General features: G+C 42.2%; 2 protein-coding genes across 2 annotated transcripts; one reads left to right on the forward strand and one right to left on the reverse strand.

Annotated features, from left to right (window-relative positions):
* Positions 1 to 435: 435 nt before the first annotated feature.
* Positions 436 to 64,623, reverse strand: gba2 (glucosidase, beta (bile acid) 2). Its single transcript, XM_080210393.1, has 17 exons — positions 64,319 to 64,623; positions 57,543 to 57,634; positions 56,228 to 56,343; positions 48,823 to 49,041; positions 47,874 to 48,113; positions 42,329 to 42,431; positions 26,394 to 26,547; positions 23,042 to 23,167; positions 21,169 to 21,353; positions 20,610 to 20,714; positions 18,621 to 18,728; positions 16,421 to 16,572; positions 12,135 to 12,241; positions 11,090 to 11,232; positions 9,611 to 9,726; positions 5,347 to 5,538; positions 436 to 3,705 (listed from the first exon to the last, which is right to left on the reverse strand). The coding sequence occupies exons 1-17, from the start codon at positions 64,594 to 64,596 to the stop codon at positions 3,493 to 3,495; spliced, it is 2,649 nt and encodes an 882-aa protein (XP_080066519.1). The 5' UTR covers positions 64,597 to 64,623; the 3' UTR covers positions 436 to 3,492.
* A 42,770-nt stretch (positions 64,624 to 107,393) lies between these two features.
* Positions 107,394 to 120,647, forward strand: LOC145348750 (cryptic protein-like). The gene is made up of 6 exons (XM_080196862.1): positions 107,394 to 107,416; positions 107,535 to 107,587; positions 107,704 to 107,925; positions 113,951 to 114,065; positions 115,249 to 115,355; positions 120,226 to 120,647. Exons 1-6 carry the CDS (start codon positions 107,394 to 107,396, stop codon positions 120,390 to 120,392), a joined length of 687 nt encoding a protein of 228 aa, XP_080052988.1. The 3' UTR covers positions 120,393 to 120,647.
* The last annotated feature ends 9,468 nt before the right edge of the window (positions 120,648 to 130,115 follow it).

Here is a 130,115-nt window from a genome sequence, read left to right on the forward strand (position 1 = left end):
AGGCAGCCAATTAGGTCACTTTGCTGGCATATTCTCATACAACTCCATTCTTGTTCTTTTATATTTCTTCTTTTCAAATACTTATCCTATCTCCTTTTAATTAAGTTCCATTCTCGGTCTCAATAGCCATAATTATGCTCATCAGGATTAGACTTGTAGAAGCAGGGGTGAATACCTGCACCAAATGTCACTTTCTTAATGATAAATCAATCACAGTAAATGTTTAAGTGGCAGAATTCTAATAGTGATACAAATGGGGTGAATGCTGCACAAAAATATGAAATAGTATCAAATACGTGTGCTGTAGACATTTTGGATCAGTGTTGAAATGCATTGGAGCCTCTTGTTTAAGATCTTACAAACTGAAGGTGAACCAAGAAAATAGATCAAATAATGATGCTGCATTTCTACTACAAATGCAAAAACAAAAAACAATGTTTCTCAGTTGTATTTTATTTCATTCCTTCACATATTGAAAATGTACAAAGTGCAACACTGACAAATGTAACCCAACATTTACAAATACCAATTACTGTTCTAGTGGAGCATGAATTATTTTACCGGCTTAAAAAAATAGCAAAGGCAACAAGAACCAAAACAGTCTTTATAGTTCCCTTAATAAACACTTGGCTATAGATCATGCAAACAGATGATTGTAATTTATCTTTATTCTTCAATGTCATTCAAAACATTTCAAATCTAATAGTAACAGACTATAGATGTCCTTAAATGCTGATTGTTCAGTTATTACACAATGGTGATAATTAACCAAATAAATATGTCTGCATCAAAACTAAATTTATTTTTAACCTTGCAGGTGTTCAGGTTTAACACAGGCAGTATTTCAATCTAAACTTCTGAAACTTTAGATGAATATAGCTGCATAAGGGGGGGGGGGGGGCGGGGGATGTGGAGAGGAGAGAATGTGAAAGGTGGCAGGGAAGTGTTAAGGGAAATGGAATTAAAGCAAGTAAAGAGTTACATATCAGCCATTATCAAACTGGTCCAACAGGCTTGAGAACTGAATGATTGACTCCTGTTCCCATGTTTTTTTGCATTGTTCTGTATGGCTGTATTTTTGTTCCCCAAAAATCACAGGGTTAAAATTTGACAATTTGAGTCAGGCATACAAGTTCCTGCCCTACTCAGTGCATTTTGAAAACTGAATTTTTAAATTCTAAGTATCAGCAGCACAGATTGTCTTATTTTCACTTATGCACTTGTTCTCAGTCTTCAAGTTAAACATTTTAGTAAAAATCAATAATTGATACAGACAGGGGATCAGAATGAATTTCAATTCCAGCAAAAGCTCAAAATGGGTATTCGTTTGTCTTTGCACCCTGAAATGAAATTTTGCCCCAGGTCTCCATTGCAATCTTGAGATTTACCTTCAAGTTAATCTCATAAATGTACTAAGTGGTCTGCTCACTTGCTCCAGTGAGGAATGCCTCTAGAGTTGAATGCAATATTCATTATTTCTTGTTAGTGAACCAGACATATTTGTTTTTGTGAGTGGTTGTAAGAAAAGGTGGTAACAGCAAACACACACCACTGCCAACCTATCTAGCACTGGCTGCAATGATTCAAGATGTCCCATCTGCATCTACTTAATGCACAATATCAATGTTGTCAGTGACATTTGTATCCCAAGAACAAATAAAAGAAAAACTTGTGTTCAACCTGTCTTTCAAAAAATTTCACCATGACCCATTTTGTATATTGTTTCTTTGGACATGATTAGAAAAAAACTAAGAGCATGTGCAGTACTTTTCCTTATTTACCATTTTGCTTTTTCCACTTTGACCACTTTGGACAATATGCTGAACAAAAAGTCCTATTGTAATAAAAAATTGCAATAAGACAGAAAGAACGATGACAGGAAATTACTTTGGAATAAAAATGAAAATCAATTAGATAGGTTTAAGGCAATACATGTGCACTGAGATTTAGGAAGCAAATCTGAGGCATGATCAAAACAAAAAATTATGAAACATGATCCAGGCTCAGTGAATTTTTTTTTAGCCTCTATGGCATTAAATGTCAACATATAGACTGCGTTTTCAAAAATAATGTTAAAATTAAACATTTGAAAAGTCACATCAAAGTCAAGAAATCCTATTTTCAGCGTCTGGCTGAATAACTCCAGCATTTTTTTTTAAATCTCATGTCCTCAGAATTTCTGCTGTTCTGCATACAATATTGGTCTCTGAAGGTAAAATCTTATCTACAGGGCTCAAGTTAGAAAAGTGTAGACTGTTGCATTTTACTTCACTTTCTACATATCCTCTCTCTCCCAAACGAGAGTGAATGAGTGCTTTGCACAAAATAATGGCAATTATTTGATGCACTGGTAGTTTAGATACTTTAAATTGAAAGTCAAGTTGCATAACAAGTTTTATTCATCACAGCAAATAAACCCAACATTTGTGCTCTCATCTTGAATGATACATTTGTGGCTGCACTCAAATACACAAGAAAAGTCCTACTAAAAGCAATTTGTTTATACACAAAATGTACAATTGATTCCTTCACACCTCGATTTAAAATAACCTGAGGATCAGTTTGTGTCAAAAATCTGTCCCATACACAAAGTAGGCATCCCTAAACCAAAAATTGAATGCAACAGTAGTGTTTTATTTAAATCTCATTTCAAAAGAAAGTTAAACCAGAAAAAATTGATATGTCCAAGAAACATTTTAAAATCAACATTTTCATAACCATTTATAAAATTGCACTGATTTTGTAACTGATTGTATATCTCAAAAGTGCAAAAATGCAATTTAGTGATAATCTATATTCACTATTTTAAATATTTCAATTTAGACAATACCTGTGACTACTTAAAGCATATCCTTCAAGAAATAGAATATAAATTCTGGTTTTAATATATCAGAAAATATACTTAATGATTGAATGTCTGAGCAGGTCATCATTGGTACTTTATAGTTTGAAAGTAATCCAAAATACATATTAACCTGACATTCTACAGTACCAGTTACCATATGCCTGAAAAGGTCTCAACTTCTTGGTTTCAATGTTCAAAAATATAGAAATAAGTAGTCTGACAAATTGCAGGGCTGCCCAAGAGGCTGTTTCAGTCTTTCATTGCATTGTCAAAACAAATTTGAGATGTTCATGTGAGATCTGAAACTTTAATGCCCATTTCTCTTTGCTGCAGTTATCATTTGCAGTTCAGTTGTTTCAATTTGCGATATATACCAGAGCTTTACTGTAAAGAAAGTACTAATGAAGTGTTTGTAATTGATTCAAAGGACATCATTACCAATCTTGTACCACTCTCTTCTTCCTCCTCCCTGAACTGTTACTGTGGAATATTCTATAATAACTCAAAAGGAATGCACTTTTTCAATACATCATAAAACAATGAAGTATTGATATATTTGAAAAACAAGCTCTTACTTGAAGCTGAGATTGGAGGGTGCATTATTGAATGAAGAAAGTAACACAAATCTGAAACTAGTTCATCCTCATTCATATAGAACCAGAGTCAGTCAAGTTGAGTTGGTCATACATTTTGTCCAGTGCTAGCTGCATACTCCAAATGCTCAGAGGTCTCATGTATGCCAGGGAACGATAAATATTCTTTTTGCAATAGGCTTCAGGCGTCTGAAAAGCCATGCCGAGTCGCTCCCACACTGTCCTGTATGTACCCTCCGCAGTCTTGAAACCCTCATCGACAAGTCCCTATGAATCCCCAGAGAAAAGATCCATTTTAAAAGATTAATTTTAAAAATACAATTAATACATTGCATTATTACCTAGATTTAAAGAACAAAACAGGAGAGCTCAAAAGCCATCTTCAAACTGCCAAATAGAAACTCCAGGCAATTAATTGCATATTTAAGTAAAGCAACATGAGAATCAATTACTGGTACATTGAAAGTAAAGTTGTGCAATAAATATTTGTTGTTCTCCCAGTTCCATATTGAAACACAATCTAGTGTTAAAGTTTACTTTCCCTCTGCATCTTGGGATATGATTCACAAACACAACTATCTAATCAAGTGTTAATTCAGCACATATATATAATTTACATACAGAGAGGGGGTTAAAATGGGGAAAACACTTTCCAGAACTGCTATAATTTGAAAAGTATTGCAAAGTAAGATCCCTCAAGGTGGCAGGGCAGTTGGATTAACTGGTTAGGAAGGTAAATGAGATACATGCCTTTAATTGCCAAGCCACAGAATACAAAAACAGGGAGGTCATGCTGGAACTGCATAATACTGCTTGTTAGGCCACAACTGGAGTAGTGTGTGCAGTTCGAGTCACCACATTATAGGAAGGATCTGATTGCACTGGAGACGGTGCAGAAGAGATTTACCAGGGTGCTACTCAGACTCTGAACGATGAGGAAAGATTGAATAGGCTAGGGCTGTTTTCCTTGGCACACAAAAGGTTGTGAGAGGACCTGACAGAGGTGTATAAAATTACGAGGGGGTCAGATAGGGTGAAAAGGAAGGGGCTTTTGCCATTAGTAGAGGGATCAATTATCAAGGGCTTAGAATTAAAGGCAGTGCTGACAAAGGGCCATCCTGACTTGAAATGTTGGCTCTATTCTCTCTCCGCATATACTGTCAGACCTGTTGACTTTTTCCAGCATTTTGCCTTTACCACAGCTACCAAAGCCTGGAAACCTCTGGTATATTTTTTAAAACAAAAACATTTTAACAAAATTCCTTGATTAGATCTCTCAAGTAGACACAAAAAGCTGAAAATGCTCAGCAATTTAGGCAGCATCTAATGACAGAGAAAGAATTAATGACCAGAATTCTCCCCCATGTCAGCTGCGGTGAGCCAAACGTCCATCATTTTTGGTGGTCCCACCAAGGGGATGGGCAGAAAATTCCAGCCAATGTTTGGGTCAACCACCCTGAAATGTTAAATCTCTCTCTCTCTCTCTACAGATGCTGCCAGGTCTGCTGAATATTTCCAACATATTCCCTTTCTACTTTAAAATTTCAGTCATTTGCTTTTCTGCCAAGTAGGCAACTTCAGCAAATGTCACCATATTAGCATTTCTATAATGCTCCTATTTCCAGCAACAATCAAGATTAGGATGAAATGGAGATTGGTACAGAAAGGCGGGTCTGTCCTGTAAACAAATGCAGTGATTAATTAAACCTCATTTGTGAATTACCAGACTATTTGCAACAACATTATGTTTGTCAGTTCCTAGATTTACAATGTTAAACCATCCATCTCAATTATAAACAGCCAGAATATGTTATAGTGTCATGGGAAGCTCATGTAATAGACGCAACTTATTTTTGCAGTATTTTGCAAGGATTACCTAGGCTTTCAAACTACATCTTAATAACTCACCTCTTGTATCATAGTGGCTGCCAGACCATAGACTACCCCAGTCCAAACCTCATCTGATTGGACACTGGATGTGTCTATTGTACCATCAGGTCTCATTCCATTTACTGCTCCCATAGTCCCATTGGCAAAACTCATCACATTCAAGTCAAAGATGGTCTTTAGTGCACATAACACATGAGTTTTTGGAAATACCTGTAAATAGTAAATGACATGCCTACTTGAGTGCCATGGTGTCTGAAATACACATATGCAAGCAACATTGGCTTCAGTTTTCAGTTATTCCTTTACACAACAATCTGACTATCAGGGCAGGCATGGAACTCAGCTTTAAACCTCATCTTTCATGGCTTGTTAAAATTGGCTCATGTGAACAAGCTTCCTTTCCCCTTATTACAGAGAAAGTGCTTAGTCTTAACTTGCTAAATAGTATGACCACAGAAAAATGGAACCATCTAGAAAATTACAGGGGTAAATTTAATGATCCATATCATTAGTACACCAAATATAGTAACACTTAAAGGAGTATTTACGCAGCACTTGGGCTATGATTACGACTGAAGGCATGAAATAATCTTGTAATGCATCAAACCAGCAATAGCACTAAACTATACAGAACAAAAAATCTTCATGTTTTTGAAAGCTTTATCTGAATTTGCTGAAACATAGAAAATAGGGGCAGGAGTAGGCCATTCAGCCAATCGAGCCTGCTCTGCCATTCAACGTGATCATGGCTGATCCTCTATTTTAACAGCATACTCCCCCCCACAACCCCCTTGACTTCTTTAGTGTCTAGAAATCTATTTCTTTCTTAAATATATGACTTGGTCTCCAAAACCCTCTGTGGCAACGAATTCCACTAATTCACAACTCTGAGCGAAGAGATGTTTCTTCATCTCAGTCCTAAATGGCCTTGCCTGTACCCTGAAACCTGGAATGAGATAGAGAATCTGGTGAATTGGTGCAGCAACAATAATCTCTCCCTCAATGTCAACAAAATGAAGGAGACTGTCATTGACTTCAGGAAGCGTAAAGGAGAACATGCCCCTGTCTACATCAATGCAGACAAAGTATAAAAGGCCAAGAGCTTCAAGTTTTAAGTGTCCAGATTACCAACAACCTGTCCTGGTCCCAACCCATGCTGGCATTATAGTTAAGAAAGCCCACCTACGTCTCTACTTTCTCAGAAAACTGAAAATTTGGCACATCAGCTACGACTCTCACCAACGTTTACAGATGCACCATAAAAAGCATTCTTTTTGGTTGCATCATAGCTTGGTATGGCTCCTGCTCTGCCCAAGATCGCAGGGAACTATAAAATGTCATGAGTGTAGCCCAATCCATCATGCAAATCAGCCTCCCATCCATTGACTGTCTACACTTGCCACTGCCTTGGCGAAGCAACCAGCACAATTAAGGACCCCACGCATCCCAGACATTCTCTTCCACTTTCTTCCTTCTGGAAAAGGATACAAAAGTCTGAGGTCACATACCAATCAACTTAATAGTTTCTTCCTTGCTGCTGTCAGACTTCTGAATGGACTTACCTTGCATTAAGTTGATCTTTCTCGACACCCTAGCTATAACTGTAACACTTAATTCTGCACTCTCGCTTCCTTCTCTATGAAAGGGATGTTTTATCTGTACAGCATGCAAGAAGCAATACTTTTCACTGTATGTTAATACATGTGACAATAATAAATCAAATCAAGACCCCTTGTACTAGACCATGCAGCCAAGGGAATACCATCCCTACATCCACTCTGTCCAGCTCTCATTCTTCTAAACTCTAGTGAATACAGATCTAATCAACCCATCCTCCTTATGTGACAATCCTGCCATCTCACAAATCTGTCTGTAAATATTTGCTGTACTTCCTGGATGGCAAGTATATCCTTTCTTAGATAAGGAGACAAAAACTGCACACTGCACTACAGATGCCCTGTGTAGCTGTTAAAGACATCCTTGCTCCTATACGCAAATCAAATCCTGTTGCAATGAAGGTCCACATGCCATTTGCCTTCCTACCTACTTGCTTCCAATGATTGTTCAAGGACACCCAAGTCCCTTTATCTATGACCATTTAAATAATATTCTGCTATTCTGTTTTTCCTAATGAAGTAGATAATTTCAAACTTATCTGCATTATATTGCATCTGCCACGTATTTGCCACTCACTCAACTTGCCTAATCACCTTAGAGCCTCTTTACTTCCTTCTCAGCACTCAATTCCACCTAGTCTTGTGTGATCAGCAAACATGGAAATATTACATTTAATTCCCTCATCCAAATCATTGGTATATACACACTCTCCTTATGTCTACATGGGTTTCTTCCAGGTGCTCACATTCTGAAAGGCATGCTGGTTAGGTGCGCCGACACGAACAGGCGCTGGACAGTAGCGACTAGGGGAATTTAACACTGCAACGAAATTACTGAGAATGTAAGCCTTATTTGTGACTAATCTATAAAAACTTTAAAAGCATGACATTAGTCAAGGAGACAATTAAACATGGCACCCTTAAACTAAGGGGCTTTGGAGCGGTGGAAGAATAAAGATAAGGCTTCTCATACTAACTAGTGACTCAAATTAGAAAATAGGAACAGAATCAGGCTCAACTGTGAGTCTTCCCACAGTCAAATAACCTGTCACTGTTCACGTCTCAAAAAAGATTTGAATTAGATAGCTGTTGGCACCAATGAAAGTATCACAGCCTTAAATTGCAGGGTTGGGGGTAGAGACTTTTTTTTTTAAATTCTCAAATTTAATGAACTTAGACAACATGATTTCTATGAGTATACATACATTTGAATAGTACATCATTTACAATACTATTAGGAAAATGAAGTAGAGGGCTAGTCTTAGGTTTTATTTCCATACATTATGGTGTGATTGGCCCACAGTCATTCCTTATCAGAAAACGCAACATGAAGTTGTTATTGTGCACCCAATTTCTCAGCAGATACTTTGCAGACATTGTGTAATGTCGATGTAGCCTGCACGAAGCTGACCACGGTGTGTGCAAACCTTTGTTTAATTAGAAGAGTAAAAATTTTCCCATTTGTAGTTAAGATATACTTCTGGTCTGGTCATGGGAGCTTAGTCCATGGAAGAAGCCTCAGGTTCTGGTTCTTCGTCATTTTCCAGTGTATCATTTAATTCAAATGGAAGATGCTCTACATGTACATAGACCATATTTGCTGTAGGGTGCTGGTTTGCACCACAGTAAGGGTATTTTGTATAGTTTTGGTCAAAGGGGATTGGTTAGGCCAATCATTGGCAATTTCATATTTCCATCTTTTATTTGAAATATAATCAACAAATTGGTCAGGTGGGCAGAAAAATGACAAATGGAAATCAATTCTGATAAGAGTGACAAAATTTATGCAGAGGCGACAAAAAAGTAAAGAGAAAACACAATAACTGGAATGATACAGACAGCCCTTGGAGCGATGCCCACATATAAGATAGCACGACAGACAGTCAAAAATGGATGCGGGATTACTTTTCTTTATTGGCCAAGTTATAGTCAGCCTACAACTAGAGTACTGCGTACAATTCTGGTCACTGCATTGCAGGAAGGTTGGAATTGCACTTAAGAGGGCAAAGATGAAATTTACTAGGATACTGTCAGAATTGGAGATGTTTTAACTGTAAAGGCTGGACAGGTAGAAGTCATTTTTCTTTGGAGCAAGGTCTGCTATAGGAAGACTTAATTGACATATTCAACATTTTGAGCGGTTCAAATAGAATCACTACCTGCAGGAGGCGGCCATTTGGCCCATCAAGTCTGCACAGACCACAGTCCCATCCAGGCCGTATCTCCATACTCAAATTATATAGATGGGCTGGTGGAATAGGTAGAAACGTGGCAAGTGGAGTTGAGTTATCTTCTACACGGCCAATTTTTGTGTCGTCTGAAAATTTCCCAATCTCGCCCCCCAAACTCAAGTCCAAATCAATTCCTATATAAAACTAACAGCCGGAGTCCAAACACTGAGCCCTGCAGAACTAACCTAAACGTTCATTTGAAATAATTCAATTTGCTAATTGTATATTTTTGTGATAGGAAGCAGTCCAATTTGTGCAGACAAATGCTAAGTAATGGTTGATGACTGCCAAAAAACGTTTATGGCCAAGACAATTGTTAATTAAATTATGCGAGAGTATTTTTCTTCCCTTAAAGATACATAAGTTTAAAAGTTTTGGTAATACCATTCCATCCTTCAAATAAGCAAAATTATGTAAAGCATTCAGTATAGTTACCTCATATTCACCTTCTCCAAGGCCACATGCTCTCACAAACCATTGTCCAGCACATTGGTCTGACATCACACTATTTGAGTAGCACTTCTTACTACTGTCATAATTATAGTATTTTCCTGCAAAATGAGCAGAATGTCACATTCAGTAGGAGTTACTTGCACAGAAGTCTTGCTAAAATCTATAAACTTGGTTGACATCAGACGCTTCAGAACATGTCTCGCCATCGAGTTATAAAAACACCCTTTACATCAGGACAATAAATCACACAGGGTTAAATGCATTTCTTCTCTCAATTTAAAATTCTGGACCCATCAACTGGTCGTAGCCACAGCAAGTAAACATGACATGTCAGATAGCTCTGTTTGATGACTTCACAAATTGTACCACTGCACTGCAAACTTAGCAAATTAGTCATTATGGTATGTATAATGTCCAAATCAATTAATATATAAAAATTTATTTGAATGAAGTGCAGTTGTTAATCTTTAAACCATGCACATGGTAAGAAATTGCAAAAAAGCCAAAAAAAGACTTTCCCCAGCTTGCTTTGGAAATGCATAGCATTTATTTACATGTTGCCCAGCCACTTATTGATTTTCTTAAAGTTTATTTACTAGTGTCACAAGTAGACTTACATTAATACTGCAATGGAGTTACTGTGAAAATCCCCTAGTCACCACACTCCAGCACCTGTTTGGGTCAATGCATCAAACCAACACATCTTTCAGACAGTGGGAGGAAACTGGAGCCCCTGGGAGGAAAGCCACACAGACACAGAGCATGCAGAATCCGCACAGAGCGACCCAAGCTGGGAATTGAACCTGGGTGCTTGGTGTTGTGAGGCAGCAGTGCTAACCACTGTGCCACCATGCTGCCCATGGATTAATTTTTTAAAAAATATACCTGGTAAAAAAAGCTGATCAATTGGTTTTAAACTGCTGTTTCGGATTGAATAATTTTTGCACACTACAGAAAATGTGCGTACAGAAACCACACAACATATGATCAAAGAAAGAAAGAAAGAAAGAAAGAAAATGCTTAAAGGGAAGCAAGTTATTTATCAATTCATTTAAAAGACTATTAAAAATTTGCAAAAAAGTTAATATACATGTTCTGTGTTGACCAGATCTGTCCTTTCTTATGTAGTATTTGTAGCTGCGAAAGGAGAACCTCACTAATTTGTACTTTCTGTAATGGACATTCCAAAACTAGTGCTGCAGAGGATGAGGGTCCCAATTCAGCATAATACCACTAAAGCCTTTGTGTTTGACACCTATTTTCTTGTCATTTATTGACAGAGTTCCCCTCTCCATAGCATGTTCAGTTTTCACCTATTCTATCCAGTATGGTCAAGAATCAGTTATGGTCAGCTTAAGTGTTAGCATTTCATTATAAACTATAAATATAATCTTCATAAATTATAAATAGTATTTCACTGTAATCAAAGTGCCAATAGCTCAATTCCACTGTAATGCTCACCGTTCCATAGTATCCTCTCAAATGCTTCTTTTCCTCTTTCTAGTATGTCTTTATATTTTCTGTATTCTTCGTCATGTTTCAGAATCTCGGCCATCTTGCACATAACACACACAGATGCTAACCAGAGTCCTCCACAGTAGGCACTGCAATAATCAAGACAGCTGAATTATTTTTAACAGTAGATGCACGCAAAACTGTTCAAGATTAGAATTACATTCCATGTTAATTGTGAAACTGCCAATAATCTGGCTTTAAAACAAATATCATGGCACTAGCATACAATACATTGCAAGAAAGTTGCTCAAGAGAGATTGGGCAAACTGGGGTTGTTCTCCCTGGAAAGACGGAGGATGAGGGGTGACCTAATAGAGGTGTATAAAATTGTGAAGGGCATAGATAGGGTGAACAGTGGGAAGCTTTTCCCCAGGTCGGAGGTGACGAACACAAGGGGTCACAAGTTCAAGGTTAAGGGGGCAAGGTTCAACACAGATGTCAGAGGGACATATTTTACACAGAGGGTGGTGGGGACCTGGAGTGCGCTGCCAAGCAAGGTGATTGAGGCGGATCTGCTGGGATAATTTAAGACTTATCTAGACAGCCACATGAACAGACTGGGAATAGAGGGATACAAATGAATGGTCTAGTTGGACGCATGTGTGGCGCAGGCTTGGAGGGCCGAAGGGCCTGTTCCTATGTTGTACTGTTCTTTGTTCAAGTCCACTGTCCAATACACTGGGCCATACTCCAAGAAGGCTGGAACAGAGGTCAGTTTTTGGCCAAAAGAATCAGAAAAATCTAAGCAGACTTAAATTCCGTTTGATCATGCACCCATGAGACATCTTTGAATATTTTTCTATATTAAAGACAAGTTTATTAGCAGACATGAGACCTGGTTTCCTGCCTCTGAGAAATAATACATTGTCCAATTGCAGGGAAGAGGAAAGATGCAAGTAAAATTGGAAGGAAAAGAGCATAGATTCCAATTATTCTCTAATAAAGTAACTTTTTGTCTTAAATGATAATAAATGACAGATTGATTTCCTACCTAGGTCCAGTTACAGCCCATCCATCATAGGTCTGGTCCGCATAACCAGAATTTTCAATAAGTCCATCTCCATCAGTATCAAACTTCAGTTCAGATTCCATGACAGCCTAAAAGCAACAATTAATGGAATTGCAACCTCAATTTACTATAATTAGTCATCTTACTGTAAATTCTTCACACTACACAATTTAAAACGCAATTTCAGATTAAGTTCACTGCCTTTCGTAGCAGCCTTTCTCACCTTGCATGGCTTGAAACAGAAAACCCGACCAGCTTCATAATTATCCAAATATAATGCTCTTTAAAAGATTTCAGAGCAAGAAAATTTCAGTCTACTAATCCTGCTAGAGGTCACATATGGTTATTTATCAGTTTTCTGTCTGAAATCACCTTTCGATGTTTGTGCATATTCTAAGAAACACTTTCCCATGCTGAAAAATTGTTCAAGCAATTCTGTTAAACATAGAATGCTAGTGCAGGAGGAGGCCATTTGGTCAATCGTGTCTATACCGACCAAAATACCACCCAGGCCCTATCCCCACAATCTTACGTATTTACCTTAGCTAGTCCCCCTGACAATAAGGGGCAATTTAGCATGAGCAATCCACCTAACCCTCACATTTCTGGACTGTGGGAGGAAACCCATGCAGACAGAGAGAACGTGCAAACTCCACAGTGACCCAAGTCAGGAATCGAACCCGGGTCAAAGAACAAACAAAGAACAAAGAACAACCCAGCATGGGAAACAGGCCCTTCGGTCCTTGGTAATGTGAGGCAGCAGTGCTAACTACTGTGCCACCATGCCGTCCCATCAATAAAAAGGCTGGATCAAATTTCTCTACCTGCACCTTTGTTCGAAGGAGCCAAAATCAGCCTGACGAGCAAGAAACTATGTAAACTGCAGTTAGTAAAAATTAGAAAAACTAAAACCACACCAGTTACAATCTGAAAATTTTGTGTTATTAGTTTAAGATTAAATATAACTAAAGTCATTGACAGAAATAATGAAAAATACACCGACGACAATCATGGCAACTGATGCTTACTCAATCAAATTTAAGATGTGGAGTTGCCAGCATTGGACTGGGTATCTCACAACACCAAGTTAAGTACAACAGGTTTACTTGGAATCACAAGCTTTCGGAGCACTGCTCCACTCACCTGATGAAGGAGCAGCGCTTCAAAAGCTCATGATTCCAAATAAACTTGTTGGACTTTAATCTGGTGTTGTGATGCTTCTTAGCAATAAAAATTTAAAATAGTTTGTCCAGTAAAACATGACCATTTTGCAATGCAAGTCCCCTTGGCCTCAAAACATCTAAATGAAACTTTAACATCTAATAATTACACTAGTCAATTAAGCCAAACAGCAGACTTTTTATAGGTCATCTTTTTTTAAAACAGATTAGAAATGTCAGACCGAAAGTTGACATTTGATAATTTAGCATTTCCCCAGTACTGGCCTGGAAAAGTCAGCCTGCATCACCAAATGAGACTTGAATTCACAACTGCTCAGAGTTATAATAATTGCTACAGAAAATGCTGGAAAATCTCAGCAGGTCTGACAGCATCTGTGGGGAGAGAATAGAGCCAATGTTTTTAGTCTAGATGACTCTGTCAGAGCTGTAATTCCCCAAGTCAGAGCTAACAAATTTCAAATGTGACAAAGCACCCATTGTATCACACTGTAACATAGATCTATAATATTACAGATCTAACTTTCAATACTTTTTGAGCTCTGACGAAAGGTCATCTAGACTTGAAACTTTGGCTCTATTCAATCCCCACAGATGCTGTCAGACCTGCTGAGATTTTCCAGCATTTTCAGTTTTTGTTTCAGATTCCAGCATCCACAGTACTTTATTTTTTATGTCATAATTGCTATTGTTTCACCTCCTGCACTTAGTGGTGCAGAAAGCAAACTTTAGTCTGCTCCCGTAGCAAATTATTTCCTGGAAGAGGTTGCTAGTGGCTTACAGCTTGAGGGATGCAGCAAGCTTGGCTGACCAGGAGTGTCCTCTGTTCTTATGGCCTGCCACTGTCAGAAGGAATTTTCAGATAAATATTCATCCTGGTTGGCCATGTTATGAACACATATTTCTTGACTGTCCAGTTATGGGGTTGTACTGGAAGCCTGAGCTTCTGGCTCAGATGCAGCATGTTACCCAGCTCCTTCGGGGTTATAATGCCACCAGCAAATAAAAGGAAATGCCACAAATTTCAGCTGTTGTTTCTGAAGAGGACATAAGGAAGCTACAAAAGGGATACGGATAGGCTAAGTGAGTGGGCAAAAATCCAGCAATTGGAATATCATATGGGAAAATGTAAAATTCCCCATTTTGACAGGAAGAATAAAAAACTTAAATAAAAGGTGAGAGATTGCAGAGCTCAGAGGGATCTGGATGTCCTAGTGCATGAAGAAAGGCTTGCAAACAGGTACAGCAAATTAGAAAAGCTAATGTAATGTTAATGCTTTTTGCAAGGGGAATTGTATACAAAAGGAAGGTAGGTTATGCTTCAGTTATACAGGGAATCAGTGAGATAACTTCTGGAGTACTGCATACACTATTAATCTTATTAAAAAGAGGATATAAATGAGGGCTGCACAGCGCCATAGGACCTGCAAAAGATTCTGGCCTTGGGTGATTGTGTGGAGTTTGCATGTTCTCCTCATGCCTGCATGCGTTTCCTCTGGGTGCTCCAGTTTCCTCCCATAGTCCAAAATGTGTAGATTAAGTGGATTGGCCATCATAAATCTGCAGAGTTATGGGGCTAGGATGGTGGGGTGGGCCTGAATAAGAAGAAACTTTCACAAGGTTTACTAGACTAATATCTGGAATGGGCAGGTTGTCTTATGAGGAAAGGATGGACAGGCTAGGCTTGTATCTGCTGGAGTTCAAAAAGAGCAAGAGGCAACTTTATTGAAACGCAAGATCTTCAAGGGTCTTGACAGGGTGGATGTGGAGAGGATGTTTCTTTTAGTTTGGGAGAACCTAGAACAAGGGATTACTGTTTAAATTGAGGCGCTCACTTAAGACACAGATGGTAACTTTTTCCTCAGACGGTTGTGAGTCTTTGGCCTCTCTTCCTCACAAAGTGGTGGTAGTGGTCTTTGAATACTTAAGGCAGAGGTGGATAGATTCTTAGTGAGCAAGGTTATGAATGGTTATTGGGGAAAGACAGGAATGTGGAATTAATCGTGCATGATCTTAAATGAATGGCAGTGCAGGCTTGAAAAGCTCCTAATCTATATGTATATTCATATAATAGTGTCATAGTATTGTTACTGTAATCTCATATACGCCCCAGTATCGGCTTCTCAAAGTTTCCAAACTAAATGTTTGGCACGGACAATAAATGCTGGTCTTGCCAACAATGCCACATCCCATGAACCAATTCTTTAAAAAAAAAATCATGCTTAGGACTAGATCACTCATTAGCCAAAAGACGTGTACACAATCAAGGTAGTGTATACTGTGGAGTTTCATCCAATCCATAAATTTACTTGTAAAATAGAAAACAAAGTATACACCATTATCTTGATCAGTGGGCTAAATACATTACCTTTCTACATCTGGTCAGGTGACTTTGCTGGACTTACATGAATGAAGCTACAGAATTCAACACATGATGCTTGAATATTTATTGGGAGTGTCTTTAACAACCTCCACTGTATCCAGCTAGTGTGGTATGTAGCAAAGAACTTTTCTGGACATTCTCTGAATGATTTCCAAGCCACATTCTCAAAAGCTTTATGTTACAAATGTAATCCCTTTTGAGCCAAATGCAACTGATTAGCAATGCTGTAATATTAATTGCCAGAAATTTCCAAATCAGAGCTAAAAAACCTCAAACATGACAAAGCAACCATTGTATCACTGTGTAACATAGATCCATATTACAGATCTTACTTTCAGTACTTTCTTTGAACAGGAAGTCACTTATTTCATCTTGGAACTCAAGTGAATCTGCATTCCTTTTTAAAGTATAATTCTACCTACCTCATTCATCCTGTATAATAGATAAACATGACTGCTACAGAAAACATGCTAAATGGACCGATGTGAGGTCGACAGAGAATAAACACCACCCTGCATTGTATCACATAAAATTATGTATTTGGTTGAACTCCATTTTCCCAGGTTGTGGGTTACTAGACTTAACGCATGGTTTAGATTATTAGAAGCTTGTGACTGCCTCAATAGGATATTTAAAGTTATTTTATACAGAACAAATTATAGCTTTACATAAAACTTTAAAACAAAGAACAATTAAACATTCTCTACCTGGCAGACGGACCACATGTCTTTGAGGTATGTGCTGTCATTAGTTAGACAGTAGTCTCTATAAACTTGTAGAACAAATTTCAAGTTGAGATCTTTCCAGTCAGCAGTATCGTGAATTAAATAAGCATTGACTCTTTCCCATGGTTCATCATCTATTCAAAACAATTTTGTTTTAAAAGGAGGGCATTTTAAATCAGATTAAACTAAATTTAACCAAACTTTTAATTATATACATTTCTACAAAGAAAAATGGACAAGTCCATCAGGTTGCAGGTAATGATGACAACACCCATTCATAGAATCATTGTAACCCTACAGTGCAGAAAGAGGCCATTTGGCCCATCGAGTCTGCACCTACCACAATCCCACCCAGGCCCTACCCCCATATCCCTACATAATTTACCCAGTAATCCCTCTAACCTATGCATCTCAGGACACTAAGGGGCAATTTAGCATGGCCAATCAACCTAACCTGCACAGCACTGGACAGAGCTCCAGCATGAGGTAGCCCTCCTCACTAAATAAATTACATGATTCAACAGCTTAACATCACTGTTGAATCAAATCTTTTACTTACATGGTATCCCACCTTTGTTTATTTTCCAGTGTCATGGATAGTTGTGTTGATGAAAATTAAATCTTAATGTGTACATTCACTCTACAGGTATTAAAGCCTGCAGTGCTGCCAGCATTTACACTGTTTTGCTTTATCTATATATTGAAAAAAATTATTTAATCTTTAAGCTGAGTTTCTGCCTTCAATTTTAAAAATCTAACTCTGTCTGAAAATCTAGATATTGCAGTCAATCATCTGTTAAAAAAGGCACAATGATTTGTTTTAATTTGCAATAAATATATTCTGCACATTTTGCTATTAAAGGAAGAACTGAAGAAATTGTAAAACACATTTTCAAAGTTTTATGAAGAATTCAGTGAGATTGCTTAAAGCACAGACCATAATTTAGCTCCAGTGCTTTAGTTTCCATGACTGCATATTTGCTGATAGGAACAATACTATTTAATGGTAATCAAATCAAGCAGTGTTAGAGATAAGGCATGAAATGAATCATTCAAAATATAATAATGAAAATATGTTGCAAGGAAGGCTGTCATTGAACTGACTTTTCAAGCAACTAACCACTCCATTAAAACCATTCCATTGAGATGGCAGAGGTTAAATCAGATCAACTAACTTGGCTTCATGTTGTATCTGCATTCTCGACACCTACTTGAAAGCCCTTATTTGAATTTGCCCTGGATCAAACCAATCTTGTAATTGGCCAAGCCAATCAGAGACTGTCTCCACTAAATTTTATTTTGAGAGAGGGAGGAACATGCATTTTACATTTGGGCTCTCTTCAGTGATTTGGCTTCCATAGCCCTTAAGGATAGAGAATTCTGGCCCATTGTTCTAAGAACGCCCCACTCGCCCTGCCACCACTTTACAATCGGATTAAAATTTCAAAATATGCCATCTTGCTTAGTCTGTGTCTCAGTGACATTTAATCCGATTGTTTGGAGACTCACACATGTAGCATAAGTCGATAATAGAATGTGCTGTGCTGGATCAGTTGCTCAACGACAACTATTCAATAGCTTATGGATATTTTGTGGGCAGCTGTAAGCATCATGAACAAGAGCACTGTTCTTTCCATGCTGACTGCAAAATCAGGATCAATGAGCAAGAGGCCATAAATATAATTGCTTAAAAGGAAGGTTTTTTTTCCCCTATCCAAATTATTAGATTTGAGACTAGAAGCAGCCACAGCATTTCAGAAGAAACATTAACTAACCATTTTGGCATTGGATAAGAGTAGGGAACTAGAATTAGGAAAACTGTTTCCAGTTCAGATGCTAGCACCAAATCAGAGACAGATATATACACTAATATTTGAGATTCTGTCATTAAAGCACTCTGGTACAGAATGCCTCAAGTACTATTTTCTCCAGTTGGTATCAATATGTTAAAATAAACATAACCGCGATTGTAGAAAAAGCAAGGTAGAGGCCTATATGCAAATCTCCAATAGAGAAGGCTATGACACATTCAAAAGAAATAGGGGAGATTACCATCTTTTAAAAGACAAATATTTTTGAAAGTAGACTTTGATTTTTTTAAAAAAATCTGTTTTGCTAACACAGAACAGAGGCAAAATTAAACTTCAATTTTGACATAGGAAAAAAACAAACTAAATCTCACCTGGGTCTCCTATATCATGTGGGACTACATTTGCTGTATTCACTTTTGCCAATCTACCATTCATCAGGTGTATGCGCTGTGTACTGTCCTCCTTCAATACAGCAGCAGCTAAAAAGAAGATATCCTTACCATGAATTTTTAATACATCACATAATGCCCTGTCTAATAATAGCCCCATAAAATCTGAAATGCTACAAATTTTGGATTTACACAACATCCTGTCAGATTCAGTGTCAGCAATATCTTTCATTTGTGGAAACCACATTCCTTACAAATGAGTTTATTTCCAATTCTCAATCTGATCATGCAATCATTTGACACAGGGCTCACGAAAATGAAGTCCCACATTGTGTCAGTAGTGCAGTTACATGTGCCCTCAAGCATTTTTCCCATCCTCCTGGGAGACAAGTAACACGAATGAGACAAAGTCAACTGTAAACCATCAAGTTGGTTTATTTTTAAGTTATAAGTTAATGTACAGAATACAGTGAGTTTAAATTTATTTCATATGCTCCTTATGACTACAAAATTGCATATTACCTTTCTTACTATGCTAATCTAGAAAATCATAAAACAGATGAAAACAAGGGAATGCTCGGACTGAAAACCAAACATTTTTCAGTATTGCACTAGCATGTAGGTAACGCTAACGCTAGGAACAGGGGATTCCTCTTTGTGTCTGCAGTCAACATGGTTGGAAAGATTGCCAAACAAACCTAGTATTTCCACACATTATAGGTAAAGGACAACCCAGTTAGAATGGCATTATGTCAAACAGGATACTCAGGGAGCTTCATCTGGATCTAATCTACATTTTTAGAAGTTGGATTGTATAAACTTAACACTTCTCCACCCATCTCCTAAATAAATGTGACTTATTTGCATCATTTTAATACATGTTGAGAAATGTGTCCCATGTCAAATATTTAAAAATCTAGAGAAGAACTGTACGTAATTTCATTTCGAAATGCAGTAACTGGCTGCTGCATTTGCCTACCTAACAATCTGAGCACAGAAAGATCATGGAAACAGCAGAGAGATGAATAAAGCTTTGGTATTTTTGGCTGAGGGAAGAGAGTTGGCCTGGAACTTCCTGCTCTTCTTTGAGCTGTGCTATGAGATTTTTAGCATGCTTCTGATCAAAAAGTGTCTCCCAATTTATTGTCACCTGAAAGACGTCACTTGTGAATGCATCACTCCATAGAAGGAACTGAATTCACATTCAGGTAACAGTACTAAGTGTTTTTTTTAAATCACTGTTTCACATGTCATTGCTAGGAACATTAATAACCAGCCAGATAAAAATATATATTGCTGGTTGATTCTGAAAATTATTTTTTCCCAGTTATGTAAATGCTTAGAAAAATGTACAAGATTAGGCCATTCGGCCATCAGGTCTGCTCTGCCATTCAATCATGGCTGATATTTTTCTCATCCCCATTCTCCTGCCTTTTCCACATAATCCCTGACCCCTCTATTAAATCAAGAACCTATCTATCTCTATCTTAAAGACACTCAATGACCTTGCCTTCACAGCCTTCTGCGGCAAAAGTTCCACAGATTCACCACTGTCTGGCTGAAGAAATTCCTACTCATCTCGTTTTAAAGGATCGTCCCCTTAACCTGAGGGTGTCCCCCAAGGTTCTAGTTTTTCCTAGAAGTGGAAACATTCTCTCCATGTCCACTCAATCCAGGCCTCGCAGTACCCTGTAAGGTTCAATAAGATCCCCCCTCATCCTTCTAAACTCCATTTATGTGCCAAAAATACAATAAAATAGTTTATGGAAATAATGGAATTCAACAGTGTAATTAAAGCATTATAATTAGCAGAATACAGCTCACTGGAATATTGATCTCCTAAACAAATACCATTTGCATTTCAAGGGTCATATGAATTTTTTTACAACTCTCAAGATTAGGCAATTATTCTAACCCCATAAAGTTAAAAATTGTTTCTGAAAGCTGCTTCAAAGAGTTGATATTACTTACCAATATCATACTGCAGACTAAGTTCCAGTTTGGGCCATAGCATGACTAATGCAAATGATGCATAAAAATGAACATCATATGTATTGTACATTCGATACTCCTGTCCTACAATGCAACAGAAAACCAAATGACATTCTCTACAACACCTGAACAATCATTTCGGCAGCAAAGAACACAAGATTATTTAGCGGATTCTTCCCACGGACTCATGTTTGTGTCAATTCACTATGTTATACAAGACTACGACCAAAATTGAGAGAACAGCAGAATCATTTACTCGTGAACAAATTCCATTTCATATATTTCAAAACATTTGATCAATTGTCCAATTTATGTAAAATTAGACTGTTTATTTCTGAGCTGTTTGGAAAATAAAACATTACAAAACATCTATAGTCAACTTTAATATCGAGAATATGTGGAGCTCAACGATTGGATTAGTCTCCAAGGGCTGATAACTTTAAAGCAATGCACATTAGTGATGATGGCCACAACATGCGCGCGCGCACACACACACACACACACACACACACAGTGTACACTGTTACTGTGTATGTACCTTCTAAATATGCAAATCGTCCATACTCCTTCAGTACTTCAGGTAGGGGTGGAAGCCCATCCTTCTGAACAATCAAGCCATTTGTTATATTTAAATCATCAGTCACTTGGAGCCAAATTGTCCCTCCATCAGATATGAAGTATAGTTCATTAAATAAGGCTGACTTGTACCAGTCAGGTAAATGGCTATAAAATTAAATAGAACAAGAAAATGTAAACAGCAAGATCTCAAATTTACAACGTTTGTTAAAAAATGATTTGATTTTGTGATTAGTGTCTAAAACCAGTATAAAAATGTTTAGTTATTTCCACAAAGAAAGTGCTTAAAATTAGTTAACAAAAAAATTTGTAAGTATCCTTTAAATAAATGGGCAATCAATCCGGCTCTGCAACACAGTGGTTAGCAGTGCTGTTTCACAACCGCAGTGATCAGGGTTTGGATCACTTCTGTGTTGAGTGTGCATGCTCTCCCAGTGTGTGTGGGTTTCCTCCCACAGTCCAAAAGATATGCTGGTTAGGTGCATGCTAAATTGTCCCTCAATGTACCCAAACAAGCGCCGGAGTGTGGCGAATCAGGGATTTTCATGGTAATTTCACTGCAGCGTTGAAGCAAGCCTACTTGTGACAATAATAAAGACTTTGCAAAATAGGGTAGAAAGAATTAATTTCTGGAATACTTTAAGTTTTATCTCCTTAATAAAGTGACTGCAATTTAATAACTTGCAAATATAATTTTAGTTCAAGTTATAAAACTTCAGAAAAGTATGAACAAAATTATATTTAGCTAATTGTAGGATACCAAAAATACAATTTTTTGCCATGCAAGATCTCAGTTATGGCAAAGAGACTGCACAGGCTCCTTAGAACAGAATTAACATAGAATACTTTTTTTTAATATTCTCTCTCATAGTACAAGAGATGTTTAAGGAAAAAATATAAACCTATTTACAAAGAGCAGTTGAAAAAACAAAGCACTATAATCACAAGTTTAATTAGTATATTCCAGTAAGATCTGAAAGTTTGTGATATTTCAGTTTTTTTTGGTTGCCTTCACTTATTTTTTATTTCAACCTTATTTTACAAGCACAGGTGCCTCAGTCTTTCTGGTACATATTTTCAGTGAACCTTCACATAATTATCCTTGCAGTACATACTGAGCCACTTGTACCCTTCATTTAGCCATCAGCACAGGACTTTAGGCAAATAAGGAGCAATATATGCAACAATACATGCAGAATCAAAACATGAGCATGCCATCTCAACTGTATGTTCATCAATTTAGCTCCACCATAGAATGATGGTCAGTAACATTTAAATACAAGTTCTGATGAGATCAGCATTGAACCTGTGAGAAGTCTCACAACACCTGGTTAAAATCCAACAGGTTTATTTGTTAGCACGAGCTTTCAGAGCACTGCTCCTTCATCAGGTGTCCATTACAGACTCGTCTGATGAAGGAGCAGTGCTCCGAAAGCTTGTGCTAACAAACAAACCCGTTGGTCTTTACTTTGGCATTGAGAGACTTCTTACCATGCCCACCTGAGCCCAACGCCGGCATCTCCACATCAACCCTTCTATGAGCAAGATATAGAAATAGTGTCCAAAACAATATTCAAGTTGATCACTATTGGAGTAAAGATGGAGTTATTAGTTTTGTCAACAGAAATCCCACCAATTGCTTGCATAACTTGCACATGAGGGGAGAAAATTAGACAATGCATACTGTTTCACTTGGTTGCAAGCAAGATTATAGACAGTTTGATAGACATCAAGAAATTGATTAATTACTCCTATATCGCCAAAAACAAGGCATTAGAGGACAATTTTATATATAAAATGCAAGTTTTCCTTTTGCATAAGATCGTAATATTTACCTATTTTCTAAAATTGGACGTTGCCAATCATTAATGTTTTGCTCCCAATGTATGTAGTGTGTTAGGGAGTAATGACTCAGAGCAGGAGCAGCTTCCTCACTTGTCCCAAAAAAGCGTGTGTACCACCTAGAAACAAAATTTAACTAGCGTTAAGATCATTGCAGTCAAAGTACTTTATTGTTCTCTTAACAATGTAAAGATCAATTCTAAAATGGGTTTAAATGAAACTAAAAATTAACTTGCTTATTTATTTTGAAATAACAATTTCAGTAGCACTCAATCCTAAATGAAAATTGAACGGTTTGATATGATGATTACTAACTCAAGCTCCTCTTCAAATCATTCCTATCAAGCAACAGGCTTTGTTGTAATAATGGGATATCTTAATGACAGGATAAACAAACATTACAATACACTTAGAAAATGTTTAAGGTTGCAGAACTTTCAAGTCAGATTTGAAGTAGTAAGTAACAATATCTTAGTGAAGTTAAAGCACTTTTATTCTGCTACTGGGTTGCCTCATTAAGTATCTTGTACTGCTGGTTTACAAGCTAAATGTAAAATTCCACAATTTTCTTTGGATGATAAGCTCAACAATTTTGGATGAATCAAGGCTAATGTAAAATGTATACTGATCAGTCAATGGTTGTAGCTGGTCACGTGGCAAATGTATATATAGTAACATACCCATTCTGTGATAAGATTCTGGTAGGACTACTGATCACTTAGTGAAAACATTTAGCTAATGGAAAACAAAGGAGTTACTTCAATGGATTTTAAATACCAAGTTCAAGCAAGTTATTCTTAAATAAGAACAGAGAACGCTCAATAAACTCAACAGGTCTGGCAACATCCGTGAAGAGTTAATGTTTATGGTCTAAAACCATGCCATGGAAATACCTGGAGTAGTGAATATAAATCTGGACACCCGAATTTCAAAAAGATACTTTTTTTTGGGCAGCGGGGGGGTGGTGTTTGGTCACATGATGTAAACATTAGAGTTGCTGTGATTTCACAAACTCTGGTGCTACTCATCTTTTAGTCCTTTTTTTATCCTGATACACAACCCATGATTATCTGACCTTGACGTGTGTAATATATGCCATGATCCTGGAAGATCCTGGCTAAATTTTGATAAACAGAAGCCAAGTTAAGTCAAGAAAATCCTTGTTTGATTGAGGCAGTTGGAGACAAACAGTGTGGGGTTCAGTTTGCAACAGCGGTTCTGCTGGTTACTCGACCTATACTTCAGTGATACTGTTGGCATTAAGATGATGACTGCCATTGAAAGTGTGGATGATGGTCTCAGCTTCCTGGCACAGACTTTGTGCTCATTTTGATAAACTGCAAAATATCCTACAGAAAATGGTTAAAGCGGAGAAGAGGTGTCAAGAGGGCGATTTCCTCAGTTAATTTCAACTCTTGGAAATCCTGCAGCATGATACGTTGTACATCCTGACTGACTTGGGGAGATGGGTTGTTTTTTGAGGCAAATGTAAAATGGCAAACTTCTATTAAAAATATTAAATGTTATTGGTTCTGGGTGCCACACTTGAGGAAAGATGAAAAGGCACTGATACAGTGCAGATAAGGTTCATGAGAATGGTCCCAGGGATAAGAACTTCAGTTACATAGAGAAATAGGGACCGCTTTCCCACAGAGAAGGTAAGGTGGTGGAGAGGAGATTTGATAGATGTATTCAAAATTGTAAGAAGTCAGGGCAGTAGACAAGGAGAAACTGTTCCCATTGCTGGAAGGATCAAAAACCAGAGGATGAAGATTTAAAGTAATTGACAAAAGTAGGAATGGAAACAGGAAGAGGAACATTTGGGCAGCACAGTAGCACATTGGTTTGGATGGCACGGTAGCACAGTGGTTAGCACTGCTGCTTCACATCTCCAGAGACCTGAGTTCGATTCCTGGCTTGGGTCACTGTCTGTGTTGAGTTTGCACATTCTCCTCGTCCCTGCGTGGGTTTCTTCCGGGTGCTCCAGTTTCCTCTCAGTCCAAAGATGTGCGGATTGGGTTGATTGGCCATGCTAAATTTGCCGCTTAGTGTCCCGAGATGCATTGGTTAGAGGGATTAGCTGGTAAATATTAGGGACATGGGGGTGGGGCCTGGGTGGGATTGTGGACGGTGCAGACTCAATGGGCCAAATGGCCTCTGAATGGTTTCTATGATTTTCATGAAGCAAGTGCTGACTATTGGGACTGCATTGCCTGAGAATGCAGTGGAGGCAGATTCAATTGAGGCATTCATAAAAAGTGAATTGGATTATCTGAAACGGATAAACATATTGGGTTACAAAGAGAAGTCACACTATCTGTAACCCCCATGACTTGTCTGGGCTTGCAAAATCTCCAACTGTACCTGCTGGAGACAATGCACATCTCTTTAATCTATGCTTAACCCCTCTCTCCACTCACATTGCCTGTACCTTTAAGACTTGATTACCCGTAAAGACTCACATTCCAACCATTATTTTGTAAATTGAGTTTGTCTCTTTATATGCCCTGTTTGTGAACAGAACTCCCACTTACTGATAGGTTGAGGGAGCTAGGTCTTTTCTCCCTGGAAAGACGAAGGTTGAGAGGCGACCTGATAGAGGTTTATAAGATGTTGAGAGGTATAGGTAGGGTGGATGCTCAGAGGCTATTTCCCAGGGCTGAAATGGTTGCTACGAGAGGACACAGGTTTAAGGTGCTGGGGAGCAGGTAGAGAGGGGATGTCAGGGGTAAGTTTGTCACTCAGGGTGGTGAGTGAGTGGAATTGGCTGCCATCGGTGGTGGTAGAGGTGAACTCGTTGGGATCTTTTAAGAGACTTCTGGATGAGTACATGGGATTGAGAGTTATAGATAGGCCTGGTAGGTAGGGATACGATCAGCGCAACTTGTGGGCTGAAGGGCCTGTTTGTGTTGTAGTGTTCTATGTTCTAACCTAATGAAGGAGCAGCACTCCAAAGGCTGGTGGCTTTTGCTACAAAATAAACCTATTGGACTTTAACCTGGTATTGTGGGACTTCTTACTGTGTTTACAAAAAGGAGGCAGAGGAATGGCAGTATATGCATGGTTCATTAGGAGAACTGGTGAAGTCGTGGTGGGCCAACAGTCTCCTGCAAAGTGTCAGACCAAGCAGAGAGTAGGTGATGTCACGTAAAATTTAAGCTATTCAAGTACTTTGTTTTGGGTGAAAGGGTTGAGAAATCTTGCAGAAGCTTCTCTCAAAGAACTGGGTAAAACCTGATGATATAGCGCCAACTGGGCAAGATAGCCTTTCTTTGTTCTAAACAGACCAGTTTGGCCAAGGATAATACATTATATGTTCTTTTAATTTTCCGTTCATTCTCTTACCTTACATGCTCCTTTTCCCTTGATCCAAAATGGATTTTGGGCATATCCCACGCAAGACAGAACTCAACAACATTTTGATTTTTTGATGGAACGACGCAGGTAGCTGCAATTGCTGCTGCAGTGACTTGCCCCTTCTCTGTCAGTTTACCTTTTCCTAGGTGCACAAACAAAAATACACTTTCAATTCATTGTTATGTTGATCAAAATCAGCCTAGGTTATTCTTAGCAAACAGTTGATAAATCAGCTTACAGGAAACAGATGCTATCCTGTGGATGATGAGGACAGAAGTATCGCTCACTGTATAACAGACATTTTGGTTAGCAAATAGAAAGTTACAGGAAATGCACAAGTTGATAAACTAAACAGTGTTATCTGGAACAGTTATCAGTCTGTTACATAATATTCCTCCCTCCTTGAGGTACCATACCCCAAAAGCACATTGGCAGTTAAGAACTTTCATTGGACTGGTCCATGAGTATGCTTGGCAAAGTATTGTAGTGGTTTGCCAATGCCTACTGTGGAAATTTACAATTTTGCCCAATGAGAAGGAACAAAAATTACTTACATTTTACAAACAAAATATTGCAGATGCTGGAAATCAGAAATAAAAACAGAAAATGGTAGAAATACTCAGCAGCATCTATGGAGAGAAAACAGTTAATGCTTCAGCGTGATGCCTTTCATCAGATTGAGAAAACGTAGGAAACAACAGGTTATGCAAATGAAAGGGGAGGGCTTTGGAAAAAAGAAAAAAGGGAACGGTCTGGGATAGGGTGTAATATAGGAAAGATTAAATGACAAACGATGATGCAAGCAGGAGTGGAAATGTGACAAGTAAAAAAAAACACAATGAGTTTGTTAACGGAAGAAAGATGAACAGCTGCCATCCAAAAGCAAAGAATGAGAAAAACAAGAAGGGTAAGACCAAAGCCTCATGGTCTGAAATGATTGAACTCAATGTAGAGTCTGGTAGGCAGCAAAGTGCCTAATCAAAAGATGAGATGCTGTTTCCTGAGCTTGCATTGAGTTTCATTGGAACACTGTAGGAGGCCGCAGAAGTCAATGAGAGTGTGTGGTGTCGAACTAAATGACAGACAACCAGGGGTCAAACTTGCAGACTGATCAGAGCTGTTCAATGGTTTTGTTGCGCCAATATAGGGCACATCTGTGGCGTTCCAATGATAACAGCTTTACGCTCCACAAGTACTGCTTGATCTGAGTATTCCAGTATACTCTGCTTTTACTTGTTTTAACTTTAGATCAGATAAGCATTTACTTGGAATCAACGGGATTGTAATTTTCTTCCGAGCCAAGGCTCAACTCCTCAAATGGTTAGTACAGTTCAGCTTCCATAGAGGCAAAAACCCTGCTGAAAGACAGGGAAAAGGCCAAACACAATGTCTCCAAACATAACCGTGAAGGCACTGGTCTCTAAGATCAAAATTTACAACCACCATGCTTGTCCCTCTTGCACCTTTTCACAAGCCTATTTGTATTTGCACTCCAGACAATCTCAGTTAATACCCTGCTAGAACGTGGCTGATATCTGCGGCAACAATATCCACAAAGCTCAAAAAAGGCTAAACGTGCCACTTTTAAAAGTTGCATTTATATAGTGTTTTTCATTGCCTCAGGGCATCCCAACGTGTTTTAGAGCTAACACAGTCACTGCCATTGTAAAGAAAACAACTAGTGTGCAAATACCAAAGTTCCACAACAGTAATGATATACATTATCTAACTGTGATCTTAGTTATGACAGTTGAATGATAAATAAATATTGACATGGAGATGCCAGCATTGGACTGCAGTAAGCACAGCAAGAAGTCTCACAACACCAGGTTAAAATCCAACAGGTTTACTTGGTAGCACAAGCCACATGCTTTCAGATCGATGCCCCTTCATCAGGTGAGTGGGAGTTCTGTTCACAAACAGGGCATATAAAGACACAACTCAATTTACAAAATAATGGTTGGAATGTGAGTCTTTACAGGTAATCAAGTCTCAAAATAAATATTGGCCAGGATACTTGAAGAGAACACGGCCTTATTCTTGTTCAGATGATAATAAGTATAAATAAAAATGAACAGCCAGCATTCAAAGGCAAACTGTTTACAGATTGCAGACACACAAATAAACTTTGGTTGAGGATAGTTGAACCTGTGCTTTTGGATTTGCATTTTTTGCTCTATGGAAATACTTACAGGACAGTATTGTGCTCATGATAAAGGAATGTTGTTAGTTCAGTCACTCTCTCAAAATAGAATTAGACCATTCATGGAAGTTGATCAATAACACGTTCAGTTATTTCAGACTGCACAAAAGCATCAAATGATGCTTACCAGATCAACGTACGACAACTGTAGAAACTGAGGCCTAGATTTTTTCTTTATTTTAAAGTTGGTAACAACTCAAGACTGAATATTGTGGAGAGTGTATTGTTTCAGTCATAGCTAGAGTGTAGAGAAACATCAACTTAATACAAGGTAAGTCGATTCATAAGTCTGATAGCAGAGGGAAGAAGCTGGTCTTAAGTCAGTTGATATGCGCCCTCAGACTTTTGTAACTTTTGCTCTACAGGAGGAGGTGGAAGACAGCACATCCAGGGTACATGGGGTGTTAATTATGCTGGCTGCTTTTCTGAGGCAATGGGAAGTGTAGATAGAGGCAACAGGTTGAAAGACTGGTTTGCATGATGGACTGGGCTTCGTTCATGACCCTTTGTAGTTTATTGCTGTCTTCGACAGAGCAGGCACCATGCCAAGCTGTGATACAACCAGAAAGAATGCTTTCTATGGTGCATCTATAAAAGTTGGTGAGAGTCGTAGTACACATGCCAAATTTCCTTAATCTCCTGAGAAAAGGCTAGTAGCATGACATTTTTCCATCCATTGAAGAGACCAAGATTAAATTTTAGCTATCCTGACTCTACGGAGAGTACAACTTGTAACAAAAAGGCAGGCAGGCAAGCCTCCCATTCTCTGCAAGCATAAGGTTAAGTTTTGATACACAAGAGTTGTCGGCCTGTTGAAACAAAACTATCTTTTACAGAGAGTATAGTGAAAGAAATCAATCACAATGCAAGTTCAGGAAAAGTATTTTATTTTACTCCTGAGCACTCTTTAGTCGTCCGCTTTGAACAATGATTTCAACAGCTTCAAATTTTAGGTTTCTACTCCATTTAATAGCAGTCATATGTCCTTCAATTGTGAAGCTATTTCACATGAAGCCCAAACAAGATAATTTCTATTTCATTCACCAGCCCAGATAATTTTTTTAAAAAATTAATCGAAACCCTTTAGCTACATCTCCAATTGAATTCCTGCACATTTATCCAATGTACATTTTCCCCTCCCCTCTGTTCACTTAACTGAAATGAAGGATCTCCCATTGAGAATAGGAACCCCCACTTTTCTTTGTTCGCTGGTAGCTTACATTCCAACTGAATTGACTCAGTTACCACCAAAAGAAATTGAAGCATTTCAGTTGTGACAATCCCAAGACCAATAATATTTTTAAAAAACTGAATTCTGTGACATAAAGGTACTATACAACAAGGTTTCATGTTTTAAGACTTTTACTGGAACAAATAACTAAACTCAGCCAACTAGATTATACTTAGTAGGCAACTAATACTTTAAAGTACACAAAAATCTGAGTGTATGGGCCCAATTTTACTATGTTCCATTTTCTAGCACGAAAACTTGGTAAAGTTGGGTATGAGGCGAGTAGCAGGATCTGCTCCCACCTCCGTGCTGGTTCCCCCTTTACCAAGGCCTGAAAATGACCACGATCGGGACTGCGCACAAAACGGGCACAATGACCATTTAAATGCATTTGCATTTAATGGGCTGTATGCCCAACTTTACTGCCATTTCCCTCTTTACCACGTTCACCCATCCAGAATCGACGCAAACAGACATGCTCCATACAAGTCTGATTTGGGTGCTCCAGTTAGTGAGGATGTAAGTGCCATGCATCCAATGGCTCTCTGCTTGAGATCAGTTGTGGGGGTGGGGCACTATCTGCGGGGACTATGGGGAGGCATTATCTGGGCCCGGGAGGGACATGGCAGGGAGCAGCATTTTATCATTTTTTGAGCATGCACAGTTGGAGGCGCTGATTGGAGTTGCAAAGTTTCAAGCATGTTAAGCCCCGCCCACAGGTTTGTGCAGCACAATTCGGAATTGCTGATATTTTTGCAGGCAGAGTGCGTATGGCGGCACCTGAGAACAAGTCTAAAAGTCGGATCTGAAACATTCCCAGTTTCAAGTCCACCCAGCACTTCGAATCAAAATGGTAAAATAGGGCCCCGTAAGTCTATTCAACAGAAAGCCAAACTGCTCAGTCCTTTGTTTCCAGATGTTAAATCTGGTACATGGATTTCAACAGCACTTGAGCTGGGCCACTCGTCCCCATTGCTAACTAGATCACACTGGCTCATTATTGGGCACAGCAAGGTTTCGTGATCCATTTTACCCTGAATTGAAAAAAAGGACAAATTAAAATATAACCATTTTCTAAAACCTTGCATTCTTAATATTTTCAAGTGATGCTACTCAATGAGTCAGAGGATACAGATTTTATGTCAGATGCATTGTACCACGTAACAGTTACTCTACATGGTGCAGAAACCAATTCAGAGATATAGCGCTGCAGCAATGAGCTCACATAAAGGCGAATGACAATGGCATTACACATTTGACTCTATGACGTCATTTAGCATCATTCCAGTCGACTCCAGAAATGTTTTCAGGTTTATGTTGCTTAACCCACATGGGAGCTGGGCTGGAAAATGTGCCATAGAGGTCACTGCTATCCAAAAGACAATGCAGCTAATCATAACTGAAAGCCCTGGTACCCACCTGTTATAAAGAAATAAAAGAACACTGGCTTTACGGAACATCAAAATCTTTCAATATGTTACAGAATTGTTAAAAACTATGCTAGTAGTACAAGAGTACTACTTGCTCTGAAATTGCTGCATTAAACAGAGAGCAACTTGGTTGAAAAGGGAGAACAGGAGAAAGATGGTACTGATTATCACTTGTGTACGGCTAGTCAGAGGCACTAAATATTGATGCAGCATAAGCTGGAAGGTTCATCAAAAGGCATCACAAGCTCCTGATGATACCGAGGCAACAACTGAAATACAGACATGTGCAGAACATTCAACATCACTGAAGAATGTAACACAGATGCAAGTAAAAGTTTCTAAACAACTAAATTAGTAATCTCAGCTCTTCTCAGAGGAAACACAACATCTTCTAAGCAGCCACTTCAGAGCAGCATCAGTGCATTAAAAAATTGTCCATGAGATGTGAGCATCACTGACGAGGCTTGCATTTGTTGCCATCCCTAATTTACCAAGTAGACATTTTGAACTGTTGCAGTGTGGTCTAAATTCACACATGGTACTGTTAGGGAAGAAGTTTCAGGATTTGATCCTGCAACAGTGAAGGAACAGCAAAAATGTTCCAAATCAGGATGGTGTGCAGTTTGGAGGGGATCTTGATGGCATCATACATCTGCTACTCTTGCCTTTCAAGCTTGTAGATATCACTGGGTTTGGTATTGTTGAAGGAGTACTGGTGAATAGTTGAGATGCATTGTGTAGATGGTGCACACTGCTGACACTGTGCATAGTTGGTGGAGGAAGTATACATTTAAGGTGATGGATGGCACGTTGATCAAGCTGACTGCCTTTCCCTGGATGGTGTTGCATGTTTTTAGTTTTGTTGGAGTTGCACACATCCAAATGAATGGGGATTATTCTATCACACTCCTGACTTGTAATGATGAGACAGGCTTAGGGAAGTTAGATGGGCTCAACAGGATTTCTAGCCTCTGACCTGCTCTTTTATTACCTGACTGGCCCAGTTAAATTTCTGGTTAATGGGCACATCCAGGATGTTGATAGTGGGAGATTCAATGAGCATTGAATATCAAGTAAAAATGGTTAGAGTCTCTATGTTTGGGATGGCCATTTGTATGATGTAAGTGCCAGGCAATGTTATTTGCCAGTTATAAGAACATAAGAAATAGGAGCAGGAGTAGGCCATCTAGCCCTTCGAGCCTGCCCCGCCATTCAATAAGATCATGGCTGATCTGTCGTGGCTCAGTTCCACATTCCCGCCCTCTCCCCATAACCCTTAATCCCCTCTCTGCTCAAAAACCCATCAACCCGCGTCTTAAAAATATTTAGCGAGTTAGCCTCCACCACTTCAACGGGCAGAGAATTCCAGAGATTCACCACCCTTTGAGTGAAGAGGTTCTTCTTCAACTCCGTTCTAAACCGCACCCCCCCCCCCCCACTTATTTTGAGGCTGTGCCCCCTAGTCCTACTGTCCTTTCTGAGCGGGAAGAGTCTCTCCACCACTATCCTATCCATCCCATTCATCATCTTATATGTCTCAATGAGATCTCCCCTCATTCTTCTAAACTCTAACGAGTACAAGCCTAGTTTATTCAGCCTCTCCTCATAGCTCAACCCCCTCAACTCCGGCATCAGCCTAGTAAACCTCCTCTGCACTCCCTCCAAGGCCAAAATATCCTTGCGCAAGTACGGCGCCCAAAACTGCACACAGTACTCCAGCTGCGGCCTCACCAATGCCCTATATAGCCGCAGCAAGACCTCCCTACTTTTATATTCAATCCCCCTCGCTATGAAGGCCAGCATCCCATTTGCCTTCCTGACCACCTGCTGCACCCATTAATATATACTTAATATTATTGACCCATTAATACTTCAATTACAGTTCACTGCAAACTCAAAGGTAGCAGTACATCATTCAATCGCAAGTTTTTAAGCAAGATCTAAGTAGTTCTGTCAGCTTTAATTATATCCAGTTCTACATTTCTGTCTATTATTCTGCCAGTACTCATTTTTTGTTAGAAGATACAAGAACACGAAATAGGAGTAGGCCATTCAGCTCCTTAAGCCTGTTCTGCCATTCAACAGATCATGGCTGATCTAATTGCAGTCTTAACTCCACTTCCGTATCTGCACTCAAATGATCCTCAACTCAAAAATTTGTCTAACGCAGCCTTGAATAATACTCAATAACCTAGCTTCCACTTCACTTCGGGAAAGAGAAATCCAAATACTAATGACTCTCACAAGAAATTCCTCTTCACCTCAGTCTTAAATAAATGAGATGCCTGACTCTGCCCCCTAATTCTAGATTCTATCATAATAAAAACATTCAGTATCTACCCTGTCAAGCCCCCTCAGAATCTTACATTTTTCAATATGATCACTTTCATCTTCTGAACTCCAATGAGCATTAGCCCAACCAGTTCAACCTTCCCAAAGACAAACTCCTCATCTCAGGAATCAGTCCAGTGAATCTTCCCTGAACTGCCTCCAATGAAAATATATCCCTCCATGACCAAACTGTACAAGATATTCGAGGTGTAGTCTCACATGTATTCAGTTGTTTGACTTCCCTAATTTTATACCCCACCCTCCTTGCAATTAAGGCCAACAGACCTAATGACCTTTCCTACCTACATGGTAACTAAGTGATTCAAGGCGATCCAAATCCCACTCCATCACAGCTTTCTGTGGTCTCTCCTTTGAAATAATACTCTGCTTTCCTATTCTTCCTGCCAAAGAGATAACCTCACATTTGCCCATATTACACTTTGCCAATTTTTATCTGACTGAACCGATCACAACCCTTGCAGACTCTGTATCCTCATAATTTTCTTTCCCGTCAATCTTGTATTGCCAGCAAATTTGGTTCTATATACGGTACAACCAGCAACAATAATATAATCACTGAAGAAATACTTTGCTCTCGAGGGGAAGAATACAGTTTTGTTTATTTGTTCAGAAGTGAAAACAGTAAAGAAAATTAGTTTAGATTTGAGAGAGGGGTGAATAGAGCGGTGCAGTGAGCCAGAGGACTTATGCGGAGGCCAGTTAGCAGGCTTCCTAGTGGGCGCCATGGCCTTCATATACCTCTGCCTGTCAGATTTCTGGCATAGTCAGTCAGCTCCCCCTCCCCCCCCACCCCCACACCCCCTTCAAAAGGTTACATAAAATCAGAGATCCTGGGCATAATTTTTAAATAAATTTGTATTTATCTGTACAAATTGGGCAGTTTGAGCTCATAGATGGCTCACAGATGAACAGACTTCAACAACTGTCACACGTGGTTAAGCTGGCCTTGAGGGAACAACAGTTGCACAATAGGAAAGCTGGAGTTGCATAACCAGAGGGACATTGCCCTTATTCAGATACCTAGAGACCACTTGCAAGATTTATGTAGAGAACGACAGTTAAGGTTTCCTGCCACTCCAAGTCAATTTTCTTTTAAAATGAGCAGTAAAAATTAAGTTTAAGATATTTCAAAAGGAGAAAATACACCCTGCACAACATGATGATAACAACCTTGCTACCTTGGGTCACTGTGTGTGAGTTTGCACATTCTTCCTGTAATTGCGTGGTTTTCCTCTGGGTACTTTGGTTTCCTCCCACACTCCAAAAGATGTGAGAGTCAGGTTGATGGGCAATTTAGCATGGCCAATCAGTGTCAGGGTAAATAGGTGGGTTTCCTGGGTTAGGGCCGAGGTGGATTGTAATCGGTGCAGACTCGATGGGCCAAATGACCTAATTCTGCACTGTAGATATTCCATAATTCTACTCAAATAGAGGAGGAAAGGGAGAAATTCAAAGGGAAATCTGAAAGAAAATTTCAAAAGAGGTATTAGGAGAAATGTCTTTAGTAAGTTGCCAGAGTATAGAACCCTTTACCACCAGACTGTAGTTGAGACAGAGAGACCACTGCATTATTTAAAGGAACACTGGATAGATATTTTGAAGCAAAGAACTAAGAGGAAAGGATTTTTGTTTTTCATTGCTCTTGTAATAAATACAAGAGTCAAATAAACACTTCTATTTAACAAGTTCCATGGTTCCAACACTGAATACCCGTGAAGAATAATAAAATAAACTCAAACGTGAGATCAAAAGAGCAAGATGGAAATTTAGATTAGTAGATATTATCATTAACAAACAGGCTTACCTGTCAGGGAAAGAAGTCAGTCCAGAGACACTGGACACTGCTGATTCTTCTCAACTACCCACTAATTGTGATCGATCTGTTCCCGAGGTTACTTTAAGCAAGCAACTGGCAAAAGGAGAATCACCACTGGCTGCAACATTCAACCTCCTACATATCAATTGACAAAAAAATCATAGCGGAAGCAGGATAACAGAGTAAAAGATGAACTGAAATTTCAATCAGAGAAAAATCAGCGTTCACCCTGGTCTGTCAGAAAAATTACTTGCTGTTGTTGGTCACAGTCAATATAGTTACAAGACTAAGTAGCAGATCAACGCAAAAAGTAGTTAACTTATGCCCACGTATACAAGGGTAGCTATCAAATGGCACAGTGGCTATGCTGAGTTCAGCCAAGATAAATTCTGCATAAGAAACCACGGCACAAAATGCAAATTTGTGCCACTGTGAACATGCCTTGGTTGCTTCACAAGGCAACTATCTTCTAATTTCATGCCCTTGTGAATATTTTCTGAATATTTTCATAGTGTTGATTTACTTCCTTCTGCAGTATCGCTTTAGATTAAGATAGCAGCCAATTGTTGCATTGCATCCCAGATTCTAAAATGTTGAAATTTTCTTCTCATCCCAAAACATTGCACTCATTATTGACTGACCAAAGAGTGAAACAATCTTTATTTACTCCCAATCCTTTCCCCGCACCTCACCTATCCCTAGTATTATCCCAGTTAAATACAGAATTTACCTTTGCATTGTGTCAATATATTTTTGAGAATGGAGTTTCTCTAAACTGTCTAAGGTCCACACAGATTTCTCTCTCATTTAATGTCACTACAGGTACCATATCTCAAAACCAACGACCTTGGGACCAAATTTCTACTGGATTTTGGATCGTCAGTTTTCGTTTGGGCAAAGCAGGTCAAGGATCACTCATCGTGGGAAAAGACAGGCATGCACAGCCAATAATTAGTTGGCACACCACCATCCCAATGCAACACCTAGCCGAACAAGCAAATTATTTTACTCACCCAATAATAGTTAAAATTCATGCACGGCAGCTTTAAAAACAACCAATTTTCAAACAGCTGGATTTGAGACACTGCACCCTTATATACAGAACAAAATCTCATTCACCCTTTTTACAGCTGCCCCCACAATTGAAATCCACTTTTAAAAACCTCACTGTCTTTAGATTTCTCTGTTGACCCACTTAGAGTTTTGCATGGCTTATAGTATTTTCCCCCCAAGAATTTACGACTTGACATTCTGTGCTAAATTGTCCACATCCCTTAACTGCAATACGATCTGATTCCTTTATTCGCTCAGTTTCCTTTTGGTGCAATCAGCAACTGTGAACATTTAGTTCCTCTAACTCACATAAACAAACTACTTGCATATGGTGGACAGAGAACATAAGAAATAGGAGCAGGAGTAGGCCATCTAGCCCCTCGAGCCTGCCCCGCCATTCAATAAGATCATGGCTGATCTGTCGTGGCTCAGTTCCACATTCCCGCCCTCTCCCTATAACCCTTAATCCCCTTGCCTATCAAAAACCTATCAACCCGCGTCTTAAAAATATTGAGCAAGGCAGCCTCCACCACTTCAAACGGGCAGAGAATTCCAGAGATTCACCACCCTTTGAGTGAAGAAGTTCCTCCTCAACTCTGTTCTAAACCGCCCCCTCTTTATCTTGAGGCTGTGCCCTCTAGTCCTACTGTCCTTTCTGAGCGGGAAGAGCCTCTCCACCTCTATCCTATCCATCCCATTCAACATCTTATACATCTCAATGAGATCTCCCCTCATTCTTCTAAACTCTAACGAGTACAAGCCTAGTTTATTCAGCCTCTCCTCATAGTTCAACCCCCTCAACTCCGGAATCAGCCTAATAAACCTCCTCTGCACTCCCTCCAAGGCCTCCAAGATCTCCAATATTGATCCTGGGCCATACATCTCACCAATCTGAACATCCATTGACTTCTACCTTGTCCTTTCTCAACCTATTCTTTACAACTCCATGCTGACTGGTCTAATAGTCCAAACCTTTCAAAACTGCTCACTAACTCCAGCTCTTTAGTATCAGGAGTGCCATCAACTTTATTTGAAAATGTGAAATTTTCTTCTTTCACATTTGTTAACTGGTTTTGTAGGTTGCTATTTTTATAACTTAAATCATAACATATACACTCTTAAAACAATGAAGAAAAGTGATTGACAATTGCTGCACCAATTGAAGAAATTTGTTAAATCATATACATTATAGAGTAACTACATTTCAAAACTACTTAATTGACTTTGGGATGACCAGAGAATATAAAAAGCACTATATAAATGCAAGTTCTTGCTTTGAATGGGATTTAAAAATTGGCTTCAGGTTGATTACATTATGCAAGTCTGACAATTCATTTATTTTGAACAGTTGGCTGGTTTTCTATGCCACTGCTTGTATTCAGGAAATAATTAGGTCAAGTTGGCTGCCAAGCCATCTTCCTTTCAAAAGCACAAAGCAGTTCTTTTCAGGGACTTCCAAAATTATCAAATGACTATGTATATAGACAAGGCACAGAAATGGCAAAATTCCCATTAACCTTAGATATTAACTGTCCAGAAACACAACTCATTTGATGAGTACATCTTTCTTTTATTCTTTGATGGAATGTGGGCATTGCTGGCAAAGTCAGCCCATCCCTAATTTCCCTCAAAATTGAGTGACTTGCAAGCATTTTTGAGAGTACTAAAGAGTCAACCTTGCTGCTGTGGGCCTGGAGTCACATAGGCCAGACCAGGCAAGGACAGCAGGTTTCCTTCCTTGAAAGACATTAACGAACCAGATGGGTAATGACAAATGACAGTATCACCATTATGGAGACTAGATTTCAATTCCAGGCTTTAGCAATGGAACTTAAATTCCACCGGCGCCATTGTGGGATTAGTAGTCCAGTGATGTTATCACTGCATTTCCTCCCTTCAGACCAAGCCTGAAACTCATTTTCCATATGCATCCAAATAAGCCATGCTCAAAACAACTGTTATATCTCAGAAACAAAGCAAGGACTCTTGACCAATGCTGTCTCATATAAAGAATGTCAGCTCCACATCTTAAACTATCCATAAGCAATGTCAAAGCAAATCAACTAGCTGTGATATTTAAAGATAAAATGTTGTAGGATATTTTATATAGATTAAACTGACTGGTGGAATGAATGAGGGAAGTTAGCTGTCAAACATTTGGTTCACAGCCTTATAATCACAGTTCCAAGATGGCCAGATAGGAAGCAGTGTAAAAAAAATGCAAGAAGAGGTTATGTAGGAATTACATTCATCCAGAGATCATGGTTAAATCAAGACAACCAAAAGAGAAGTGAAAGCACAACTGCAAGGGTGGTATTAATGGCTAACTGCAAAATATACAGACGGGCATGAGCCAGGATCCGATATCTTGTGTTTTACAGACCATTGCAAAGTTAGATTCATCATGCTGAAGACTAAGGCTGAGGAAATTGATGTACTAACGTTAGATGATCTCTAAGTAAAGTAACCTGGGAAGTGTTGAACAACTAGAAAATAAAACAGAAAATGGATTTTTTAAAAGATAACTCTTGACACCAATAGCAAGGAGCTCAGAGACTTAAGAGTAATCAAATTGATTCAAGTTGCTAAAAAGATTTTAAAAGATACAGCAGTAAGCAAGAATGGGACCTTTGAAAAGGCAATGGAATATTGGAAGTGATGGAGTTTGTAGTTCATAGAAAGGTCAACTTTTGGCAACAGCAAGAGGACCCCGAAACAAACCTTTACTTTTCCAAATAGTTCAATGCAAGCCCCGTTACATCCTTCAAGGAATAACTTGGATTCACATTTCATGCAAATTTAATACTGCCTGAATTCTTCAGGCTGAACACATTCTGATGCACTTAAGTGTAAAAATATTCTAACTTAGAAAATGACTTGCAGTTCTTCAAAAATCTGCAAAAGGGCAAGACAAAACACATGAACTGCAGCCCTAAGTGCAATAGTTAAAGCATTCCTGTTTTGCTTTTGTATTCTACTTTCCACAGAGCGAAACCAAGGATTTAATGTGTTGAGTTACACCCTCATGTGGATGCATAACGTTTTGACATATTTTTAATCACCACCTAAGAACATAAGAAATAGGAGCAGGAGTAGGCCGTCTAGCCCTTCGAGCCTGCCCCGCCATTCAATAAGATCATGGCTGATCTGAAGTGGATTAGTTCCACTTTCCCGCTTTCTCCCCATAACCCTTAATTCCCTTGTCTATCAAAAACATATCTACCCGTGACTTAAATATATTTAGCGAGGTAGCCTCCACCACTTCAACGGGCAGAGAATTCCAGACATTCACCACCCTTTGAGTGAAAAAGTTCCTCCTCAACTCCGATGTAAACTGCACCCCCCCCTTATCTTGAGGCTGTGTCCTCTAGTCCTGCTATCCTTTCTAAGCGGGAAGAATCTCTGTACCTCTACTCTATCCATCCCCTTCATTATCTTATACATCCCTATATACATCCCCTCATCCTTCTAAACTCCAACGAGTACAGACCTAGTCTATTTAGTCTCTCTTCATAGTCCAACCCCCTCATTTCCGGTATCAGCCTAGTGAACCTCCTCTGCACTCCCTCCAAGGCCAATATATCCTTCCACAAGTGCGGCGACCAAAACTGCACACAGTACTCCAGCTGCGGCCTCACCAGTACCCTGTACAGCTGCAGCAGGACCTCCCTACTTTTATATTCTAACCCCCTCGCTATAAAGGCCAACATTCCATTCGTCTTCTTGATCACCTGCTGCACCTGCAGACTGGGTTTTTGCAACTCGTGCACAAGGACCTCCAGGTCCCTCTGCACCGTAGCATGCTGCAGCTTTTCGCCTTTTAAATAATAATCCCTCCTACTATTATTTCTGCCAAAGTGGATAACCTCACACTTGCTAACATTATACTCCATCTGCCAGATCCTCGCCCACTCACTCAGCCTATCCAGATCTCTCTGCAGGCTTTCCACACCCTCCACGCAATTTGCTTTTCCACTCATCTTTGAGTCATCAGCAAATTTTGTCACCCTACACTCAGCCCGCTCCTCCAGATCATCTATAGAAATGGTAAAACAGTTGAGGCCCCAGCACCGATCCCTGTGGCACTCCACTAGTCACCAAATGCCAACCAGAATAGCACCCATTGATACTAACTCTCTGCTTCCTATTAGACAGCCAATCTTCTATCCACGCTAACACCTTACCCCCAACTCCATGCACCCTAACCTTCTGTAGCAACCTTTTGAGGCACCTTACCAAACACCTTTTGGAAATCTAAAAACACCACATCCACCAGTTCCCCTCTGTCTACCACACTAGTCATCCTCATAAATATCCAATAAATTTGTCAAACACAACTTCCCCTTAACAAATCTGTGCTGCGTCTGCTCGATCAAATCATTCTTTTCTAGGTGCCTCACTATTTCTCCTTTGATGACGGATTCTAGCATTTTTCCGACTATAGACGTTAAACTAACCGGCCTATAATTCCCTGCCTTTTGTCTGCTACCTTTTTTAAACAACGGTGTAACATTAGCCGTTTTCCAATCTTCCGGCACTTTCCCAGAGTCCAGCGAATTTTGATAAATAATTACTAAGGCATCCACCATCACCTCTGCCATTTCTTTCAGAACCCTAGGATGCATTCCATCCAGTCCTGGGGACTTGCCCACCTTCAGTCCCATAACCTAAAACATTAGTCACCTTTACCCCTCTTTTTTTTGGATTTGATTTATTGTCACTCCACTACTGGATTCAGTTATACAGACAATTTACCAAAATCTGATGGGTACACTGTATTCAAGGTAAACTGGTTTACAACCACACACATTATAAACTTTTACTAACTGGGGGCAAGGGGCGTGAGGAAACCAGCTTTCAACTGACATTGATATTGCCCAATGTAATAGTGAAACTTTGACAGCAAAAGTTAGGGATTAGCTAGGGTAAATGCATGGGGTCATGGGGATATGGCCTGGGTAGGATTATGGTTGAAGCAGACTCAATGGGCCGAATAGCCTCCTTTCTGCACTATAAGATTCTGTGAAGTTGCTACTACTAAGTTCAGCCCTGCCCAATGCCAGAAAACATGACCTTCCAGTGTACACACGAGAGGGAAAATTAGACACCTGATAGGGGTGGGAAAGGGAGAAAAGGGGTGAAATAGGGAAGGGAGGAAAAGACAGCACAATCTTGTCATGACTACATGATTACTCAGTGGGAAAAGGATGGCAGAAAATTAAGAGGGAGGAAGGAAAATAAGTAAACCTTCTATTTAGCACACCAAATAATTTTTTGAAAAAATAATTGGCATTAAATTGAACATTTCCAAATGTTGGCTTTCCAAGTTATATTCAGCTTTTAATCACTGTTTGGCCTCTAAGACTTGTAGGAATGGTCCAGGGACTGATAAGACTATTTGGAACATATTCAAAATGGGAAACATCAATGAAAATAATAGAATGATTACAGCACAGGCGGTAACAGTCAGTTAATACTGACTCTTTGGAAAGGTAATTTAGTTAGTCCCATTCACTAGCCCTTCCTCTGTAGCCCTGTGTTTTTTTTGTTTCTATTCAGATAATTATCTAATTTTTTTGAAAGCCACAATTGAATCTGCTTTCACCACATAGTCAGGCAGTTTGCTTCAGGTAAAAGCAAATATTAGTAATCTGAAGGGGAGCTTTGTGCATTTATATTCTTTATCTTTCAAGAGCTTAAAAGACAAATGTGTTTTAGCCATATTTAACCATTCTTCAAACCCAAATACTTTAAGTGCTGTGATGCTAAAGTTTGCATGCCAATTTTCAAATGCATTTAAAATCAGTAAAGTCACTCTAAAAAATAACATACACATACCTGGCAGTGAGTTCAGTTTCCCATCTTGAAGCAGATCTTTCCAGATTTCTTGACCCAAGCCATTTGGATTAAATTCAGTCTGGTGACTAATTTCTAAACCTTGCTGTTTAAAAAAAGTTTCAATTCAAATTGGATTCAAAACTCTTTATGTCGTAATGTTTTACATAGAAAAACAGTGGGAGGCTCTCACTGATGCAGAACTACATAAAGAAGGATGCTTCTTGTTTCAACCGAGAAAAAAAAATGACTGCAAGATTTTTTAAAAATTGCGCTATAAATTTTGTAACCTGGCTGCACCAAATTTAGCAATCATTTAGAGCACTGTCCAATAGAAGACATCTATCACACATTGCTGGATAATAATGCAGAGGAACCACACATATGGCAATATCCACTAAAAGCATGTTCATGAGTCACTGTAAAGATCTGATTAATTGTATTTCAGTTGTTAAAACCAAAGTCTTTGACTGAAGGATGGTTGTTCTTGTGCATACGGATGTCACAACAGAGATTATTGGACTGGTAATGGGGAAACCTGGATCTTATCCCAGAGAAACCATGATAGTTTGAGAATTTGAATTCTAAAAAGCTGGAAGTAAAAAGCTGGCGTTAATCAAAAGTGATTACGAAGTTGTCCGAATGTCTAATTTCCTTTATGGATGGAAACCCAGGACTTGATACTAACTCACTCAAAATCTATTTACTTAGAGTTAAAAATTGAGTCCTTTCTGTCCTTATCCAGTTTGGTCTACAAGTGACGGAAATCCTACAAAGTAGTTGACTGCCCTCCAAGGTCACGTAGCAAGGTCACTCAGTTGTATCAAGCTGTGATAGCAGTTCACCATATCATCTTAGGGAAATTGGGGATGGGAAATATAAGCTAACTTTACAGACAACACCCTGAGAATAATTTCTTTTTTAAAACCTATAACCCAGCAGTGTAAAAAACACAGTCATTAAGCACAGCATTATCTGGTGAAATAGCAATATTAATTAGATTCAGAAATAGAAAGTCGTATCGACTTTGGGGGACACAATTTAAATTAATCAGAATGCTACCAGAGCTAAAAGGATTAAATTGTGACAACACATTTCAAATCCCTACAAATAGGGAAGATCCAGCGATGAGCTGCCTGAGGTAATCACGATTATCAAAAGTGACAGAAACAATTTTAGTGGGGTAATCCTGATCAAGTGGATATAAAATATTAAAAACTAGGTTGTTTAGTGGTGATGTCAGAAAGAACCTCTTCACACAAAGGATGGAAAAAATCTGGAATCCACTCCTCTCCCTACCTCCCCAAGAAGCTGGAGGGGGTAAGTCAAATTAACATTTTAAAGCAAAGATTGATAGCCTTGTCTAACAGGTGATGGCTAACACGAGGAGACGTAGCTTTGAATTAAGGGGTGGTAGTTACAGGATGGATGTCAGAGGTAGGTTCTTTACTCAGAGGGTAGCAAGGGCGTGGAATGCCCTGCCTGCAGCAGTTGTGGACTCGCCAACTTTAAGGGCATTCAAATGGTCAGTGGATAGGCATATGGATAACATTGGAATAGTTTAGGTTAGAGGGTCATTAGATTGGTTCCACTGGTCGGCACAGCACTGAGGGCCGAAGGGCCTGTACTGTGCTGTAATGTTCTATGTCCTAAAAGGGCCATGGAACCAGAGAAGATGAATGTGGTTAAGATACAGATCCACCATAATTTAACTGAGTGGCAAAACAATTTTGAAGGGCTTACTCCATTCAGGAGAGATGGGGAGGCAATCTGAATAGCAGCTAGAATAGAATTTCATAGGATCTCTAGAGTACAGAAGAAAGCCATTCAGCCCATTGAGCCCATTTAGAGGTTTAAATATCAACAAAGAATGACGAAGAAGTTGATAAAGAAAGGAAGGATAAACTATGAAGCTGGGCTAGCGCTAAATATAAAAAAGGATAGTAAGAGTTTTTATAAATATATAGAAAGGAAGAGGCTGGCTAGGGTGAACGCTGGACCCTTAGAGGATGAGAGGGGGGACTTAGTGGTGGGGGATGAGGAAATGGCTGAGGCCTCGAATAACTTTTCTGCTTTGGTCTTCACGGAGGAGGACGTGAATAGTTTGCCGGGTGTTAGCGATGGAAAGATGGTAGGAGGGGAGAGCCTGAATGACATTATTGTTACTAGAGAGGCAGTGCTCGACAGACTGGAGGGACTGACTGTGGACAAGTCCCCAGGACCGGATGGAATGCATCCAGGGTTCTGAAAGAAATGGTGGAGGTGATAGTGGATGCCTTGATGATTATTTTCCAAACCTCGCTGGATTCCAGGGAAGTGCCGGAAGATTGGAAAATGGCTAATGTTACGCCGTTGTTTAAGGGTAGCAGGCAAAAGGCAGGGGGTTATAGGCCGGTTAGTTTAACATCTGTTGTAGGTAAAATGCTCGAATCCGTAATCAAAGAGAAAATAGCGAGGCATCTTGAGGAGAATTGTTTGATAGAGCAGACGCAGCACGGTTTCATTAAGGGGAAGTCGTGTCTGACGAATTTATTGGAATTCTATGAGGATGTGTCTAGTGTGGTGGATAGAGGAGAACCGGAAGTGTGGTCTTTCTTGATTTTCAGAAGGTGTTTGATAAGGTGCCGCACAAGAGGTTGTTACAGAAGGTTAGGGGGCATGGAGTTGGGGGTAGGGTGTTAGCGTGGATAGGGGATTGGCTGTCAAATAGGAGGCAGAGAGTGGGGGTCAATGGGTGCTATTCGGATTGGCGGTTGGTGACTAGTGGAGTGCCCCAGGGATCGGTGCTGGGGCCTCAGCTATTTACCATTTATATAGATGATCTGGAGGAGGGAACCGAGTGTATGGTGTCAAAATTTGCTGATGACACCAAGATTGGTGGAACGGCAAATTGTGCAGAGGGTGTGGAAAGTCTGCAGAGGGATCTAGATAGGCTGGGCAAATGGAATTTAATGCTGGCAAGTGTGAAGTTGTCCACTTTGGTAGGAATAATGGTAGGAAGGACTACTACTAACATGGCGAAAAACTGCAGCATGCTACAGTGCAGAGGGACCTGGGGGTCCTTGTGCATGAGTCGCAAAAACCCAGCCTGCAGGTGCAGCAGGTGGTCAGGAAGGCGAATGGGATGCTGGCCTTCATAGCAAGGGGGACTGAATATAAAAAGTAGGGAGGTCTTGCTGCAACTGTACAGGGCACTAGTGAGGCTGCAGCTGGAGTACTGTGTGCAGTTTTGGTCGCCGCACTTGCGCAAGGATATTTTGGCCTTGGAGGGAGTGCAGAGGAGGTTCATTTGGCTGATACCAGAGTTGAGGGGGTTGAGCTATGAGGAGAGGCTGAATAAACTAGGCTTGTACTTGTTAGAGTTTAGAAGAATGAGGGGAGATCTCATTGAGACATAAGATGTTGAAAGGGGTGGATAGGATAGAGGTGGAGAGGCTCTTCCCACTCAAAGGACAGTAGGACTAGAGGGCACAGCCTCAAGATAAGGGGGGGGGGGGGCAGGGAGCAGTTTAGAACGGAGTTGAGGAGGAACTTCTTCACTCAAAGGGTGGTGAATCTTTGGAATTCTCTGCCCGTTGAAGTGGTGGAGGCTGCCTCGCTAAATATATTTAAGACGCAGGTAGATAGGTTTTTGATAGGCAAGGGGATTAAGGGTTATGGGGAGAAGGCGGGAAAGTGGAACTGAGCCACGTCAGATCAGCCATGATCTTACTGAATGGCGGGGCAGGCTCGAAGGCCTACTCCTGCTCTATTTCTTATGTTCTACTGAGATCATCTTAACCAGGCCCACTCCTTACCCTATCCCTGCAATCCCACTAATCCCCATAACCTACATATCTTGGGACACTAAGGGGCTATTTAGCATGGCCAATCCACCTATCCTGCATTGTTTTGGGCTGAGGGAGGAAACCCGAGCACCCAGAGGAAGTCCACACAGACACAGGGAGAACGTGCAAACTGCACACAGACAGTCACCCAAGGCTGAAATCAAATCCAGACCCCAGATACTGTGAGACAGCAGTGCTAACCAGTGTGACACTATGCCACCCAGCTAGTTAACATTAATGTCTAGATTTTTATAAAGACAAAAAAAAGTAACCAATATACTCGAGGTAAACTATCCAAACAGTAGTTGACAAAAAAATGCAATAAATGGAATGGAGAACATTATTTTAGCTGCAGGGAAAAAAAGCAGATTTGCTGGTCTTAGGAGCAAGTGGGTTTAAATATTGCTGAAGCCAGCATCCATGTGAATCAGAGACGTTATCCAGCTTTGAAGCTGATATCCTGAAGGAATGTCATCAATCAATATCTTTTTTTAAATAAGAACAGAAACCAGTCCAAGTTCTACAATTAAATGGAAACAGTAGTAAAGAACTTGACTATTGATGAAAAAAGGAATAAAAAAAGGAGCATATCCATGCATTACAGCTTTTTCAACTAAACAAAAGCTTGGGGAGACAGACATTCTGTGATTCATTCCCACTGACCACAGTGGACCTGCTTTGTCTGAATTTAAACAAAAGCTTGGCAGTTACCTGTTCCCTGGAACATATCAATGCCTCTACTAGCATCTACTTGCCAACTAATCAGCAACTCTCTTCACTTGCATTATAAATTGATGTTTCTTTTATTACTTTTTTTTCTGAATCTGTCCTGATGAGTGCGAGACAAAAAATTTGGATGGCTTATTTTTTTTTAAAGCAATATTCAAGTTAATATGTAGTTTCTTCTACTGAAATTCATAATTGAACAGACATCATTTCCTTTCATTGGGAAAGTAATTTCAGGATTCTTATTTTTTGCCATTTTATTCACAGATTACTTCCTTTTACAACACAAGATATACTTACAAGCAATTGATAGTCTGAAACTATCACCCTTAATTTATGCTCCAGTCATAAAGTACAAGGTTCCCTGAGCAAAAAAAAAATCAAATGGGAAATGCATTCATCTGCAGGGCTTGGAAAGAAAACACTGAATATAAATGAAGCCACCAACGCACATTAAATATAACTTTTGATGAGAAAGGTAGATTAGAATCTGACAACAGGATGAACCAGAATCTATTTGTCTTCTTTCCAGCTCTTGAAATTCTATGCAGCACAAATAGGGCAGTTTTACCAAGATTCAATACACAATCTCAGTCAGTATTTCACAACTGAACATATGACAACACACTTCAGGTGATGGAACTCTGTACAAATAATATTTGTCCAATTTTCCCTTAAAAGGTTGAGTTGGTCTGTCTCAAAGAGAAACTGCAATGAATTTCATGCCCCCGGAATCCTTTTTCTTCAAATTTTCTCTCAATAATTATTTTTAATTGATGACCCTCACATTATTGACTCTTCAACCAGATGACACCCACAAGTCAGCCAGACTAAGTTGGCAGAAACATCTAGTAATTTAAAAAAAATTCATGGGATGTGGGCATCGTTGGCTGGGCCAATATTTATTGCCCATCCCTAATAGCTCTGATATGACAGTATGCGAAAAATGGCTCTAAAATTACTCTGAACTCTGGAACACCGAGCAACTCACTCACCTTATGCCTGGCTGAAATTGCCATTGTGTAGCTATTCACAGGGGCGGAGTGATGCAACAATACTCCTGAAACATGCCCGCCTTCTTTATACAAGTGGAATGGTTCATTCCAGTGTCCTCCTATCTGATCATCTTTGGTTCCAGTACCATTCCTCAGAGTAAACATAAGCGAAACTTCCAGATCTTCTTCATTTTGGTTTTCAATTTCCCATACAAAGACCCCAACAGGCAAACTTGTGTCCTGAAAGGCAAGTGATATACTGTTTAAATCCTTTCCACATTTTTTTTGGCCTATTCAGCTGAAGGCAAAAACTAAAAAGTTCAAGGAAAGTTTCACAGGTTATTATTCAAAACGTAATTTAATTGAATAGAAAAACCAAGACAGAATGGGATTACTCAGCATGATAAATAACAAGTGGAAAACAGGGTGACAGAAGGTCACCCTAGAAACAGCAGTATCAAAGGATTTCAGGCACTGGATGCTGGTGTTACACTGAAAAGCAATGAGAAATAAAGAAAGCTTGTCACCCAGGAAAGTAGGGACAGCACAAAGGGGAAAGGTGATTATGGTGGGGTACTAATGTCATGATTAACAATTCCCTTTGCAACAATGAAGCAGAAAGAAGGTACCTGCATGAATCCAGGGCAGAAGATTTATTGACATTCAATAATGTAGGGATTGAACAAAAGACATTATAAAAAAACTGATTTAACCACATTAGCTGGAAAAAATATGCAGTAGCATATCAAGAGGGGCAACCCTATGGATATATTGGAATCCTGAAGTATCAGGGTGCCACTCAAAGACATGGATGAGCAGGAGATAAAGTAAAACAAAAATTACATTTTATACTTAACCTTGATTTTTTTTTGGAAGTAAAACAATCTTTCAAATCTTAAAAAGGTGAGAATTCACATTATGCTAATTGTAACATCATAATAGTACTAACCTTATAATTATGAGGAATAATTGGAGATATCTGCCGACACGTCAGAGTTACATTTTGGCCTGGAAGGTTGTAAACTGTCCATGCACGTGGATAAAGGGCATGATAAAAAGCATATTCTCCACAGTATCCCCAATTCCAACTCTGGAGTTTATGGGGCCGCTCAACAGAAAGCACTTGTTGATAAATGGTCTGTCCATTCTTTCTTAAGCAAACAGTAAACTGGGAACACAACAGAAATCTAGGTTAAGAGTCACCATACATCATATTGGTACAACCTGGTGAAAATTAGCTTTAAAGATGAACATAAGGATTTCAAATCTTACATAAGAACATAAGAAATAGGAGCAGGAGTAGGCCATCTAGCCCTTTGAGCCTGCCCCGCCATTCAATAAGATCATGGCTGATCTGAAGTGAATCAGTTCCACTTCCCCGCTTTCTCCCCATAACCCTTAATTCCCCTGTCTACCAGAAATCTGTCTACCCGTGACTTAAATATATTCAACGAGGTAGCCTCCACCACTTCAATGGGCAGAGAATTCCAGAGATTCACCACACTTTGAGTGAAGAAGTTCCTCCTCAACTCCGTTCTAAACTGCCCTCCCATTATTTTGACGCTGTGCCCTCTAGCTCTGCTATCCTTTCTAAGTGGGAAGAATCTCTCTACCTCCACCCTATCTAGCCCCTTTATTATCTTGTACGTCTCTATAAGATCCCCCCTCAGCCTTCTAAACTCTAACGAGTACAGACCTAGTCTATTCAATCTCTCTTCATAAGCTAACACCCTCATCTCCGGTATCAGCCTGGTGAACCTTCTCTGTGCTCCCTGCAAGGCCAATATATCCTTTTGCAAATATGGGGACCAAAACTGCACACAGTACTCCAGCACCAGTGCCCTGTACAGTTGCAGCAAGACCTCCCTGCTTTTATATTCTATCCCCCTCGCTATAAAGACCAACATTCCATTTGCCTTCTTGATCACCTGCTGCACCTGCAGACTGGGTTTTTGCGATTTGTACACAAGGACCCCCAGGTCCCTCTGCACTGTAGCATGCTGCAGCCTTTCACCCTTTAAATAATAATCCCTCCTACTATTATTTCTGCCAAACTGGATAACCTCACATTTGCTAACGTTATACTCCATCTGCCAGGTCCTCGCCCAGCCTATCCAGATCCCTCTGCAGACTTTCCACGCCATTTGCTTTTCCACTCATCTTCGTGTCATCAGCAAATTTTGTTACCCTACACTCAGCCCCCTCCTCCAGATCTTCTACGTAAATAGTAAACAGTTGAGGCCCCAGCACCGATCCTTGCGGCACTCCACTAGTCACCAACTGCCAACCAGAAAAGCACCCATTGATTCCAACTCTCTGCTTCCTGTTAGCTAACCAATCCTCAATCCACGCTAACACCTTATCCCCAACTCTGTGCACCCTAACCTTCTGCAGCAAATCTTGATCCAGACTCTATCACACAGCAATCAGTCGCAGCCCCAGATTTCAATTCAGTCCAGTCCTTCCAAAGAAACGCAAATATCAATGCCACCTGATCCTATTGTGGTTATGAGCTATTTGAGTGTTTTGCCCTTTTCATTGCTTTACATCAAACATAATAATGTCCTTCACAAAAGTTTTTAATCTCTGATACATTTCAAAGAGAAAATGGGGCAAAAAATAACTACCTCACTATGACAGTAACAAAATCTTAACATCTCAGCTTAGATGCATAGGCAAAGTCTGGCAAAAAGGCCACTGAGAAGAGAAAACTTACTTTTTCACCATGAGAAACTACGCTAGCTTGCACTTTTGCTGCTTTTCAGCACCACAGTCCTAACAGGTTCTTTCAACATCTTTAGTCCTTACAAACACTCCATCCTCTTTACAGAGTTGCAGTTAATCAAAAAGCGATAAAATTAAGATAATCTCAAGATTACAAAGAATATTTCGACATTTGGGAGTTCAAGTGTTGCAATGGTCAGGTTAAATCAATATATCAACAGTTTAAACACCTAGCAACGCTGTAGAATTTCCATCTCCTCAGGTGTGCATAAGTAAGAATTATTTAGTACTTGGCAATACACTTCAAAACAGGAAGTATAGTAAAACAGTTAAAAAGACAGTTCCTCTTTTTAGCTTGTTATCCACGGAAAATGGGCAAAATATTAACTCCATTGTGTTCAAGGGTGCTCTCTCAGCTGTACACTACGGTTTTGAAAAGATTTTCTTCCAATATGAAACAAAAACAGGAGCAGGGCTGTAACTTCTTGAGCCTGCTCCATCATTCGATAAGGTCATGGCTGAACCTCAATCTCCTTGTCCAAACTTCATGTCCTTGGATTCCACTACAGTCCAAAGACCTATTGAGCTCAGCCTTCCATTTGCTGACACAGTGGCTTATGACCAGGTGGTCAGCATTGCCCAGTATGACTCAGGAACCGGACTCTTAAATGGCAGCCTCTGCCACATTTACTGCAGAGCAAGACAGTGGGCTGAGAAGGTATACAATTCACTAGCTCTGGTTTTCTCTGGGCCCTCTTCTCAGCCAGCTGAGCTTTATGTTTCAGCTCATCTCTTCCAAACAGGTCATGGCCATCAGTGACTGTTTCCTAATTGTCAGTGCAGATAGGCAATTTTGCAGGTAAATTCGTGGGGAGTATGGACACCCAAAAGAGCAAAAATTTTTAAAGTTTATTTATTAGTCACAAGTAGGCTTACATTAACGCTACAATGAAGTCACTGTGAAAATCTCAGTCGCCACACAATGGCACCTGTTCGGGTCAATGCATCTAACCAGCATGTCTTTCAGACTGTGGGAGGATTTTGATTTGATTTATTATTGTTACATGTATTAGCATACAGAGAGAAATGTTTCTTGCGCGCTATACAGACAGAGCAGACCATTCATAGAGAAGGAAACGAGAGACTGCAGAATGTAGTGTTACAGTCACAGCTAGGGTGTAGAGAAAAATCAACTTAATGCAAGGTAGGTCCATTCAAAAGTCTGATGGCAGCAGGGAAGGAGCTGTTCTTGAGTTGATTGGTATGTGACTTCAGACTTTTATCTCTTCTTCCCAATGGAAGAAGGTGGAAGAGAGAACGTCTGGGGTGCCTGGGATCCTTAATTATGCTGGCTGCTTTGCTGAGGCAGCAGGAATTGCATACAGAGTCAATGGATGGTAGGCCAGTTTGTATGATGGATTGGGCTACATTCATGCCCTTTTGTAGTCCCTTGGAGTCTTGGGTGGCACAGGAGCATTACCAAGCTGCGCTACAACCAGAAAGAATGCTTTGTGGCGCATCTTTAAAAGTTGGAGAGTTGTAGCTGACTTGCAAAATTTCCTAGTCTTCTGAGAAAGTAGAGGTGTTGATGGGTTTTCTTAACTATAGTGTTGGCACTGGGTGGGTGGGGGTGGAAAAAAGAGGAGAGAGAGAGAGAGAGAGAGAGAGAGGACACTTCATTGATGGTCGGGACACCTAAAAGCCTGAACCACTTGACTCTTTCTACTTCGTCCCTGTTGATGTAGACAGAAGCACTGGGAAGAAACCCACACAGACAAGGGGAGAATGTGCGAACTCCGCACAGATAATGACCCAAGTTAGGAACTAACCTGGGCTAACCACTGATGACCCAACGGTCAGTTCACTGTATGAAAATCTGCAGGTGCATGGTCGTCCTCCATGTGGCGTATATGGATTTTAGCAAAGCGTTTGATAAGGTTCCCTATGGTAGGCTACTGCAGAAAATGCAGATGCATGGGATTGAGGGTGATTTAGCAGTTTGGATCAGGAATTGGCTAGCTGATAGAAGACAGAGGGTCGTGGTTGATGGGAAATATTCAACCTGGAGTTCAGTTACTCGTGGTGTGCCTCAGGGATCTGTTTTGGGGCCACTGCTGTCTGTCATTTTTATAAATGACATAGATGAGGGTGTAGAAGGATGGGTTAGTAAATTTGCTGACGACACCAAAGTCAGAGGAGTTGCAGACAGTGAGGATGGATGTTACAGTTTGCAGAGGGACATAGATAAGCTGCAGAACTGGGCTGAGAAGTGGCAAATGGAGTTTAATGTGGAAAAGTGTGAGGTGGTTCACTTTGGTAAGAGTACAGAATATAGGGCTAACGGAAGGAGTCTTGGTAGTGTCGACGAGCAGAGCGATCTCGGTGTACATGTGCACAGATCCCTGAAAGTTGGCACCGAGGTTGATAAGGTTGTTTAGAAGGCGTATGGTGTGTTAGCTTTTATTGGTAGAGGGATTGAATTTCAGAGCCGTGAGATCATGTTGCAACCGTACAAAACTCTAGTGCGGCCGTACTTGGAGTATTGCGCACAGTTCTGGTCGCCGCATTATAAGAAAGATGTGGAGGCATTGGGAAGGGTGCAGAGGTGGTTTACCAGAATGTTGCCTGGTATGGTGGAAACGTCTTATGAGGAAAGGCTGAGGGACTTGAGGTTATTTTCGTTAGAGAGAAGGTTAAGAGATGACCTAATTGAGGCATACAAGATGATCAGAGGGTTAGATAGGGTGGACAGTGAGACCCTTTTTCCTCGGATGGTGATGGCTAACACAAGGGGACATAGCTTTAAATTGAGGAGTGATAATTATAGGACGGATGTCAGAGATAGGTTCTTAACTCAGAGGGTAGTAAGGGCGTGGAATGCCCTGCCTACAACAGTTGTGGACTCGCCAACTTTAAAGGGCATTCAAATGGTCAGTGGATAGGCATATGGATAACATTGGAATAGTTTATGTTAGAGGGCATTAGAGTCGTTCCACTGGTCAGCGCAACATCGAGGGCTGAAGGGCCTGTACTGCACTGTAACGTTCTATCAGATGTATATGGCTGAGCCAGCAAAGACGTCACTGGCTCAACATTTAATACATGCGAATGGAACTAGCAAGCTCCAGCCTAGGCCTGTTAAGGAAGGTTGAGGATATATTTGAGACAGCAAAGGTGGAACTGTTTAGCCTTTCCTCCCACCTAGTGTAGGCATCCAGTTCACACGGCTGCAGAGGAATGCAACAAGGATGCAGACTTGGTAAACTAACAATTTGGTGTTCTCAGTAAGTTGCCATTGGTCACACTCTTATTCAGTTCAGTATTATAGCTGCAGCTTTTGCAATGGGTGTCTTGATTTCAGCATCAAGTGACATATTGCTGGTGATCATGGAGCCCAGATATGTGAATCTATCAACAATCTCCAGCGTCACAGTGTCAATGCTGATCAATGGTGGAATGGCAACACCCTGGACCATGACATTTGTCTTCCTGATGTTATAGTCAAACTAAGTCTTTGCAGGCATGAGTGTCTGTCCATTTGTCACTGCATATGTTCCTCAGTATGGAATTCTAATGCAGTTTGTCAGCATTATAGGAACTCTGATGAGGTTTGGTGTAACTTTTTCTTTCATTATAGACAAGCAAGGCTGAACAACTTTGTCAATTTTGGTACATTGATATCCTCTAAACAGGGTGTGAAGTTATAGGATAGCAACAAAGAACGTTCCAATGATGATAACCGTAAATGGTTATACACAGCAGGAAGAAATCGACAGACTGGGGCCCTTCTCTCGAAAAATGGAGGCCGAGGGGTGAGCTGATTAAAAACCCATTTAGTTCACTAATGTCTCATACGGAAATAAATCTGCTATCCTTATTCAATCTGTTCTACATGCAGGGCCAGACCCACAGCAATGTAACTCACTCAATTTGGGGAAGGAAATCTGCCATCCTAACCCAATCTGGTCTATATGTGGTGCCAGTCCCATGGCCATATGATTTGACTCAATTTTCTTAATGAAATGGACTAGCAAAGAACTCAGTCAAAGGGCAATTACAGGTGGGCAACAACTTTCACCTTGCAAGCATCCCATGAAAGAATACAAAAAGGAAAGATGGGAGGGGGTTCATGCAGAGCATAAATACTGATTGGGCCAGTCATAACTCTTATGTAAAAGGCTACACAAATCCTTCTGAACATAAACATAATAGTTTGTAACCCTTTAAAAACTGCTTTCTACTCCATTCACCAAATCGGTCTTATATTTTTAAAGTTAAAGTTGCAAGTAAGGCTTACTTAACAGTGCAAGTTACTGTGAAATATCCCCGTGTCCTACTCACTGCTTATTTTCCCAACTAAGTTTGAATAGTCAGCAAACTTGGATAGTTAACCTGATCCCTTCATTCAAGTCATTTAGGTTATAAGAGCTCTAGCACAGCTCCTTGCAGCACCCCTACTTATAACAGCCTGACCTGAAAATGGTCTCTTTATTCCTATTCTGTTCTGTCTTTTAACCAATATTCTCCTATTTAGGATTGACATTCATTGCAGTGCTCCAGAAACAGTCTCATCTTCTTAGCAAGCAAAAATTTCAACTCTATAATATTGAATCAACTCCTCTGAGGATCAGTTATGATGAAAACAAGATTGTTTTGACATTAATGTGCAAATAAAAACTTGTGAAGTCTTAGGAGAGATATCCCACTGTATGTTAATAAAGTAAACAAGCATTACATGGAATCTTAACTGGTTTAACACCTCCATGATGGTGACCCAGGGGATAAGAACTGCCAAGAGCCCACATAAGCTGTCGGTTCCAGAAAAGTTAAAAATAACTTAGGAAAAATAATACACACTCTTACAGAATGGTACCCAACTTTCAGCCACACTAACTGATTCCATTATAGGTTTATTGGCAAGACAAATCCAGCTGGCTTATAATTACTAAAAAAACACAGAAATCCAAAGGTAACTTAAGTTTTACTTATCCGACATTTTGGCCTTGGAGGGAGTGCAGAGGAGGTTTACTAGGCTGATACCGGAGTTGAGGGGGTTGAGCTATGAGGAGAGGCTGAATAAACTAGGCTTGTACTCGTTAGAGTTTAGAAGAATGAGGGGAGATCTCATTGAGACGTATAAGATGATGAATGGGATGGATAGGATAGAGGTGGAGAGACTCTTCCCGCTCAAAAAAGACAATAGGACTAGGGGGCACAGCCTCAAGATAAAGGGGGGGCGGTTTAGAACGGAGTTGAGGAGGAACTTCTTCACTCAAAGGGTGGTGAATCTCTGGAATTCTCTGCCCGTTGAAGTGGTGGAGGCTGCCTCGCTAAATATTTTTAAGACGCGGGTTGATGGGTTTTTGATAAGAGAGGGGATTAAGGGTTATGGGGAGAGGGCGGGAAAGTGGAACTGAGCCACTACAGATCAGCCATGATCTTATTGAATGGCGGGGCAGGCTCGAAGGGCTAGATGGCCTACTCCTGCTCCTATTTCTTATGTTCTTATGACACTTGTTTTCCAGAGAATGTTACCCCTTTGCCATTGTTCAATTTTACAAGCACAGCCAATAGGAATACTGTCAAGTTTCAGTGCCCTTAATGTGTTGCCATTTACACCAAACACATACCTGGTTCTCAATCACAGTATCATAAGTGTACATTCCTGGGTTTAGCTGCCACCTGCAAAATTCCCCTCGCCACCCTCTTGTAATGGTACCTCCTCCAAATCCACCTAGTGGAGCCCCTGAAAAGAAAAAAATGTTTAGTATCAGTTCCAATATAAGAACATAAGAACATAAGAAATAGGAGCAGGAGTAGGCCATCTGGCCCTTCGAGCCTGCCCCGCCATTCAATAAGATCATGGCTGATCTGTCGTGGCTCAGTTCCACTTTCCCGCCCTCTCCCCATAACCCTTAATCCCCTCTCTTATCAAAAACCCATCAACCCGCTTCTTAAAAATATTTAGCGAGGCAGCCTCCACCACTTCAACGGGCAGAGAATTCCAGAGATTCACCACCCTTTGAGTGAAGAAGTTCCTCCTCAACTCCGTTCTGAACCGCCCCCCCTTTATCTTGAGGCTGTGCCCCCTAGTCCTACTGTCTTTTTTGAGCGGGAAGAGTCTTTCCACCTCTATCCTATCCATCCCATTCATCATCTTATACGTCTCAATGAGATCTCCCCTCATTCTTCTAAACTCTAACGAGTACAAGCCCAGTTTATTCAGCCTCTCCTCATAGCTCAACCCCCTCAACTCCGGTATCAGCCTAGTAAACCTCCTCTGCACTCCCTCCAGGGCCAAAATATCCTTGCGCAGGTGCGGCGCCCAAAACTGCACACAGTACTCCAGCTGCGGCCTCACCAATGCCCTATACAATATTCAGTTTAAGTTTAAAGTTTAAGTGTCACAAGTGGGTTTACATTAACGCTGCAATGAAGTTACTATGAAAATCCCCTAATCGCCACACTCCAGAACCTGTTCGGGTACATGAGGGAGAATTTAGCACAACCAATCCACTTAACCAGCACATTTTTTGGACTAAGGGGGGAATCTGGAGCACTTGGAGGAAACCCATGCAGACACGGGAAGAATGTGCAGACTCCACACAGACAATGACCCAAACTGGGAATCGAACCGAGGTCCCTGGCGTTGTGAGGCAGCAACGCTAACCACTGTGCCAGTATCTTTCAAAATCAGATTTGATCAAAATTCACCCTATTCCCTGCACATAACAAAAAAGCATCTTGTTACCTGGTTAAAGTCAGTGGTAAAGGTGTAATGGTACCTATACTTTTGTCTTCATTATCCCAGTTGTGCTATAAGCCAGCCTTTGGCAGAGAATACACATTACCATTCAAATGGCAAAAGGAATTGAAAAATCTGACTATAGTCTGAAATAAAATTTTTCCAAATATTGCACAGTAACTTTACACATTTGCACTTACCATAAATCTGACGCAAAGGAATGGAATTAAACGAGTCAATAAAAGGTGCCTTCTTCTCTATTCGAGTTTTTCTGTACCACCATTTCAAATAACTGTTCAAAAACAAAATCATAGTACTTTTTTCCTTACAGCTGAAAAGTCATGTCATTAATTAATTGCATAATTAATTCTCATCAGTATACTTGATCAACTCCTTCCTCTTTATATACGAAGAAAGGTCAAAAGCTTGCCCCTATCATTTCTTTAAATGCATTCTTTCACTGGATGGGGCATTACTGGCTGTGCCAGCATTTGTATCCTATCAATAATTACCATTCAGAAGGTGGTGGTGAGTCCTATTCTTGAACTGCTATAGACCATGTCTAGAGATGCAGTAACAGTGCTGTTAAGAAAGGAGTTCCAGGCCTTCAAGCCTGGTATTGACAACTTACTAGCTACATTGTGTTCAACCCTGTGGGGTTGGATCTGCCGAGACTTACTGGAAGCGTGCAAGAATATGCCTCTGGCTGGCAACATGTCAGGATTCATGTGAAAAGCCATCATGCCCATTAATGAGACAAAGAGGGAAAGGGAGGAAAATAAAAAATGGTTGCCGATCTCATTGCTGAATGCGGAGAATTAAATTCTGCCCAAGGTCTTTGGCAATCAGGTCTAGTCTGCTCCAAATTCAGTGATCCATCCTGATCGGACCTACATTGTACCCAGCATGAAGATGAGAGGAACATGCAACTCAGGAATGTAATTGCCTATGTACAGGATTGGGACTGGACATCTGCCTGGTCAGCCTGGGCCAGGAAAAGACCTTTGACAGGATATTGCACACCTACATGATGGATGTGTTCTCCAAAGTGGAGTTTGAGGGGGGAATCTACAATTGTTCCAACTGCTCTACATAAACTTCAGTAGCATTTAAATCAATGAGTGGGAACCAGAAAGCTTTCCAATCAAGTCTGGAGTCAAGTGGGGCTATTCTCTCTCCTATTTGTCTGTTGTATTAATCTTTTCGCTGAGTCCATCAGGAAGGATGCAGGGGTTGGCAATTACAGGCAGCAAGGGCATGTAAGTCAAAACCTCCCAGTGCATGGATAATTTCACCACCTTTTGCTCAGATCCATTGTCAGTGTGCAGACAGACGAACATCAGTGACCAACTTGAACTGACTTTGGGAGCCAAGCTAAACTATGGCAAGAGCAAGGCCATGTTCTTTGGGCTGCTCAATCTTCTGTTCCCTTCACCATCAGGAGCTCGTACCAGTGACACAACAAAAACTGGGCACACGAAAATATTGCTATTCCTTCATTGCGGACAAGAACCTTGTTATTAGGTGCAAGACACTCTTGGCGTTGCTATCTAAAGCACAGCTCTGGCTCATTCCTCAATTCTGTGCTGTGATGATTGCCCAGACCACCTTCCATTTTACCTGAGGGACTATGTTCACAGGGACACAACGTACAAACTTCTAGATAGGGAAGAAAAATGTACCAAACTTTGCCCTCATCATGATGGCCACCTTGTATGCAGCAGCAAAAAGCTCTGCATAAATCCACAGTATGTAAACACCACGTATCATTACAAGCTGAGGTTCTAGTATCCCCATTGTGATGGCCTGGCAACATTGCCACAAAATGCAACAAGTAGCTGGACCATGCCAATATCACCTATCCTTCATGGAAAAGATTATGCAGCAAAACACCTTTAACCACAAGTCCATCAGGCAGCAAGAATCTACATATAACAGGAAAGGAGATGGTAGGTATGATCAAATGGATCCTTGAACAGACTGTAAAAGTCAGAATGCCTCATCAAGAAAACTGGCAAACAATCATCAAGATTTACCTTGGCTAGTTATGAGACAGGCACTCACCATCAAATCCTTCCTACATGCCCAAAGTTCCACCCCTCTGCACAATGCTCTCCAAACAGCTGTGGTGGGGAAGAGACTGTTCCCTACCCCAGTCTGGAACATGTTTTTACACAGGTTTGGAGAGATGTGCAATGGTTTTAAACCAAGGTATGCCCAAGCAGCTCCATGAAACAGGATGTGTGCATTCCTGGGCCGTTCCCAGGAATGCACACCAATGAGACTAACTGCGGTTGGAAGACTATCGATTCAGTGATGCTCCTTGGTCTGCCCAAAACTTTACTGATCTTCCAATACAAAGTGCTGCAGAATGGCACAATCCAAGGTCCAGGATTACATGATGGGGGATGTATGAAAGCTTGGGCAGTCACCACAATGCTGCAATAGGGAAAGGTCACTGTTTAAGGCCTTTCAGTCATAACACATTGGGAAACTGTGTAGCATCACTCACTGAATGCCTGACAAGGAATGTATGTTGTAAATATACAGACTACTGAAATTGTAATGAAGCACAACAAGAGTGGAACATGCTGTATGGAGACAAGTTGGATTTCATTGCACGTTCTATAATGTTCAATTTGAAGCATTTTGCCCTCAAGCTATATGACAGACACAGAATGTATACTGTGCATATCAAAACTATTACAATTATATTGGGATGTCTGAGAGTAGAACATGCAGACTTGAATTTTGCCGCATTGCAATTTTCAGGTTGAAATATTACGTAACATACTTTTACAAATTCTATGAATAAAGTATAATGTTGGAACAAGGACTTGTCATCTTGCCTTTACAAGACCCGGGGGGGCTTAAAGTCTTTTAAGAGCCTCTCCACTTGATTTGAACAGCTGAGTTTGCATGCAAGAAATTGGGCCTCTGGTTACAGCAGCCATCAGCCAATCTGTTGGACAGTCTTTACTTTGTACTTGAAGTATACACAGTGTACAGTTCTGGTCACCCTAATATAGAAAGGATAGCATTAAACTAGAAACAGCGCAGAAAAGATTTACGAGGATGCGACCGGGACTTGATGTTTTAAGTTACGAGGAGAGTTTGGATAGACTGGGACTTTTTACTCTGGAGCAGAGGCGGCTTAGGAGTGATCCTAGAGAGGTCTATAAAGAGGGGCATAGATAAGGTAGATAGTCAATATATTTTTCCAAAGGTTGGGGAGTCTAAAACTAGAGGGCATGGATTTAAGATGAGAGGGGAAGATACAAAAGGGTCCAGAGGGGTAACTTTTTCACTCAGAGGGTGGTGAATGTCTAGACTGAGCTGCTGAAGGTAATAATAGAGGGGTGTACAATTTTGTCTTTTAAAAAGCATTTAGGTAGTTACATGCATAAGATGGGTATAGAGGGATATAGGCCAAACATGGGCAATTAGGACTAGCTTAGTGGCATGGATAAGTAGGTCCAAAGGGCCTGTTTCCATGCTGTATGACTATGACTTCAAAAAGAAACCTGCAGTTAACCTGGGTTTGACCCCAGCCATCTGAACTTCAATTCCAGAGTGGGAAAAGCTCCCTCCTTCACTAGGCTCAAAAACACACAGGCTGCTAACTATTCTGTTCAGTTTCAATGTCTGTAGATGATTTGAGCATCTTTAATTGTATTTTTCTCTGGTGTGTATTGTGCAATTGACATTGCAATAGGCCTCTCCAGGGTGTGCACACAAATAAATAATACTCCGTTTAAATCCATGGAAGCGTGCTTCTGGTAACTTTTAAATTGACAAATTACAGGACTTGGGAACACACACATTAGGCTTCTCAAAAATAATCTACACTGATTACACACAGAATTAGGAAATTGGGGGCTTCTATTTATCTCTCTCTTCTATCCATAACAATATACTATTACCTGGAAACTTTAGATGAAGGCAGAAAATGCTTTTTGGAGGAAGATACTGGGCCAAAGTAATCTAAAAGGCAATGATGAAAATCAAGAAGCCCTGAGGAAATTCAGCATTACTTTTATAGCTTTTTACAGGAGGAACTTCACTGGCAAAATGGCTCTGTCAATGCAGGTTGAGTGTGCTTTTCTGGTAGGCAGCAGGGATTACCGCTCGTACAAGTGGATGTTGTGTGTGTCTTTACAACGGTGTCTGTGACATTTTTCAGAGACTGACTCTTACGAAGGAACATCTGTAACTCACCGTGTCCATGCCGTCAGCTAAAGTCAGGGAATGTTTCTAAAAAAAAATTAAAATAGAAAAATAGGCTGGACAGACTGGAACTTCATTCCCTGGAGCGTAAGAGGCTTAGAGGTGGTCTTAGAGGTCTATAAAATACTAATGGGCATAGCCAGATAGTCAAGATCTTTTCCCAAAGGCAGGGAAGTCTAAAACTAGACAGCATGGGTTTAAGATGAGAGATACAAAAGGGTCCAGAGGGGCAATTTTTTTTCCAGAGGGTGGTGAACAAGCCACCAGAGGTAGTAGTAGAGGATGGTATAGTTTTGTCTTTTAAAAAAGCATTTAGACAGTTATATAGGTAAGATGGGTATAGAGGGATATGGGTCAAACACAGGCAATTGGGACTGGCGTAGGGACTTAAAAAAAAAAGGGCAACATGGACAAGTTGGGCCAACGGGTCTGTTCCCATGCTGGAAACTTCTATGACTCTACAAAAATATCGTAAATTCAGATTATCAGGAGATGCAAACATTAGTGAGCAGCTCTAAGGGGGAATTTTACCCAAACGTAGACTGGGCAGAAAAGAGCAAGTGTTCCTGGATTGGGTTCAGGAAAATTTGATAGCAGAGTGTGCTCAGTCCAACAAAAAAAAGCACGCACACTCAAATTCACTGTTAACCAACTTGCCAATCTTTATGTCATCCGCAAACTTAATAATCTTACCCCTCACTATTTATGTTGTTTATAGAAATGACAAATAATCAGGGAACCAGCGCAGATCCCTGTGGTACACCACTGGATACTGGCTTCTAGTCACTAAAGCAGCCTTCTGTCTGTCATTACCCTCTGTCTCCTCAACTAAGCCAATGTTAAATCCATTGCCAAATTACCCTGCAGCCAATGCAGCATTTGCCTTCTTTATAAGGCTCCTATGTGACACCTTGTCAAAGATTTAAAGCCACGCTGACTATACTTGAATAAAACTTACATCTGCACATGCAGATAGGTTTCCTTCTTCAGAATTTTCTCCAATTTTTTTTCCCCACCACGACATGAAACTCACCGGTCTCTAGTTCCCTGTCTTATCTCTGCAGCCCTTCTTAAATAGCATAACCACATGATAAGGGTAATGCAATTGTTATGGTGTTCATGGACTTTCAGAAGGCATTCCACACAATGCTACAGGACAGACAGGTGAGAAAGGCCATAACTCATGCAGTAAAGGGGCAGTAGCGACATGGATACAAAATTGTCCCTTGTTGTGCAGGGACAAAATTAAAGTTTGTAGACGACACAAAACCTGGAAGTATTGTAAACTGTGAAAGGACATAAGCAAGTTGGAGGAGTGAGCAGATGGGTGGCTGATGAAGTTCAACGCAGAGAAGTATGATTTGTAAACGATTTGCAAAAGAAGCAGGCATGATATGAGAAAAGGTTTGGGTCTGAGATGTGGTGCAGGCATGTTTAACCGAGGTATTCAGAGGGCATTATCATTGAATACCTACAATGCAGAAGGTGGCCATTTGCACGGACTATCGAAAAGAGCATATTACCCAGGTCCACCATTCCCCATAGCCAGTACGGACACGATGGGCCAAATAGAACATAGAATATAGAACATTACAGCGCAGAACAGGCCCTTCGGCCCACGATGTTGTGCCGACCAGTTAAAAAACAATGACCCACTAACCTAAACCAATCCCTTTTCATCCCAGATGGCCTACTCCTGCTCCTATTTCTTATGTTCTTATGTTCTTATAAACATATCCACGGATCTCTTAAACGCCCCCAAACTAGGTGCATTTACAACCGCAGCAGGCAGGGCATTCCAATCCCTCACCACCCTCTGGGTAAAGAACCTACCCCTGACATCCGTCCTATAACTACCCCCCCTTAATTTAAAGCCATGCCCCCTCGTGCTAGCTTTCTCCATCCGAGGAAAAAGGCTATCACTGTCCACCCTATCTAAACCTCTAATCATCTTATATGTTTCAATAAGATCCCCTCTTAGCCGCCTTCTTTCCAGCGAAAACAACCCCAAATCCCTCAGTCTCTCCTCATAGGACCTCCCCTCCATACCAGGCAACATCCTGGTAAACCTCCTCTGCACCCTCTCCAAGCCTCCACATCCTTCCTGTAATGTGGGGACCAGAACTGCACACAGTACTCCAAGTGCGGCCGCACCAGAGTTGTGTACAGTTGCAACATGACGCTGCGACTCCTAAATTCAATCCCCCTACCAATAAACGCCAAGACACCGTATGCCTTCTTAACAACCCTATCTACTTGATTCCCAGCTTTCAGGGATCTATGTACACATACACATAGATCCCTCTGTTCATCCACACTATTCAAAGTCCTCCCGTTAACCCTATACTCAACACATCTGTTATTCCTACCAAAGTGAATTACCTCACACTTCTCCGCATTAAACTCCATCCGCCACCTCTCGGCCCAGGTCTGCAACCTGTCCAAGTCTTCCTGCAAACTATGACACCCTTCATCACTATCTACCACACCTCCGACTTTGGTGTCATCAGCAAATCCACCCAACTATACCCTCATCCAGATCATTAATAAAATGGCATCCTTCTGCACCATAACAATTCTGTTCCTAATTCAGAAGCATGTTAAAATATCCCCGAGCTGGTCGGTGGCACCAGCCGTGATTTAAACACATTAAACAGATGCTCAAGAGAAACAACACCGGCTGTTAAAGAGACAAATCCCAGGAAAGGTGCAGCCTGTTGTGTCGGCTCCGCTCCTGCCACTCACTCACCGGATTCCCAGGCCCAAGTGTTCGAACATATCCGCCAGGGAGACATCTGTGGCCTCGAAAGGCTTCCTTTGCTCTTTGAACTGATGGGCCAGGCAGATCCTCCAGCCAAAGCGCGGAAGCCCGGCTCCATCCGAGGGGCTGCCCGCGTATTGCTGCATCAGCTCAGTGCTCGATGCCTCCCTGCCTCCCATCCCTGTTCTTGTTCCTCGCCTCACACAGTCACTCCTGCCGCCACACTCCCGCTGTCCGTCCGGCTCTCCTCGTCTGCTCCGCCCCATCTGTCCGTTCCTCCTTCCGCCCCGCACTGGTCCGTCCCTCCAGTCCTTCCGCCCCGCACTGATCAGTCCCTCCAGTCCTTCCGCCCCGCACTGATCAGTCCCTCCTGTCCTTCGGCCCTGCACTGCTCCAGCAGCCACTGTTCGTTTCATTTGAATCCAGATCTGCGCATGCGTTCTATGCGTCACCGTGAGCAACATAAAGGGGGGCGGGGGAGGGAGGCCCGTAGGGTACTGCGCAGGCGCATTGCCAAGTTGGTGTGAGGCTAGGTTGGGACTATTTCCATCAGTCAAATTCCTGGGTGCAGAGTAGATAAGCTGTGTGGTCTGCTCACCTGCTGTGACAGTTTAATAATTAAAGGAAGAATGGCACAATTCTGAAAAAAAACTGAAAATGTTAGCAAATAATCAGCAGCTTATTTGCAGAGAAGAAAAAACAAAGTTAGCATTTCAAATTAGTGAGCTTTGTGTTGCTGTACTGAAGGGAATCGGACCTGCTACATTAATGGACTAGTATTGGTTATACTGACCAATGTCACTAGGCAGAAATAAGCATTGCATGTGCCTCCTGGGTGGCATGGTAACATAGTGGTTAGGGGTGGCACGATAACACTGTGGTTACATAAGAACATAAGAAATAGGAGCAGGAGTAGGCCATCTAGCCCTTCGAGCCTGCCCCGCCATTCAATAAGATCATGGCTGATCTGTCGTGGCTCAGTTCCACTTTCCCGCCCTCTCCCCATAACCCTTAATCCCCTCTCTTATCAAGAACCCATCAACCCGCTTCTTAAAAATATTTAGCGAGGCAGCCTCCACCACTTCAACGGGCAGAGAATTCCAGAGATTCACCACCCTTTGAGTGAAGAAGTTCCTCCTCAACTCCGTTCTAAACCGCCTCCCCTTTATCTTGAGGCTGTGCCCCCTAGTCCTACTGTCTTTTTTGAGCGGGAAGAGTCTCTCCACCTCTATCCTATCCATCCCATTCATCATCTTATACGTCTCAATGAGATCTCCCCTCATTCTTCTAAACTCTAACGAGTACAAGCCTAGTTTATTCAGCCTCTCCTCATAGCTCAATCCCCTCAACTCCGGTATCAGCCTAGTAAACCTCCTCTGCACTCCCTCCAGGGCCAAAATATCCTTGCGCAGGTGCGGCGCCCAAAACTGCACACAGTACTCCAGCTGCGGCCTCACCAATGCCCTATACAGCTGCAGCAAGACCTCCCTACTTTTATATTCAATCCCCCTCGCTATGAAGGCCAGCATCCCATTCGCCTTCCTGACCACCTGCTGCACCTGCAAGCTGGGTTTTTGCGACTCATGCACAAGGACCCCGAGGTCCCTCTGCACCGTCGCCTGCTGCAGTTTTTCACCACGTAAGTAATAGTCATTCCTACCATTCTTCCTACCAAAGTGGACCACCTCACACTTGCCAACATTAAATTCCATTTGCCATTTCCTGGCCCATTCGCCCAGCCTATCTAGATCCTTCTGCAGACTCTCCACACCCTCCGCACAATTTGCCTTTCCCCCAATCTTGGTGTCATCAGCAAATTTCGACACCCTGCACTCGGTTCCCTCCTCCAGATCATCTATATAAATGGTAAATAGCTGAGGCCCCAGCACCGACCCCTGGGGCACCCCACTAGTCACCAACCGCCAATCCGAATAGCACCCATTGACCCCCACTCTCTGCCTCCTATTTGACAACCAATCCTCTATCCACGCTAACACCCTACCCCCAACTCCATGTCCCCTGACCTTCTGCAATAACCTCTTGTGAGGTACCTTGTCAAACGCCTTCTGAAAATCCAGAAAGACCACATCCACCGGCTCTCCTCTATCCACTGCCCTAGACACGTCCTCATAGAACTCCAGTAAATTTGTCAGACACGACTTCCCTTTAATGAAACCGTGTTGCGTCTGCCCTATCAAGCAATTCCCTTCAAGATGCCTCGCAATTTCCTCCTTAATGACGGATTCTAACATTTTACCTACCACAGACGTTAAACTAACCGGCCTATAATTCCCCGCCTTTTGCCTGGCACCCTTCTTAAACAACGGCGTAACATTAGCCGTTTTCCAATCTTCCGGCACTTCCCTGGAATCCAGCGACGTCTGGAAAATAACCACCAAGGCATCCACTATAACCTCCGCCATTTCTTTCAGAACCCTCGGATGCATTCCATCCGGTCCTGGGGACTTGTCCACAATCAGCCCCTCCAGTCTGTCGAGCACCACCTCTCTAGTAACAGTAATGTCATTAAGACCCTCCAGTCCTACCACCTTTCCATCGCTAACACCCGGCAAATTATTCACGTCCTCCTCCGTGAAGACAGAAACAAAAAAGTTATTCAAGACCTTAGCCATATCCCCATCCCCTACCACTAGCTCCCCTTTCTCATCCTCTAAAGGACCAACGTTCACCCTAGCCAGCCTCTTCCTTTTTAAATACAGACAGCATGATAACACAGTGGTTACGGGCATCATGGTAACATAGTGGTTAGCACTGCTGCTTCACAGCATCAGGGACCCGGATTCGATTCGCGGCTTGGGTCACTGTATGGAGTTTGCACATTCTCCCTGTGTCTGTGTGGGTTTCCTCCGGGTGCTCCGGTTTCCACCCACGTTCTGAAAGACGTGCTGGTTAGTTGCATTGATCTGAACAGGCGCTGGAATGTGGTGACTAGGGGAATTCCACAGTAACTTCAATGTAGTGTTAATGTAAGCCTTACTTGTGACTAATAAAGTACTTTTTTCTCCCTCAATCCGGTGAAGCCACAGATGGCCTTAACAATTGATTCAGTAAAACTGAAAGGAACTCAGAATAGAACTATTTCAAGATATTGTTTTAATAATGTAGGTGTATCTTGCTCTGGATGGAGTAAGGAGAAGTGAAGTTGAGTGGTAGGCAGTGGAAAAAAGTGAAGCTTGTAGGTGTAATGGATCAAAAGCAGGAGAAATTTATAACTTTTTGTTCAACAAGTGATTAGGATTGGAATGCACTGTCATTAAGGTGGTGGAAACAGATCGAACAATAACTTTCAGTAGGAAATGGGATAGAATCAATACAGTCCAGAAGGAGGACATTTGGGCCATCGAGCCAACATTGACAAGAATTGCACCCAGGCACCATCCCCATAACTCCACATATTTATCGTGCTAATCAACCTGACACCAAGGGACAATTTAGCATGATAAATCCAACTAATCCACATATCTTTGGAGAGTGGGAGGAAATCCACACGACAATGGGGAGAATGTGCAAACACCACACAGTCATCCAAGGCTGGAATTGAACCCAGGTCCCAGTACTGTGGGGCGGCAATGCTAACTACTGTGCCACCCTCAAATGATAGCTGCATACCTGAAAGATTGAAGAGACATTTGGAAAGAGATCGGGGGAGGGATTAGCTGAATTGCTCTTCAGAAGTGATGGTGCAGATAAACCTGATGTACCAAACAACCTCCTGTACTGTACTTTTCTATGATTCTATATCAGAAAATCTAGAGGCTGGGCTGGTGGCTGCTTTGGAGTATATTAAAAAAGGAGGAAATATCCACTACAATATATCCTTTCCACCAGCCCAGAATACTTTGGACCAAATCATTTCTGGATTTTGGAAAATTCAGGATTACAGAATGACCGTATAATGTCTAATGACTAATGTGTGAACCAGAGAACATCAATATAAAATTAACCAAAAGCATAAAACAGTGATAAAACATTATAAAGTAATAATTAGAAATGTTTTACCCATCCAAATACTGTATCTTCCATGTTGCCACTCCCAAAGTACTATAATAAATATCACACACGCATCTTTCTGAGCATTGGATGTCCAGACTGGAAAGCTTACGGTGTCATTTATGATTGATTTACATACAACGTACCATAAGACAAACTGGATTAATCTGTCATTCAAAAGATACAACCTTGGAAAAGCAGCATTGCCCCAGTACAGCCCTGGAGTGTCAATCTGGATTATGTACGCAAGAGGTAGAGTGGGTTTTGAAGCTACTTTGTCTGAGGAGAGAGTACCGATTGCTGATTTTGCACATCTAGTAAAAGATTAAACAAAGCAGATATGGAGCATGACAAGCAGCAGCTAAGGTGATATAAGGTGATTTTATGGTCAGATTTTCTGAATCACTGAGTTTATAAATCACACCATTAAAGGAGTTATATTGCTATTGAATAATACAGGTGATCTTCAGAAAGTTTTTGATTAAGTCCACATAACAGGTTAGTTTCCAAAACTAAAATACATGGGAATGGATGTAATACATTGGCAGGGATTGCGAATTGGTCAGCATCTCGGAAATAGAGAATTGGAATAAATGGATCTTTTTCAAAGTCATGATGTGGGTATGCCGGCGTTGGACTGGTGTAAACACAGTAAAAAGTCTGACAACACCAGGTTTTAGTCCAACCTATTTATTTGATAATATACTCACAAGCTTTCGGGTTAGCCCCTTCGTCAGGTGAATGGAGAGTTCTGGCCTCAGACAGAGCATATAAAGCACAGACAGTTTAGAGATTACTGATTAGAATGCGAATCCTTACACCTAACCTGCTGTTCAAGACCTGAAGTGGCTGATAATGTGAGTGGAAGGAGCACTGATCACAGTTTAAAGAGATGTGTATTGTCTCCAGACAGTACAGTAAGTGAGGTTTTGCAAACCCAGGCAAGTCACGGGGGTTACAGATAGTGCGACATGAACCGCAGGTCTTGAACAGCAGGTTAGGTGTAAGGATTCGCATTCTAATCAGTAATCTCTAAACTGTCTGTGCTTTATATGCTCTGTCTGAGGCCAGAACTCTCCATTCACCTGACGAAGGGGCTAACCCGAAAGCTTGCGAGTATATTATCAAATAAATAGGTTGGACTAAAACCTGGTGTTGTCAGACTTTTTACTGTCTTTTTCAAAGTGACAGGGGACAAGTAGAAAGAGTCAAGAATTTTAGGTTTTTAGGTGTCTAGATCACCAACAATCTGCCCTGGTCGCCCCATGCCAGCACTGTAGTGAAAAAAGCCCATCAATGTGTCTACTTTCTCAGAAGACTAAGGAAATTAGACATGTCAGTTACAATTCTCACCAACTTTTACAGATGTACCATAGAAAGCATTCTCTCTGGTTGTATCACAGCTTGGTATGCCTCCTGCCCAAGACCGTATGAAACTACAAAAGGTCGTGAATGTAGCCCAATCCAACTCGCAAACCAGCCTCCTATTCATTGACTCTGCCTTACACTTACTGCTGCCTTGGCAAAGCAGTCAGCATAATTAAGGAGCTCATGAACCCCAGACATTCTCTCTTCCACCTTCTTCCTTTGGGAAAAAGATATAAAAGTCTGAGGTTACGTACCAACTGACGCAAGAACAGAATAGTGGGAAGTGTAGACATAGTCAATGATGAGAGGCTGGTTTGTGAGATGGATTGGGCTACACTCGCAACCTTTTGTAGTTCCTTGCAGTCTTGGACACAGTGGGAGCCAGACCAAGCTGTGATAAAACCAGAAATAATGGTTTCTGTGGTGCATCTGTAAAGGTTGGTGAGAGTCGTACTTGATATGTCGAATTGGTTTCCCATTATTATTTCCCCAGTTTCATCCTCTAAGGGGCCTGTATTCATTTGAGCCTCTGTCTTCTTTTTTATATGTTTAAAGCTGTCACTGTCTATTTTTAAAATTACTTGCTTTTTGCCCTCATAATTTATCTTTACCCTCTTTATATTTTGTCATATTTTGTTGGTTTTTAAAATGTTCCCAAGCCTCTGGCTTATCTTTAATCTTTGTTGCATTGTATGTTTTTTTTCAGTTTAATACTGTCATTCTTAACTTCTGTGGTTAACCATAGTTGATTTATCCTTTTCCAGTGGTCCTTTTTCCTCATTGGATACAAGCCTTGTATGTTTTGGCATTGCAAGTGCTCATCTAAATACTCCATAATGTTATGAGTTCTCTGCTTCGACCATCCTTTCAGGTGGTGAGTTCCAGACTTTGACTCCCTTCTAAACTTCCTGCCCTTAAATAGATTTTAAATCTATGCCCCCTGGTCATTGAAACCTCCACCAAGGGAAAAAACTTGCTTCCTATCTACTCTATCTATGCCCCTCATAATTTCCTACATCTCAATCATGTCACCGCGCTCAGTTTCCTCTACTCCAAGGAAAACAACCCCAACTTATCCAACCTCTCTTCATAACTAAAACTCTCCAGCCCCAGGACCATCCTGGTAAATCTCCTCTGCACCCTTTCCAAAGCTATCATATCCCTCTTGTAATATGGATTCCAGAACTGCACACAATACTCTAACTGTGGCCTAACCAACATTTTATAAGGTTCTAGGATAACCTCCCTGCCCTTAAACTCTACGCCTTGGCCAATAAAGACAAGTGTGCTATATGCCTTCTTAACCACTTTCTTCACTTGTCCTCTACCTTAAGGGACCTGCACATCACGTTTTTTTTGTCTTGCACAGCTTGTTTACAGTACCACAGGGACCTTGGGGAGATCCGATCCCTCAGGTTTACAAGTAGGAAATATTTAGCAGGGCTGTTGCTTCAGGGCTGTTTGGCTCGATCATCTTACTGATTGGACGGAAGAATTATCTCACAGACTTTGTGAATTAATTTGACAAGACTGCACTTGGAGACTTGTTGCATGATCTGACAAACTCAGGTACCAACCAATTATGCATGAATATAACATCCAGGACCACCAGGTGGTGCTGCAACAGCAGCAATCATGTTGCATTGCTAACTTTTTTAAAATTTTTCTCTCTTGGTGCAATGGATATGATTCCACGGCTGTTGGAAATTCTATGCCACTCTAATCATTCTTCTTGTGTGAATTTTAAAGTAAGTGTTGGCAGAAATGTCAACTGCAAAAGGGCAGATCTTGAGCAAATTTACACATGCCTGTAATCAACCTTCTTGGGAAAATACTCAGGAAATGTTGATTGATGTTTTCTCTCCTCATTCCTGATTTTTTGTCTCTCTGACACTCATTGCAGCATCCAAACTTTTTTATTCATTCGTGGGACATGGGCATTGCTGGCTGGCCAGCATTCATTGCCCCTCCCTCATTGCCCTTGTTCAGAGGGCAGTTAAGAGTCAACCACATTTGTGTCACATGTAGGCCAGACCAGCTAAGGATGGTAGATTTCCTTCCCTAAAGAACATTAGTGAGCCAGATGGGTTTTTCTGACATTCGACAATAGTTTTTTGGTCATTAGTAGATTTTTAATTTCAGGTTTTTTTTAATTGAATTCAAATTCCACATCTGCCATGGCGGAATTCAAACCTAGGTCCCCAGAACATTAGCTAGTTTCTGAATTAATAGTCTAACAATAATATCACTAAGCCATCATCTCCCAACTACCACCAAGCTGAGAAGCGCTTATAAACTGAGCCTCTGCCTAGGACGTTCCTCCCCACCACAATTCCACGGCATGGTGGCACAGTGGTTAGCACTGCTGTCTCATAGTGTCAGGGACCTAGGTTCAACTCCTGCTTACATGATTGTCTGTGTGGAGTTTGCATATTCCCCCTGTGTCTGTGTGCATTTCCTCTGGGTGCTTTGGTTTCCTCCCACAGTAAAAAGTCTCACAACACCAGGTTAAAGTCCAACAAGTTTATTTGGTAGCACAAGCTTTCAGAGTGCTGCTCCTTCATCAGGTGAGTGGGAGTTCTGTTCACAAACAGGACATATATATGCCCTGTTATATGCCCTGTTTGTGAACAGAACTCCCACTCACCTGATGAAGGAGCAGTGCTGTGAAAGCTTGTGGCTTATGCTACCAAATAAACCTGTTGGACTTTAACCTGGTGTTGTGAGAATTCTCACTGTGCATATCCCAGTCCAACGCCGGCATCTCCACATCATTTCTCCCATAGTCCAAAGATGTGCAGGTTAGGTGGATTGACCATGCTAAATTATTCTTTAGCATCCCAAGATGTGCAGGCTAGCAGGATAAATATGTGGAGTTACGGGGATAGGATCTTTGTAGGACGCTCTGTCGGAAAACTGGTGCAGACTCGATGGGCCAAGTAAATGGCTCACTTCTGCACTGTAGAAATTCTATGACTCACTGTGCCAAATAAGAGAGCTGGCCTGAACCATTGAGAGCCAGTTTTAAAAAGATTTGTTAATGGGATGTGTGAGTTGCTGGATGTTGGTTAGTTTGGCTTGTCCACTTGGATGCCTTGCTGAGATGTACTGAGAGACCAATCAAATAAATAACATCTCTTTCACCAATGCCACAAACCTCAGTTTTATGAATTTGAAACCACTGGTAAAACATACACTGTACAGAGTACATTATCATCAGTGCAGAATGAAAGGGGTGAGAGCAGAAATGTGGGAAATTTACAGACATAGAAAAGGACCTTTTCATCCATGGTGGCAAGGTATCCTTTGCTCATAGGGGAATTTCACAAGAAATTCATTGCAATGTGAATGTAAGCCTTATTTGTGACTAATAAATAAATGTTAAAACTTTAAATATCAGAAGCACATGTGTGGAAGATGGCATCATCGGATGATGGAAATGAACATAAGAACATAAGAAGTAGGAGCAGGAGTAGGCCATCTAGCCCTTCGAGCCTGCCCCGCCATTCAATAAGATCATGGCTGATCTGTCGTGGCTCAGTTCCACATTCCCGCCCTCTCCCTATAACCCTTAATCCCCTCACTTATCAAAAACCCATCAACCCGTGTCTTAAAAATATTTAGCGAGGCAGCCTCCACCACTTCAACGGGCAGAGAATTCCAGAGATTCACCACCCTTTGAGTGAAGAAGTTCCTCCTCAACTCCATTCTAAACCGCCCCCCCTTTATCTTGAGGCTGTGCCCCCTAGTCCTACTGCCCTTTCTGAGCGGGAAGAGTCTCTCCACCTGTATCCTATCCATCCCAACCATCATCTTATAAGTCTCAATGAGATCTCCCCTCATTCTTCTAAACTCTAACGAGTACAAGCCTAGTTTATTCAGCCTCTCCTCATAGCTCAACCCCCTCAACTCCGGTATCAGCCTAGTAAACCTCCTCTGAACTCCCTCCAAGGCCAAAATATCCTTGCGTAAGTACGGCACCCAAAACTGCACACAGTACTCCAGCTGCGGCCTCACCAATGCCCTATACGGCTGCAGCAAGACCTCCCTACTTTTATATTCAATCCCCCTCGCTATGAAGGCCAGCATCCCATTCGCCTTCCTGACCGCCTGCTGCACCTGCAGGCTGGGTTTTTGTGACTCATGCACAAGGACCCTGAGGTCCCTCTGCACCGTCGCCTGCTGCAGTTTTTCGCCACGTAAGTAATAGTCCTTCCTACCATTATTCCTACCAAAGTGGACCACCTCGCACTTGCCAACATTAAATTCCATTTGCCATTTCCTGGCCCATTCGCCCAGCCTATCTAGATCCTTCTGCAGACTCTCCACACCCTCCGCGCAATTTGCCGTTCCACCAATCTTGGTGTCATCAGCAAATTTCGACACCATACACTTGGTTCCCTCCTCCAGATCATCTATATAAATGGTAAATAGCTGAGGCCCCAGCACCGACCCCTGGGGCACTCCACTAGTCACCAACCGCCAATCCGAATAGCACCCACTGACCCCCACTCTCTGCCTCCTATTTGACAACCAATCCTCTATCCACGCTAACACCCTACCCCCAACTCCATGCCCCCTTACCTTCTGCAATAACCTCTTGTGAGGTACCTTGTCAAACGCCTTCTGAAAATCAAGAAAGACCACATCCACCGGCTCTCCTCTATCCACCGCCCTAGACACATCCTCATAGATCTCCAATAAATTTGTCAGACACGACTTCCCTTTAACGAAACCCTGCTGCGTCTGCTCTATCAAGCAATTCCCCTCAAGGTGCCTCTGAAGAAACTGGGAGAATGGAATAGTCCTGACAGGACCTAGGATGAGAGGCAATATAATCAAATAGCTTTGACAGTGAATAGGCTTACAGTAGAAAGTGGTTACCAGTCTGACCACAGTAATGAAGTGAGAGAAGTGGCATCTGTTTTGTGCCATAAGTTTTCCACTTCCTCTGATTTATAATTTCAGCCCCAGGTTTAGTGGTGTTAGTAAGTGTGATGTAGTTTCTTTGATTGGTCATTTACTACTAGTAGATGTAAAGCAGATACGGGCGTTGCAGCACTTGATGATAGGCACTCACATCATAGAAGAATCTTAGAACCTCTGTAGTGGAGAAGGAGACCATTCGGCCCATCGGCAATCCGATCCAGGCCCCATCCCCGCAACCCCATGTATTCTCCCTAATAGTCGCCTGACACTAAGGGAAAATTTAGCATGGCCAACCAATCTGACCCACACATCTTTGGCTCCAGGTCTTCATTTTGTTAGTAATAGCAAAAATCCTGATAGGGCACCAAACATCACTAAGAAAATATTCATAACAGATAATGTGCACAAACTGTACAAGTGTTATATCAAACCAGACATAACCAGTTCACAGAACAATGCCATTCATTAATGTTAAGGATATCTTTTTGGAAATGTTTACTGCACATGTTTTGTTAAATAACCTCATTCAATTCATTGGCCAGCTATGTATATTTTGTGCCATAAAATTATTATTTTTCACTAACAATTCTGTGTTTTTCTTGCTATGTGACTCAAGTCATGTAGTCCTAAGCGACACCAGTAAGTGAAATCTGAAATCCCTAAATTACAAGGGATTATCGCCTGTGGTCACTTCAAAGGTGACACATACTGTGCTCACAACATGGGGTCAATCTATAAATCTGACTTCCATTTTAACAGGCTACAAATAGTAATCCTCTAAATCTATCCCATGACCTAAGCACATGGTAGCCGATAAGTTATTGGAGGAAAAATAGCAAAATTATTATCAAATATCACAATTTTGTACATGGAACAAACTGACACAAGAGTGAGAAAACATTATAGAGGTCAGAATTGTTTTTATTTGTATTTTAGACTCTGAGCATTGCTAGCAAGACTGACATTTATTGCCCATCCCAACTGCTTTGAGTGAATGGTGGTGAGCCACTTGCAACTGAGTAGTTTGTTCAGCCATTTAGGAGGTACATTTAACAGTCAGCTATATTGCTGTGAGTCTGTAGTCATATGTAGGCCCTTGTAGAGTATTCGTGAATAAGATTTTTTTATGACAATCAGGTAGTTCTATTCTCATTCGCAATCAGGTTAGCATTATATACAACAGTTATTAATTAATTAGGTTTATAGTCATGTGGCAGTGCAGAACTTGAGTATTGCTGAAAAAGGGGACATGCTATCGTAACTTTGTCCTGCGCTCATCAGGACAGATTGTAAGAAATTGTCAACAACTGCATGAGAAGAGAGTGTAGATTGGTTGGCAAGTGAGATCTGATTGGTGGAGACATTGCCATTGAGAATGCAGCATGGAACCATTAACTGCCCAGTGTTGTTCAAATTCAAAGTGGGTATTTCACTTCTGATTAGTCAAGACATTGCCATGGGGAATGAACCAGGAATGGCTGTCCCTCAAGATTTTGTTTAGTTGCAAAAAGCAGAATATTGGACATGTTCTTTCTGACAGGGCTGTGTGGGTGAACATATGTAATTTCTAGCATGCCAAAGTGAGCCAAACTGCGAATCAGGCTGAGATTGGGCAGAGTATCAAACAGGATCCCCAAAACAGCTTTTGCACTGATGGAATTTCCCCAATCGATTGTATCCACCCTGGGATTCACATTACAGTGATGTAATGTAAATGCCAGCTTTAAAAGCCAGGATCCCAATATGTACCCATTTAAATATGCTTATCAGGACTTTACGCCTGATAGTTTCCCCACCTTATATTGTCCATTCATGCCAGTGAAAGGGCACGCCATACAAGGTAAATAATATCGAGGCTGGAATGCGAATATCACCAATGGAGTCTAAGCTCGCCTGTGAGGCCGGCTGCTGAGCTCAAGGGGTGCAATTGCACAGGCACCCTGATCTCCCAGTGTACTGTGCAATGCTGGGCTAGCACTACCCAAGTGGCACTGTCCAGCTCATTCCCCAACCACCAGGGTTCCCAATGCCCTTTGGTCCCACTGACAAGGCCATCACATCTGGCCCCATTAGTGGGGACCATCTGTGATCTTCACCAGTGCGGATCTTGAATGGTGAGGGGGCTACGATAAGTGAACCAGGACAATAATATCTGGGTCTCATTAACGACATAAGCATGTCATTAACATTTAAATCAGCCTCGTGCCCTCCTTGGGCACGAGGCTGATTTCAAAGAACAAAGAACAAAAACAGCCCGGGAAACAGGCCCTTCGGCCCAACGAGCCCGCACCGCCATTTTAACATTACCAGTCCCCCCCTCTCCACCCATGACCCTTATCTATTGTTTTATGGCAATCCACATTGAGGGAAACTAATTTAGGGACAATTTATTACCTCCAATCAGCCTAATAGCACATCTTTGGGGTGTGGGAGGAAACCGGAGCACCCGGAGAAAACCCACGCAAGCACGGGGACAATGCGCAAACTCCCACAGACACTGGCCCAAATCCATGTGTCTGCACAGCAATCAGTGATAGTCACTGAGCTGTCGTGTTGCCCAGCATTTGGTCCAGTTTAAGCACACACTAACGACATGAAGCACTAGGCTACTCTCAAACATTCAAGAGCAGCCCAAGTACGACCCATCCCGTGTATGCCCCTTGTTGGACAACAAGGCGGACCGACTTAAAACCTGTGAATTAAAAGAGAAAAACATTATTATGGATAGGATAGAGGTGGAGAGACTCTTCCCGCTCAAAAAAGACAGTAGGACTAGGGGGCACAGCCTCAAGATAAAGGGGAGGCGGTTTAGAACGGAGTTGAGGAGGAACTTCTTCACTCAAAGGATGGTGAATCTCTGGAATTCTCTGCCCGTTGAAGTGGTGGAGGCTGCCTCGCTAAATATTTTTAAAAAGCGGGTTGATGGGTTCTTGATAAGAGAGGGGATTAAGGGTTATGGGGAGAGGGCGGGAAAGTGGAACTGAGCCACGACAGATCAGCCATGATCTTATTGAATGGCGGGGCAGGCTCGAAGGGCTAGATGGCCTACTCCTGCTCCTATTTCTTATGTTCTTATGTACATCCTTTTACATTACCAGGGACATCCCAATGCTAATGAACCTGATTTAAAACAATCTCCTATATCCTCCCATCTCCAACCCACTCATGTACCTGTCTAAGTTACTCTTAAACAACTCCAGCGTGCCTGCCTCCATCACCTTACTTGGCAGAGCATTCCATACCCCCACTACCCTCTGTGTGAAAAACTCCCTCTAATATCTGTGTTATACTTCTCCCCCCTCACCTTAAGCCTGTGGCCCCTCGTACTGCGTGTCTGTAACATAGGAAATAGCTTACCTCTGTTTACTCTATCTATACCCTTCATAATCTTATATACCTCTATTAGATCCCCCCTCAGTCACCGTCTTTCAAGGGAAAACAGCCCAATTTGCTCAATCTTTCCTCATAACCCAGTCCTTCCATACCAGGCAACATCCTGGTAAACCTCCTCTGCACTCTCTCCAGAGTCTCCACGTCCTTCCGGTAGTAAGGCGACCAGAACTGGACGCAGTACTCTAAATGCGGCCTAACCAACGTTCTATACAACTGCAAGATTAGACTCCAGCTCTTATATTCTATACCCCTTCCTATAAAGGCTAACATACCATAGGCTTTCTTCACAACCTTCTCCACTTATACTGCCACCTTCAAAGACTTGTGCACTTGCACCCCCAGGTCTCGCTGCATTTCTACACTCTTTATAGGCTTATCCTTTATCATATAACTCCCCCCTACATTATTCCGGCCAAAATGCAACACCTCACATTTATCCAGATTAAAGTCCATTTGCCATGTATCTGCCCAATATGCCAACCTATCAATATCCCATTGTATTGCCAGACACTGCTCCTCACTGCCCGCCAATCCAGCCATCTTAGTGTCATCTGCAAATCTGCTGATCACACCACTTACTCCCTCTTCCAAGTCATTTATATATACTACAAAGAGAAGAGGTCCCAGTACTGAGCCCTGCGGCACACCACTAGTGACAGACCTCCAGCTAGAAAAGGACCCCTCCACTACTACTCTCTGTCTCCTCTTACCAAGCCAGTTCTCAACCCATCTAGATACCTGGCCTTGTATCCCATGAGCCTTAATCTTTTCTACCAACCTGCCATGAGGGACTTTGTCAAACGCCTTACTGAAATCCATATAGACGACATCAACGGCTCGTCCTTTGTCGACCGTTTTTGTCACCTCCTCAAAAAATTCTACCAGATTCGTAAGGCAAGACTTCCCCTTTATAAAGCCATGCTGCGTATCCTTAATCAGATCACAACGCTCTAAGTGCTCATACATCCTATCCCGAAGAATCCTCTCCATCAACTTGCCTACCACTGACGTCAAACTCACCGGCCTATAGTTACCCAGGTTATCCCTCCTACCCTTTTTAAACAATGGTACCACGTTTGCTATCCTCCAGTCCTCTGGGACCTCACCTGTGTCCAAAGAAGAGACAAAGATTCATGTCAGAGGCCCAGCAATTTCATCTCTCGCCTCCCTAAGCAGCCTAGGATAAATGCCATCAGGCCCCGGAGATTTATCAGTTTTAATGCTACCTAAAAGCCCTAACACTTCTTCCCTCATAATCGATTGTTCCTTCAATTGGTCTAAAGCTCCCTCGAAGACTGTACCACACATCAAGCTCCTCTCCTTCATGAATACCGACGCAAAGTATTCATTCAGGATCTCCCCCATTCCTTCAGACTCTAAGTACAATTCCCCTCCTCTGTCCCTGAGGGGACCGATTTTTCCCCTAGCCACCCTTTTGTTCCTAACATAGGAGTAAAACGCCTTTGGATTTTCCTTAATCCTACCTGCCAAAGCCATTTCATGCCCCCTTTTTGCCCTCCTAACTCCCCTTTTGAGATCCCTCCTACTCTCTCTGTATTCCTCCACCGCTCTCTCGGTTCCCAGTTGCTTAGACCTAGCATACGCCTCTCATTTCTTCCTGACCAGGTCCTCAATATCTCTAGTAATCCATGGCTCTCTAATCCTACCTTTGCCATCCTTCCTCCTGACCGACACATGCCTTTCCTGCACCCATTTCACCTACAGAGTGGGACCAGCAGGAACATGACAGGTGATAAATTGAGCATGAACCCAATGTTTTGCCTCTCACCCTATCTTACCAGCTCACCACACCCATCAACTGACAAAGCGGGCCAGTAAGATCCCGCCCAGGATCTGTGATTGGAGGATCAGCTCTGTCTTTCCTGAGAGATGCGGTGGGGGGGGGGGGGGCGGTGGGGGTACAACTGCTTTTCTTCAGGCAGCTTCGTAGTTGGCTATCTTTTAAGAAAAAATAGGGCTGACAGTTTAACTGATAGTTGCTCACTTGCTCCCTGTGGTAGCTGCTGCCTCTGGCCTTCAAGCAGTTTTGTGGGTTTGTGGCCGACTTTCAGTCGTGATTTTGTTTTTTTTCCCAAGTTTTGTCATCCCAGACAAACCTGGTTTGCCTAATGGCTGCACTGGCCTAGAGTGGGCATGGGAAGTGCATGGGGCGGGGGGTGGTGGTGGTGGTGGCTGGTTGGCTGGGGGTCTCTTTTGGAGTGTGGCCAATATGGGAATTTCACTGTAACTTTATTGCAGTGTAAATGTAAGCCTTACTTGTGACTAATAAATAAATAAACTTACTTTATGACTGGGTTAGAGACCACAGACACTGGTCTTTTGCACAGCCTACCTCCACATCAGGCAGTCCCTGTGGCTGCCTCTGAACTTGCTCTGAGGGCAGTAGGTCTGACACCAGTTAGCACCTCCCCCCCACCCCACCCCACCCCCCAATCAAGATCAGACAAAGAAACAGAAAATAGGCGCAGGAGTAGGCCATTTGGCCCGTCGAGCCTGCACCACCATTCAATAAGATCATGGTGGATCATGCACTTTCAGTTTTCGGGACATTATCTCCTGAGTCAGGAATGCTGAGCTGGGAATTTTTGCTGACTCTGCAGTCCCAATGTGGGAGTGAAAATTCAAGACTAATATTTAAATCAGACCTAAACTTACCATATATTAGCTAGTGCCATAAAAAGGGCATGTCCTTGTCTTCTGACAGCTCTGCTTCACTGTGATGGAGTTCCTCGAGAGACACTATGCTACCTATTTCTGTCATGATGTGGCGCTGCCGGCGTTGGACAGGGGTAAACACAGTAAGAAGTCTCACAACACCAGGTTAAAATCCAACAGGTTTATTTGGTAGCAAAAGCCACTAGCTTTTGGAGCAGCTGGTGTTATGAGACTTCTCACATATTTCTGTGACAGCTGGGTTCAGAAGATCCCTGATAGAAATGCACAGCAGCATCAAGTCTGGGGAATTGACAAGCATAATGGCAATCTGACAATTATTTTTGCTGCTCAGAAGATCTGGGCCACAGTCACACACCAGTTTTAAAATGCTGGATACATTGTTAGAAAGGGAATTGCCAACGTAGTATTCTGGGGCAGCTGTGTACTACAGCAGTGGGATTTTCACTCTTTCAAGTAGGGCTTACATTGTGATTTTATTTTGATTGCCACAGTCAGTAAAGCAGTGTGAAGTAAACAAGAAAACTGCTTTTGGAATTAGTCTTGCCAGTGGGATGCCAGAAAATCCAAACGTTGCAAAATAAACAAGGGCTTTACAAGCACTCCACAACAAACCAGTACAGTCAACCCTTTTTTCCAGAATATTTTTAATTAACCAATGAATCTGCTGTCACACACTGGCTGAACCATTCTTGAAAGTTGTTTTTTTAGTGTTTCTGTTTTATAGACAGGAAGATGTATAAAGCTGGTTACAGTGAGATAAAACGCACACATTTGGCATTTGTATTTTTCTGAAGTTGCTTCAGTAGGTGTGAGAACTGACTCCCCAAGGAGCTGTGAAGCCACTGATCAATGTTTCGCGCAAATAACTTTGCACCTTCTACTTACTTCCCCCACCCCACAACCCAGTAACCCACACACGTCAAGCAGGAGGCTTGAACTTGAAAGAACCAAATGCAGTGTTTTTCGACTTGCAAGTTTGGTGAAAGCTGAGTCTGAGGCCAAAACTCCACAGACTAAATTAAACCATCTTGAGATTAAATGTCTATGTTTGTTGTCAATGTCCTTGAATATGTTCCACATTTACAGTTGTTGAAATTGGACTCTACTAAATGACACAACAATTCTACTAAGAGGGCGGCATGCTAGCATACGTTCAGCCTCACCAATATCTTATACAACCTCATCATAACATTCCAACTCTTATACTCAATACTTTGATTTATAAAGGCCAATGTACCAAAAGCACTCTTTATGATCCTATCTATCTATGACACCACTTTTAGGCAATTATGTATCTGTATTCCCAGATCCCTATGTTCTATTGCACTCTTCAGTGTCCTACCATTTACCTTGTATGTTCTACCTTGGTTTGTCCTTCCAAAGTGCAATACCTCACGCTTGTCTGCATTAAACTCCATCTGCCATTTTTCAGCCCATTTTTCTAGCTGGTTCAAATCCCTCTGCAAGCTTTGAAAACCCCTTGCGAGGACAGTATTTATTGCCCATTTTTTAGTTGCCTTGCTTGAAATAATTGGCTTACTTGGCCATACGAGTGGGCAGTTAAAAGTCAACCGTGTTACCGATAGCTAGTTGTTCTGAAAAAATAGTGGCACAGAACCCCTGTGATCTTGGCCATGATAGTGCTCCCACTGCAGTGTTACATATTGTAAATGGTTTGGTTTAGATAAATAGTTTTGGGGAAATTAATGAGATTGAAGGTGACTAAATTATTAGGGCCTGATAATCTTCATCACAGAATACATAAAGAAGTGGTCCTAGAAATAGTATACCCATTGGTGGTCATTTTCCAAAACTCTTTAACTCTGGGATGGTTCCTACAGATTGGAGGGTAGCTAATGTAAGCCCGTTATTCAAAAAGGGACATAGAGAGAAACAAGGGAACCATAGGCCAGTGAGTCTAATGTTGGTAGTAGGAAAGTTACTAGGGTCCATTATCAAGGATTTCATAGCATAGCATTTGGAAAGCAATGCTGTAATCAGACAAAGTCAGCCTGGACTTATGAAAGGGAAACCACGCTTGACAAACCTACTGGAATTCTTTGAAGCTGTAACTAGTAGGATTGTAAGAAGTCTCACAATACCAGGTTAGAATCAATTTATTTAATAGTAAACTCACAAGCTTTCAGTTCACCTGACGAAGGGGCAAACCCCGAAAGCTTGCAAGTTTACTATCAAATAAATTGGTTGGACTCTAACCTGGTGTTGTGAGATTTCTTATTGTGTTTACCCCAGTCCAATGCCGGCATCTCCACATCATGACTAGTAGCATTGACCAGGGAGAATTAGTGGATGTGGTTTATTTAGACTTCCAGGGGGCTTTTGAAAAGTCTCACATAGCAGATTATTATGTACTATGTAAAGTTGAAGTCCATTGGATTGCAGGTAGTGTCTTGAGTAGATAGAAAGCTGGTTAACAGACAGGAAGCAAAGAGTTGGAATAAGGGTCTTTTACCAAAAATAAAGCAGTGACTAGTGGGGTATCACAGGGATCTTTGCTTGGACCCCAACTGTTCACATTACATATTAATGATTTGGACAGGGGAACTAAATGTATTACCTCCAAATTTATGGATGATACAAAGTTGGGTGGGAAGGTAATCTTTGAGGAGGATGCAGAGATGCTTCAGCTTGATTTGGACAGGCTGTGGGCATTTTCTTGCATTTTGCAGTATAATGTGGATAAATGTGAGGTTATCCACTTTGATAGCAATGATTGGAAGGCAGATTATTACTTGAATGGGTGTAAATTGAGAGAGGTGGATACTCAGCGATATCTTGGTGTCCTGGCGCATCAGTTGTTGAAAGTAAGCGTGCACGTACAACAGGCAGTAAAGAAGCCAGATGATGTGTTGGTCTTCATAGTGAGCATTTGAGTATAGGGATAGGGATGTTTTGCTGCAATTGTATTGGGTGTTGGTGAGTCTGTGTGCAGTTTTGGTATCCTTACCTGAGGAAGGATGTCCTTGCTATTGAGGGAGTGCAGCAAAGGTTTGCCAGGCTGATTCACGGGATGGCAGATCTGTCATATGAGGAGAGATTAAGTTGGTTAAGCTTATATTCATTGTCGTTTGGAAGAGTAAGGGAGATCTCATAGAAACTTATAAAATTCTAACAGGAATAGACAGGGTAGATTCAGAAAGAACGTTTCCAATGGTGGGGGAGTCCAGAACTAGGGGTCATTGTTGAAAGAGGGGTAAACCTTTTAGGACAGAGGTAAGGAGAAATTTCTTCACCCAGAGAATGGTGAATCTGTGGAGTTCACTACCATAAAACATTGTGTGATTTCAAGAAGGAATAGATATACCACCTGGGGGAAAAGGGATCAAGGGAAGTTGGGGAAGGTGGAATCAGGGTATTGAATTTAATGATCAGCCATGATCATAATGAATGATGGAATAGGCTTGAATGGCTGAATGGCCTACTCCTACTTCTATTTTCTATGTATGTTTCTACGCATATATTCCTGCCCCAGCGAATAATTGAGATCAGGATGATATGCAACTTGATGGAGAACCTTATGGAAAGTCTTACATTAATGTCACTGTTTAGCATGTCAGACACGGCTCAATTGCTAACACTCTTGCTTCTGAGTTACAAGACTGTGAGTTCAAGCACTTGAGTACAAAAATCAAGGCTGACCCTTCAATACAATGAGTGCCGCACTGTTGACAGTGCCATCTTTTGGATGAGATGTTGAACCGAAGGCCTGTGTGCCTATCAAATGAATGTAGTAGATTCCAATTGTATGATTCTATCTTGATGAAGAGCAGGGGAGTTACCTCTGGTGTCCTGGCCAATATTAATCCCACAATCAACTTCAAAAATATGTAGCAGCGAATGTGTACACAACAAGCTCCCACTAACAGCAAAGTGATAATGATCAGACAATTTGATGCTGTGACATTAACTGAGGAATATATTGCCCAGGAAACTGGGGTTAATAAACTCTGACTTCTACAAAGCAGTATTATTGGATCTTTTACTTTTACATGAAAGGGCAAATAGACCTCAGTTTAGCAGCTCGTCTGAAAGGTAGCACCTTCAACAGCGCAGCACTCCTTCAGTAACACAAAGAACAAAGAACAGTACAGCATAGCCTGCATCAATCATGATGTCTGCCTAAACTAAAACCGTATGCACTTACAGAGTCCATATCCTTCTATTCCCATTCTATTCATGCATTCGACTACTGGCCTTTTAAATGCCGCTGTTGTACCTTCTCCCACCACCTCCACAGTCAGCGCATTCCAGACGTTCATCACCCTTTGTGTAAAAAACTTGCCTCCCACATCTCCTCCAAACTTTTCCCTACACACGTTAAACCTATGTCCTCTAGTACTTGACTTTTCTACCCTAGGGAAGAGCATCTGACTATCCACTCTGTCCATGCCACTCATAATCTTGTAAACCTCTATCAGGTCACCCCTCAAATCCTGTCATTCCAGTGAGAACAAATTGAGTTTATCCAAACTCTCCTCATAGTTAATACCTTCCAGACCAGGCAACATCCTGGTAAACCTCTTCTGTACCCTCTCCAAAGCATTCACATCCTCCTGGTAGCGTGATGACCAGAATTGTACACAATATTCTAAATAAGGCCTAACTAAAGTTCTGTACAGCTGCAGTATGACCTGCAAATTTTTATACTCAATGCCCCAACCATTGAAGGCAAGCATGTTGTATGCCTTCTTGACTATGTTATCCACCTGCATTGCCACTTTCAGTGATCAGTGGACATGAATGCCAAATCTCTCTGCCTGTCAGAAATCCTAACTGTTCTACCATTTGCTGTATAATTGCTTCATGCATTGGACCTTTCAAAATGCATTATCTCACAATTGTCCATCTACCATTTCTCCGCCCAATTCTCCAACCAGTCTATATCTTGCTGTATCCCCTGAAAATCCTCTTCACTATCCTCAACTCTACCAATTTTTGTGTTACCTGCAAACTCACTAATCAGACCAGCTATATTTTCCTCCAATTCATTTGTATATATACTACGAACATACTATAATACCTAGAAGCATCAGCCTCATTCCTGTGCTTGGTGTGAGTCAGGTCAGGATCACTGAAGAGACCAGGAGGCAGGGGAGGATTTATAATGAACCACACTGTACCTCAGCACACAATCTCCACATGACAGGGACCACAAAATGATGAGTGAATCTCTCTCAGTTAATCAAAGACAGACTGCCCTTCCACAATTCACATGTCAATCACTCTACTGAGCCAATCACAAAGGCAGTTTTTTCCTAATATAATCACCGGTCAGAACTAGGTTACCCATGCAATTTGTGGTGCTGCATGCCTGTGCAGTGAACAGTAGCAGAATCCTAAAACTATGACTTTCTCATTCTAGATTGTCCCGCAAGAGGAAATATCTTCTCTACGTCTACCCTGTCAATCCCCTTTGTCATCTTATATACTTTGATTAAATTTCCTCTCGTTCTTCTCAACTCTAGAAATTTTAGGTCTAAACTGCTCAATCTCACTTCACGTAACAAACCCTTCATCTCTGGCATCAATCTAGAGAAGCTCCTCCCAACTGCTTCCAATGCAACTACATCCAGCTTTAAGTAAGAGGACCAATACTGTGCACAATACTCCAGGTGCGATCTCACTAATGCCTTGCACAGTGGCAGCAACATGTCCCTACTTTTATGTTCCATTCTTTTAGCAATAGGTGCCAAAAATTACTTTTGCCTCCTATACCCTGCTGTACCTGCATATTAGTTTCCTGTGATTCATGCACGAGGACACTCAGTGGGGGCACAAAAAGGATGGAGGCTGGTGCAGAACAAACAGAAACCAGCAAAAGGAGGCAGACACAGAGACTCCTGTCAGGGAAACTCGAGACAAGAGCTGTTTTTTTATTACAGTGAGGAATTTACCAGTTTCATGACATTGTGCTCACTGGCCTGGGATTTTCAGCACCTCACCCACTTCCCCATCCATTTAAAATTGTGAGGAGTGAGGAAAGACTACTGTGAACAATATTAGAGTGAAAGGAATAGAGAAAAATAATTAAATGTTTAAACCAAAAGCCAGAGGGGTTGATTTTGTTTTAGGTGCATCTATTAGTGGCTCCAGCTCTATCTAGTTTCCAGCTGTTTTGTCCAGATAAAGACAACGATCTCCCTCGATCTCTCCACTCACACACTGTTTACACTCAGATCTATTTAAATACAGATGGAGTTGATTTTAATGTTATCTCTCCAGTTTTAAGGATGTTGGTTCTTCATGTGATGCTGTCAAACTAAATATCCTTTGGGAACAGCTAATTGTTTATGCATAAGTTCTAATCACTTGAAGTAGTATATTGGACAGAGCGAGCCTATGTTACCTTTTCACATGTATTTGTGATTGTTTTCCTCTTCTGAAGGTGTTGACTCTTGGTGAGGTAAAATTCCACAATGCTGGCTTCACACCAACTCATTTTTCATGTGTCACTCTACAGAGTGAATAAGAGTAAGCTAATTAAACTGCGGAGGTCATTGCAGTAAAGCCAATCTTGTCCTCACCAATGTCCTCGTGTCCAGTTTCTTACAATCAGGAGTAGGAAACATGATTGACTTATTCTCCCTCCCTACTCAAGGACATTGTATCCCAATTGAGAATCTCTGTTTGTTAGGCAGTCCCACTCTGGTGAATGAACTAATAAGTCCAATGCAGAGTCTGCAGACTTTGCCACATGTAGGGCAGGCGGCGCTTCCAGTATTGGGTAGGTGAGTTGCTTGGAGATTTCCAATCTGTCAAGTCCTGTTACACAGTTAATACAGTGGTCAGTATCAGTGTACAAAGTAAGAATTACTAATATTATGCATTTTCCTTATTTTGTACACTTAAGGCATGTGTGTTAACAAATTTAGTGTGGGATCTAAGGAAATGTGAATAACAATTCATGGTCCCTGTGGGTACAGTGACAGTGCTGTATTGAAATAGAAATGGACATGGTACAAGCAGCCAATTAAGGTTGCTGTCAGCAGAATGCGACTCACAATCCTGGAGACAATAATGCCCACCCTTCACTCCAGCTAAAAGATGCATCTTGTTGAACAGAACCTGGAGTTCTTGGTGGCTGATATAGAAGAGCAACATTAAGTTAGTAACAGCCAGCACACCATTTCCTAAAATATATTTCTCTTCAATTTAATGTGTAACGATACACAGATAAATGGCCACTTTCTGTCTGAAGTTTTGCTGACAAGATTTAATTCTAATTTGTTTGAAAACTTTCTGGTAAATTAGAAATTCATACAGCAAATAGAAATGTCTCCGAAAAGTTTAAGTGTGAGCTATAAAGCTTTACTTGGAGAAATCCTTGAGAAATCCTTTTATTTGCTGTTATTGTTTCCTTCTTTCTGACTTTTTAACCATTTGTACACAGCTTGTGATGGGATCAGCCTTATCCCTTGAAAGGCCTCACTTTCACTGTTATGCTCGAGTGCCTCAGAAGAACCTCACAGTCTTGTTTTACCAGCAGTGACCAGTCTTGTTCTAATTATTAGAAACAGCAGGAAATTTGCCTTTCAATCGTGTTTGAGATACAAAGTACTTCTTTAAGTAAAGCAACACGTTATCCTCATCCTACTGATAAAGCTCTTTTAAATAAAACAAAAGATGATTCATGGCTTCTGATTTTAAAAAATGCTTAAAGAATTGACGAGTTAAGCTTGTGGGAGGTTTTTGTTTGTAATGTTATCCTGACCTCATGAGAAAAAAACAAATTAAACAAATCTCCTTGAGGCAATTAGAATGTCTGCAACCACTTCCTTTATCCATCCTTTAAACTCACTGGTCTAGATACTTGTTCATGCAGCCCCACTGGAATTGGTAGACCTAATCAAACGCAATATTGAGTATTGAGCCTAATTCGTATGAGGCCAGTGATCTGCAGATGCAGGCTGGTTATCTCCAGCTGGGCTAGCCGCTGTCTCACAGGGAGCAGCCCAGAGATAGTGGGGGAGATGCACAGTAAGTACAGGAAGTGATAAAGAGGGAGCTAACTGGCGACGGAATCTGCTGGTCCCATTGACTCCACCTCATGGTGCTGGGAAACCCGCAGTGGGGGGTGTGCCTTTGGCAGCACTGGATGATCCACCAGTATGAACAACCAGAAAGTTCTGATCATAGGACATAAGAACATAAGAACATAAAAAATAGGAGCAGGAGTAGGCCATCTGGCCCTTCGAGCCTGCCCCGCCATTCAATAAGATCATGGCTGATCTGTCGTGGCTCAGTTCCACATTCCCGCCCTCTCCCCATAACCCTTAATCCCCTCTCTTATCAAAAACCCATCAACCCGCGTCTTAAAAATATTTAGCGAGGCAGCCTCCACCACTTCAACGGGCAGAGAATTCCAGAGATTCACCACCCTTTACAACACAGTCCTTTTCCCAACAGGTCTTCAAGAAAGTTCTGATGGACTGGGGTCAAACTTTTTTTTACATAAGTAAGTAGGTGAGGCAGGACCATAATCGAAAGGAGACCAATTGGGAGCTAGTGATAGATTTCAACACTGCAGCTGAGCTGGGAGAAGCACTTTTTCACCTGACCACTCCACATTTCACATTTGAGGACAGCACAGTGGCACAGTGGTTTGCACTGCTGCCTCACAACACGAGACTCAGGTTCAATTCCTGGCTTGGGTCACCGTCTGTGTGAAGTCTGCACGTTTTTCCCATGTCTGCGTGGGTTTCCTCCAGGTGTTCTGGTTTCCTCCCACAATCCGAAAGACATGCTGATTAGGTAGATTGGCCATGCTAAATTCTCCCTCGGTGTACCCAAACAGGTGCTGGAGTGTGGCAACTAGGGGATTTTCACAGTAACTTCATTGCAGAGTTAATGGAAGCTTGCTTGTGACACTAATAAATAAATTTAAAATTATTTTGCGCCTAATTTTTTTCAACTATTTTTAACTATTTTTCAAGGGCTCCTATATTGATGGAGTGATGTAGTTTTTCTAAGGTCTCCTGGTAAACTGCCGTTTCCTGAATAGGGACCCTAAGTAAGCTACCTTTCCCTGCATGGCCACCTGACATGTGCCTGCAGCAAAAGCTAATGGTACGGAGAGGACCAATTCCCTGTGGCCCTGCCAACAGCCACATTAGGCACAAGTAGTGGGCACTGTATCGGGATAACACTATTTAATTTCAAAGCCTTTGAACTACTATGCAAATAGCGTGCACTATTTTGGGATGACATCATTCAGTTTTAAGCATTTGAACTATTGTTAAAACAGAGCAACTTATTTTCCATTTCTCAGGGATATACCGGGTGATCACCTCCTGACCAAAATACTTGCCCTAAGAAAATCTGTCACAGCTGTATTAAACTAAAAAATGAGTGATTCTGTGAAACTCCTCCTTTTTGCTGGCCTCGTTGGTCATCTGACCAGACCCTTACAGACAACAGATGCAGACATCCCATTTCACAGGGATTCAAGGGATGGCGGGACTGATGTATGAGGAGAGATTGACTAGGTTAGGATTGTTTTTGCTGGAGTTTGGATGAACGAGGGGGGAATCTCACAGGACCGGACAGGGTCACAGACTGAGGATACAGGATACATTTAGGACGGAGGTGAGGAGACATTTCTTCACCCAAAGAGTGGTGGGCCTGTGGAATTCATTACCACAGGAAGTAGTTGATGCCAAAATATTTATAAGACCCTTGTCAGGCCTCACTTGGAGTACTGTGCGCAGTTCTGGTCGCCTCACTATAGGAAGGACGTAGAAGCTATTGAAAGGGTACAGAGGAGATTTACAAGGATGTTGCCTGGATTGGGAGGCAAGCCTTATGAAGATAGGTTGAGGGAGCTGGGACTCTTCTCCCTGGAGAGACGAAGGTTGAGAGGCGACCTGATAGAGGTTTATAAAATGTTGAGAGGAATAGATAGGGTGGATTCTCAGAGGCTATTTCCCCAGGTTGAAATAGTCGCTACGAGAGGACACAGATTTAAGGTGCGGGGAGGCAAGTACAGAAGTGATGTTAGGGGTAAGTTTTTCACTCAGAGGGTGGTGAGTGAATGGAATCGACTACCGTCAGTGGTGGTGGAGGCGAACTCGCTGGGGTCTTTTAAAAGACTTCTGGATGAGTATATGGGATTTAATGGGATTGGGGGGATTATAGATAGGTCTATGGATTGGTAGGTGTTGATGTGATCGGCGCAACTTGTGAGCCGAAGGGCCTGTTTGTGCTGTAGTGTTCTATGTTCTATGCTCTATGTTCTATTCAAGAGACAGCTGGATATAACACTTGGAGCGAATGGGATCAAATGTTATGGAGAGAAAGCAGGGTTGGGCTATTGAGTTGGATAATCAGCCATGATCGTAGCGAATGGCGGAGCAAGCTTGAAAGGCCAAGTGGTCTCCTCCTATCTTCTATGTTTCACTGATTATTCATGTAATAGGTCCCCAATTTATAACTGTATGAAGCTCCCACCATCAGGAAAGCACCTCATAAAATCTGGCATGTAAATGTTTATGCCTAGCTTTGTTTGCATCAGATGGGGGATGTCAAATTTCTCCTACTATGTCTTCTGGTAGCAACAGAAAAATTATCGTTTAAATGAAAAGCTCTCTGCCCTCCTTTGCATGACTCCTATCCCCCAATATACGCCATAGACTCTCATTAGCTTTCTCAGTTTTAAAAATCTCTAACACCATCACTATAGACTGCAATGGTTTAAACAGAAAGGCCCACTCTATCACTTTCTCAGGATGGAGCTGGACAATAAATTCCATCTTAAATTGTCCATGCAACGACAAATGACAACCTACATTTACATAGCACCTTCAATGTAGCAAAATGTCCAAAGATGTTTCACAGGAGCATTACCAATCAAAATTTGACATTTTGATTTGATTTGATTTGATGTGATTTTGATTTGATTTATTAAAGTCACATGTATTAACATACAGTGAAAAGTATTGTTTCTTGCGTGCTAAACAGACAAAACATACCATTCATAGGGAAGGAAACAAGGGTGTGCAGAATGTAGTGTTATAGTCACACCTAGGGTGTAGAGAAATATCAACTTAATGCAAGGTAAGTCCATTCAAAAGTCTGACAGCAGCAGGGAAGAAACTGTTCTTGAGTCGGTTGGTATGTGACCTCAGACTTTTGTATCTTTTTCCCGACAGAAGTTGGAAGAGAGAATGCCCGGGGTGCGTGGGACCCTTAATTATGCTGGCTACTTTGCCGAGGCAGTGGGAAGCGTAGACAGAGTCATGGATAGGAGGCTGGTTTGCGTGATGGATTAAGCTACATTCACGACCTTTTGTAGTTCCTTGCAGTCTTGGGCAGAGCAGGAGCCATACCAAGCTGTGATACAACCAGATACAATGCTTTCTATGGTGCATCTGTAAAAGTTGGTGAGAGTCATAGCGGACATGTCAAATTTCCTTAGTCTCTTGAGAAAGCAGAGGCGTTGGTGGGCTTTCATAACTAGTGTCGGCATGGGGGGAACCAGAACAGTTTGTTGGTGATCTGGACACCTAAAAACTTGAAGATCTCAAACCTTTCTACTTCGTCTCCATTGAAATCGACAGAGGCATGTCTGCTTTACGCTTCCTGATGTGATGACAATCTCCTTCATTTTGTTGACATTGAGGGAGAGATTATTGTTGCCGCACCAGTTCACCAGATTCTCAATCTCATTCTTGTACTTTGTCTTGTCATTGTTTGAGATCCGACCTACTATGATGGTGTCATCAGCCAACTTGAAAATCGAATTGGAGGGGAATTTGGTCACACAGTCATAGGTATATAAGGAGTATAGTGGGGAGCTGAGAATGCAGCCTTGTGGGGTACCGGTGTTCAGGATGATCATGGAGGAGGTGTTGCTTCCTATTATTACTGATTATGGTCTGTGAGCAAGGAAGTTCAGGATCTAGTTGCAGAGGGGGGGAGCTGAGACCCAGGCCACAGAGTTTGAAGATGAGTTTCGTGGGAATAATAGTGTTGAAGGCTGAGCTGTAGCCAATAAATAGGATTCTGACATAGGTGTCCTTGTTATATAGGTGTTCCAGGGTTGAGTGCAGGGCCAAGGAAATGGTGTCTGCTGTGGACCTGTTGCGGTGGTAGGCAAACTGTTGTGGAGCCTCATAAGGAGATATTCAGGCAGTTCACCAAAAGTTGATGAGAAAGATAGGTTTGAGGGGGCAATTCAGAGAAGGAAATCACCATCCAATACGTCCTACTGGAAAGTGTATACAAAGAACAAAGAAAATTACAGCACAGAACAGGCCCTTTGGCCCTCCAAGCTTGCACCGACCACAGTGTGTTAGATGACATAAGAACATGAGAACATAAGAAATAGGAACAGGAGTAGGCCATCTAGCCCGTCGAGCCTGCCCCGCCATTCAATAAGATCATGGCTGATCTGAAGTGGATCAGTTCCACTTTCCCGCTTTCTCCCCATAACCCTTAATCCCCTTGCCTACCAAAAACCTATCTACCCATGACTTAAATATATTTAGCGAGGTAGCCTCCACCACTTCAATGGGCAGAGAATTCCAGACATTCACCACCCTTTGAGTGAAGAAGTTCCTCCTCAACTCCAATCTAAACTGCTCCCCCCTTATCTTGAGGCTGTGCCCTCTAGTCCTGCTATCCTTTCTAAGCGGGAAAAATCTCTCTACCTCTACTCTATCCATCCCTTTCATTATCTTATACGTCTCTATAAGATCCCCCCTCATCCTTCTAAACTCCAATGAGTACAGACCCAGTCTATTTAGTCTCCCTTCAAAGTCCAACCCCCTCATCTCCGGTATCAGCCTAGTGAACCTCCTCTGCACTCCCTCCAAGGCCAAAATATCCTTGCGCAAGTGCGGCGACCAAAACTGCACACAGTACTCCAGCTGCGGCCTCACCAGTACCCTGTACAGTTGCAGCAAGACCACCCTACTTTTATATTCTATCCCCCTCGCTATAAAGGCCAACATTCCATTCGTCTTCTTGATCACCTGCTGCACCTGCAGACTGGGTTTTTGCGACTCCTGCACAAGGACCCCCAGGTCCCTCTGCACCGTAGCATGCTGCAGCTTTTCGCCCTTTGGATAGTAATCCCTCCTACTATTATTCCTGCCAAAGTGGATAACCTCACACTTGCTAACATTGTACTCCATCTGCCAGGTCCTCGCCCACTCGCTCAGCCTATCCAGATCCCTCTGCAGACTTTCCACACCCTCCACGCAATTTGCTTTTCCATTCATCTTTGTGTCATCAGCAAATTTCGTCACCCTACACTCAGCCCCCTCCTCCAGATCATCTAAATAAATGGTAATTAGCTGAGGCCCCAGCACTGATCCCTGCGGCACTCCACTAGTCACCAACCACCAATCAGAATAGCACCCATTGATACCAACTCTCTGCCTTCTATTAGACAGCCAATCCTCTATCCACGCTAACACCTTACCCCCAACTCCGTGCACCCTAACCTTCTGAAGCAACCTTTTGTGAGGCACCTTATCAATTGGCTCAACCTTGTTACATGCCATTTTTAAATAAGCTCCAATCCATCAGGTCTGTCAAGCTTAATTCCATAACTAGGAAAAAAGTTGCAGTATTTGAAAAATTACTTGAACTTAACATTTTATTTGTAGAACCTTAGATAAATTTGAAGTTAGTGATTGAAACTTAGAGATCTTAATGCTTAAGCGACATGTTATAAACTTGGCTCGAGTTTCTAGTTTTATCTTCAATTTTTCCTAATCAGTCAGATCGTTACCCATTATCTCTTTGTGTTTTTATTTAATCCTTAACCAAACAAGCTCAGTCTTCGCTAAATAATCATACCACAATCATTTAACTTGATTATGTAGTTCACAGATTGACAATTCTTGGTGCATGAACTGAGGAAATCTTTCTGCAACATGGAAAGTAAGCTAGTTCCTTATAGTTAGTAATCATTGAAATTATCGATCAGGAAACACGTAGACATCAACAATTGTTCTTTCAACTGTTTTCCTTATTTTTATTTTGCCATGTTGTTCCCCTTCTTTCCTCCTCTGTTGAGGGTATTGACTTGTTTCTAATGTAAGACTCTAAAGACATTAGTCACCTCCAGTTCTTCAGTGAACTGGCAATTCTTCAGGTGTAAGCATAACCCAAGTGTCTCCAAGGAGTAGACTTCAAAAGGCTTAACAGTGGAGCCTGATTCCTCTATCCTCCCAACACTCACAGATTTCCTCTTCTAGATGCTGGTGTTTGACTTGGGTAAACACAGTAAGAAGTCTCACAACACCAGGTTAAAGTCCAACATGTTTATTTGGTAGCACAAGCCACTAGCTTTCGGAGCGCTGCCCCTTCATCAGGTTGGACTTTAACCTGGTGTTGTGAAACCAAAAGAGGCCAGCCTACTCATTGATCATGAACTCAGGCTATAGAGCAGGAAGGAATAGGAGGGAATGTGGCACCTTGTCTGGGGGATGATGCCCAGTCTCCATTGCAGGCCTCACACCCCCACCCCCAAGATGGTGCCTCTTTGTGCCTTTCACAATCCCCAACCAGAGTGGCCAATAGCTCTTGAGGTTGGGGGGGTCTGTGGACTTGCTGTCCCTGTAGAGTAGAAGTCCTGCTCTCACTTGTGAAAGATGCCCTGGCATGTTATTGCTTCAGGGCTACCTTTTCTAAAGTTGGTCAAATGACTTTAAGACCAGGAACATCTTGGAGTAGTCTTCTTATTTCCCAGTTAACATTGGTGTTCCATTTTACTGTATAGAAGCTCAGGTCAGACCAGTATTCACATTTTCTCCTTTTTATTGTTTTTCATTCTAGGTCGGCTCAAGGCTGACTTTAATTTCTACTGAGAGGGTGCAAGCAATTCCTGCCTCCGAATCAGTGAAATTATTGACCTAGAGATCAGTGGACACTGACAATCATTCTTTTTGCTTATAGAATCCCTAAAAATACAGAAGGAGAGCATTCCGCCCATTGAGTCTGTACCGAGGCTCACTCAGGCTCTACTCCTGTAAACCCATACATTTAGCCTAGCTAATCCCCCTGTCACTAAGCATGGCCAATCCATCTAACCCACACATCTTTGGACTGTGGGAGGAAACCGGAGCACCCAGAGGAGACCCACGCAGGCACAGGGAGAATGTGCAAACTCCATACAGACAGTGATCTGAGGCTGGAATTGAACCCGTTCCCTGGCGCTGTGAGGTAGCAGTGCTCACCACTGTGCCACCCCTAATCTGTGCTGTTCCCTGCTGAACGTTGTAAAAAGCCCTGACTGATTTTTCCCCTTTTTAAACCCAGTGACAGCACACATTGTGGTGCCAGGGCTGGAATCAGGTGATTTGGAACATTCCGGAAATCAAACCTGAGGCCATCCTGATTGTGTCGCTTACCCACGAGGTATTTTCACAATGTCGCCAACCTTAGAAAGCACACATGTGTTGGAGAACAGTCTGACTTTCAAAGTAAATACAAAAAAATCAGACAGCTGTGTAAGGAAAGGGGATCAAAGAGTTGTGAAATGTTTGTCCTATGAGAGCAATGTTTGCATATGACTGAGGAGGAACAAATGAGAGAGTTCGCACATACTTTCTAAAGGACAAAGTGCACCAATGTGGTCAACACAAGCCAATACTTTCAAGTTGATATTGGACAAATAATGAACTGGAAAAAGAGAATAACTGCCCAGCCCAAACAAAGCCTTTTACACGCATTCCTGACAAGGGAGAGATGTCTTTTGAAACAGCACAAATGTATCTTTCAGACTAAGAAGATCAACTGATAAGTTAATGTCAGTTTAAAGGAATGACATTGGTTAAAAACATGAGGAGTGATATTAAGCTTGCGTTCGCCATCCGTGGGAATGGCAGCAGCGGGCTTGAGTTTTGGAGAAACCCAGATGTTGTGAATCTTGCCATCGTGGTTTCTGATTTTTGCCATCCCTTGCCTGCAATGTAATCAGGTTCCCAATGGGTGTGAAGCTGATTTACATATATTCCACAGTATTTACATATTATTCCCGTATATTGAGCCCTAGCCATAATTTCAAACCGTCCCAATGTGATGTCATGTCAGTGAGGTTTACAACAGGTTCATCTAGATGTGAACCTGTCGTGGGGAACGCCTGAGGACGTAAAGATCAGTATAGTTGTTGAGCGTGAGTAGCCTGGCATTGCCCCCGGTTCAGGTTGGCATTGCCAAATTGTCACTATTGCCACCTGTGACAGAGGGCAGTACCAGGGCAGATACCACTGGGAGCCTCATTGGGGAGGGGGGATCTTATTTATACACGATGGTGGGCGGGAGCGATTGTGGGAGCTGGGGATGCCAATGGTGGCCATTTGAGAGGGCAGGGTGCCAATGATGGATGTATGGGTGAGGGTTTTGGGGAAGGGGGTCCATGTTCAGGGAAAGGGACAGGCATTGAGTGCTGGGATGGGTGAAATATGTCCGTTGTTCAGAGGGAAGGATCAGGGGCTGCCAGCACTGACTGTTGGGATGGGGGAACAGGAGGCTTCAATCAGAGGAGGTGGATGTGGGGAATGAATGCCGGCTCCGACTGGAGGAGGGGGGGAATGCCAGCTCCAATTGCGAGGGTGAATGCTGGTTCCTGTCATGGGGTGGGGGGACCCCTAAGACCTCCGTGGTGGGGTGAGAGGTGAGGTTACTTTTTAGTAAGAAGACAGAATCCAGTGCCTTCAGCCATTTCCTGATATCATGTGGAATGAATTGAATTGGCTGAAGACTGGCATCTGTGATGCTAGGGAAATCTGGAGGAGGCTGAAATGGATCTTGCACTCAGCACTTCTGGCAGAAGATCATTGTGAGTACTTCAACCTTGTCTTTTGCACTATTGTACTGCGCTCCTCCTTCGAGGATGGGGATATTCGTGGAGCCTTCTCTTCCAGTGAGTTGTTTAATTGTTCACCACCCTTCAATGCTAGATATGGCAGAAATGAGATCTAACCTGTTGGTTGTGGGATTGCTTAGCTCTGTCTATCACTTGCTCCTTATGCTATTTGGCATGCAAGTACTCCTGTGTTGTAACTTCACCAGGTTGAGACCTGATTTTTAGATATATCTGGTACTGTTCCTGGCATGCCTTCCTGCACTCTTCATTGAACCGGGGTTGATCCCCTGGCTAGGTGATAATGTTTGAACTGGGGATATGCCAGGCCACGAGGTCACACATTACGGTTGAGTATGTTTCTGCTGCTGCTGATGGCTCACAGCATCTTAGGGATGTCTTCCTTTGCGTTCCTAGATCTATTCAAAGTTTATTCCATTTAGCACTGTGGTAGTGCCACACAACAGGAGAGAAGACTTTCTCAGTGTGAAAATAGGACTTTGTCTCTACAAGCGTTGTGTGGTTGTCACTCCAACCGACGCTATCATGGACAGATGCATCCACAGCACAGGTTGGTGAAAATGGGGTCAAGATTGCTTTTTTCCCTCTTGTTTTGACTGCAACATGAGAAACATAAGCTTAGTTAAATTCTGAAAAGCAATGTGTCAGCTACCTTAAACAGACTGACAGCAACTTTAAGAACCGAAAGTGCTGGAAAAACACAGCAGGTCTGGCAGCATCTGTGGAGAGACACACACACACACACACACACACACACACACACACACACACACACACACACACACACACACACACACACACACACACAGTTATTGGCCACGATTTTACCGCCTCGCCCTGTCCACAGGCGGAGCAAACCGGCAAAACTGCACGAGGGCTGAGAAATCAAGGTGCGCCTGATTTCTCAGCTCTTGAGATCTTACCAGCACCGGATTTCTGTCTTGGTCAGCCTCTCTCTCATTTCCGACAAGAGGCTGAATAAAGTATTCAAATTTTTTTAAATACTTACTTATATCCATTTAGTCAGCCCAATTGTCTGGCCTCACTTGCCTTTGTGGCCTTGCTGGGACAGGTTCTCTCTGGCAAGGAAAACACCAGCTCCTTATGAATGGGCAATGATCATATTGCCCTTGCTGGTAGAACCAGAAGCCATTGAGGCCCCCTTGGGAGGCCGAGGGCAAGGGGGTGTCACTTGGGCAGTGCCAGCCTGACACCTTGCCGCTCTGAGTCTGGCATCTTGGCAATGCCCACCAGATACCTTGGTACTGCCCACTGGGAAGTGCCAGAGTCCAGGGCTTGGAGGGAGCATGGCCTGGAGGGCATGGGATCTTTAGTGGGGGGGATAGCCTGGATGGGAAGGACATATGGGGGTGGGGCCTGGAAGGGGCCCAGGCCAGGGTGGCTCAATAAGGGAAGTGGGGTGGGAGGGGTCCGCTGCACACTCTGCTATGATTGTGGGGGAGGGGGGTCCTGCTGCCACTCAGTGTCGCGATCGGTATGGGGGAGAAGTGGGTTCTGCTGTGCACTCTGCCAAAGGTTGGGAGTGTGGGGGGGGGAGGCAGGGGGGACTGCTGCTGATCTGCACGTGATTGGTTGGGGTGGGGGTGCGATTGGACTGGGTGGTGGGGGTAATATTTTCAGGCGGTGTGGGGCTTGCAATCGACCATGGGCCCCCACATTTATGGGGTGAACTGTGTTGTGGCTGACTGCAGCAGCAGAGGTCTGCACATGCACAATAGTTTCCTCTGTTGCCTGAACAAGCTGGCTGGTGAGTTAAACTCCGCCTTATGCCTATAGTAGCTAGAAACAGACAAGCCCATTTTTTCAAGCACTCTGTGCATAAGCTTGGGAGTAAAAAATCACCTAAAAAACAAAAAAAACGACATACTGGGGACTCCACTTAACAGACTTTCACTTTTCATCCTCTCACCACCTTTCAGTCAGTAGCCTACATACTTTATCTCCCAGTGGCTGAATTTACCTTTGCACAAGTACAGATGGGCAGTCTTAGTCAACATGCTCACAGGCTCCAAAATCCAGAGGACTTTGGCTTAAGGCATCACAACAGACAGTGCAGGGATCTGAGAAGCTTGCCTCTAGCCCTGTTGAAGCTACAGCCAGGAGGTATACAATATCAATATAGCAAGAAAAAGGAAGAAAAGACTTTATAACTGAATGGTGTAAGAGAAGATGCTTTGTTAAGTTTTTGTTTTTTAGCTATGTCACTTACGCATTATTCTTCTGCACCACTTTCCCATCTTGTCCATTCTTCCATGTTAGATGGCAGGTTACTTTTTCACTTGTTCAATGATGAATGAGCAGATATGAACTGATGGATGAGTGTATGTTCAAGGGAATTTTCTTTTTGTCAGTGGGATGGTGTGATGAGTATGGTGAGCGAAGGTGGAAAGAGTGGCTGTTTGTTGTTTGTGACGTGAGTACTGATGCAACCCAAGTTAAGCTTGCACTAATGAGGGCATCCTTGGCATTCCGGCAGCACAGTGAGCAGCTCTGGGCCAATTGCCATCATCACCTTCTTTCTACTTGTCTTCCTGCTCCTCTTTAAGCCTTCTTCGAGGAGGCTGCAGATGACTCCTGGTGTAACAATCTGAACATCCTGAGACATTGCTGTTCAAATATGTCAAGGAAACTGTGCATCTGCCTGAAGACAAAATGTGGTTCTGAAAGGGTTGCAGAAATAACATTTGTGTGAGCTCCACCTTTCTCAGTAGACTAAAGGAAATTTGGCATGTCAGCTATGACTCAGATGCACTATAGAAAGCATTCTTTCTGATTATATCACAGCTTGATATGGCTCCTGTTTTGCCCAAGACAGAAAAAAAACTACAAAAGGTCATGAATGTAGCTCAATCCATCATGCAAACCAGCCTCCCATCCATTGACTCTGTCTACATTTCCCGCTGCCTTGGCAAAACCAACATAATTAAGGACCCCACACATTCTCTCCTCCACCTTCTTCTGTCAGGAAAAAGATACAAAATTCTGAGGCCACGTACAAACTGACTCAAGAACAGCTTCTTCCCTGCTGCTGTAGACTTTTGAATTGACCTATCTTGCATTAAATTGATCTTTCTCTGCACCCTAGCTATGACTGTACCATTACATTCTGCACTCGTTTCCTTCTCTACAAACGATATGCTTTGTCTGTATAGCACACAAGAAACAATAATTTTTGCTGTATACTAATACATGTGAAAATAATAAATCAAATCAAATCACTTTTAGTGGTAACTGCTGAGCAGACCCAGGATGTCTGTATGCTAATCTGGTGCAGGGCAGATAGGTAGGCGTAACTCAGTGATGTGAGTGCAAGAAAAACCCAGAGGTCACAAAACTAAGCCAGGAAGATGAGTGGTTTGCTGTGTGTCTCTGCTATGCAGTTTCAGGCCTGTGACTAGCAGGCTATTAGTGCTTCAGTTGATGCCCTCTGCCTGAGGTCCAACCAAAGGTACACCTCATCATTGGATAGGACAAATTTCCAAAATGCAGAATGATTAATTGAATGATTAATTTGGTAATTGTCAACCCGTCTCTCCCCGTGGGATGTTTGCAAGTAACCTAAGACATTTCGATGAAATGTTGAAGTTGATGGGTTGGATCTGACTTCCCAATTTTAAAATCCCACGTGAATCAATACTAAACCATCCAGATTACAGCTCTGAATTTCATAAATGGCACCCATATTTACACCACTTAAAGACTCACTATTCTTTGTAATACAGCATCATTCAGCAGTTGTTCATCTCTGCTAACAAGCTTCATGTCCAGCTCTAGCCTGGAGCAAAGTGCCTTCAACTGCTTGCTAATGATCAGATCCAGAAAGCCCTCTCAGAATATCACTCTCTGTCCTTTAAGGCACTCTTTAAAACCTAAACCCTTTAGCCAGGTGTTTTCTGTTCTAATATCTCCTGTGGATTGGTGTCAAACACTGCGTAATAAACCTCCTGAGAAGTGCCTTTGGACATTTTACTACTTTAAAGGATGAATATATTTTTGGGTTGTGTACTGCCAACACTCACAATCTAGATTCACAGGTGATGGGATATTACCTCCCCCTCCCCCACAGCCTGACCGCTGGCTTCCCAGACGTGTCTGGACCAGCCTCGACTCCCCACCCCACCCTAACCTGCCTCGATCTCCCCTTCCCTTCCCAGTACCAATCTCTCGAACCCCCCTCCCTCCCCTCCCTACAGTCACAAATGCCCCGGCAACACCAAACCCCCAACAGGCTGATCCTCCCCACCCCAATTGCCAGCCCTGATTGCTGGCTACCTTCCTTCTGTCAAAGGCCCCAGCTGCAGAATGGCAATGGGACCACCCTGCCCCCTCCTCCCCCCACCGGAACACCCACAGAAGCCCCGCCCCATTAGGCCTTGTCCCCTTGGCACTGCCTGATGCCTAGTGGACAGTGCCAAGATACTCTGGGCACTGGTACTTTGCCCAACTTTAACCTGGTGTTTTGAGACTTATTATTGTGTTTACCCCAGTCCAACGCTGGCATCTCCACATCAAGTGCTAGAAGACCAGACTGGCACTGCCAAAATGGCACTGTCCAGGGGACAACCCCACTGGCATCCAAACATCTGGGAGGGGGCCTCGATTACCTCTTCAGAGAGGTCAGGCTGCCAGCTCCCCACAAATAGGGAGCTATACTAAACCCCCGCTGAAGTGAAATACTCCTGGCCGCGGGGTAGAGGCTAGCGGGCCCAGAGATTTCAGTCCTGGGCCTGCTAATTATATTTAAAATAAATTAAAGTAAGGATTAACATAATACACGCAGCTCCACACTATAAATTGGCGCTGAGCTGGAGGTGTCGGAAACCAGGCTGCTGGAGACACGTGGAAGCCATGGCACCCTGTGGGAAGCCTGCAAAACCACCTCTGCTAGAGTCTCCTGGCCCGCTGGACTACAACAGCAGTGCAATGGGATGGCAGAATCGCCCCCACCCCCTCCATATGTTTTGAGGGGACAGCCTCTTGTCCTTGTAAACACTAGAGAAGACAGATCTATCAAGTATTCAATGACTCCTAATAGGACAATCCCCTCATCCCAGGAATCAGATTATTGAAACTTCGTTGCACTCCCTCTCAGACACCATATATCTTTCCTTGGGTAAAGAGACCAAAACAGCACACAGTATTCCACGTGTAGCTTCAACAACTCCCAATGCTGTCAGATTTCTTTACCGTTATACTCCAATCATTCGGTAATAAAAACAAACGTGTCATCTGCTTTCCTAATTGCTTGCTGTCAGTTTTTAGTGATTTGTGCACAAGGATATGCAGCTTTCTCAGAATGCTGGCATTTCCCAGTTCCTTATCATTTGAAAATGTATTTTTTTTATTTCCCCTACTGAAATGGATAACTTTACATTTCTCCATATTACGTTCTATCTGACATGTTCTTGCCCATTCACTTAATATTGGCAGGAAAGGGATGACAGTGATTTCTCAACAATCCAAAACTATTCCAGTCAGCCTAATTTGGATGAGAGTTTTGAATGGCATTCATCCCATGTACTTAGATAAACTAACAAGAGCTGGGCAACAAACAAGATAGTATTCAGTGGAATGCAAACCTCCTGCCTGAACACATTTTCTTCCCAACTGTGTTGAGTGAGGGAAAGATAATCAAAAGAAAGAGTTAATGATTTATAACGCCCCACATTGATGTGAAGTAGTAACAGTTTACTATGCACATCTCACACTAAGAAAGATAATACTTTTATACAAATGTGTTTAAGTTCATTTTTATTATTGCGTGGGTTAAGGTGGGGATATTAAGCTACCCCTGGAGGTATATTAGGATTGTCTGGAATCAAAAGTAACTTGTGTAATTTTTTTTTACATTGTGTGGCAATTTTTAGTTCAGTTGCTAGAACATGGTGCTGAATAACATTAATTGTGCATGTTCAATTCCTGCAGCAGCTGTGGTAGTTCCTGGAGGCCAACTTCCTTGCCCTGCTCCTTACTGCATGTAGAGTGGTGCCCCTCATGCTATATAATCATTTGCTTCTCTCTAAAAGAGTCCCTTGTGAACAATAGCTCATTAGCTTACCTAATTTTATGTCATAGATACGATTAGTTTTACAATCAATTGGTTTAACAATGGACAAAACTCTAGACTGCAAAAGCAGCCAAGATTAGAATATATTCTCGTGCATCAGTTGCTGAAAGTAAGTGTGTAGGTACAGAGGCAGTAAAGAAGGCAAATGTTGGCCTTCATAGCAAGGGGATTTGAGTATAGGGATAGGGACGTTTTACTGCAATTATATAGGACATTGGTTAGGCCACACCTGGAGTGCTGTGTACAGTTTTTGTGTCCTTAGCTGAGGAAGGGTGTCCTTGCTACAGAAGGAGTACAGCGAAGGTTTACCAGGCTGATTCCTGGGATGGCAGGTCTGTCATATGAAGAGACTAAGTCAATTAGGTTAATATTCACTGGAGTTTAGAAGGGTGAGAGGGGATCTCATAGAAACTTACAAAATCCTAACAGGGTTAGACAGGGTAGATTCATTATTCAGAAAGAATGCTCCCAGTGATGGGGGACTGCAGAATTAGAGGTCATAGTTAGAGGATAAGGGGTAAACCTTTCAGAACTGAAGTGAGGAGAATGTGTGGAATTCATTACCACTGAATGTAGTTGAGTCCAAAGTGTTGTCTGATTTCAAGAAGAAATTAAGTATAGCTCTTGGGTCTAAAAGAATCAAGCAATATGGGAGTAAACTGAAATCAGCATATTGAATTCAATGATCGGCCATTATCAAGATGATAATGATTGATTGAAGGGCCAAATGGTCTACTCCTACTTCTAGTTTCTATGTTTTTAAGACCAGTTGGGTGACTTGCATTAGGAATATAACAGCGAATATAACTGGCCTTTGGCCAGTCTTCAAATGTAATTTATACATTTGCAAATGGTCTCAGTGATCACAGTGAGGAAGGAATTATGTCAAATCTCAAAAGCTTATGTTTATATAGTGATGATAGAAAATCATGCCAAAGTCTTCCACAGAGGTGTAGTAAAAAATGGATGCTGAATTAATGAAGGAGTATTGTGGAGTTGGGAAAAGGGAGTTGAGGAGGGCAGGTAATCAAGAGGTTAATCAAAGAAGCGGGTTTCCACAAGGGTGTTAGGGAAGTGAGAGAAGGTGAAAGGCATTGGAGCTTGAGGGGTGTGCAGGCATAATTTCTAAGCAGTTAACCAACACTGGTGCAGGCAGTGTTGGCCCCTAGCCCAGGAAAATGGGAACGGTTAGCAGCACGAAGGGTATTTGGCTGTAAAACCTCCTGTCAAATCCAAAGAAATTGTGGTTCATAAGAAGAGTGAGCAACCAGCATTGTGTTGACATCATGTAACATGGCAAAAGATGAAAGCGAAAGGGAAGGATCTAAATAGCTGAAAGCACACCCACCACCAATAATGGCAGAAAGGGAACAAGGGGTGCACATAAGGCTAGTGTCAGAGGACAACTAAGTTTGGAGGGAGGGTGTTTCCTGTCTAGAGGACGATACAGAGAAGTGGGGCCATGAAAGGTTTAAACATTAGGATAGCAATGAAAAATCTGAGCTGTTGGGGGAATCTGGGACCAATGTAGGTCAGTGAGGATGCTGATGATAAGCAAGTGGGGCTGGGTGTAATTCATGCCCTGCTGGATCAACAAACCAAAACAACTAGTAGCTCAACCATATAGAGCAGGAAGGTTCCTGAATTAATAAAGTTAGGACATTGTCATGCAATAATTAGATTTCAAGTCACCTTAGCCACCTGAATGAAGAAACAGCAAGTCATCCGGGGTTCCCCTCATGATTGTATCAATTGTCCATTGTTTACACATGCCCATTCTGTGAGAATAGAGTTAATGATGAGGCTGTCCATAGCAAAATTATCTGGCAGTAAGGACTCAATAGAAATAGTTTCAATTTCCTCACCAATGGAGTCTGTACTGAACAGGGAAGAGGAAACCAGGCAGAAAGCTGTTACATTGGGACTACATCCCAATTTTACTGCCTTGCATTTCCTAGCGCTTTTCCCACCACCTAATGTGTAATTGATATAGGTCTGATATTCATATTTAATAAGGGAAGGTCACATTCCCAGTCTCTTGCCTCATTTTCATCTGGTGAAGAGTTTTCTATAAAATGTTGCAGCATGGGTCTGCCCCTAACCTACAGGGATTTAATGGAGGTAATGGTCTTGTAACTGGACTAGTAACCAGAGAACCAGTGGAGTGCTACGGATACCTGTGTTTGAATCCCATCACAGCAGATAGTGAAATTTGAATTCAACAGAAATCTGGAACTAAAAATCTAATGACGACCATGAAACCATTGTCATAAAAAATCACCTAGTTCACTAATGTCCTTTAGGAAAGGAAATCTGCTGTCCTTACCTGGTCTGGCCTGCATGTGACTCTAGATGCACAGAAATGTAGTTGACTCCTAACTGTCCTCAGAGATGGGCAGAAATCATCCCATGAACCAATATTTTAAAAAATCTTATCAAATGGCAGAGCAGGCTAGAAGGACAAGTGGCCCACTCCTTCTCCTGAGTCCCGTAATGGTGTTAGCCAATGGTGTGATAGACTTAAACATTCTTATTTTGCCACTTCCCCTCAGGATGAATGGAGTCAGTGCCTTTTTTTTCTGCTGGTCTCCAGCCAGAAGTTCTGAAGGAGATGCAGGATTAATTGGAGTGTAAACTACGCTTCCATTTCCTACCTAACCTGCAGTTTCATGGTTCTGGTGGGGGGGTGGGGGGATAATAATGGCATACTTCCCATTTGGTACAGTTTGGTTGCGAATGGGACAGGCGGCATGTTTCGCAGCTGAAACTCCCCCATTGCCACAGCAACTAGTGGGCATTTGATCATATCAGCCTGTTGTTGGGGCGGTACAGTTCCTCCCTGTAGTGTGTTGCCTGTCAACCTTCAGTCACAATTGAGCAATCCCAATTACTTAGAATCTCTTTCTTTTAATAACTTGTTTTATGCAGCGTATGGACGGTAACAGTTGTCTGCCATGAATAACCTGAAACTGACATCAGGAAATCTACACGTTACGAGTTATGCCATTTCTTATTGGAGAGAACCCGATGTTTTAAGTGCTGCCAATTGCGTCTTTGCCCTGCTAGTCATTGATTAGTTTCTGTTAATACAGGAAACACCAAGCTGGTTTGTGCTGCTGCTCTGAATATTAGGGTAAGTTAAAGGTGTTTTTTAAAATTTATTTATTAGTGTCACAACCAGGCATTAACATTGCGATGAAGATATTGTGAAAATCCCCTAGTCCCTACACTCAGGTGCCTGTTTGGGTACACTGAATTTTAACACGGCCAAACCAGCCCATCTTTCCGACTGTGGGAGGAAATTGGAGCATCCTGAGGAAACCCGCGCAGACACGGGGAGAACGTGCAAACTCCACACAGACAGTGACCCAAGCTGGGAATCGAACCCGAGTCCCTGGCGCTGTGAGGCAGCAGTACGAACCACTGTGCCACCACGTTACGTGTGAGTGGTGAAAAATCGGAAATAAAACACCGGGGCACCCCCGATCCGAAGCAGGAGGCGGGCATTCCGGATTGCATTTGGTGGTGAGGGAGGCAGGAGGTGTGAAGGAGGTGGACCGACTGCACTCCAGCTTCAGTTGCAGAATAGTCAGAAAGAGCCCAGACTGGGGAGATCAGCCACTCCTACCGACTTCTCTCCAAAACACACACAGCTCCGCCAAAGTGAAGTGTTGGTTGGATTTGAAACAGCGGGAGGAATTTCTACCTGGGAGGGAGGGGAAATGCAATTTGGAAGAATCTCTCGGTAAGTTTGCTGGAAGTATTGCTGGAGTGGGGGTCAAATTTGCCAAGTTTCGAACTTTCGATGGAATTAATCGGCGTTTCTTTTTTTTTCTTTTTTAACATTATTTTTAATTCTGAAGACTCCTCTCCACGGTGCTGTTCACCTTGCAGGCGGCGAGGGTTGGGGCTGCTGGTAAGTGATGAATACCAACCAGATCGTTTGATACAACTTGCTACATCTGGAATCTTCATATACCATAGAACTGGCCTGGCCCTGGTCAAATCTAATTGAAATATAGAATTGTGAAGGTGAAATCGATCTCTTGTTGTCGGTCCGGGAATACCCAGCCGTTTCTGTTTGGTCAGTTTCAGGTTGTGAAGGTCAGGATTGTGAAGAGAAGGACACTGCAGAAGCCGCCGTTCAGAAACCGGCGGAGAAAGCCCGGGGCTCGGCACTGAGCCACTTCCACCAGTTTAACAGACAGGCTGCAGGCGGCGGAGCGATCATCCCATTCATAGGGCTGACTGACAGTAAGAGCAGATTGAGTATCCATTTGTACTGTTACAGTGTTACAACATTGTGAGAGTGGTTGTCAGCTACTAACGTTCATATTTAGTAAATAATGGCAACTTCTCTGCTGTAGAATGTTTTTGAAAGATAAACAGTTGGAAGCAAAGCTGTACAATATTTGGCCTGAAATCGTAAACTTGACCCGAGTTCGGCAGCCCGCAATGAATTAAATCTTCAATAATCTCTCCTCAGTTTTTTAATCCCTATCTAAACAAATCAGTCTTTGCTGAGTAAACACGCCACGCTCATTTGCTTTTATTGCCACCCAATCAAGGACTACCCCTGCTGGGCCGGGGAAGTTTGGAGAGCAACTTTCGGGACAAAAACTGTTAATAATCATAGCTTCATCTCTGCATAGACATTTGTAAAGAAAGGAACTTGTTTGCATCGTTCAGTTCCCCAAAAGGACAAAATGCATTCCTAAATGTATGGATTTATTCCGTCTATTAAAGGTCTCGTTTGATTTTAGGCTATTGCACAACAGGGGGGCACCGGAGCTCTTGAAATTATCCACTTCTTGACAACTTGCTGCATCTGGAGTCTTCATGTACCACGCCATAGAACTGGTCTGGCCCTGGTCAAATCTAATTGAAACACAGAGTGATCCCGGTAGCTGGTGTTGCTATTCGTTTGGAATTTTTTCACCAAATGAGTTCATTGTGAGGAAACAGGAGGCTCTGCTTGTCTCAGAGGGTCGTTCATGCCCTAAGGACATCTCCGAAGCATCTTGCAGCCAATGAAATACGTTTGAAGTGTCATCGCTGTTTTAATGTAGGGAATTGCTAGCTGCTACAAACATCAATGAGACACGTGATCATGCAATCTCGAAGCAATCAAATTATATACCTTAATAAATAGAAACTAGAAGCAGGAATAGGCCATTCAGGCCTTCCAGCCTGCTCCACCTGTCATTTTGATCATGGCTGATCATCCAATTCAATATCCTGATCTCGCACCCCCCACCCCTCATATGGCTTGATCCCTTTAGTCCCAAAAGCTATATCCAATTTCTTCCTGAAATCAGACGTTTTGGGCTCAACTACTTTCTGTTGTAGTGAATTCTGCACATTCACTTGTGACAGATATTGTTAAAAATATTTTCAGAATAATTTCCACATTTGAAAAGGTTTCCTACAAACTATCATGTACGAGTTTGCACAAAGCCGCTGGTGATCTCGAAGCACGGAACTCATCATTATCAATGAAATGAATGAATTGTTTCACTTCATCTTCAAAAAGATTTGTCTCTGTGCCCTTCCCGTAGAATTCACTTAGGGTGGGATTTTCCTCCCCATCTGTTGAACACACCCACCGCCACTGGGAAACTCATGGCAGGGGTGACTGTATGCAGGACTGCAAGATCCCACTGGTGCAAACATCAGCAAGATTTTGGCATTAATTTCTTCCTGCAGTGGCTCTTAGCATTCCCATCCAAACCTCTGTCAAAAAGCATACAAAATAAATCATCAGTTTTCTTCAGACATTCAATTGTACTCTGCAATTATATCATTATTGTGTCACAAACAACATTGGAAAGAGAAAATCATCACTGAAACTGTCAATTTTTAAAATGATGTAATTGTTTCTAGTTTAATCAAAAGATAGCTTCCTGCATCTTGTACATTTCTCATCATGAGAAGGGCATGTATTTTTGGCTAATATTACTGCCTCTGCTTTGTTCCATTGTTATTTCAAACTTCCATGACAAAACATGTAACCTGAGGCTAACAATTCTCTACTAAGAATTTTGCTTCAGCTTTCACAGGAGAGTTTTCTGAATTTAATGTGGCTATGTCTGATAAGGTTTCCTTCATATCAACAAAGTTCATTTTCAAAGCCAAAACGGCATCTGTGCAAGCAGAACACCTTGTGTCCCACATTCTTTTGACTGTCAAATATTTTCCATTTTACTGCCCAAGCGTGATTGCAATATATTCCATCAGTCCATGGAAATGAAAAGGAAGGCACACATGCTTGAACAACGTTTTAAAAAAAGTACAACTGCTACACAGGGTTCAGCCGCAGCTTTGCAGATTAAGTTCAAGGAGTGACGGAAACATGGGATGAATAATGCACAGGGGCTCTTGCATTGTTTAATCTTGCATGACCCGAATATCTTCCTGCTGTATTTGTGGCATTATTGATACTCTCTCCATGACAATTTTTGATGTCCAAACCTTAATTTGAAATGATTTGGGAAGCTGCCCCTTTTACTTTGTCCTGATTTAACTTGAGTTTGTTTATTTGGTTTGACCTTAAAAGAGGCCAAAACAGATGTCTCCATGTACTGAGAAGTATGAGGTCATGTCTGGAAAAACAGAAGAATCGCTCTATAGCTTCACCGTTATTGGTCACATAGCTTAAAATTAGTGTTAATTGGTTCACATGACACACTGGTGTTGAATCGACTATTATGGAATAATATTTGGCATCCTTTACTTCATTAGGGAATTGGTTTGTGAGCTGCTCTGCCACTATAGGGATGAAGTTGTCGTAGACTCTGTGCATTAAAATGTTCGTCTTCCCTGAGCTACAATATTGGTAACTTTTCAAATGTCCTTTGTGAAGCTCATCAAGTTCACTGAGATATTCAAGGCAGGCTAAAAAATTTGTTGACAAAAATGTTGACAATAATTATTCATCATGTCCTCTCACAGGTAGTCCCAAAGACAGCATGGAGTATGGGGTGGTCATCAGGGGTGGGAGGAGTTGGGGAGATCAGAACTGGCTGAGTGGAGGGGTTAAGAACATAAGAAATAGGAGCAGGAGTAGGCCATCCAGCCCCTCAACATCATGGCTGATCTGAAAGTGGTTCAGTTCCTCTTACCCACCTGCTCCCCATAACCCTTAATTCCCTTATAGAACATAGAATACTACAGCATAAACAAGCACTTCGGCCCATAAGTTTCACTGATCATATCCCTACCTACCAGGCCTATCTATAACTCTCAATCCCATTAAATTCCACGTACTCATCCAGAAGCCTCTTAAAAGACTCCAATGAGTTCACCTCCACCACCACCGACAGCGGCCAATTCCACTCACCCACCACCCTCTGAGTGAGCTGATTCCACTCACCCAGCCCCCTCTCTTATTGAACATAAGAACATAAGAAATAGGAGCAGGAGTAGGCCATCTAGCCCTTCGAGCCTGCGCCGCCATTCAATAAGATCATGGCTGATCTGTCGTGGCGCAGTTCCACATTCCCGCCCTCTCCCCATAACCCTTAATCCCCTCTCTTATCAAAAACCCATCAACCCGCGTCTTAAAAATATTTAGCGAGGTAGCCTCCACCACTTCAACGGGCAGAGAATTCCAGAGATTCACCACCCTTTGAGTGAAGAAGTTCCTCCTCAACTCCGTTCTAAACCGCCCCCCCTTTATCTTGAGGCTTTGTCCCCTAGTCCTAATGTCCTATCTGAGCAGGAAGGGTCTCTCCACCTCTATCCTATCCATCCCATTCATCATCTTATACATCTCAATGAGATCTCCCCTCATTCTTCTAAACTCTAACGAGTACAAGCCTAATTTATTCAGCCTCTCCTCATAGCTCAACTCCGGTATCAGCCTAGTAAACTTCCTCTGCACTCCCTCCAAGGCCAAAATATCCTTGCGTAAGTGCGGCGACCAAAACTGCACACAGTACTCCAGCTGCGGCCTCACCAATGCCCTATACAGCTGCAGCAAGACCTCCCTACTTTTATATTCAATCCCCCTCAGATCAGATATCTATCTACCTGTGACTTAAACATATTCAACGAGGTAACCTCCACCTCTTCAATGGGCAGAGAATTCCAGAGATTCACTACCCTCTGAGAGAAGAAGTTCCTCCTCAACTCTGTTCTAAACTGACTCCCCCTTATTTTGAGGCTGTGTCCTCTAGTTCTTATTTCCTTTCTAAGTGGAAAAAATTTCTCTGCCTCTACCCTATCTTATATGTCTCTATAAGATCACCCCTCAGCCTTCTAAAGTCCAACGAGTACAGGCCCAATCTACTCAATCTCTCCTCATAAACTAACCCCCTCATCTCCGGTATCAACCTGGTGAACCTTCTCTGTACTCCCTCCAAGGCCAATATATCCTTTCGCAAATGCGGGGACCAAAATTGCATACAGTACTCTAGTTGCGGCCTCACCAGTACCCTGTACAGTTGCAGCAAGACCCCCCTGCTTTTATATTCCATCCCCCTCGTGATAAAGGCCAACATTCCATTTGCCTTCTTGATCACCTGCTGCACCTGCAGACTGGGTTTTTGTGATTCATGCACAAGGACCCCCAGGTTCCTCTGCACAGTAGTATGTTGTAATTTTTCACCATTTAAATAATAGTCCACTTTACTATTATTCCTTCCAAAGTGGATAACCTCACACTTGCCAACGTTATACTCCATCTGCCAGATCCTCGCCCACTCACTCAGCCTATCCAAATCTCTCTGCAGACTTTCCATGTCCTCCATGCAATTTGCTTTCCCATTCATCTTTGTGTCATCAGCAAACTTTGTTACCCTACACTCGGTCCCGTCCTCCAGATCGTCTAGTTAGGCAGCGACACATTGTGGCTGGCCCAGGGTGCTCCGGGAGACCAGGTAGAAGGAGGTTGTCGAAGGCCAGTGATCTGAGGGGCAATGTGAGGTCGTTGTGCACACATTGTGGCCCATTCAGCACTGTGTTTCTGGCCACTCAGACAGTAATAAGCCCCGCACCCTGATTTCCAGAATGAATCCCGCTAGGGCACTCTGTGATGCACAGTGTATCGAAGATTCATTCTGGAAATCACGCTTAAAAAGAAACAAGAAGAGTTACTTCCATTTTCTTGCATGTTGGGAACTTAGAATTTTTTGGGGAGAATCCCAACCACCTTCAATATTGCATTGAAATACGCATTTGGATTATGTCTTCAGGTATCTTGGAATGGGCCTTGAACCCACAACATTCTGACTTAGAGATAAGAGTGAGACTATTGAGCCATGACTCTCACCAAAGAGTTCTTTAGAAATTTTCAGATCAACAAAATTTAAACAGCGAGTGAGAAACAGGAGTATAAATAGAACTAAATTATGTGTGCTTTGGGTACCAGGATATTAGTGACTGTAGGCTACACTTACATGGGCCATCATTTGAACTAAATTGTCTGATTCGCCAACGTTAAATTTTCATCATGACATCTTTACAATTTTTATGCTCATCGTTTCTTCCTCTTTAAGGTAGTCACTGGCCCCAATTGCCAGTCTTAATATTGGTTTATTTGACCATGCAAAGCATCCTGTTCTCATTCTGCTTTCACAGATGTGTTTTCATCAGCTTCACCAGATGTTGATTGGCATGTTTTCTCCATCTGTTCAATCCAGTGCTCTGGGGCAATTTGTAACAACCCTTCAATGCATTGATGCCACTCTCCTGTCATCTGAACCAAACAAGTGTCAATTTGACAGTATCTGTAACCTGTATGCCTCAGTTCTACATTGTATTTACCAACACAGCCTCTGGGTTCAATCTTAAATGGCAAGTGTTTTCATAACTATGATATATACACACATATACAAACTGTTGCTAAAGCCTCTAAAAGAAATCTTACATCTGTGTTAGTTTTACCGAGTATCTAAACTATCCACCTCAAATATTAAGATAAAGGACTATCTAGTTTAGTTTTATATTTCAAATGATTTTGATGGCAGAGTAGTTAGCACTGCTGCCTCATAGCGCCTGGGCCCTGGGTTCAGTTCCCAGCTTGGGTCACTGTCTATGTGGAGTTTGCGTGTTCTCCGTGTGTCTATCTGGGTTTCCTCCAGGTGCTCTGGTTTTCTCCCACAGACTGAAAGACATGCTGGTTAGGTGCATTGGCCATGCTAAATTCTCCCTCAGTGTACCCGAACAGGCACCGAAGTGTGGCGACTAAGGGATTTTCACAGTGAGTTCATTGCAGTGCGACTTGTGACAATAATAAATAAAGTTTAACTCTGAACTCTATGTATTTCTCTTTCTCCAGGTAGCAGGTTGAACAGGAATTGTTGTCAAAATGGGGGCACGTGTGTACTTGGCAGTTTCTGTGTTTGCCCTAAACACTTCCTGGGGAGAAACTGCGAATATGATGAACGCATTAGGTGAGATAAGTTATGTTGTTTGGATTTAAGAATTGCAAATCATCTCTGTTTCTCACGGCTGAAGTTTGAGTGAGTTACACAGAGCAGGAAGGCAGCAAATTAGTTCCCTGACTGTATTGAATTAGTTGATTTTTGTGGATGTAGTCAATGAAGTGTTACAATTATTAGTGGAGTTCTAGGTTATGAAAATAGAAACTCTAACCAAAGTTCTCATCCCTGATACCTATTCAATGACCACAACCACAATCATTTACTGCTGGTACAGATTTCGATGCCAAGTGAGGAACATACGAATGGGTTTATCTGGCTGACCCCAGAGTTTAGAAACAAAAAACACGCTGCTACCTTATATAGGATAGTGCCTCTACCTCATAGCTAAGCTGGCCAAACTCTCTCTGCCCAATAGACCTCTCACTGAGATCCATTGGGCCTTCTAGAGATTGATTGCAGTCCTGGCAGCACCCGCTACTGAGTCCTCAGTGCTGTCAGGACTGCTGGACTGGATTGGCCAGCAGTTTTTGAGGGCAGAACCTTCTCCTCAGTGAGGGGTGGAAGTGCCACTGTTAGCCAATTTAGTCCACCTGCAGCCCCTAAAATATTGCACTTGGTGCAATCTTACTGATCTTACTTCATTTATTCTCCATGCAAATGAAACATAAAATGTTCTAATAGTGGTAAGTTTATCATAAAAGCACACTTTTGGAATGCATATTGATTTATAACATTAATATTACCAACTGCCTCTAACTAATCTAAGATTTTGTCAATAGCCTGGTTGGATGGCCCAGTGGATAATGGCTATAGACTTGAATTTCCAGGTTTGAACTGAGTTTTCTGATCGTCATAACCAGAGCTATTTGCCTCACCCTGCTATCTGACAGATTCTGTATTAAATAGCATATGTGTTTGTCTGCTGAATTGAAGATTATGCTCTGGTATGATGCTTGCTGACAATTGCTCTTTTAGCTTATGTATTAAGATTGCTGAATGGGTAAGGCAGCCTAGGACTACCCTGGGCACGAATCATACTGCAGCAGAAAGCAGTCTTCAGGAAAGAAGGAGAGGAAAATGGATGGGAGAAAATGAGTTAACATCTTAAATTCTGAGACGTAGCCATTAACCTGTATCTAATAGTTACATAGAGTTGGTTTATCCTGAACAATCTCCTTTTTACCTTTGACAGGAACTGTGGCAATATTCCTGAGGGAGCATGGATACCCAAAAATTGTACTTGGTGCAGATGCAGCTATGGGATTTTGCACTGTATTCAGGGATCTGAAGATGACTGTGGTAAGGAATATTCAATGTTTTGTGACTTGGATCTTATAAAAAATTCAGTATAAAGCCCTGTAGTTGTGGCAATAATACATATTACCGCAGTAAACGATCACCAGTGCCTCATGAAATGATCAAAATCAAGCCATCAGTCTTCATCAATAACTGGGAGACCGTAAGATAAATGAGCAGAATTCAGTCCATCGAGTCTGCTCTGCCATTTAATCATGACTGAACATAAGAACATAAGAAATAGGAGCAGGAGTAGGCCATCTAGCCCTTCGAGCCTGCCCCGCCATTCAATAAGATCATGGCTGATCTGAAGTGGCTCAGTTCCGCTTTCCTGCTTTCTCCCCATAACCCTTAATTCCCCTGTCTATCAAAAACCTATCTACCCGTGACTTAAATATATTTAGTGAGGTAGCCTCCACCACTTCAACGGGCAGAGAATTCCAGAGATTCACCACGCTTTGAGTGAAGAAGTTCCTCCTCAACTCTGATCTAAACTGTCCCCCCCTTATCTTGAGGCTGTGTCCTCTAGTCCTGCTATCCTTTCTAAGCGGGAAGAATCTCTCTACCTCTACCCTATCCATCCCTTTCATTATCTTATACGTCTCTATAAGGTCCCCCCTCATTCTTCTAAACTCCAACGAGTACAGACCCAGTCTATTTAGCCTCTCTTCATAGTCCAACCCCCTCATCTCCGGTATCAGCCTAGTGAACCTCCTCTGCACTCCCTCCAAGGCCAATATATCCTTCCGCAAGTGCGGTGACCAAAACTGCACACAGTACTCCAGCTGCGGCCTTACCAGTACCCTGTACAGTTGCAGCAAGACCCCCCTACTTTTATATTCTATCCCCCTCGCTATAAAGGCCAGCATACCATTCGCCTTCTTGATCACCTGCTGCACCTGCAGACTGGGTTTTTGCAACTCATGCACAAGGACCCTCAGATCCCTCTGCACCGTAGCATGCTGCAGCTTTTCGCCTTCATTATCTTATACGTCTCTATAAGATCCCCCCTCATCCTTCTAAACTCCAACGAGTACAGAGCCAGTCTATTTAGTCTCTCTTCACAGTCCAACCCCCTCATCTCCGTTATCAGCCTAGTGAACCTCCTCTGCACTCCCTCCAAGGCCAAAATATCCTTGCACAAGTGCAGCGACCAAAACTGCACACAGTACTCCAGCTGCAGCCTCACCAGTGCCCTGTACAGTTGCAGCAAGACCTCCCTACTTTTATATTCTATCCCCTTCGCTATAAAAGCCAGCATCCCATTCGTCTTCTTGATCACCTGCTGCACCTGCAGACTGGGTTTTTGCGACTCATGCACAAGGACCCCCAGGTCCCTCTGCACCGTAGCATGCTGCAGCTTTTCGCCCTTTGGATAGTAATCCCTCCTACTATTATTTCTGCCAAAGTGGATAACCTCACACTTGCTAACATTGTACTCCATCTGCCAGGTCCTCGCCCACTCGCTCAGCCTATCCAGATCCCTCTGCAGACTTTTCACACCCTCCGCACAATTTGCTTTTCCACTCATCTTTGTGTCATCAGCAAATTTCGACACGCTACACTCAACCCCCTCCTCCAAATCATCTATATAAATGGTAAATAGCTGAGGCCCCAGCACCGATCCCTGCGGCACTCCACTACTTACCAACCACCAATCAGAATAGCACCCATTGATACCAACTCTCTGCTTCCTATTAGACAGCCAATCCTCTATCCATGCTAACACCTTACCCCCAACTCCGTGCACCCTAACCTTCTGTAGCAACCTTTTATGAGGCACCTTATCAAACGCCTTTTGGAAATCTAAAAACACCACATCCACCAACTGATATGATTCTCATCCCCGTTCTGCCATAAGACCATAAGATAGAGGAGCAGAATTATGGGAATTTCTCACTGCATAAAAACTGAAAGGTTAATATGATTATAAAGCTGGCTGGTCCTAGCGAACAAATGGAAGAGCCGTCAATAGTAAAAGAAAACTTAGGCTTTGGCCTTGTTATTCATCAAATCAGCCTCACCATCGAGGGAAATATTAATATTAGAGGAAGTCCATTGAAATGAGGATGATCCTGGAATGAAGGTGTTTGTCTATAATGAGCAGCTGTGTAAACAAATTGGATTGATTCGAGATGAGAGTAAGATTAAAATGTAATCTGATTGAGTTGTTAACATAATGAAAAGAATTCACATGGTAGAGAGGTTTGATCCTTCTCCTGGCCAGAATGCAGAACAAAGGGTATACTTCCAAGTATCCATGTTGAGGAATCTCACCAACTATCATCCCAGAAAATCTCAAGCAGCACACTGCTGGCATGTATAGCTCATATTTTAATATAAACTATAAAATTTTCACTCTAATTTTAAGCCATATAGAGCATTAGTCATATGGAATGCACTGGCCATAGGCCCACTGATGCAGAATTGAAAGAAGATAGATACTTACCTGACCATAAAGATATCAACGGAGAGTTGGGATTTGAAAAGCTGCAAATCACCTTTCTAAATTTAGCTGTACCTTATCTGGAGAAATGTGCTTCTTGGTCTTTTGGCTAACATTAATCATAGGATCAAGCTTAAGATCAGGCATAATGCTTGCTCTTGTCAGGTTGGATCTAGTACGTCTCTCTTGTGGGGACCATGAATTGGATTCAGTTTGAATTTTAATTGGTTTTTGGAGCAAGCAAGGAGATGGATTAAGGGCTGCCCCATCCACTTTGTGCATTGGCTTTGTAACTCTGAGAAAGGACTCTTTTTTTAAAGGAGTAATTTCAAATTGCTTCTCAAAAATTAGATGAATACTCCATTACCATGAATTCTGCACTATGTGGATCTTAACATTTTCTATTTTAAATTTCTTAAATCAATTATTCACTTTCAATATCCTGATATAAAACATATGAACCAATGAAATAGGAGCAGAAGTAGGCCATTTGGCCCCTCAAGCGTGCTCAGCCATCCAATAAAATTATGGCTCATCCGTTTGTGTTTTGAATTCCACATTCTCATCTATCCCTGATGATCTTTGATTCCCTTGCTTAACAAGAATCTATTTACCTCCACCTTAAAAATACTACATGACCTTACCTCCATCACCTTCAGGGTTAGAGACTTCCAAAGTACAAAACCTCAGAGAAAAACATGTTCCTTATCTCTGCACTATGAGTGTGATCACTAAATATAAAACAGTGCCCCCTCGCCTGGCTCACCCACAAGAGGAAACATCCTTTCTACATCCACCTTGTTGAGAGTGTTGAGGATCTTATATACTTCAATCAAGTCACCCCTCATTCTTCTAAACACCAGTGGAAACAAGCCCAGCGTGTCCAACCTTAGCTCATAAGACAACACATTCATTCCAGACATCAATCTAATAAACGCCTCCGAACCATTCCAATGCATTTAAATCTTTCCTTAATAAGGAGACCAAAATTGAACACAGTATTCAAGATGTGGGGGGGGCAATTCTCCCAACCCCACTGTGCTGTCGAACAGCGCAGCAGGCTGGGAGAGATCAGTAGAAGCACTTTTGCGGGCTTCCCGCTGGGCGCCAAGGTCTCCATGAGTCTCTATGCTAAGATTTCCAGAGTAATCAGCTCCGCAACAGAAACCAGCATAGAGTTGATTACCATATAGAAATTGGGTTTCACTATCATTAACAGGCCCTGGACTGAAGTCTTTGGGCCCATTAGTGTCTCCTCCCCTCCTCCCCAACTCCTGGCCAGGAGTGATTCTCTCCCGCAGGGTTTAAAACTGCTCTCTGCTAATGTAGAACAGGTGGTCCAACCCCTCTGAAGGGAAGAAAGGCTATTGAGGCCCAAAAGAGATTGGGGGTAAGGGGTTTGCCCGTTGAGCAGTGGCAGCCTGGCCTCTGGCGCAGCCCAAAGGGCAAACTAGCAAATTGGTTAATCCAAGATGAGGGTGGGGCCTACTGGGGGGCCATCGGTGAGGGTGGGAGGTCCTGCTGTCACTCTGCACAGGGATCGCAGGCAGAGCGAGGGAGAATGGTAATCGGGGTTTGGGGGACAGGGTGGAGGGAGCAAGTGCTGCTGGGGTGCGGTAGGGAGGATTGGATATCGGGGCTGGTCATTAGAAGAATGAGGGGAGATTTGATAGAGGTATATAAGATTTTGATGGGTACAGATGAAGTGAATGCAAGCAGGCTTTTTCCACTGAGGCTAGGGGAGAAAAAAACCAGAGGGCTTGGGTTAAGGGTGAAAGGAGAAAAGTTTAAAGGGAATATTGAGGGGGCTTCTTCACGCAGACAGTGGTGGCAGTGTGGAATGAACTGCCAGATAAAGTGGTAAATGCGGGGTCACTTTTAACATTTAAGAAAAACTTGGACAGGTTCATGGATGAGAGGGGTGTGGAGGGATATGGTTCTAGTGCAGGTCAGTGGAACCAGGCAAAAAATGGTTCGGCACAGACAAGAAGGGCCAAAAGGCCTGTTTCTGAGCTGTAATTTTCTATGGTTCTAAGTGAGAGGTTGGGGAGAAGGGGCTGGCCTGGGGAGGGGGGGAACATTGGACTTGCCCAGGCAGGCCAGTGATCAAGGGGTGGGGGATTCACAAGACCAGGGATTGGTGGTGGTGGTGGTGGTGGGGGGGGGGGGGGGGGCGGGGGGGGGGGGGGGGTGCGGGCGCGGGCATGGTTGTGGGGCTGGCCAGCAATTGGGCTGGAATTCATTCTGTTGGAAAAACCTTTCTCAGCATTCCTTATCATCTCCTGAACTGAGGGTCAAAGCCTTTCAATAAAAAGAGTAAGAAACCCAGAGATGTAGTGCCACTTTTATGAGTCTTGTTTGTTAGCCTTACTGTCCTCCAATAATCAATTCCCATGTGCTTAACCTTTCACTTCCTTTATACTGCAGATATTAAAACAGACGTAAAAGATCTCAGTAATTACCAGTTACTCTCAGATGGCTCTCAGCTGCTACCAATGAGATATCTGCTGCTGCCAGGGATATTCCTCACCATTGTATCATTTGGACTATTACCTCACAATGTATGTGCACTGCCAGCTGGAAACACGCTGTAGTATGTTTCGTTATGTTCTGGGCAAATGCAGGGATTTTATTCAAGCCTGTGAGAAGATACTGTGAGTTAATGTGCAAAATCGATTTGTGGTTTAATTTTCCAATACATTTAATCATGAAATAAGAATTTGCAAGCAGGAAGGGGGTCTGCTTTTATGTAGGCCACAAAAATCATATATCATAGTTGATGAGTTGGTAGCTGGACCAAAAATGGGCAAGTAAGGGAGCGTTGCAATGATACATCACACAATATTGCATTGGCCAGATTACAAGTGCCTTAGTTTGGTGTGAGTGGTATCACTATTTTTCTAGTTTTATTGTTCAAGGATGTAACCTGTTAAACTGTTGGAAGTTGTCTGTAAAAAAAAGATTTTTAAAATGTTATTTAAGTTGTAAATATTCCTGTTGCAAAATTGATATTTCATAATATAATATTAATAAATCTATTTATGCCTGTACATAATTCCTCTCCAATTATCTGTGATTTATTGGTGTTCCGATATGATCCATTAATTGAGGTGGACATAGTCATTGGAATGGTTTTGCTGATTGTTATTACAAGAAGTTACCCTTGGCAACATCCATAAATATTAAGGGAAAATTCTCCTTTGCAATCTCACCCAAAGCAAATAATTGAGAATCTCAGAAAAACCATGCAATGAGACCTAGCTTTACCTCGTTGCTCAAGCAGCTGCCTGCCCCCAGGAAAACAGTCATTGGATGTGCCTTCCCTAAACATTACTCAGTTCTCTAGCACTACCATTATAGATGTTCAACATGCATAAGTAAATTACAGTAAAGACTCAAAGTAAAGAATCAGGATCGGTACTGGGTTCACTGTTATTTATCATTTATATTAATGATTTGGATGTGGACTGTAAAGAAGACTATCTAGGATTGCAACGGGATCTGAACCAATTGGCCAGTGGACTGATGAATAGAGTTTAATTTCGATAAATGCAAGGTGATGCATTTTGGTAGCTCAAACCAGGAAAGGACTTACTCAGTTAATGGTAGGGTGTTGGGGAGAGTTAAGAGATCTAGGGGTACAGATTCATAGAAAGTGGAGTCACAGATGGACAGTGGTGAAGAAGGCATTTGGCATCTTGGTGTCATTGATCAGAACATTGAATACAGGAGTTGGGATGTCTTGTTGAAGCTGTACAAGTCATTGTTAAGGCCACACTTAGAATACTGTGTACAGTAATCACCCTATTATAGAAAGTATATTATTCAACTGGAAAGAGTGCAGAAAAGCTTTACTAGGATGCTACTGGGATTTGATAGTTTAGGCTGGGACTTTTTCCCTGGAGCGTAGGAGAATTAGGGGTGACCTTATAAAAGTCTATAAAATAATAAGGGGCATAGATCAACCAGGTAGTCAATATCTTTTCCCAAAGGTAGGGGAGCCTAAAACTAGAGGGCATAGGTTTAAGTTGAGGGGGAGAGATACAAAAGGGTTCAGAGGGGCAATTTTTTCACACAGAGGGTGGTGAGTGTCTGAAACAAACTGCCAGAGGGAGTAGTAGAAGTGGGTACAATTTTATCTTTTAAAAAGCATTTAGACAGTTAGATGGGTAAGATGAGTGTAAAGGGATATGGGCCAAATGTGGGCAATTGGGACTAGCTTAGTGGCTAAAAAAAAGGTGGCATAGACAAATTGGGCCGAAGAGCCTGTTTCCGTGCTGTAAACCTCTATAACTCTAATGTATACTACAGACTTTTCGCTCCATCCGAATGTAACTTGAGATTCAAGCCCATAACTTGCAAGAAGATTCTAAAACATGGATTTTTTTTATTTCACTAGCATTAGATCTTCATAAAAATTAATGGAAAAGCTTAGCCTAGGGAAATAAAATATTTCCAATGGACATTCGTGTGACACTCCAGATACGCCTCAATACCAGCTTAACTCCTGATATGAGAAAGCTCTGGCTGGTAAAAATAGGGAAGATCCCAAGATGTTCTATAAGTATAAAAATGGAAAGAGGATGACCAGGGAAAGTGTAAGGCCCATTAGGGAACCAAGGGGGCAATCTGTAAGTGGAGCCAGAGGGCATTGGTAGAGTGTTGAATGGGTACTTCACATCCATCTTCACCCAAGAGAATGAGAATAATGGTATGGAATGCAGGGAGAGAGATTCTTGAGCAAATTGACGTAGGGAAGGACAAGGTATTTGAGGTGCTGGCAGCCTTAAAAGTGGATAAATCTCCAGGTCCGAATGAATTGTGCCCTAGGTTTCCATGGGAGGCAAGGAAGGAGATTGCAGATGCTCTGACTCAAATTTTCAATTCCTCTCTAGAGGTGCCAGACGACTGGAGAATAGCTAATGTGGTCCCACTATTTAAGAAGAGATGAACCAGGAAACTACAGACCTGTGAGTCTCATTTTAGTGGATGGGAAACTATTGTAGGGACTTCTGAAGGACAGTATCTGTCTCCACTTGAAGAAGCAAAACTTGATTGGGGATAGTTAGCATGGTTTTGTCAGAGGGAGGTCATGCCTAATTAATTTGATTGAATTTTTTGAGGAGGTGACCAGGTGTGTGGATGAGGGTAGTACAGTTGATGTAGTTTATATAGATTTCAACAAAGCCTTTGACAAGGTCCCACATGGTAGATTTGCAAAGAAGGTAAATTCACATGGGATACAGGGTAATTTGATAAAGTGGATTCAAAATTGCCTCTGTTATAGGAGACTGAGAGTGATGACAGAAGGCTGCTTTAGTGACTGGAAGCCAATATCCAGGGATGTACCACAGGAATCGATGTTGGGCCCCCTATTATTTGTCATTTATATAAATGAATTGATGACTGAGTGGGGAGTAGGATTAGCAAGTTTGCAGATGGCACAAGATTGGATGGGAGGTTAACAGTGAGATGGGGTGTTTTGGGCTTAAAGGAGATATAGATGGAATGGTCAAATAGGCAAATAAGTGGCAGATGGAATTTAACAATGAAAAGTGTGAAGTGATACACTTTTGAACAAATAATTTGACAAGAAAGTACTTAATGAATGGTAGGATGCTAGGAAGTTCTGTGGAACAAAAGAACCCTGGCATGTTTGTCCACAGATATCTGAAAGTGGAAGGGCATGTTAATAGGGTGAAGTTAAAGGCATATGGGACACTTGCCTTTATCAATCAAAGCATAGATTACAAAAACAGGGAAGCTATGTTGGAATTATATTGAACCTTGATAAGGCCACAGCTAAAGTACTGTGTGCAATTCTAGTTGCCACATTATCAGAAGGATAGGTAGGAAGGAAGAATGGTAGGAAGGACTATTACTTACGTGGCGAAAAACTGCAGCAGGCGACGGTGCAGAGGGACCTCGGGGTCCTTGTGCATGAGTCGCAAAAACCCAGCTTGCAGGTGCAGCAGGTGGTCAGGAAGGCGAATGGGATGCTGGCCTTCATAGCGAGGGGGATTGAATATAAAAGTAGGGAGGTCTTGCTGCAGCTGTATAGGGCATTGGTGAGGCCGCAGCTGGAGTACTGTGTGCAGTTTTGGGCGCCGCACCTGCGCAAGGATATTTTGGCCCTGGAGGGAGTGCAGAGGAGGTTTACTAGGCTGATACCGGAGTTGAGGGGATTGAGCTATGAGGAGAGGCTGAATAAACTAGGCTTGTACTCGTTAGAGTTTAGAAGAATGAGGGGAGATCTCATTGAGACGTATAAGATGATGAATGGGATGGATAGGATAGAGGTGGAGAGACTCTTCCCGCTCAAAAAAGACAGTAGGACTAGGGGGCACAGCCTCAAGATAAAGGGGAGGCGGTTTAGAACGGAGTTGAGGAGGAACTTCTTCACTCAAAGGGTGGTGAATCTCTGGAATTCTCTGCCCGTTGAAGTGGTGGAGGCTGCCTCGCTAAATATTTTTAAGAAGCGGGTTGATGGGTTCTTGATAAGAGAGGGGATTAAGGGTTATGGGGAGAGGGCGGGAAAGTGGAACTGAGCCACAACAGATCAGCCATGATCTTATTGAATGGCGGGGCAGGCTCGAAGGGCTAGATGGCCTACTCCTGCTCCTATTTCTTATGTTCTTATGTTCTTATGATGTGATTGCACTGGAGGGGTGCAGAGTAGATTCATCAGGGTACCTGAGATGGAACATTTAAGTTATGAACAGAGTTGCATAGACTTGGATTGTTTTTGTTGGAGCAGAGAAGACTGAGGAGTGACCTGATTGAGGTGTACAAGATTATGAATGACATGGACAAAGTGGGTAAGGAGCAGCTATTCCCCTTAGTTAAAGAAAAATAAAATTACAGTACAGGAACAGGCCCTTTGGCCCTCCAAGCCTGCATCGCCCATGCTGTCCAATTTAACTAAAACCCTCTAACCTTCCGGGGACCATATCCCTCTATTCCCATCCTATTCATGTACTTGTCAAGAAGCCCCTTAAAAGTCACTATCGTATCCGCTTCCACTACCTCCCCCAGCAACGAGTTCCAGGCACCCTCTCTGTGTAAAGAATCTGCCTCATACATCTCCATTAAACTTTGCCCCTCGCACCTTAAACCTGTGCCCCCTACTAATTGACTCTCCTACCCTGGGAAAAATTTTCTGACTATCCACTCTGTCCATGCCTTTCATAAAGGGTCAGTCTCAAGCGGACATAGGCTCAGGGTGAGAGACAGGAGATGTAGGGGGAATGGAAGGAAAAGCTTTTTAACTTAGAGGCTGGTGATAGTCTGGAATGTGCTGTCTTGGAGGGTTGTGGAGGAAGGTTGCTTCACATCCTTTAAAAAGTATCTGGAGGAGCACTTGGCACATCATAACATTCAGGGTTATGGGCTAAGTGATGGCAGATGGAATTAGGTGGGAGCTCAGTGTTTTTAATGTGTCAGTGTGGACTCGATGGGTCTCTTCTGCACTATGTGATTCTATTCTATGATTACTGAGACAGACTTCACACTGGGGTCTATCTTGTTCAGCAATCACATCTGCCACAGTGATAACAAAAAGGTAATTGGGTATAATTTTGTGTAATCTTGAAGCAGAAGGGTCATGTTGCGTTGTTGCTCTGGTGGCGGAGAGGGCCAGATTGTACCCTGGGGGAGGGGGTTGTGTCAAATTGTGTTTCGGGGGGGGGGGGAGGGGGGAGGTCAGACTTTGCCGGGGGTTAGGTAGGTTTGGGTTGGGTTTTGGTGGGGCCCAGATTGGAGGATCAGGTCTGGTCTTGGTAGAGGCCTTTGGGAGGGTCAGGTCAGACCTTGGTGTGGGGTACTAAAAACCATTTTGAGAGTGTCACACTCCTATATAATTCCTACACTGCTGCCTCTTTCCATCCTGCTAGATGATCTCCCATTTACTATTCCCTTGGACTCCACCTGTAGAGTTAACACTTTCTGGAACATGCGCTTCCAGGGAGGTCCCAACAATTGATGGAACACGATGGCCTAGTGATATTATTGCTAGACCATTAATCAGAAACTCAGCTAATGTTCTGAGGACTCAGGTTCAAATCCCATCATGGCAGATGGTGGAATTTGAGTTCAATAAAAAAAATCTGGAATTAAGGATCTACTGATGACCACAAAATGATTGTCGGAAAGCCCCATCTGGTTCATTCATATTCTTTATTGAAGGAAAGCTGCCATCCTTACCTGGTCTGGTCTTGGCTCCAGAGCCACAGCAGCATGCATCTTGAGGGGAATTGCTTGATAGAGCAGACGCAGCACGGTTTCGTTAAGGGGAAGTCGTGTCTGACAAATTTATTGGAGTTCTATGAGGATGTGTCTAGGGCGGTGGATAGAGGAGAGCCAGTAGATGTGGTCTTTCTTGATTTTCAGAAGGCGTTTGACAAGGTACCTCACAAGAGGTTATTGCAGAAGGTAAGGGGGCATGGAGTTGGGGGTAGGGTGTTAGCGTGGATAGAGGATTGGTTGTCAAATAGGAGGCAGAGAGTGGGGGTTAATGGGTGCTATTCGGATTGGCGGTTGGTGACTAGTGGAGTGCCCCAGGGGTCGGTGCTGGGGCCTCAGCTATTTACCATTTATATAGATGATCTGGAGGAGGGAACCGAGTGCAGGGTGTCGAAATTTGCTGATGACACCAAGATTGGTGGAACGGCAAATTGCGCAGAGGGTGTGGAGAGTCTGCAGAAGGGTCTAGATAGGCTGGGCGAATGGGCCAGGAACTGGCAAATGGAATTTAATGTTGGCAAGTGCGAGGTGGTCCACTTTGGTAGGAAGAATGGTAGGAAGGACTATTACTTACGTGGCGAAAAACTGCAGCAGGCGACGGTGCAGAGGGACCTCGGGGTCCTTGTGCATGAGTCGCAAAAACCCAGCCTGCAGGTGCAGCAGGTGGTCAGGAAGGCGAATGGGATGCTGGCCTTCATAGCGAGGGGGATTGAATACAAAAGTAGGGAGGTCTTGCTGCGGCTGTATAGGGCATTGGTGAGGCCGCAGCTGGAGTACTGTGTGCAGTTTTGGTCGCCGTACTTACGCAAGGATATTTTGGCCTTGGAGGGAGTGCAGAGGAGGTTTACTAGGCTGATGCCGGAGTTGAGGGGGTTGAGCTATGAGGAGAGGCTGAATAAACTAGGCCTGTACTCGTTAGAGTTTAGAAGAATGAGGGGAGATCTCATTGAGACGTATAAGATGATGAATGGGATGGATAGGATAGAGGTGGAGAGACTCTTCCCACTCAGAAAGGACAGTAGGACTAGGGGGCACAGCCGCAAGATAAAAGGGGGGCGGTTTAGAATGGAGTTGAGGAGGAACTTCTTCACTCAAAGGGTGGTGAACCTCTGGAATTCTCTGCCCGTTGAGGTGGTGGAGGCTGCCTCGCTAAATATTTTTAAGACGCGGGTTGTTGGGTTTTTGATAAGAGAGGGGATTAAGGGTTATGGGGAGAGGGCGGGAATGTGGAACTGAGCCACGACAGATCAGCCATGATCTTATTGAATGGCGGGGCAGGCTCGAAGGGCTAGATGGCCTACTCCTGCTCCTATTTCTTATGTTCTTATGTTCTTATGACTGACTCTCAAGTGCCCTCTGAAATGGTCTAGCAAAAGGGATGGACAATAAATGTTTGCCAGCAAAGCCCACATCTGACGAAAGAATAAGAAAAAAAACAAATAATATTCTTGCAATCCGCATTCTTTCTTGTACTGCATTCTTGTTTACCACTTCATCTGAAGATGCTGACTCATATGGGCGATGGTGGGGCAAGTACAATTCTATGCTATCTTAATCAAATGTCCACTCTTCAAATGTGAACCCAGATTATAGCTAACCAATTGTTCATAGTTGCACCTAGGATTGGCTTCACGTCTCCAAGAATGGAAGATCAATCTCCAGGATACTACTGCATGCAAACTTGGAGAAAAAACATTTGAACATTATAAAAGATTGATTTTTTTCATGCTAAGAAACATTTGTTTTTGCCAGAAATAAAAATATTGGAAATGGTGGGGAGAAGTGGGGGGTGTTGAAAAAAAAGGCTGTTTGGCCATCAGTCGAGCACCATCCATTTGGGTGATGTGTCTTTTTGCTTCCCTTTTTCTTTCATGAATGGAATTTCTATTGATGAATTTCTGTATTACTGTACATAAATGGTAACCACCACTTTCATAGCTGCTTCATTGTTTATTAAGTGAAAAAGGAGGACTAACTGGGCTGTGAAGAGGGGAAAGAGAGGAGGAGAAGAGAAAAACAAGGAAAGGAGCTTAAGAAAGAAACAGAAAAGTCGCAAGTGCAATTTGATCTTTCCAGTGGCACAGGTTTGGTGATGAATCTCAGCTTGCTGCTTTGAACCTTTCTCTATTTGTGATGGAGGTTGTTGCCTCAGGGTGTTTGACTTCAGATTGGAAGCCACAGTGAACCCTCACAGTGTTAGGGACCCAGGTTCAATTCCTGGCTTGGGTCACTATCTGTGCAGAGTCTGCATGATCTCCCCGTGTCTGCATGGGTTTCCTCTGGGTGCTCGGTTTCCTCCCACAGTCCGAAAGATGTACTGCTGGTTAGGTGGATTGGCCATGCTAAATTCTCCCTCAGTGTACCTGAACTGGCGCCAGAGTGTGGCAGACTAGGGGATTTTCACAGTAACTTCACTGCAGTGTTAATGTAAGCCTACTTGTGACTAATAAATAAACTTCTAACTTTAAAGCTTTAAATCTAGGCTTTATCAAATGTCGACATCTCTGACTGCAATTGCGCCAGTCTGCCCTCATACTCACCACTGCTAACCTGTTTTAGATCATAGGACAATACATTGAACGAGGACATTCAAGCTTGAATGACTCAGCACAAAAAATCAATGTGACATTTGCTCAATGAGCCACCAGTTGAGACACAATCATTGGCAAGGTTGCATGTGTAAATGGACTAGCTGAAACATCATCAGATGTGTAAATTGTTAAAGATTTCTCAAATATGTGTGAATTGCTGACACTGGTCACAAAATTGGTGAATCTGATTAGCATTGATGTCAGTGTTTCTTAAACCTATTAACACATGGCAGCGAGTAATCAGAGAACCTGCAAGGAGACAAATAATCCCATTACATGCAAGGTGTGATGTATGCAGCCAGTGAAGGACTATTTACACACAGTTAGCAAAATATCACACAGATCATTCACGTGTAAAAATGAGGAGTCTTTTATTAATTTACTAACACTGAAGAATTAGAAATATTTTCAACTGATTGGCCACAATTTATTTATCTGTGGGTAGCATGAGGACATATTTTATATCCAAGAACGGAGAATTCAGCTCACCTGTTTCTATACAACTGATTTAGATTTTTTGGGACTGAAACAATGATTAGCAATGAACATGAAAGAGAATCTACAAGTGTTTTATGAACACAGAAATAGTAAAATAGTCAAAGGAAAGGTACAGCTAATTAGAGACCACAAATAGTTTTTTTTATATAGAGGCAAAGGACATTGCTGAGGTACTCAATGATCACTTTGCATCTGCTTTCACTGAAGAAAAGGATGCTGCCAATATCACAACCCAGGGTGGGTTAGTTCAGTTGGTTAAATCTCTACTGTGGGTAGCAGAAGAAGGTGTCAGGAGCAGTTAAACTCAAGACATTATATTAGTGCTTCTCTCCCTCCTTCCTCCTGTAACCAAAAAGAGGCACTGTGAGGATGACAAGCAAAATAGTAGTGTCTGTAGTACATCTCAAAATTGTGATTTCTTATTCCCTTCTTATTCCTGAGCTCCATCCATACTGCCTCACTACAAGATCCCTCCAATGTCTCCTCCCTCAACAAGGGCAATGTAATTCCTCCACCCCTTTTGTTCCCCCTGCCAGAGACAGTAGTAGAGGCAGGTATGATTTTGTGTTTTAAAAAGTGTTCAGTTACATGGGTAAGATATGTATAGAGGGATATGAGCCAAATGTGGGCAATTGGGATTAGTTTAGGGATTTAAAAAAGGGCGGCATGGACAAGTTAGGCCAAAGGGCCTGTTTCCATGCTGTAAACCTCTATGACTCTATGACCTCTAGTCTCATTGATCCCTGTGGCTTCTCTCTGCCTTCTCTTATTCTGTGTTATGTTTATTTCAGTCTCAAGAGGCAAGGGGAGAAATAACTGGGACTTTAACAGATATCTTCACGTCATTTTTGATCATAAGAGAGGTTCTAGAGTACTGGAAAATGGCCAATGTTGTTCCCTTGTTTAAAAAAGGAAGCAGGGATAGTTCAGCAAATTATAGGCCAATGAGCTTGACATCAGTGATGGAAAGCTTTTGGAGACGATACT

Source organism: Carcharhinus amblyrhynchos, chromosome 1 (assembly GCF_965287045.1).
Source record: "Carcharhinus amblyrhynchos chromosome 1, sCarAmb.v2.hapA, whole genome shotgun sequence".
Classification (NCBI taxonomy): Eukaryota; Metazoa; Chordata; class Chondrichthyes; order Carcharhiniformes; family Carcharhinidae; genus Carcharhinus; species Carcharhinus amblyrhynchos.

Excerpts from the sequence above, each read along its gene's own strand:
- gba2 (XM_080210393.1), bottom strand. The coding sequence starts at position 64,596 with ATGGGGCGGAGCAGACGAGGAGAGCCGGACGGACAGCGGGAGTGTGGC. Across the intron at positions 57,635-64,318 it reads CACTTGGGCCTGGGAATCCG|TTATTTGAAATGGTGGTACA; the intron begins GTGAGTGAGTGG and ends GTTTTTGAACAG. Across the intron at positions 21,354-23,041 it reads CGTCCAATTTTAGAAAATAG|CCATTTACCTGACTGGTACA; the intron begins GTAAATATTACG and ends TTAATTTTATAG.
- LOC145348750 (XM_080196862.1), top strand. The coding sequence starts at position 107,394 with ATGCAATTTGGAAGAATCTCTCG. Across the intron at positions 107,417-107,534 it reads CAATTTGGAAGAATCTCTCG|ACTCCTCTCCACGGTGCTGT; the intron begins GTAAGTTTGCTG and ends TTAATTCTGAAG. Across the intron at positions 107,588-107,703 it reads GGCGAGGGTTGGGGCTGCTG|GTGAAATCGATCTCTTGTTG; the intron begins GTAAGTGATGAA and ends AGAATTGTGAAG.